General features: G+C 34.3%; 4 protein-coding genes across 5 annotated transcripts in view; all 4 read right to left on the bottom strand.

The window, feature by feature from the left end:
* Positions 1-4,660, bottom strand: part of LOC118182268 (xaa-Arg dipeptidase-like) — a 28,588-nt gene extending 23,928 nt beyond the window's left edge. Inside the window, exon 1 of the mRNA XM_035351588.2 lies at positions 4,398-4,660. Within this exon, the coding sequence (XP_035207479.1) occupies positions 4,398-4,617 (220 nt within the window). The 5' untranslated portion in view covers positions 4,618-4,660. The remainder of the gene's footprint in view (positions 1-4,397) is intronic.
* Positions 4,661-11,266: 6,606 nt separating this feature from the next.
* On the bottom strand, positions 11,267-47,869 carry LOC118182279 (xaa-Arg dipeptidase-like). The gene is made up of 6 exons (XM_035351603.2): positions 47,480-47,869; positions 28,527-28,678; positions 20,951-21,100; positions 17,302-17,443; positions 15,709-15,957; positions 11,267-11,784 (listed from the first exon to the last, which is right to left on the bottom strand). Exons 1-6 carry the CDS (start codon positions 47,697-47,699, stop codon positions 11,489-11,491), a joined length of 1,209 nt encoding a protein of 402 aa, XP_035207494.1. The 5' UTR covers positions 47,700-47,869; the 3' UTR covers positions 11,267-11,488.
* A 5,641-nt stretch (positions 47,870-53,510) lies between these two features.
* On the bottom strand, positions 53,511-87,199 carry LOC118182276 (xaa-Arg dipeptidase-like). Its single transcript, XM_085823053.1, has 5 exons — positions 86,930-87,199; positions 69,723-69,872; positions 62,497-62,638; positions 56,513-56,761; positions 53,511-53,806 (listed from the first exon to the last, which is right to left on the bottom strand). The coding sequence occupies exons 1-5, from the start codon at positions 87,197-87,199 to the stop codon at positions 53,511-53,513; spliced, it is 1,107 nt and encodes a 368-aa protein (XP_085679179.1).
* Positions 87,200-88,410: 1,211 nt separating this feature from the next.
* On the bottom strand, positions 88,411-137,041 carry LOC118182267 (peptidase M20 domain-containing protein 2-like). Of its 2 annotated transcripts, XM_035351587.2 has the most exons (6): positions 136,538-137,038; positions 125,114-125,265; positions 123,575-123,724; positions 111,726-111,867; positions 93,410-93,658; positions 88,411-88,901 (listed from the first exon to the last, which is right to left on the bottom strand). In XM_035351587.2, exons 1-6 carry the CDS (start codon positions 136,755-136,757, stop codon positions 88,612-88,614), a joined length of 1,203 nt encoding a protein of 400 aa, XP_035207478.1. In that variant the 5' UTR covers positions 136,758-137,038; the 3' UTR covers positions 88,411-88,611. The 2 variants fall into 2 exon arrangements, with proteins under 2 accessions (XP_035207478.1, XP_085678863.1); XM_085822737.1 differs by lacking the exon at positions 123,575-123,724 and having other exon boundaries at positions 136,538-137,041.
* Positions 137,042-144,179: the final 7,138 nt, after the last annotated feature.

Below are 144,179 nucleotides of genomic sequence, written 5' to 3'. Positions count from 1 at the left end.
AATTTTATTCTGTAATAAAAACATTACCATTTTCCGAAAACATTACCATTTTCTGAAAAATTTGTTATCAGATTACACTTATTTTTGTTTATTCATGGCAAATTTAAAGTCATTGTATTGGTGAGAAACAGCTGTTTTATCTGTTAATAAGTTACTGTATTTTACTCATAATTTTTCGACTAGTTCTGTACCATAATTAAAACCACATGCACTTAATGCTGCCAAGTCAAACGCCATTCCTGTAATTCATCTTCAGGAAAACTTTCTATCAAATGAGGGCAAAATTAATGTTAGCGTAGAATTGGTGCCAGTTTCAATAGTTTTTTCTCGGTTTTATAGAGAAGAATTTTCACTGCATTATTTCGAGTTACACTACTGTGGTAAATATACTGTTACCACTATGTTAGCTATAACCGTAATCCCACATTCTCACTGCTTTACAGTAATTTCGAGAAGCAGAAAGTACTAGAAATATCTCTCAGCCGGTTGAAAATTATTTAAGGCCGAAGAGAGAATATCTGCTCTCAGTTGTTTAGTTATTATTGTTGCGAGTTGTTTAGTTACGCGTGAACTGAGATATCCGAGTTAGCTTTTTGTTTAGATGAACTTTGCAGTGCGTTGTGTTTAACGTTTTTAGTAGTTTGAAATGTAACTACTGATTGCACTGTGTGATACTGTGACATTTATAGGAGTATTTCTGTGGAAAATTCCAGAATTCTGAAATATTCCTTTTGATAAAATTAATTTTATTAACCTTATCGGGCTTCTGCGTTCAGTCTATTACGAACCCGTACACACGCAACAGAATTCTTTTGGAGAAATTTCTCTGTAGTTTAATAATTTTTATAATTTGTGTTGACTATATTTGGATCCATTTCTTCATTTAAAAATATTATTTTACAGAGTTTTGAATATATTAACGGAATTGCTAATCACAATAAGAGATGCATTTTCCATGTTTTCGTATACAAACGGGTGAGACTTCAGTTGTTCAATAACAATATACGAATGACAGCCTTAAATCTAAATACTTAAAGTAGGGTTAATGTATATTAACGTAATATGATTTTCTTTGCAGAAGTCGAATATTTTATTTGCACAGACGATGAAATCGCCAAACTGAGACCGTGTCAAATGAAAATCAAATGTCCTATTAAAAATTCTTTTGATACCAAAAAGCGAGAAAAGGGCTAAAACATATAAATTGTTTTCAAAATGTCTCACACTGACTACTGATAAGCATAGTTAATTTAAAGTGAAAGATCATATGATTAAAAGCTTGATAGTAGCGTCCAATTTTGCCTTTTTTGTGTGTAAAATAAAAATATATAAGGCAAAATTCTAACTTGAATTTGCAATAATCTTTTGAATCTTTATTTTAATTCTTCCAGTATTTGCATTTTTCTGTTTCAAAAATAATAATTGCTTATAATAAACCTCTCCAAACTGCGTTATTTTAAAATTGATAGTCATCATACGGTTCTTACATAATATAAGTAAGGAGTACTCTGATTTCAGATTTGGGTGTGTGTGTGTGATAATGGCAAAGCCTCGAGGGCTATCTGCCTAAGGGAAGGGATGCCTTCGTGGAGGACTTTCTAAGAGAAACTGGCTCGTATACACGTTACACATAGGGAAAACCACGAAAACGCCCATCCAGCCAGCTCGTTCGCGGGATTCGAACCTCGGACCGAACTACTACTGTTCAGCGACTTTACCGCTCGGCCGCTGGTAGGCCTTCAGGTTTGGGAATCGATATGTTTAACAACCAATACTGAAATCTTTTTTTTTTTTTTTTTAACCACGAGCAAACTTTAAATAATAACTACTTCACTGTGAACTAAGATTTCAACTTGGATATTCTGGATTCGCTTTTCCACTTCGCTTCTCTCAACTTACTGCTGGCTGCTGTTATGTAAGATAAACAAATGCGTAAAATACGTAAATAGTAACTTCAATTTGCGTTGCGCCTTTAACCCTCTTTCGTAATTTGTATATTTTCCCTTTACATTCTAAAAATAGTAACTGCTTATAATAAACCTCTGTAAGCTACATCATTTCGAAATTAATCGCCGTCATATGATTCTTGTCAATAATGTACATGCGCAGATAGCTTACATAACGCTTTAGCCAACTGTAATTTTAAAACCTCAAAATTAACCAATACGGATTCAATCAAAACTGAAACCAGTTCATTCTGAGCAAGGAATTTCGGTTTTGAAAACGTAGCACGTGTTTTTGATGTTTCTTCGTCTGCTGCTACTTTTCTTATCGCAATATCACAAATGTACAAAGTTCTAGAGTAGAGGCGCTTACTACTCCAGTTTATTTGTGTTTACTTAATTAAATGTTTCTGAACGAGAATAGAAGACATAATTTATTTGGGCTATGACTGCAAGCTTCTTCCTTTTGTGTATACTTGACTACAAACTACTTCATCTCGCATCAATATGACGTCACCAACGTTCTGAAGTTATTACATATATGTGATGTACCAGCTTTTGTCGTAGGTTAAATTATATCAGACGATAAGTTTAAAAAAAAAAGGGATCCATTTATTATATTTCAGGCGAAAATAGCAGTTACAAAATCAGATATCCGGAGTAAATAAAAAAAGAATTACTAATAACTTTTTGTATGAAGTTTACTGCATTGTTACATTAAAGAAAAAGCCCCGATATTCCTTTTGCGAGTCTTTTTATAGCCTCTGGAAAGGCGGAGCTTCCAAAAAAATTACGTCAGCCTCGTCAGCCAATTCAGTTCGCTTTAAATACTTCCTGAACATTCTATAACTGTACGTGTAGAAAAGGCGGGAAAAACAACTTGACTACGGGGCTGTGAATTTAATTCCACGTACTTTCAAATAAGGCAACGTCGCCAATAAAAATGAAAAGAACATACAGTTAGAAATTTAAGTGTATTCTTGACTATGGAATTTTATTATTACATATATATATATAAACACATTAAAGATCATTTTGAAAATATTAATTAATAAATATTTGTGAATAAATGTTATTAAGGTCGCTCAGTGTGCTGTGAAATTAATTAAATAATCAAGAAATAGATAAATTAAATAGAACTAAAACCTCCCTCAATGGCAAATTTCCTAATACGAAAACCTCAAAAGTTGTAATTCAAAAACAATTAAATCAAAACTGAAACAAAAACAAGCTAATAAAACAAAAACAAACTATACACGATATTGAAAAATAGTTGACAGTACTTTTCAGTAATATTCAATGATTTAGTGGTTGATAATATTAAAATATAGAATTCGTTTTTTAATATTGTGTGTATTTTCTTTGTTGTAATAACTTGTTTTCGTTTCAATTTTGATTCAATTATGTTTGAATTATAATTTTGGCGATTTCCTGTTAATAAAATTGCCATTGAGGGAAGTTTTTTAAAGTAAATTAAATTTATAATTTATCATTTCTTTAGTATGTATAATGTATATGTATGAGGGTAAAAACTAAAAACAAAATTTTTATTTTATTAGTCGAAAGGGGCAGTTTGCCCAGAAGGACTATTAATTTTGCTTTGGCATTTTGCGTTGATTCACTATAAGTGTTGTTTCACTTTTCAAATTATTGCCACCAAATATTATCGTCTTCTATTATATTAAAGAAATTAAATAAATGAAGAATCTGCATAAATGTATGTATATTTCTCGTATTGTGATAAAACAACGGTACCTAGAGCCATCCAATTTTGAATAACATAATCCTCCTGCGAATATGGGCATCTGGAAGCCAAATTTGAAATTTGGAATTTGTTTTATAATCGACTTCATATTTTGTAAAACTTTAACGATTTTTTTATTAACAAACTCAAGGATTCCAAAGCGAGCAAAGGCTCAGAAAAAAACATTTTTATCTCCAGCGCGCGAGACTGTGTATCGAAAATTCTAAAGATATGCTCATTTTAAAATTATTCTGCGATATTGCTCTTAAACATAATTTTATGGTTTAAGTGCAAAGAACATGATATTTAATAAATAAAGGTAACACACAAAATGTTAAAAAAGCGCCTTTTTGCCCGTAATTTAAAATCTGAAACCTTTGAGATGTTTTTTTATTTTATTACTTTTATTATAATTATGAATTTAATTATTATTATTATATATATTATTTTAAACCATATATAATTTATTTTATTAAATTTATATATATATAATCAAAATTTCTTTTATACAGAATTAATTTTAATAATATTAAGAAGTTTAATCCAAGAGAAATACTGTAATATTATTTCACATTACAATATTCTCAATGCCTTCAGAATAATAAGCTAATATTCTAAAATGAATTTTGAATGTATGTATCTACAATCACTAAATTATAAATGTATAAATATGTATCTACAATCACTAAATTATAAAGGAATAAAATTACCTAATTTTGAAGAGAATTCAGCTCTAAAAGCAGTAGGCATGAAGTAATGCTTCTGAATTTTAAATCCTTTCTTTTCCAAAGCGCTCGTGAGAACAGCATGTGCATGAAATTCTTTAAACATAATTTCCGGCATCTTCCATATATCCTGACTCACGGAATTTAAGAATTCCTTTTCTTGATCTATTTTCGAACAAACAATGTTAAAATCCTGGTCTGTCATTTCTACTCCCTCTCAGTAACACAGGTTCTATCTCGTTACTGAACTTGTTCACTTTGAATCATAGTATAAAAAGCAAGTCAGTTTAGGCTTATCATAGCGCTATCAGATATAGGAGCAAAAAAAATCACAGCTAGCGAAATTTTTCATGAGCTGTGCGTTTGAAGAGATAAAAATCTCTAATTAAACAAAGGAAAATGTATCTTCAGGTTGTAAACGTCATCAATGGTAGCGGTATAATTTTTTTTTATTCATTTTTAACCCAAAACGGACGTTCGGAATGAGATATTAGTATCGAAACGGCATTTTGCGTCGAATCACTATAAACGGCTGTATCATTTTTCAAATTATTGTCACCAAATATTATCTTCCTATATTATATTTAATGAAATTAAATAATAAGGAATATGCATGAATCTAGGCATGTTTCTCGCATTGTGAAAAAGCAACGGGACTTAGAGCCATCAAATTCTGAATAATGTAGTCCTCCACCCGATAATGAGCACCTGAAAGCCCGAATTTAGAACTGTTGTCCTTCATCCGCACATAGACTTCTGGAATCCTAAATTTTGAATTTAGAATTTATTTTATTATCTATTTCATATTTTGTAAAAGTTTAGCGAACTTTTGATTAAAATCTCAACGGTTTTAAAGCGAGCAATGGCAACACTGTACGAAAAAATAATTATCTCCAGCGCGCGAGAGTGTTTATCCAAAATTCTAAACATAGGCTGTTTTTAAATATTTTCTGATTTTGCTGTGAATTGAATATGTGTAAGAGTAGGATATTTAACGCGAACATGATATTTAATAAAGTGAATACACAATACACACATAATAAAAAGTACACTTTAAGACAGTAGACCTGCCGACATAATAAAAAGGAGAAAAAAGTTTTGCAACCCATCTTGCTAAAAAAGGGAACATTGATATGATGAATGACAAAAGACTTGAAAAGAATAGAAAAATGTATTCCAACACTTTAATACGGCATTGGAAATTCTAAACATATGCTACTGTGCTGTTTTTAAATTTTTCTGTAATTTTGCTGTTGAATTGTGTATGGCGTAAGTGCGAAGGAAATGATGTTTAATAATAAAGCTAAAAAAGCAACAAAAATGGATTAGTAGAAGTGAGTGTAGCAGCAGACGGGTAGATTGAGAGCTCAACGAGAGCGTAAAATACCTTAATAAAACTTTTGGGCGACTATTACTATCTGAAACCTTTCAGAATTTTTTTTCCTTTTTTTAAAAAAAAATTTTCATACTTTTCCAGTGACTTGGGGATAAGCTCTCGGGAGTACCTGCTTTCGCGAAAGCCAACTGTGGGGCTTCAGTTTGCGTATAGGTACGGCTAGCCCTAACACAGGAATCTGTGTTCCCTTGTTGGGCTCCGTGGTGGGTGGGGCCGTCGGATCCGAATTTTATCTCTTTCAATCATGGCTTCTCTTTTTATTCTAAAAAAAAACCTGAGCCAAATGAAACCAACCAATATATCGAAATTATTGACAAATCCATTAGCAAGAAGATAGGTACCGATGCAGATGCCAAAGAAACTACTGATTGTCCGCTCTTTGTTGTTGTTTACAGTGGCTCTGGAGAATTGCACAGATGTCTCCTTTCCTGGTGAGCAAATATATTCATTCATGCATAGGTGAACCAAGGAACATAAAGCGTCTACCTTCTGGAGACCTGCTTATTGATACCGTTTCGGCCACCCAGTCTGCTTCACTTTTACATCAAACCAAACTTGGACGAGTATCTATAACTGTGTCAGCTCATAGAACACTTAATTCCTGTAAAGGTGTGATCTTGGAGATCGACCTTCTGTGTGTTTCAGAAGAAGAGTTCGTCTCCGAGTTAGCTGACCAAAATGTCTGTGGTGCTAGGCGGATCAAGAGGCTAAAGGAAGACCAGTTGATTGACACAAAACACGTGATCCTGACCTTCAAATCGCCTGATCTGCCGAAGAATATAAAGGCTGGATATCTTAACTGTCCCCGTAAGACCTTATATTCCCAACCCAATGCGATGCTTCCAATGCCAGCGGTTTGGTCACTCTAAGACGTCCTGTCGTAGCAACCTTACGTGAGCCAGATGCTCGTTGGTTGGCCACGATAGTGATAATTGCACCGCTGGGCCTTTGTGTATGAACTGCAAGGGTGAACACCCACATTTTCTCGCTCTTGTCCTAAATGGAAATCTGGAAAGAAAATTCAGGCGATAAAAATAACTAGAAACGTATCTTATGCTGAAGCCAGGAAAATAGTAGAAAGCTCACAAGTGTGCCCAAATTTAACTTTTGCCAATGCTGTTAAGTCCACGAGATCAGTTGCCATCCAAACATCTTTCTTTTCATCAACAAAAAGCCAAAAGCCTCCAATTAATAACAAAAACAAGAAAGACCCACTTCACACAATCCAGAAGAAGGAAATAGTAATTCAGAAAAATCCAGAAACAAGCCTACAAAAAACAGCTAACAAAAACCGAAATCTGAGCAATAGCTCAATTGACGATTCTATCTCTGACACTCCGGATTTGGATAATATGAAAGTAGTAGAGGCAATGGAAATCCTAAAACACCTCCTTCCTCGAAAGACAAAAAAGCAGCACTGGAAAAATAAACAGGAAACATAATGGCCACCCTTATGTCTTGGAATTGTCTCAGTTTCCCACCGAAATTTGCTCAACATCAAATAATATAATCAATGCTTATAATCCTGTGTGCTTAGCAACACAGGAAACAAATCTGAAACAGGAACAAGCAACACTTCGGAGGTTTTCTTTAGTCAGGAAGGATAATCTTGCAGGTAAGCGTTCCAGTGGGGGTGTAGGCCTCCTCATCTCACTGGGACTATCCATCAAATGCACTTCCCTTGACGACATCCCTCCAAGTTGTCTCTACTCAAGCAAAATTTCATATTGTTGTCTCCAGTCGTTTCTCTGTATTTGCCTCCAAATGAGCACATTGATCAGCAAGATTTAAATGGTCTCGTAGAGCAGCTGCCTCACCCCTTTATCATAATAGGAGATTTTAACGGCATAGTCCACTCTGGGATAGTAAAGATGCAAATTGCCGAGAAAGACAAATTGAGCAGATGATTGAAGATCATAGCCTTTGTCTCCTGAAAAATGGGCAGGATACTTACTTCCATGAGCCTTCAAGGATATTCCACGCTCTCGACCTTGCCATCTGTTCACCATCTCTGTTGCCATTTTGCACTTTTAGTGTCAGAACTGATCTTTACAACAGCGATCATTATCCCATTTTTGTGTCTCTTGCATGAAGAGGAGCACACACCATGTCGAGATCAGCCCGGTTTATACTTTATAGGGCAGACTAGGAACTCTTCTCTTCCACTGCAGAGCTCACAGAAAACATGGTAGAAGATGTGCATATCGATGATGCAGTTGAAGCAGTTACTAATACTATTATTAAGGCAGCTATGCTCTCCATCCCTAGAACATCAGGAAAATTCTAAAAAATTGGAAACCATGGTGGAATCGTGACTGTCATGAGGCACTGAAAAAAAAAGAAGAAAAAAAAAAAGAATAGGGAATTTTTCGTAGATACCCTACGAAACCTTATCGCATTTAAAAGAGCCAGAGCAAATGCACGAAAAGTAAGAAGGCAGAGCCAGAGGGATTCCTGGATTTCATGTGTGTCATCAATAACATCCTCTACGCCTAGTAAGCGGGTTTCGGAAAGAGTTCGAAAAGCATGCGGAATATATAAAGACTACTCACTTAAAAGATGGGAGAGTGATTAGCTCCATAGAAGAAATTGCGAATACTATCTGTGAGACATTTGCTGCCATTTCTTCCAGCAGAAACCATTCACCTGCATTTCTCTCTATCAAGCAGCACTCTGAAATAAATCCCATGAAATTTAACTCTTCCAAATCTGAGCCTTGCAATAGAGACTATGCTTGAATTAAGAAGAGCTTTTGCTTTTTTGCAGACACATAGGTCTTCTCCGGGTCTTGATGGGGGAATTAGGAAATACTAAAGCATCTGTAATGTCAGTCACTGACTTCCCTTCTCACTCTTTACAATAGAGTGTGGAAGGAGCGTACTTTTCCCAGTGCATGGAGGAGAGCTGTTGTAGTTTCTATTGCTAAGCCAGGGAAAGATCCAAGAAATCCCTCCAACTATCGGCCAATTGCCCTTACAAGCTGCGTATGCAAGCTGTTTGGAAACAAAAATGGTAAACAGCCGCCTAGTCTACTTCATGGAAAAGAATAATATTATATCGCATTAGCAAAGCGGTTTTCGAAAGGGGAGAACAACCGTAGATAACATACTCCTCTTAGAGACATCCATTCGAAAAGCTTTTGTAAGAAGAATTCACCTTGTCTCGGTATTTTTTTACATTGAGAAAGCTTATGATAAGGCATGGAGACACCGTATACTTCGGGATCTTCACAAGAGTGGCTTGCGCGGCAACCTACCAAATTTCATTCAGAATTTCTTGAACACTAGAACTTTTCAAGTAAGGATTGGTTCTGTTTTGTCGGATGTTTTTGAACAGGAAGAGGGTGTGCCTCAAGGCTGTGTGCTTAGTGTAACCCTGTTCAGTTTAAAAATAAACTCTGTATTAAAAGAACTTCCTCCTACCATCTTGGGATCTCTATATGTTGATAATTTACAGATTAGCTGTCGAGGGGCAGACATGAGATACGTAGAGAGGCAATTGCAGATGGCTCTGAATAAGACCCAATAATGGTCAGACAAACAGGGATTTACATTTTCGAAACAGAAAACTTTGTGCGTGCACTTTTGTAGGAAGCGAGGTCTCCATTCTGAGCCTGAGTTATATCTGAATGGTACAATTATTCCAGTTGCGCCTGAAGTAAAATTTTTAGGAGTGACGTTCGACCGAAAATTGACTTTCCTTTCTCATGTTTTAAACCTCAGAAAGAAATGTTTAAAAACACTAAATATTTTAAAAGTGTTGCCGAACACCTCCTGGGGTGCAGAGCGTTGCTCTATGCTTCGCATTTACAGAGCGCTTGCCCGCTCTAGACTGGACTATGGTTCAGTTGTTTACGTATCCGCTCGGTCATCAGTATTGTTAAAACTAGATCCTGTTCACCATCAAGCTCTGCGTATTTGTTCAGGAGCTTTCAGGACTTCTCCTGTCCAGAGACTGTATGTTGACTGTAACGAACCATCACTTTTTCTGAGGCGTGAGCGATTGACCTTTTTGCAATATTTTAATATTCTATAGCAACCTAAACATGTTAATAATCTGTGCTTACTTGATAATGCGTGTAACACTTTATTTGAAACACGTCCATCCTGTGTGCCTACCTTTCCTGTGTCCATCCTATGTGCCTACCTTTCCTGTGTGCCTACCTTTCCTGTGTCCATCCTGTGTGCCTACCTTTACTTTGTCCATCCTGTGTGCCTCCTTTCCCTTTTAAAAAAGAGTTCGCCCTGTCATTAAGAAACTTTCCCTCTCTGATATGTGCCCCCAAGCAGTGCAGAATTTTGAAATCCTACCTTGCGAAAATACACGGATTCAGCTTCTTGATGTTTTCAACCATCCCGTGAAAGCAAGCACTAACGACATTTACAGACAATTCTTTGCTGAGCGAAGGCATAAATATAGCAGTTATCTTCCAGTATATACAGATGGATCCAAGTCAAATGTTCATCTTGGGATGGTTGGGATGGTATTTGTAATTGAAGATCACATAGAGGGCAGATGCTTGCACCATGCTTTCTCAGTCCTAACATCTGAACTAACTGCAATATATTATGGTCTTTTCTACATCTTGGAACTCTGCCACAAAACGTTCATAGTTTATACAGACTCGTATAGTGCTCATAAATCGTTGGAAGCTTTTCCCAACACTCAGAATCCTGTGGTAGTGTATGTTCTCAAGATTCATATAAACTTAACGATTCGAGGATATGAAGTCCTGTACTGCTCTGCTCCTGGACTTGCGGGAATAAAGGGAATAAAGGGAATTTGAGCTTGTAGATATCGCAGCAAAATCTGCTGTTGAACTGTCCAGTTGCCTTATCCCTTTTAGAGACATCTGTTGTGTCATCAAATGGAAGATCCAGAAAAAATGGCAACAAATTTGGGATGTTGAGCTTCACAACAAGTTGAGAAATGTAAAGCCTAGAATCGAGGATTGGGATTTTGCTGGAAATCGTAACGAGGAAGTTCTTTTGACTCGCCTCAGAATTGATCACACTAGAGTGACACATAACTACCTTTTGAAAGCTGAGAATGAGCCTGTGTGTAAATATTGTAATGTTTGTTTATCTGTCCGTCATATTTTAATTGAGTGTCCATGTTTTAATAGTCTTCGTCAGAAATATTTTAATACCTCTCGACCGTTTAATCGGAAGAGAGGCCAATTGTAATTTATTTTATTATTTAAAAGAGACTGGCTTTTATTACGTAATGGTAATTTGTTTCGAAGATTGTATCTTGGATTTTAATGTGTGCTTTTACCTTGTTTTTATATGATTTCATCCTATGGATTTGGTACATTTGTTCACCTGTTTTTATTTATTGTATTTTAATTTCATCAATCTCGATCATCCCAAATTGTGTTTGGCGCATTATAATCATCTTTGGTTTTGCGCCAAAAACCTCACTCACTATATTAATAAAAAGTAAGACAGACAAAAAAGAGCATTCAAGGGTTTATAACTTGCTAAATTTTATAACAATAATTAATAATAAAATTATCATAAAAAATGACCCACAATGAATCTAACGTCAAAAAATTGCTCACATGAGAATATTTTTAAAATGCTATGAATGCTGAGATTTATAGCCAGTGGCAGTGTGACTTTTAAACAGTAGTCACATATTGCTACATTCAAGATTAACTAGATATTATGTTTAATAGTCACTGGTACTGCAAATTGTGTTGAATATCTGATGAAAATTCTCTCTTCACCTCATCTAGTGTCTCCTGTGACCGTAAAACTGCCAAGGCCGTCATTGCCATAGCTTTTGCTGTATTCAGAGTAGGTTCTTGGGCCTCTGGAGCTCCAGATGCCTTCGTGAATTCTTTTGTGTGGTTAGTAGCTTCAGTACAGATATTGAACATAGGATGGATGGAAGGAATGATGTGAGACACGTTGCCCATGTCTGTGGAACCAGTGCTAGGCATCTCCGATACATCTTTGATGAAATCAACTCCTAAGAAAAATTGATTCTGATTAATATAGATTAAAGATCTTTCCTTTTCTGAAAATAATACCAGATATTTAAGCATTCACAGTAAATAATACTCCAAACCAGTTAACACTACTATTTTCCTACACTCATGTGTAGTAACCCTTTTAATATACTAGTAAAGGCCTCTCAATGAAACTTTGTTAATATATAGAGGCTTTTTACACATGTTTAGCCCCCACTAGTAGAGATAGTAATTAGTCCGCTGAACACTTTGAATTGGCTTTAAATCCCTGCAAATGAGTTGCCTGCAAGACTTTAGTACTTTTCCCAAATATAAAGTGAATAAAATCAGTTCTCCTTAAAAAGCCTTCCACGAAAGCTTTCGTTCCCTTTTAAATAGATATAACTTGCATGTCTTCCCATAACGTAATACGATCTAATACATGTTTAGAACGATTTTCGCGAAAATAATTCTTTTGAATATCTGCAGTGTTTCAAAAATATTATTTTTCAGAAAATAATTATTTTAAACTTAAATTATTATTAGTTCAGAGGGACAATTTATCCAGAGGAGCTATTGATTTCGTTTTGGCATTTTGCGTCGCCCATTGCATAAAACGGCGTTTCACTTTTCAAATTGCTGTCATTTAATATTAGAGTCCTGCATTATATTTAAAGAAATTAAAGCATAAAGAATCTGCATGAATGTATGTATGTTTCTCGCATCGCGAAAAAACAATGATTTCTAGAGACATCAAATTTTGCATAACGTAGTCCTTCACTCGAATATGGGCATCTGGAAGTCCAAATTTGGAATTTGTTTTATTACCTATTTCATATTTTTTAAATCTTTAACCAATTTTTAATTAACAAACTCAACGCTTTCAAAGCCAGCAATGGCAACACCTTACGGGAAAAAAATTATCTCCAGCGCGCCAGACTGTGTAAAAGACATATTCTAAAGATATAAATTAGAAGATCTTTTTAAATATTTTGGGATATTGCTGTTGAATTCAATTTTATGGTTTAAGTGCGAAGAACATAATACTTAAATAAATAAAGGTAACACACGAAACATTCAAAGAACGCCCCATTGGACGTAATATAAAATCTGAAAGCTTTAAGGCTTCTTTAATTTTTATTTTACTAATTTTAGAATCATAATCTGGTAATCATAAAAAAAATTTATTAAATTGCAAATATTTTTCATTTTTAATTAATGCAAATAACATTACGAACTGACAACGTACCAGTACTGAAGACTACCATTTTTTTTCCAGAACACGAATTCTGTAAATAAGATTTCATTTGGGGGGGGGAATCATTTTTCATGATACTCTGCCTAGAAATACTTATCACATAATCTGTTAACATTTGAAACCTTTTTCCAAACTGATATTTTATTTTTAGCTCGGTACAAATGTATACGGCCTGTGAATATGATTCCCGATTTTAATAGCAAACATCTCGATCAGTTTCTGTTGCACAATTTAGTTCGCATCCAGAGAAGGCATGGAGGGAATGAATTCTTTTGTGTTTGATTTTTTACAAGGAACAAAATTTTCCAAAGTGTAAGTACAGGAACGGTGGAATGCATAACAAGTTAAATTTCGCATTTTTTGTAAGATTAACTTTTTTTAATTGATAAAAGCGAAATCATGAATCTTTGCGTCGTTTAAAATATTTTTGTACTTGCAAGTAATAATATGTTTACTGCCAACGGTTGCGAAAATAAAAGTCAGGTAAGGACTTTTGGGGAAGTAGTTTATACTGAATAGACACAGAAATTACTTGAAAGTTTAACGAATAATTTTTCCCTTTAATCAGCTGAAAAATGTTTATGGGGTGAGGCCTACCAGCGGCGGAGCGGGGAAATCGGTGAGTACTGGCGGTGTAACTTGCCAAATTTCCCTGAGGGAAATACAAAGACCAACTGTTTTATTTAGTACTTATTTTAAAATAAAATTGGTTAAATAAAAGGTAAATATAACAGCTCAATTACAGAAAGGGAAAGATGATGCGACTTACTGCATCGGCATTTCTCAATGCTTGTTTTACCAAAACTGATGATTGTCGCAGTAGTTCGATCCGAGATTCGAATCTCGGCGAACGGGCTGGCTGCATGGGCGGTTCCATGGTTTTTCTCATGCATAACCATGAAACCGCCCATGCAACCAGCCCCTTCGCCGAGTTCATTCTATGCCCGTTCATTCTATGCTTGCCAGCTTCCCTTAGAAAGTTCCACACAAAGGCATCCCTCCTCTTAGGCAGATAGCCTCTATTGTTTGCCACAATTAACAAACAAAAACAAATACATAAATTAGTTAGAACATAGTTAAGATGCTTCCCGTCTGGCTTATTCTTCGTATCATTAAACAAAGTTATCAGTAACTATCTTATTCCATTATTTTTAACGCATTTTTTATGTGAAAGTTCGACAGAAAAGAAAAAGAATCGAAATACAGAGGCTGTTCACACGATTTTGGTAAGCGGTAATAAAAAAAAATCGTTTGCTGCAAAAAAGGTAATTGCAATTGCACTATGTTTTTAAAAGTGAAAATTATCGTCTGTGGCTTGAAAGTTTTGTTTTTATTCAAAATGGCGAATTTAACGAAGCAGTGGTTCGAAGACTACATTTACGCTCTTTCCGAAGAGAAATATGCATACTCCGTTATCTAAAAACGATGTGAGAGTCATGGTTTTGCGATATCTAAAGCGTCGATAGGTAATATCATCAACAAGAAAGGAAAAAAACGTCGAATTGGAGCCTCAAGTGGGACAAAAATTCCAAACAAGTATCCAAGGAAAAAACGGACATCTTCGACTATTGCAAAGATACGTTGTTTAATGTTAAACGAAAATCCCCCTAGTCAAAGGACAGCTGCAAAATCATTAAAATGCTCGGTGTCCACTGTAAACAAAATGATAAACGTTGATTTAAATCTTAAGATAGCGAAAAAACGCAATGTGCATCATCTTTTTCCAAAGCATATCGTTCAACGCAGGACACGCTGCAGAATTCTATATGAGAAACACTTATCCAAAGAAAAATGGAAAACAATTGTCACAATAGATGAAGCATGGGTGTATTTAAAGAGCCATTTATTATCATAAAAAGGGAGAACAAATTTAAGTACATGGTTCAAAGAATTGAAAGAAAGATTTTCTAAGGGATTCATGATTGTTGATGGTTTTTCTTATAATGACAAGTTAAAAATAAAGAGAGTGCAAAAAAAAGTCAAGATTAACTCCAAATACTATCAGGAACACATTTTATCACCAATTTTTCTGAATGAAATACCATCGCTTTACCCACAGTGCCATCAATCTTTGAGACTCCATCAGGACAAAGCAAGCAGTCACACATCAAAATCCACTGTAAATTTCCTAAAAGAAATGGAACAAAAACTGGTATCAAGGCCATACCCTTCACTGATATCCCTACTAAATCTCCCGATGTGTCACCTATGGATTTTTGTGCTTTCGGACTTTTAAACACTGCATTATCCAAACGTTGTCCCCAAACCCTAACAGGACTCTGGAAAGCTGTTCGGGAGGAGTGGGATAGAATATCTCTTCTGCCGCTTCAAAAGGCATTATTATCCCGGAAATTGCGGTGTCGAAAGATAGTTCAGAATAAGGGATGTCAAATAGAACATTTAAAACACAAGAATTTTATGTAATTTAGTTTTGTGAATACAATATACATCGTCTAAAAAATGTGTGAACAGCCCCTGTAGGATGAAACTGTGAGAATAAAAACAAATCCTCATACATGATATGTCATTGCATTTCAAAACCAAAACGCGCCGTTTCTATAAGACATGAAGCAAGACATTAAAAGCATGGCAAAAATAATTTCTAGTTTCTATTTTCATGTGTTTTTATTATTGTTATTGAGTATTTAAAAAAAATTGAGAAAAAATATGTGAATATGTTATATACCTAGCCGTTCTGCATATGTCTGATATAAATTGCCTAGAACTTTATTCGTTATCAAGTTCTCATAACAGTCCTGTTCTGCGAAATTGTAAGTTACTTCGCATCCAGTTGCTGTCGCAGCACTTGTAATGCAAGCTTCGACTCGGGTCCGCAGTTCTCTCAATTCGACTTTGTCTGGCGCTCGCACGAACAGTTTCAAGCAGGATTCTGCTGGAATGATATTCGGGATGATGCCACCTTTCGTGATCACAGCTGTGAAAAAATACATAATTATGATAAAAAAAATTCAAATTTCTCTGTAAGAACGAGGCAATGTTGTAAAAAAATAAAAGAGATAGCAGTTACGTTTGTTCTACTGCTTAGATTCCAATCATTTAACATAATTCTTACATTAGAAATCAACGAAATGTACTTAACTGTGTGAAATGTACTTAGCGCCGCCCAACTGGGATAGTGGTTAGCAACTGCCGTACCGAAAGGCCCGAGTTTGAATCCCAGATATGGCATAGAGGTTTGTAAATGTATAGTGTCTGTGCGACATGAGGGCATTCTAACTATGCGGCCAACTGACAGTCCTCTCGAGTGGTTAGTGGTAGGGGACGAGAGGAGTGAGAGACCCTTGGACCCGTTCCCCAGGGTGCTGGAACGGAACTAAGCAAAGTCGTACTGCCATCTGTACTCTTGACAAAGACAAGAGTAGAGATGACAGTACGATTGCTCAAGACTTTTGCCAAAGACAGGTGCAATCTTGCATTCCTTACCACGGGGAATTTTGTAGGCTTGTTTTGATGCTAGTGTTGGACAAGTAGTCACAATAACAACATGTACTTAATTACTACGTTGTCACAGTATATGTTAGGGTTTTTCCTCCCTTGAAATAGCGGGCACTACCCATTTTTAGGCTTTGGCCACTACTTAGGCCAGAAGCGGTGGTCATTTTATTAGGGAGGTACCTTATGGGCGGCCACCGTCGTGACCTTCGTGAATTTCTTCCAGTTGGCCGTGCCATCGTTACCTCCTAGGAAGAAACAGAGAATTTACATCCATGCCTTCTTCAGGATTCCAACCCGTGCCCTTCGGTACGGCAGCCAGAGTCACTAACCATTTTCTCGTCGGGACGACTAACATTTATTAGTTGGATATGGAAAATAAAGAAACTATTCAGCAGAAAAGTAGCGTTTTAAATGGCCCCATATTCGTGCATATTTAAAACAATATTATAATTATTATACACAAAATGATTTCATGCACATTTCACTTTCCTCCATGACATCGCCCCGCCCACTTCACTATTGTTTTCTATTTACGAAAAATAAATTATAATCGAATCCCATTACAAGGAATAATTGTCTCGATTTAATTAACGTTTTTCGTGCTTTAAACCAGTATTCTGTAACTTGTCTATTGAATTCGCATTCTATGGTATTATCTTTCTTCGTTACGAAACTTTGAACAAATCAGTATTTTGGGGGTAGAATCCGTAGCTACTGATCAATTTTTTGTCAAGCAATATCCTTTCCTAGAAAAACTTTATGCATGAATGATATGGAAGAAAGCTAATCTGAGTTTTAAGAAATATCAAAATGGCATCCTTACCGTGCATTTTGCATCTGGGTTTGATATGCTGTCTGAGTAAAGCTATATTTTGATAGCATGCGACTGCGGCGTCCAGGGCATTCCGTCCTTTCCATGGAGAAGCAGAAGCATGGGCTTCTGTTCCTTTGTATTCCACTGTAGCCTGGAAAATATTCTATCATTCAATTAACTTCAGTAATCAAAAGAGAATTAAATCCCACTTTACTAACTTTTTGTTCTTCCGGAGAGGGTGCTAAATCATTGACAAACATGAGGTTATGTGAAGTCCTTATATAGCTTTAAATGTTAAAATAACACGATAGAAATATACTACACTGAATTAGGGATAGCTAGTCAATAACGAGTTGGGCCTCCTCTGGCTTTTATAATGGCTGTCAAACGACGAAGTATAGATTTAATAAGTTTGTGGAAGCATTCTAGGGAATGGCTTGCCAAACATCGGATAGAGCTGTCTATAATTTAGGAAGAGTCGCTAGTGTTGTGTGATGAGATTTCAAACCTTCCTCCAAAATGTCCGAAAGATGCTCAACAGAATTTAAGTCAGGGCTTTCAAGTAGCCAATTTATGACAGAAAAGTTTAAGAACGCTCATCCTCATCAATTGATGAGGTTTCAAACCTTTCTCCAAAACGTCCTAAAGATGCTCAGTAGAATTTAAGTCAGGGCGTTTAAGTATCCAATTTATGACAGAGAAGTTTAAGAACGCTCATCCTCATCGTTTGATGAGTTTTCAAACCTTTCTCCAAAACGTCCGAAAGATGCTCAGTAGAATTTAAGTCAGGGCTTTTAAGTAGCCAATTTATGACAGAAAAGGCAGAAGAACGCTCATCCCAACCAGGCAGTAGCCAGCCAGGACCAGTGACAGGTGCAGTTATCTTGCTAGGATACTCCATTTCTGTGTGAATGACAGGACAACATAAATGGATAGAGATGATGATCCAGCAACTCTACATACCGAATCATATTGAGGGAGGTTGTTACAAGTACCAAAGATCCCAAAAATTGCCAGGAAAAAAAACTTATCAGACCATGAGTAAGCCACGATGGCCTTGTACAATTCCAATCTGTCATACAGCGTTCATGGCTTCATGAGTATGACGTCATATTCTCAGTCTCTCATTGGTATTAACTAGTCGGAATCGAGAATCATCACTCCTTGCTACTCATTTCAAGTCTACTAGAGTCTATTCTTTGTATTTTCTTACCCAGGCAAGAAGCGAATCTCGATGATATGCATTCAGCAAAGATACTGTCGTGGATCTAAGGTTTCCGAAGCCCATATGGTGAAGCAAGCGTTGTACAGTCCTTTTACTAACTGTACGACTGCCGCCCTGCTTCAGCTGGGTGGTAATTTGAGCTTATTTTTGGCTTCGTTGACTATATACAATACGACTGAGCCGTCTCACACCACGCTTGTTCTAGGTTAATTGTCCTTCACAATTTGCCCGATGGCTAGTTCTTTTTCCCACCATCCGTACATTCTCAGTATACTCTTCACACTGTCGGCCTTAAAAATCCTAGTGCTCTGAGGATTTTGGAAACTGAATGGTTCATGCGTCGAGTGATTACTATCTGTCCGAAAATGAAGCTGTCTAAATCAGAAGTTTTACCCTTATTGGCAATTGAAACGACTGATTAACAACAACCATAGTACTATACTAGCTGTATGTGCATTTACCACAACTTCCTCACGTGAGCACAGATGCCGCGCAGCGCTATAAAATTTGTATAGCCATCAGGTCTATCCCTAATTCAGTGGCACTTCAGTGTATAAAACGCATGTAGTATTTGCATTTTCAAAATCTTTTAGCGATTCAGATTCCATTTCAACATTTAATAAATATTACCATCATGGTTTGTGATATACTTCGAAAAACAGGTTCTTTTATACTAAAACATCTATAATAGATTTCATAAATGATTTTGTGATTCTACAAAGAGTATATTAGATACATATTTTTGTATCGAATTTGCAAAGGTTTATATATAAGCAAACCTTAGAATTTTGTTTTAGAATATTTTCAGTCTGATAACCCTTTTGTTGAACTATCATTATTACCCCTTGATAATCAAGATAAAAGTCTTTTGTTAAAACGTCAAGGTTGATTTTATTCCACTTCTCCTTCACAATCTATCGAAGTCCATCCAATGTTTTGGGATGCCGCTTATAAAGAGCTTCTTTTAAAAGTCAAAATGGACATTAATCCATACGAGACACATCAGGGAACTTGATTGGGATGCATTTAGAGAGAATGGCTTAATTTCGATTTTATTTGTCATTTTTTCAAAAAAATAGAGCAGTAGATTTAGAGGTATGGCTTGGAGCCTTATTCTGATAGTACTTAACTCAGTGGAGATTGTTTGGATAAAGAGATAGAATTTTTTCTTTAAAAATATATATTTAAATATATTTCTGATAGCAATCCGAATTAATTTTCTAACTTTTTCTACTTTCCTTAGCTTAAGTTTTCCGTTATAAGGGAATCCAGTAATAATAACCATAAAACCTTTAGAAAAACCTTCCTTGTTTTCTCTGAACCAACATATTAAAACTTTTTTTTTTTTGGCCGTAAATGGATCTTTTCTGTTGCAAGCATAAGTATATTCATGCCTCATCAATTGTAACTATATATTTCCATTTGTCGCCTGCCAGATACTTTTCATACAGCAATCTGCGCATAGTCCTTACTCTGAGAAACATATATCGGCATTAGGTCTAAGAAACATCATGTTCTTTTGTTTTGATTAGCTTTAAATCATATTTTATAATTTTGTTTGTTCACAGTATATTTAAAGATTTTGCAGTAGCTCTTTGGGGGTGGGAAGCTTGGATTTTCTTTTAAAGCATGAGATGCGACTTAATAAGAGATCTACGTATCTTTATTGGGTATGCATTTTTTGCCCTTTTTAATTGAGAAATACTTTTGCGGTTTATTCGCTGATATCATAATTTCTATATTTGAGAGATAGAATTAATTGTCTTTGCGTGTGACCATATAGATAATTTTTATAAAATGTATTACCATTGCCAATTTTATATACATATATATTTTTTAAGACTACACATCAAGATTAGAAGCTTTTGTGATAGATTTGAGTATATTTTATGAAATAAATAATAACAAATGATATATTCATTTTACCCACTTCAAACATTTTTTTCTATTACTTTATTTCCATAATTGGGGTTAACTTGAGATAATTTTATTAAACTGGCCACAAACTTTTCCGAAAATATTTCTTAAAATATTCAGAATTCACGCCTCACAATTCATACTATAGTGCTCAAGTACCAACAACTCTATCATTGTTTAAACAAATGATAAAGAAATACTTCTGTTTTTCACTTGTTTTCGTTTCAACAGTAAACGGTTTGAAAAATTAGAAATTTCATAATTCCTATTTAATTTTCACATGTATGACATATATAAATTTTTCTTTTCGTAAAACCATTCGATTCCATTTCTTAATAGACTCGTAATTTTCAAATGCAAAGGTGCCATTTTATGACAGTATGCTAATTTGAAACCTAAAAGATCAATTAACAAATTTATTAATTTATTTAATCATATATTTCCTTCATAAACATGTCCACGGGCAAGTGTCACGAAAAATGAGGAAATAAAGATATTTTAGTCAACTCAACTTACCCTGACTATAGCTAAAAAAGGAGGAGCGGCTACGTTTAATCTAGCAGGATGGGCCATCAGAGCTATGTCTACTCCTTTAAAGGCTCCCAATTCAATTAAACGTATCTTTCCTGCCCCACCTTCCTCGGCAGGAGTGCCCAGAACAATCAACTGAAAAGACAAAAAATCAGTTTTAGTTCTAAGAAATTAACTGCACTTTTTGTATCATTTGTTATAATTTTTTCACCGACTTTATAACACATGCGCGTAATTTGCTAAATTTGTTGCATTCGACAATATTGCAATTTAATTATGTTGTTTAATATTATAACAGATTACACAGGTGTAAAGAAAAAGCTATTTTCATATTGAAAACATTTTAAAAAATCTGAAAGCTTTCAGATTTTACATTATGCCCAAAGGCCTTTTTTTTTACTTCCTTGTACGAAGTAAAAAGGAAGTATTGTAATCGCGAAAAGTTTCACGCAGCATATTTCAACGAAAATATCCCATTTTGACCTCTTTCAAATGCAATTTAACGATGTATTTCATTGATATCTGTATGTAAGGACAGAATAAAACACTCTTTTCCTCCAAAAAAAATTATAAAACTGCTTTAAAATGAATTCTGAAGAGAATTTTTCGTGGCGTCTGTACGAACGTATGTACGTACGTGCGTACGTACGTATCTCGCATAACTCAAAAACGAGTAGCCTCAGAACGTTGAAATTTGTATATAGGGCTGCTATAACATGTAGATGTGCACCCCGTATTTTGGTTACAATCGGCTGCACCAAACGTATATAAATATATTTATATATATATCCACTCTGTTACCCGGCTCAGTGATCTCAGTTTCTTTACTCTTATATGTTTCTAAATTGTACATTTTTTGCTTTAAAAATGATTGAATTATGTTGTTCTTATCTCCCGGTTAAGGTTTTTATGCCTTTAGTAAATCTGTATGCAATATTTTTAGAATTATCAACAATTTTAAAATTGTTTAAGTGCCCCTTAGCTTAATAATGTTTTTGATGGCGGCCATTGCTCTTGTTTACATTTGAAACAGCAGGATAGTGGATTTGTTGCCAATCTAGAGAAACTTAGCTTCGCAACAACAAAGATAACGCCTTCATTTATTGTTTAAATCATGCTTAATCCTTTTTGGAATTTTTTCGAGGAAATAAGCGTTTCAGATTTACTTCGTAATTTTTAATACAGATATTTTGAGTTTTTATGTATTTTTGCCTTGTCGCGAAGTGAAAACTGAATTAATTGAATGAGAAATAGTCAATCGTCTGTGAAAAACTGTTCCTTTTTTGTTTTGTTTGCTTAATTTCTTTTATACATAGTTCTAGATTTATTATAGTATTTGAAGAGAACATGTGGCAACGATTTGATATTTCTTTAAATGATGTAAATTGTTTGCATTCTGAGTTATAATATGAACGAAATATGATACTGTTAAGTAAACCTAGCGCCAGAGTGTCGCTAGGGTAAACAAAGTGAATTTTAAAATATGCATTTATTCTATTGTGGTTTATGTGCTGTCGGCGAAGTAGGTTTAATTCAATCTAATAAGTTTAAATGAAATGCAAGAAAAAATGCGTATAATTTAATTAATATTCCGTACAAGGAAGTCACGTGGTGTACACATCAGACTTTTTTCATTTGCAGACACGTGCTCGTTTCGAGAACGTTTGGCCTAACAGCACATTTTCCTAAAAATAATTAAAAAACAGCATACCTTTAAGAATTTCCAATAGACAGTCTCGCTCACGAGATTAAAAAGTTTTATTCTCTACAGTGTTGCCACTGCTCGCTTTGAAATTGTTGAGATTTTTAATTAATTAATTAAATTTAATATGGCAAGGAATAGGGGGGCTATTCTCCTAAAAAAAAAGGATAACTTGAAGATCTTATGAAGAAGATTGACTAGTATTTACGTTACACATGGGAAAACCTATGAAAATATTCATGCAGCCAAACTCACTTGGTGCGATTTCATGTTTAATTCTATGTTTATGTACAATTAAAGTTTTTGATATTATAGCTTTATTTACCTTTTTTGCGAACTGTTATATTAAATTTCACAAATAAAATTTTAAAATGAGTTGCTTAAAGAGGCTATATGCTTCAATTCATGGCAATGGTAAATATGAGGTATTTGCTCGCAGGTCCAACCCATATTCTTGTATATTTTGACTAATAGCATACCGCTATTTATTTATTTATTTTTTTTTCTGTACATTGGAATTGCCTTTCCTTAATGTTTCATGTTCCTTAATGTTCCTTAATGTTTCCTTAATGTTCCTTAATGCCTTAATGTTTCAATATATGCGGACGCGTCGGGAAATTGGAACAGAGAATTGAGACTTAAGTTTTTTAACATAGTTTATTTAATTCATTAAAAAATTTGTCGCGCAAAGTTTCATTTGTCTGTTTCGGCGAAAAGCGTAATGGAGTTAGCTTGGTTCGAAATTCATTAAAAAAAGTTCCCCTGAAAAACCAAAGTAAACTTCGTATTGGGCTAATTAAAAATTTACCGCTTCTTAATTTTAATATTTTTTATATTTTACCTTGATCAATTGATTAGTATTTTATTGTGTTTTATAATCTACTTTTTTCGTTTAGCAATAGGCTACTATATTTTACCTCGTTCAATTGATTTGTTTTTTTACTGTGCTAAAATTACCTAATTTGTTTAGCATATAGCTGTTTTATTAATTTTACTTGTAAATATTCAAATAGTTTTTCTCCTGTTTCACACATTTCATAGCAACTAAATATGCTTATGTTGGAGTTTTGACGGAGCCACAGTTTTGGTAACTTTTTGGCGAGCGTACTAAAATTTATCTTCTAATTTCCTTAATTTTGCAGCACAATGCGCAAAATTTTGACCAAAATTGGTCTTAGTTCGTTTGTTCTTACAACCTTACTTATAATTATCTATATATATAAAACAACAGTAACGAGTTGAAAATTATATAAAATACGTAATAATGATTTTACTGTCTCACATTAAATAAATCGTTAATAACTGAAATAAATTCTTGATTGGTTTTGCTAACTTATTAAGGAAAATGAAAAATACATAAATACGCCTGTGCTTAAAAAGTAGTGCCTGTTTTATTGCTCTAAATGTAATACTTTGAAAACAAATTGAAAGTTAACAACCATAATTTATTTATTTCTAAAACGCGGTAATTTTGGCGCGCATTCTAGCCATTCACCTGAAGCAAGTGACTCACTTACCTCACCAATGTCCCAGCTCTACATCTCGACCTTTATTGTCAATCAATCTTGACGACTGATTAATGTGTAACATAAATAATGACCCTTACTGATATTACTAATTGACCTTTATTGTCAAATTTTCATACCACATATTAAGAAATATTATTTTTATCTCATAAATATAGTTTTCTTTTAATTTGTGATTTGATTTTGAAACTACAGAAACAAAGTTCTCCTGTTATCATTATACAAATATTCGTGAATAACACCACAGGAGAAGGCAAAGAACACATTTGGAATGTCTGGCGTTATGGCTTTTGCCCCAAAATGAAAGTCTCGTTAAACAAACAAAATTACAGGGTTCTAAGAGTTTGCCGCCTGGTGTGAATATATTAGTTGCAATAGTTCTGGCATCCGCGTTAATATATGCAATGTAAAAGAAAACAAAACCACTTAATTTCATGTGATGTTAATTTTGAATTAATTAACTCTTTAATAGAGCTATTAATTATGAAATATATAATAATAATCAGAGCTTAAATTGCGCCGGATCCAGGCTCTTAACTCTGGCCATGAATCAAAATTCGTGCCAGAATGCACCGGAGTCCTAAATTTAGAAGACTCCACCGCTTCTTTATTGTAACTGAACAGCAAGTTCAGCGGAAATCTGATGTAGAAAATTGTATTGTTAATAATAAAATTATATTAAAAATCGATTCTAAATTCTGAATGCATGCTTCTCTTTCCCTGGGAAACAAATCCTGGATGGAGGTAGAGACTTAAATGGAAAGAAAAGCCCCCACCTGCATGTTAAAAGCTTATTCTCCAGAAAGTACAATGAATTTATGCAGCGGGTAAATTTTCGTTCCAACGCTATAGTCTTCCCGCTGAAAAAAGGCACCTGCAGAAATTTTGAAAAGATGTAACCAAAGACGGGGGGATGAAAATTGTCACTTGTTACTTTTTTTTTTTTTTTTTTCAACTAACCCTCGTATTCGGTGAAAATTTGTTCCTCTGTCATATTTTTCTTCATAGTTAGAATTATACTGAGACGATAGCGTTGTCAGAAAATGCTCGAGACTTCTCTTTCTGTTTTCATGCCTACAGGTCATCCGTTAAAATTTTCTTTATATCCCCTTCCTGCATACAGCATTTAATGTATTTTCATTAGTGACGCTTTAACCATTTTAACGTTTTTCATTCGAGTGCCGAAAAAAGAATGGTCTTTATTTCTATCATCCCTTGAAGTAGTACATTATATTCAGAGCTTAAATTAAACCGGAGGACCGGTTGAGCTATTTCTTACTTTTTGTGCGAAATTCTAGCCGAAACCTCAAAAAATCGAATTATTTTATTATTTAATTACTCATAATTAATTTAATAACTTATATGTTTATTTATATCTTTACATTTTATTAAATTTTAATATTAATTATTCTAATGATTAATCATGCAAATTTAGTAATTAATTATTTAATTGTTTAATTATTAACCATTTTACTAGTCATTTTATTTATTTATTTATTTTTGTTCTTTCCTGACAGTCTTCTATATGGCTCTCGCACTTCAAGTTTAGAAATTAAGCCCTAGAAACAGTAAAAGAAGATTTAGAATATGTATTCTTTTTCATGGCCTTTTGTCATGTTAATGGAAAGTTTGCCGTCTACTAATTATACTATTCCCCCTATACCGGCGTGACACTGGTATGCTTCTCACGACACTTAGAAACTCTTTTCTACTGTACCTTCATAAAAATGTATCTTAAATTGAGACAGCTGAGTCTTTGAAGATCCGTGATTGCTTTCTATGGGATCTATGACGAACAACGAAGATCCCAGTATTGATTTGATGAATGTTAAAAGATCACTTTCATCTTGGATCATCAGCCAAGCAACCAAAGTTTCTATCGCCATAGCCTCATTACTAGTTGGCGAAATGAATGAACAACTTTGCTTCAGTCTCACGAGCTATAATTATTTAAAATTCTCACCACCAGATGGCATCACTAGACTGTGGTACTGAAAGCTGGGTGGGTAAAATCCTAGTATACGGTGCAGCCTTAGCGCGATTTTGAAAATTATCGCCAACACCAAAAATTACCAAAGGAATGTTCTATGTATATATAGTGATAGTATACTATACACTATATACTATCACTATATACATAGTATATACTATGTATAACTATATATATTCTTTGAATACCCGTTTACTACTCATCGTATATGTCCCGTTTTTACTGCTCCTCATAAAAGTCGCCAAAAGTAGCCAAATCCCGTGTGCACCGGATACTAGGATTAAACCGCTGGGTGGATATATACAGCATGAAATATGATTCCGCCGCCTTTCAGTGTATTTAATAAAATTTGATTAATTTACAGCTCTTGATCATTTCATATACCCTGCATCTTGGTGCTATTCTAAGGTGACCAGACGTCCCACTTTTGGCGGGACAGTCCCGATTTTTAACAGTTTGTCCCGCATTCCGCGGCTTTTTATAAAAGTCCCGATTTGTAGGAAGAATAAACGACAAGCTAATTGTATTAAAACAAGAACTTAATTGGAATGTGCAAAAATCATTCGATCATATTACTCAAAATTTTCCATATAGTAATATTTCTGAAAATAATCTTTATAATTAGACATTATTATTAAAATATATATTGATAAGGAAAAGGTTAAATCTTGGACATCAGCGAAAATCACAATGGTTAGAAATATTTCATCATTTTGAAACAAACTATGTTCCGTACAATAATGCACTAAAAACTGTGGAATACCCCAGGAACTAATGCTGTGACTGAGCGCTTTTTTTTTTTTTTTTTTTTTTTTCTTTCTACGGTAAATAAAGTGCGGACCTCAGAAAAATCACAATTAAGTGTTGAGACTTTGAAAGCCATTTTATGTGTGAAATATAATTTAACAAATTCTTGTGAAAAATTTTAGGACCTTTCAAACAACGACAGCAATCTACTAAACAAAATTCACTCAAACGAGAAATACGCCAAAGAATAAAATAATACTATACGTATTTGCTTTTAATGTATTTGTAAATTGTACTTGTGTTGAAACTTTAAAAATATATTACAATACGATTTTTCGTTCTATGAAAATTTGTGTTCCTCTGTTTAATCACTTCCCCCGGTCAATTGTGTCGCGCTTTACCAATGTTAAAATCTGGTCACATTATGCTATTCACATACATAATAAATTGATATAGTCAAAAGTCGTTAATTCGGACACTCATAATCCGGAATAATCTATAATCCGGACCTCAAAGCTACAAACTTTCTTCGCATGCTTTGCGACGCGCGAAAAACTTTTACGGCTGCGAATATGCGTGTGCGCATGCGGAAACGTTTACGCATGCGCGTTTAATGTATAACGGACGGTATAAGCTAAGCTAAAATTATCTAATTCAGTTAATGTTGCAGATTGCGTTGTTCCTTAATCTTCGAATTGGATCCGGCTTATTATTTTTTGCAGACTGTTAGAGCAATTTTATATAAGTAAGCTTAAACTTTCGATTATGTCAAATAGAATTTCCGATATATATTTACTAATATCTAAAGGATCTACAAAGCGAAAGTATGTTTCGAAGTCCATTAAACAAAAAGTAGAATCGCTGCAAAAAATGGATAAAGGCATATCCTTTGTTTATCTAACCATTCCGAAATCTGTTTATCAATTTCAAGCTGCTCTGCGGCGGGAGGGGGGGGAAACGTCGCGGCGCGCAATGAATTGGAAGTTGATCTGTCAGCACTATCCTTATCTTCAGGACAGATGTTTTTATTTTATTTGGCTTATAATTCCTTACTAAATGTAGTATTTCATCTCGATGTACTCCGTCTTTGATATGATTTAAATCAAATTCCTCGTCATTATAATTCGCTTCCGATAGCGAAGAAGGTGACACAGAGGTTATTGAAAACGAAAAAATTTCGATTGACAAGTTAGTCGGTATTCTCGACTCAGCAATTATAGGACTTGGACAGCGGAACTTTGTAACTGAACAAGAAATTATGTCTGTTTATAGAATTAAAGAGAAAATATTATCACATAAAAAACGAAGCAACTTAAACAACTTGCATTGAAAGAAATGTTTAATAAAGTAAACAAATAAATATTAAGCTTTATTTTTTGTAAATTTTGATAACCTTTAGATCATAATTGTTCTTTATTTCATAAATTACGGTTTCATATTTTTAATTTTATAATTTCTGCATGCCATCTTACCAGATTTAAACTGATGATCTATAATCCGGAATCGCCGAAGTCCCGACGAGTCCGGATTAACGACTTTTGACTGTATCATTCTTAATGCACACATTATAGTCACCATAACTAGAAGAACTTTCACCTTTCCAGCTAAATGAGGATCCGCTTCCATGGCTGCTTTCACGGCAACGCTGGCAGCTAATCCAGCCTCCGCGATGAGGTTGTGGCCGCAAGCATGGCCTATTTCTGGCAGCGCATCGTATTCCAGAAGGATCGCAACAGTTGGGCCACCATCTGAAATAAATAAATAAAAATCTAGAAAATTATTAATATGTTAATTGAAAAAACACTGTTTCATATTCAGGAGAAATCACGTTCTTAACAATCAAGCTATCGTTAGCAATGAAGCTATCAAAATCATTTCCGCAGATTTGCACGAAAGAATCGAATGAATTCTATAAATAGGCAAAATAATGATTTCGGCTTTCTGTAGAAGGACGGAAAACACTGTCATAATGAACAGGAAATATACGAATCATGTTACAACAGAAAATATACAAGATATACGCACTGAAGGAGAAAGTAGATACCCTGGAAGGAAAATTAAATAAAGAGCTGACGTGCATTAAATATATTTTTATGAAATTAATTAAGAAACTTTTGCAGTTGACGAGAAGCTGTAAAAAAGAGATACAAAATTAGAAAAGAAAACTTTATAATCTGCTGTGACTAATATGAAGATTAAATGTTCCCATTCAATCTTCTCATAGCATTGTTAAATTTTTGCTACTGTATGGGAAAATCATTATACAGAGCATATAAGATATAAGCTCAGGTTGAAATGTTGTCACATCAAAGCAAATGAAAGAAACAGATGGTCAAGAAAATGTTGTTGGCTTGTTTAATAAAAAGCTTTTAAAAGTTGAACAAAATTATTGTCCACTAGAGAAAAATTGTTAACTTTGGTAAATGTGTAAGGATCTTAAGTTTTACTAACGTTTATTTTTATTTTAAATCTTTACTATCACTTCTTATTTTCAACTTCCGGCCAGAATTAAAAGCTTTAACTTATTTATGCAAATTTTACTGGCGAACGATAAGTACTTAAGTTGTGGCTTTTTGCCAAGCGAGAGAGGAAGGAGTTAGTCGAAGCAGGCCGCTTACCTTCGCAGTTTTACTCGGTTACTAGTTTTCCTTCCAGATCACTGGAAGTAACCAGATTTGAATAAAAGCTCCTGTTTAGATGCAGTACAGATGAAAAATTGGTTGTCCATGGAGCTGATATTGTAAAAACAAATTTTTTTTTTTTTAAATTTCTAGTTTCTAGTGAGAAATGTTTGTAAAAGATTGGCCTCGCGTTAGATTCTAGAGCTAAAAGTTTTCAACAAGGTCGTTTTAGATCTCAGTTTCAAACTAATTAACTCTGGCGGGAAGTATGTAAGGATCTTAAGTTTTACTAACGTTTATTTTTATTTTAAATCTTTACTATTACTTCTTATTTTCTACTTCCGGCCAGAATTAAAAGCTTTAACTTATTTATGCAAATTTGTCTGGCGAAAACGCCAAGTACTTAAGTTGTGGCTTTTTGCCAAGCGAGAGAGAAGAAGGAGTTAGTCGAAGCAGGCCGCTTACCTTAGCAGTTTTACTCGGTTGCTGGTTGCCTTCCAGGCCAGAGGTTTAATCCTCGTGATAATTTTTAAACGTATTGTAGTGTTAACAGTTCTCTGTACTACATACAGCTTCCTGTTAATATAAGGCCAATCTTCCACGTAGGCCCTTGTTTATTATTCCAAAATTAAGTTAGAGTTTAGTTAAATGTGCATCTTGTCTACTTCCCACATTTATTGAACATAGCTTTAGTAAGCTCCCTGTTCCGAGTCAGGTCTGTGCATGTTCCCAAAGAAAGTAAGGCGGAACACTGAACCTGATAAATGTAGTAGAATACTTCCGTCGCCACATCTATGACCACAGCCACATCTATGACCTTACGTACTGATCGTACTTAATTTAAAAAAAATTTTAGTATATGTAAAATAATCCAGTATTTAACGTTACATAATGATAGACATGAGTCTTCGACAGATATGACATGAGTAGTCGACTGATCGATATCGACTACTCATGTCGATGATATGACATGAGTAGTCGACATTACAAAGAATCTTGATATGGATATGCTAATGTAGTTTGAAAAAGAACAGACGCCATTCGAAAGCTGAGGAAAATAATTTAGCTATTCAATGGGACTTAAAAATCGCAAGCGAATTTTTTTTTTTAAGTCCCATTGAATAACTAAATTAACAAGAACTGAGTAAGAATACAGATACATACATGCTTAGAGTAAAAAATAACTAAAAAATAATAAAATGGAAGACTTGAAATTGATATCATCGAGGAATTTACTGGAAGTAATGCATTTCCTCGTCATATAGTTTATAATTTGGTTACTGTTTTCAAAATAAAAGTTGCCACGGGGACAAAAATGATCATGCTAAGGGTCTTTTCTTGTTACGATACATAAATATCATGAATCACATTTATTACAACTTTGGATCGTTTGTTTCATATTGCGAAGATCAAAATTTATAGTACCAGCTTTCAGGCGTGATCTGAAAATTCACATTCACCTCTTTGAGTATTTATTCATTTTAGTAATTGTTTTCAGTAACACTTCGAAAAGATTTTATTGTTTTCAGTCATCTCATCTGGCGTCCAGGCAAAATAAAAAGCCTTGCTACGTAAGGGAAATATTTGCCGTAAATTGATCGATTGAAATGCATGCACAATTACAAATACTTAAATATCGTAAATAAGTAAGTCTTTTCTTTAGTAAATTAGTGTACATGTTCCACATCCTTTAATTTAAGCTAAGGTAATATCATATAAATTTTTTTCATTTCGATTTGCCATTTTGAACAAATGATTTTAATTATCAAATTTTATATTCTGTATCTTAATATCTGGAGTACTACTCTTAAACTAATAAACGCAGTGGCGTAGCTAGGATGGGGCAAGGGGGGACATCTGTCCTGGGGCGCAGCATTCAGGAGGCGCCAAATTGATGCTACGAAATTTTAGAATGAAATGTTTTCCGTTCTTGGCGCAGAGAAAGGGGCGCAAAATCTTCAATTGTTCCCGGGCGCCAAAAATCCTAGCTACGCCTTTGAATAAGCGTATCTTAACGTTTAGTTTAAAACGGTTTTAGGTGTTGAAAAGAAATCTTCACGCCAACACGAGATTGTAGATATTTTTTAATCTTAGAAATTTTGCATCTTTAAATTTTAAAAAAATCATATTTTAACGTTAATGGTAAACATTTTGAGATATTAAACTTTAATTTGAAATTTTAGGATTAGAATATTTCTCTTCTATTTTCAGACTAGAATTTTTTAAATGATGATTCAATGAGGCATTATTCTGTCATTTCAGTTGTGAATTGTCTACAAGTGATTCATGCACAACTTTTTAAAAAATTATTAATTTCATTTGCCAAAACGATATCCCCCTTGTATCATCTTTCATAAACATTAAAAGGTCCACCACATGCCGAGCGATAAAGTCGTTGAACACTGGTAGTTCGACATGGGTTGGATTCTAAGCAAACGGGATCTCTGCATGGGGTTTTCGTGATTTTTCCCATGAGTAAAGTGTATAAGAACCAGTTTCCTTTAAAAAGTCCGCCATGAAAGTATCCCTTCCTTAGGCAGATAGCCAGCAGAATGCTTTGCCGTAATTAAATAAACCAAATCAAAACAATATAAACATTAAAAAAGGGGGGAGAGGTGAAAATATAAATGTGCTTTTTGAAGTTAGCATTTCACATTATAGTGTTCAATAATTATTCAAGTTTTTCGAGGAGATTTAATATTGCTTTTATTCTTATTTTAATTTTGTGTTAATTTTAACGTGGATCTATCTGTATTTAGTATTTCCTTAATGAATAGAGCCCCACTAGTGGGCTGCGAGTGGTTAATAACGTTGAATATTAATAGTTCGACTGGGTTCGATCCTAGGGGGGGGGAATGGGCTGGCGGCAGGGTTAGTTTTCGTAGTTGTCTTTTTTTTTTTTTTTTCATGTGTAAAGTGAGTACAACGTAGTTTCCTTTAAAAATCCTCCACGAAGAAGTCCCTTACTTTACGAAGATAGCCCTCGTATTCCTTGGCATATTTAAACAACTAAACCTAGCATCTTAACTGATAGAGAGATTATTCTCCAATTCAAGATCATTTATATTGCTACTATAATGAGGTTGAATTCGTAAAGTTATTATTTCTCGATGTAATAAACATGTGAGAATAAGCAAAAAATACATTTCCCCAATTTTTACCCAGCTGCTTCTTTTCCCCAATAAAAGGTATTCCCTGTAGTATTCGTTGTAATAACTGATCACAAAAACTCAGAATAAACTGATAATATTTCTTCAGTTTTGTACCGAATAGTTCTATTATAACATCTAAGTAATAAAAAGATTATGTCGAAGAAATAAAATCAATCTATTACTTTTACGACTGTGGAACTTAAAGTATACAAAATTTCACTATTATTTGCTGTTTTTTTTTTTTTTTTTTTTTTTAATGAGAATAAAATGTGCAGTTAATATTTAACAGAAAATTTACATCGAAATTTCGAATCACGAACGCCTCACTTTACGAACAAATTATCTGAACTTAAAACGCTTTAGAACACTCACGTGGACAACATATGAAAAAAAGGTGTTTCTTGGAAAACTCTGCCAGATAATTAATACTCAAGGACTTCTGAAAATATCATTTTGATATTTTCCACTCTCATCAGCAAAACATGGCGGCGAGTTACTTTACGAAATAGTAATATTATCTCCATCAGACGTAAGAGGAGCCATGGAGAGGTTTTAATAACCTTGTAGAGACATTAGGCATTTTTTGGTAGCAGGAGAAGTGAAAAATGAGCAACACCTTCGCCGGCAATCGAACTACGGACCTCTGGAATACGCACCCAGCGTGCTGACTAGTGCACTACGAAGGCATACTGAGAAGGCGGGAGAAATACCTTATAACCTTTTTTATTAAACAGGAACTAGAACATCAATGCGCGGCCTTGTGTTATCAATATCAACCACAGCTCGTGGTAGTGATGCAACTAAAGTAACAGTTCCATTTCAATTTAAAACGTAGAATAATAGTTAAAAGCTACACAATTTAATTTAAATTTAAGCTGGCTCAGAGCTTCTAACTGACTTATCAAATTCAAATGTATACTTCGATAACGCAAAATCGAATATCTATAGCCTTATCAGAGCTGGCAGAACTAATGTAACGTATTCACAAAATCTCAAGCAGTGTCAAGTGTCTTGTAGGAAGAAGATAAAAGAAGATGCCTTCTGGTATTACCTGACGTTTTTATGGAAGGCCACTTGCACATCTAAACATGATCATCTTCGTGATCACTTTCCACTTACCCCGATCACTGTCCTTTGCACAAAGTTTTCGTCTCTCTCTCTCTCTCTCTCTATATATATATTATATATTATATATTTCGTCTATATATATATTTATATATATTTCATCTTTTTATACGTTTAATATTGTGTTTATCTTTTTTATTTTATATTTAATAATTTCCGTTAGTTTGGATAAATACCTTGTGCACAAGGTACCGTCGTAACGTTTGAAGAAGCAATCGTCTGTGGTCCAGGGACGAATAAATCTATTTTACATTAGTTCTTATGGGAAAATTCGTTTCGGTGTGCGATTGCTTCGGTTGATGAATGGTCTTCAGAAACGATTTTAATTTTTAAACCCAGATTTCGCAGTACTTTAGTTCACAGTGATGTTCTTCTTCTTCAAGGAAAAAATAATCTTTCGTTTATTGCAGACATAGTTTAGTAAAGATGGGGGTTTAAAGAGCGATGAAATTAGTACAAACAGCTGCCTGCTTTGGCAGCTAAAACGGCCCTTACCCGGTTAGGCATGGAATCGAATTGGGCTTGGATCACAGAAACGGACAATTCATTCCATGCTGCTTCAAGTCCATGGCACACTTCATCAACCATATTAGTTGGAAATGGGTGGCGGGCCAGTCTCTCAGCAACCCATGACCATATGTTTTCATTGGTCATGGGTGGCAAATCTGAAGACCCTGCAGACCAGGGTGGCAATCGAATATCTTGTGTATCGAGGAAGGTCGTAACAAAACGTGCAACATGTAGTCTTGCATTATATTGTTGGAAGATAGCGTTTGACAGTCCTCGAAGATAGGGCACAGCCACTGGATGTAAGATTTCAGAAATATACCGATTTGCGTTCAAATTACCTTCAATCCGAACTAGAGATGTGCGTGTCGTGTACCCAGTGGCTGCCCAAACCATCGCACCAGGTGCACGGCCCCTATGCCGATATCAAATGCAAGCAAGCGACGTGTGGTCTCGGAGCCTTCAAACACGTATATGGCCATAAGAATACTACACGCAAAACCGGGACTAGTCTGACAAGACAACATTGTGCCACTCCTGTATCCAGCTTTGTCGTTCGGCACACCAGCGTCGCCATTTCTCTCTTTATGCTGCATTGTCAAGGGAAGCCGAAGTAATAGTCGCCGTGCTGATAATCCACGTTGCTGCCAATATCGACGCATTTTACGAGCGGATACTGGGCATGCTGCAAACTGCCTATTCCTTGAATAAGGATGTAGTTACACGGTTTTGCAAGGATGACCTTACAATATGTCAGTCCTCTCGGGCGTTATTCATGGGAGGGCGTTGAGATCCTGCAAGCCGTTTAGTGTGACCCTCAGCAGCTCACTGATTTCATACTCGCATGACAATGGTTGGATGTCGACCAGTGCGACGGGCGATATTATGGAACGATAATCCACACTCTCGATAGGCAACGGTCTTGCCTGTATCGTATTCCAACACTTGCTAGTAAGCATTCCTTCTTATTATTAGAGGCATAAAAAGATATTCTGCGCAAACTCCGACCTTACAAAGCGCTCCCTGAATGAGAAATCCAATACACAACTTTTCTCTTATATAGTGCTTCAGATGTCGTTTCTCCCTCTGCATAGTCTAAATGCACTGAAATGCTAATCATTTGCATATCTCAACCTCGTCTTCCTTTCATGTGATTTTGACAGTCCTCAGATTATTCCTTCCTCGTGTTGCAGTTTTAATGGCCAGCAGTGTATTTTACCCACATTTTGCTATCATGATTTGAATATTACACAGGGCCCTGATATTGAATATATTACTGCAGTCAAGATGGCAAGGACCTCATTGCACGTTAAAGCATCATTTCGCTGCCTACACTACCAAATTCGATCTTCAGACTCTATAACTGTTTACGTACCTTTGTCTTTGAGGTATCTGAAAAGAAACTAATCAGATATGGGTGAATAAAGCGAAAGAGTTAATCAACTAGTGTCTCTATAATGCAATAGCAGTAGCTCTGGGAACAAACGTTTGAAAAAGGCCATAGAGATTCTAAGTGCATGGAATATTGTTCCATCGTACTCAAACCATAACCCACTATGATGAGGAGTCCTTATCACAGTTTCTTCAGCATGCCATCCAGAAGAGCATTTTGAACAAAATCCGTACAGTTAAGGAATTGCATCGTTTGCCTCACTTTCAAAGATATATGGCAGAATGATGTCAAATTCTACATAACAGAAATTTCGGATTATATTGCAACTTTGGGACTGCGGATCCAGAGAGTAGATGTAGTTTATTAGATTTTTGGACTCTGAAATCTGTAATTTGGCTGAATTCCTTGAATGTGCGAATAGAGTAAACCATCGCTCTGTGTTTAACTCCCGACTATACAGGTATAGTCGGGAGTTAAATATGGTGATCGTCCCTATGCCAACACTATGAAACAGGCGTCATATCTATTTACGTTCTAAAACAGTTACCGTAATTTCCGGAAGAAAGGCCGCATCAGTGTAAACGCCGCAATAGATTAAATTGCGCGTGACATCGTCGTGGGCCGTATAGATGCAAAAACTCAACCTAAGTCCTGATATATGACATACCAGTTAAGAAAAATGCATGAAATGAAACCATAACTCAAAAATAAATTAAAGAAATGTATAGCTTCTGTGCCGTTTAGAGACATTTTCAAAAATTTTCCGCTCCCTAATTAAAAACTATCCATCAAGTACTTGTATCAAAACTGATGGGATCTGTATTTGGCAGAATGCCAAGAAAAATCCATTCATGCTGAAGGGAAAATACGTCAGAGTTCGTTATTGCGAGGCAGGTGGAGTCGTGTCCGCCTTTGAAAATATTGCAGAAAAAGCAGGGGATGGGTCCTGGAAGATTCATGGAATGGCAGAGGAGAGAGACTATTCAAACTGATGAGAATGTTGATTTGAAAGGGGGAAGAATGTTATTGTTCTGAGATCTCGTTTAGGGTGAATAAGGCATGTAGGTCCGTTCAAGGGAAAGAATGTAAACAAAATAACGTTCGCAAAAAGCAACTGAGTGGTCTTTTGTGTGGGAACAGCACCAGTCAATGCACAATGACAAGGCCATCCAAACAATGTACAATGACCATCATAGGAAATATTTTATTTTTAGTGCACCTAAACGCAGCATGGGTAGAAACGCCGCACCCGCTGAAAATTTAAGTTTTAAACACGTAAACGCCGCGGCGTTTCTTCCGGAAATTACGGTATTTGTATTTGACACAAACATATATCATGTATATAATACTTTAAGAGTGGTATGAAAAATGTCTCAACTTTATAGAATCTTTCTCCTCTGTTCCACATACACTAGAACTGACCCTATAATGACCTGGCAAATTCTCGCATAGGCGTGAATAAGACTATTGACTCAGACGAAGAGTAAAAATAACCCTTTATTAATTCAAAATAGTTAACAGAAAGGCAGGGTTTTCGTGCGTTACAAAAAGCACCGTCAACTTACGGTGAAAACTAAATCGTAGAATATAATTTAAGTCGACCTAAAATAAATAGTGCAAGATAGCACTTAAGTTACGCCTAATAAGAGGTGGTCTCAAAAGAACCCTATGATGCTGAATCTGATAAGGCCAAAAAGTTTACTAGCGTAACAGCGAAATAACAACCGTGCGTTTGGCTAGCGAAATACGCTCTGAATAAACTCAGAGATTCACCCGTTTAAATAAGCACTTCACTTAACTTTAAATTTGCATCCTGGAGAGAGAATGTGAGGGGAAGTTGAGAAGTCTAGTACAGGTATCAAACTTAAAATAAATTAGTTATGCAGAATAAGGAAAACCCTACAACTTCACTAACATAAAATTATAAAAGTAAATTAAAATGCAAAATATTACTGAAGAATCCATAAACAATTTTTAAAGAGCTAGGTTTATTCAACTGATAGCAGCGTCCTGTCACAATTTAGGAAACAAATAAAAGATGTTATGCCATTCTAATATATTGTTACGAATTTGGTATTTAAAAAGCTAATGTTAGTTCAATTATAAATTAAATGGTTTTATTTCTCGCGCAGTGCAGCGCGTGACGAATATTAAAAGAAAGCTAAGCCGGAAAATTGAAAATACAAGAGCGCGTGCATTAAATAAATAAATATCTCTTTTTGATTTCGAGAAAGTACTGGAAAATTCTAGCGCGTGATTTTAAAATCTTATAAAAGGAGGAAAACATCTCAGTTTGTAGTTGCTGCTTAGTTTGTTGTTGTTTAGAAAACTGCCGTTGTTGATTATAGCGAATTCGCGGATTAGCGTTCTTTAGCTGTTTTGAATTACGTTCTATTGTACATTTAAGTAGTTAAAAGATAACTACTGTGAGATATTGTGATACTGCATGATAATTTGAGAAAATTTAAGCATTTCTGTTGTGATAATAATAAATTTTTGTTCATTTTTCATCGGATTTGTGCATTCATTTCATAACGAACCCGTACGCATGCAACAATTTTTGGTGTCAGAAGTGGGATTATGGAAGGCAGAATAGACGCGGTTGAAACTAAAGTTGGACAAATAGAAGAAAGAGTTTCTTCGGTAAAAGAACAAGTAGAAGAAAGAATTTCTTCTGTAAAAGAACATATAGAAGAGAGAGTTTCTGCCGTCGAACAACAAATTGATGATAGGGTTTCTGCTGCCGTCGCCAAAGAAGTTGACAGCCTAAAGAAGTGCATAGCGACGGTAGGAAACAATTCTGAAGGTTTTAAATTTTTATCGATGCCTGCTCGTTCCGTTCTGAAACTATCTACGTATGATGGGAAGACCTCCTGGCAGGTGTATAGGACACAATTTTCTATCGTTGCGGATGCGAATGGATGGGATTCCCAAGCTAAGGCCTGTCATCTCGCCGCTTCTCTGAGAGCAGACGAAGCGGATATCCTGCAGACGCTTCCCGAAAATCAAAGGCTAGATTTCGAAGCTCTATCCGGCGCTTTGGAGCTGCGCTTCGGCGAGAAATGTTTAAAAGACTACAGCAGGCTCCAATTAAAATCTCGTCAACAGAAGCTCACCGAAACGCTTCAGGAGCTCGCCACGGATGTTGAAAGGCTGTCACATCACGCCTTTTCGGAGTGCCCGACAGAAACAAGGGAAATCCTGTCCCTGCAATATTTCATCGATGGCATCCGGGAACCTGAAATACAGAAAGCACTGCGAATGGCGGATGTTAAAGATCTGAAAAGCGCTTTAGTGTATGCCATGAAATTTGAGGCAGCCCAGCAAGCCACCCGTCGAGACCGCCATCCAGTCAGAGCTGCTCAAGTCCAGGAGCCAGGGGATCAAGTCACTGCTCGTCTAGACGATTTAACTAGACAACTGAACGCCTTGAGACAGAATATTGGTGACAAGAAACCGACCGTAAAGTGCTGGAACTGCGGTGCTGAGGGACACATCCGACGAAACTGCAGAACACCCCAGGGCACGGATGCTAAGACCGCTCCTAACAAACAGCAGGGAAACTAATTAGTGGCCATCTCGCGGGGCGGAGGTTGCCAGATCATGAAAAGCCCCAGTTTAAAGCGCTTCAGATTTCTGCAGTGAGAGGCGGCAGTAATGGACTTTTCATAATAGGACATATTAATGGAGTTCCCTGCAATATGACGATAGATACAGGAGCCAATGTTACCATCAACCGAAAAGATTTGGCTCAACAACTGGGAAGCAAACTTATCTGGACGCCGCCCTGCGTTACCCTACAGACTGTGTCCGGTGAGAAGATCAACATCGATGGAAAAGTAAATGCTAACATCACGTTTGGAAGTGCCGCTTACCATCACACGGCATATGTAGCAGAGATCACTGATTCTTGCATACTCGGATTGGACTTTCTAAGGAAATACAATTTTTCCTTGGACTTTAAAAATAACGAATTGCATTCTACATCTGAGGACATAACGTTATTTGGAGTCAATGATGAAGTTAAATCTGTCCATAAAATCATAGCACAAGACAATATCACAATACCGGCAAGAACAGAAATTTTACTTCCTGGATCCATAGCCGAAAACAGAAATTTCCGCTACGGCATCATAGAATATCCCAATAACTGTAATAGCCCAAAAGGAGTACTAGTAGCCTCAACATCGTCCACCTATCCAGAACGGTTATCCCGGTGAGAGTCGCCAATGTAACTGAGAAGGGGAGAATTATTAAGAAAGGTGAAGTGGTTGCAGCATGTACTCCAGTAACCACTGTTGAAAGAAAGAGTAACATCCAAGAATTTGTGTCCTAAGAGAGAATTACATCGGAGTTATTGCAGAATGCGCAATTAAACGATAAAGAGAGGAATGCTGCCGATCGCGTCATTAAAGATCTTCAAGTTGTTTTCTCCCGCTCGTCTTCTGACGTGGGTCGAACTAGTTTGACACAACATAGAATAGATACCGGCGATCATCCCCCGATCAAGCAACATCCAAGACGTCTACCGTTTGCTAAACAGGAAGAGGTGCGAACACTGTTAAAAGATATGGAAGAAATCGATGTCATCGAGCCTTCAGTAAGTCCATGGGCATCTCCCATCGTCCTAGTCAGAAAGAAAGACGGCTCAACAAGATTTTGCGTCGACTATCGCCGGTTGAATGAGGTTACGAAGAAAGACAGTTACCCTCTTCCTAGAATTGACGACATTCTAGACACTCTTTCTGGCAGCAAGTGGTTCTCAACACTTGATTTAAAGAGTGGGTATTGGCAGGTAGAAATACAGCCTGAAGACCGAGAAAAGACGGCATTTACTACGGGACAAGGGCTTTGGCAATTCAAGGTGATGCCGTTTGGACTGTGTAATGCGCCGGCAACATTCGAACGTCTTATGGAAACTGTTTTGAAAGGCCTTTCCTACGAAGCCTGCCTCATATACCTGGACGACATCATCATCGTCGGAAAGAGTTTTGAAGAACATTTAGAAAATCTTAGGAAGGTGCTTCAGAAACTGAAAGAAGCCAATCTGAAGCTGAGTCCCGCTAAATGCAAATTGTTCCGAAAGGAAGTGACTTACCTGGGACATGTCATCTCTGCAGAAGGTATGCGCACGGATCCTGAAAAGGTATCAGCCATTAAATCCTGGAAACGTCCCGAAAATGTCCATCAGCTGAGAAGCTTCCTAGGGTTTGCACCTACTATAGGAAATTCGTGAAGGACTTTTCTTCCATCGCAAGACCCCTACACAAGCTGACAGAGAGCAACCAAAAGTTCTTGTGGACAAAAGAATGCGAGGATGCATTTAACAACTTAAAGGAGGCTTTAACATCTGCTCCAATCCTGACGTATCCTCAGCTTGACCCACCATTTATTCTCGACACCGACGCGAGTAATGAAAGTGTTGGTGCTGTTTTGTTCCAAGAAATAGACGGCCAAGAACGTGTAGTGGCGTACTGGAGCAAGTGCCTGTCTAAACCGGAGAGGAATTATTGTGTCACCAGGAAAGAGTTGCTCGCCATAGTCAAAGCTGTAGAACAGTTCCATCACTATCTATACGGCAGAAAATTCCTGCTCCGCACCGATCATGCATCATTGACCTGGCTTTTAAATTTCAAGAATCCTGAGGGTCAAATAGCCAGGTGGATACAGAGACTCCAAGAATATGACATCACTATCCGTCATCGTAAGGGATCATCACACGGAAACGCCGACGCCCTGTCTAGAAGACCTTGCCAAGAAAACTGTCGATATTGTTCCAGGGTGGAAGCGAAATACGAGCTGCTGACTCCGGTCGCAAGACAAATTACAACATCAACATCGGCTGATCGAGAACCGTGGAGTGATGATGAAGTCAGAAAAGACCAGCTGGAAGACCGCGACATTAAACCCATAATTGATCTAATGGAGTCGTCAAACAGAAAACCTACCTGGCAGGACATTTCTATCTGTAGTCCTACAACCAAACAATATTGGGCACTCTGGGATTCACTTCACATTCGAAACGGCGTCTTATACCGGAAATTCGAATCGGATGATGGGAAGACGTTCCGATGGCAGCTGATACTTCCAAGATCCCGCATTCCTGATGTCCTTAAAGAACTACATAACAGCCCTACGGGAGGTCACTTTGGAATAATGAAGACCTTACAGAGAGTTCGTGAGCGCTTTTACTGGAATAATGCAAAGGATGACGTGGAAAAGTGGTGCCGATCTTGCGATGCCTGTGCAGGTCGGAAAGGACCTAAGAGACGCAGCCGAGGCAAGCTGCAACGTTACAACGTAGGGGCGCCTTTTGAACGAATCGCCTTTGACATCCTGGGACCTCTGCCACGAACTGCTGATGGCAACAAATACATACTCGTTGTCGTTGATTACTTCACCAAGTGGCCTGAAGCTTATCCTATTCCTGATCAAGAGGCTGTCACAGTAGCTTAGGTAATGATACAGCACTGGATTTCCAGGTTCGGAGTGCCTCTTCAGTTACATTCCGATCAGGGAAGGAATTTTACCTCGGTAGTAATCAAAGAACTATGCAAACTACTCGGCATTGACAAGACCCAAACGACGCCATTACATCCCCAGTCGGACGGCATGGTAGAGAGGTTCAATCGAACCATCCTTAATAACCTCTCATTAGTGGTTTCCAGAAACCAGCAGGACTGGGACAAGAAATTATCGCTGTTTTTACTGGCTTACCGCAGTGCTGTCCACGAGACTACTGGCTATTCTCCATCACAGATGCTCTTCGGTCGTGACCTTCGTCTGCCTTGTGATCTATTGTTTGGCCGCCCTCCAGATGCTCCTTCATCGTCTGAGGAATATATTCAAGATCTCCAGGCCCGGTTTGAAGTGATGCACAACTTTGCACGAGAGCGAGTCAACTTGGCGACGGAGAAGATGAAGACCCGCTACGACACAAGAGCTACTGAACATCAGTTCCACGAAGGAGACAAGGTGTGGTTGTGGAATCCGACTCGACGGAAAGAACTTTGTCCGAAATTACAGTCACCTTGGGATGGCCCGTATACAGTCCTAAAAAGGCTGAATGACGTCGTGGTTCGGATTCGTAAGTCTTCGAACTCTAAACCTAAAGTCGTTCATTACGACAGGTTAGCTCATTACTATGGCCATAGTACGTAATGTAAATAATTGTAAATAGTGTCAGACCATGGTCCTTTTTGTTTATAAATGTGTATTTGATTTGATTTGTATTTAGTATTTGATTTGCATTTAGTATTTGATTTGTATTTAGTATTTGATTTGTATTTAGTATTTGTTTTGTATTTAGTATTTGATAGCATTTGATTTGCTTTATGTATTGCATTTATTGTTCATGTTGTTTATTATTGTAATGTAATGCTTATTAATGCATTTATGCTACAGTTGTAAGTTTAGCTTCCTGTCCAGGGATTGTACTGCCCGGGACGTGCAGTCCTTGGGAAGGGGGCAGTGTTACGAATTTGGTATTTAAAAAGCTAATGTTAGTTCAATTATAAATTAAATGGTTTTATTTCTCGCGCAGTGCAGCGCGTGACGAATATTAAAAGAAAGCTAAGCCGGAAAATTGAAAATACAAGAGCGCGTGCATTAAATAAATAAATATCTCTTTTTGATTTCGAGAAAGTACTGGAAAATTCTAGCGCGTGATTTTAAAATCTTATAAAAGGAGGAAAACATCTCAGTTTGTAGTTGCTGCTTAGTTTGTTGTTGTTTAGAAAACTGCCGTTGTTGATTATAGCGAATTCGCGGATTAGCGTTCTTTAGCTGTTTTGAATTACGTTCTATTGTACATTTAAGTAGTTAAAAGATAACTACTGTGAGATATTGTGATACTGCATGATAACTTGAGAAAATTTAAGCATTTCTCTTGTGATAATAATAAATTTTTGTTCATTTTTCATCGGATTTGTGCATTCATTTCATAACGAACCCGTACGCACGCAACAATATTACTTGTTTCCCTAAACCAAAAATCGCCTTATGGTTCGAACTTCATCTAAGCTAAACGAAAATAATATGTGATCTGAAAGAGATTTTTAGGTATTAAACAATTCTTCACAATGGAAAATTATTCTCGTACTGTAAAGAAAAAGACATAAAATAAATACTTTTGTAGAAATCAAGGTCAATAGATAAACAAGATTAGTCTCTTCCCAACACTGATATCACTTACAGAAGTGATAGAAACGAAGACACGAAGAGATTAAGGATGGAGGCTGCTTTTGAACAGACAGGAAGTTAATGACAAAATATAAGAACAAACACTATAGTACAGTAATCTTAATAGAAATACTCTCAATTCCGTGTCATAAGATGCAAATAAAGAAATATACGAAAGCGTTCGAAAGGAAATACAAATTATTTCCTTGCAAAAGAATAATATTTCTTTGCTGTGGAAATTATCTCCATGAAAGAAAGAGGATTTCTTGCAGCCGAAATTTTTATAAGCACCGATATTCAGAAGAATGAAAGTACGAATAACAGAGAGTAAATACTACTAGCAACAACCAAAGTATTCGTTACGTGTAATTTTTCCCACATTTTGCCTAATATATATTCCTAAATCTTGCAGTACTGTAATTTAATGACATAATTAAATGTTTTACAATCTTATGTCATTTGTAAAATACTCTTTAAAATGCACTAATGCTTCTATATTTCGAAACTGGTGATTAAACTTTGATTTCATAATTTCAAACAAGTTTAAACGTATCATACACGGCTTTTAGAACTTATGTACAATTACATGAGATAAAAGCACAACGTTTGAGCTTCTATTTACAATATGAAGCGTTACCAAAATACAAAAAAAAAAAAAAAAAAAAAAAAAAAAAAAAAAAAAAAATAGCCCCCCCTCCTTAAAAAAAATCTGAAACCTTTTAGATTTTACATTACGCCCAAAGGGGCGCTTTTCTTTTCACGTTTTGTGTTGTAAGAATTATGTTAATTTTATTAACAGTTAAATTTTAAGTTAAAGTTCCTTTCCTGTCTTAACTTCAACTTACTACTTCCGGCCAGAACGTAGTTTTGGAATTTGCTGAATATTTAATGAGAAGGAGCGGTATTTAAACCACGAAGTTACTTACTGAGACAGAGAGAGAGAGACAGAGTTTCTGAACTACGCGCGTCTGCCTTTTTGGCCGCTCTCTCTCAAAGCTGTTTTACGCTCGGCCGTACTCAGGCCCTTGCTAAGCTTCGTAGTAAAATAGGTTAAGGGGCCAACTCTCATTGAACCTTGATAGCTTCGGCTATACTTAGTTAGTTAATCTTAGTTTTAGTTTAATTCTTAGTCTTTTAAGTTCAAGTCCAAAGTGCGGACTTTATTTGTTCACTCCCAGGCGGAGTTTTGCTAAATCTTATAGAAATAATAAAGGGTTATTTACCCTTCTCTCTTGTTGTTTCCTGTCTTCGAACTCTAGCGATTATTCGCTTATCAGTTCCTAGGTTCCTCACTTCCAACATTAACTTAGAATTTCAAGTGAGGGACTTTACAGTGTGTTAGCTTTATTTATTTAATATCTTGTTCATCGCAATTAAACATTAAAATTCAATTCAACAGCAATATCACAAAATAATTTAAAAAGAGAATACCTCTGATTGTGTAAATAAGGTGATGAAACTGTTTTAGTGTTATTAGTTAGAATTTCCGATACACAGTCTCGCGCGCTGGAAATAATTTTTTTTTTTTTTTTTTCCGTACAGTGCTGCCACTGCTCGGTTTGAAAGCGTTGAGTTTGTACGTTATTCAAAATTCGTTGTCTCTAGGTATAGTTATTTTTCACACAGTGCGAGAAACATAGATACATTGATGCAGGTTCTTCATTATTTAAGTTCTTTAAGGGGAGTCATCATCTTATTTACACATTCAAAAAAATCGAATTTTATTTATTTATTTAATATTATTGTTATTATTTGTATATTTAGAAACATTTCTGAGTCTGTTAAAACAAACAGCGTTACGATACTCGAATTAGAACCTTAAAAATTATGAAATAAAGCAAACGATTCTGAGGTAAATATTGCCAGATCGAGCATTTAAATTATCACCTGATGTTTGTTTAGAATTGTACGCGCAGCTGCTTACGAACGTTCATTCATAGATTGCTTTAATTTTTACTAATTCAGAAGTCAAACAACAAAAATCAGCGTTATATTTACAAAATTTTCACAGGACTAGTTTCAATGGTTTTACCGAACCACCATCTTCAGCTGCAAAACCGCAAAATGCGGTTTTGCAGCTGAAGCGTCATTTTGCGGTTTTGCAGCTGAAGATGGTGGTTCGGTAAAACCATTGAAACTAGTCCTGTGAAAATTTTGTAAATATAACGCTGATTTTTGTTGTTTGACTTCTGAATTAGTATTTATTCGGCGTGTTATTGTGTCTTAATTAATTTTTACTGTTAACGTCATGTGTTTTGGTAAAATTGAATGTATCGGACACATTCAGAAAGGAATGGCCACTAAATTACGAAAGAGAAAGTAAGAAATGAAGGGAAGGAAACTTAGTGACAGTAAAACTCTTAGTGGAAAAGGTCGCCTTACAGATGCCTTACAAATCAATTGACAATTTATTATGTAAATGCTGTTAGAAAACATTGCAGTTCCGTAAAAGACAAGCAAAAAGCAGTATGGGCAATATTTTACCACAAATGTTCAGCCGACGTGGAACCTACTCATAATTTTTGCCCCACAGGGGAGGGTTAGTAGTGTACATATCAAAGAGCGAGTCTAACAATAGATGCTCGCAAAGCAAGAAAAAAGAGCCAAACTTGTTGCAATAACAGCTATTGAAGAACAGGAGTGTATAATGTATGCAGCTGGGCAGTTTTAAACTGTTTTAGTGTTATTTGAGAGAAATACATTGAAAATTTTCAAACTTTTAACTTTTAACCATTTTTCTCAAAATGGTGATTTTCACACTTCCGCGCACTCTTTAAAAAATTTATCATAGCTATTGATTTAAAAATTTCATAGTTCGTACATGACGATATTGCTGAAAAAAATGCACCTACCTTTTTCTTCGAAAAATTATTTTTTAAGTATTTATATAACTTTACTTAAAACTTTTTTAATGCTGATCTTATTCTAATGGTGTTAATATTCTTTGACATTTTAAAATTTAAATAGGTGAAGAATCATACCTAATGATCTTACATAATAAAATTGTAAAAATTATTACTGTAACTAAATTTGTATTACTGTCAGTTTGCGCGCAGTACTTCAGTACAAATTTTAAATTTTCGAAAAGTACAGTTTGTTTTTTCTTTATAAAACAAATTCATATACACTATTAGTAGAATAAATCAAGAAATATAATCATCTGTGTATAGAGATAATACACTGAAAATTCCATATATCTATGACCATAATATTGTGACTTATTAAAACTCGAAAATTAGCCCAAATTATCACTTTTTGTGTTGCGCAAAAGTGATGACTCCCCTTAAATATATTGCAGGGCTCTGATATTTGGTTGTAACAATTTAAAAAGTGAAACGCCGCTTATAGTGAACCAACGCAAAATGCCAAAACGAAATTAATAGCCCTTTGGGGCAAATTGCCCCTTTGGACTAATAAAAAAATGAAATGTAAGCACATTTTGTTAAGAAACAGAGATGAAAGTTCTATAATTCACAAAGATTAAAGATTTTACATTCAAAACATGAATAAAAATAAACATGAATAAACTCTACCATATAAAATCACTAAAATATAAAAAACTGAATTTACCTGATGCTGAGAAATATTCAGCCCTAAAAGCTGTAGGCATGAAGTAGTGCTTGTGTACTTTAAACCCATAACCTTCCAAAGCGCTTGTGAGAATAGCGTGTGCATGAAACTCCTTAAACAGAAGTTCAGGCATCTTCCATATATCCTGACTCACCGAATTTAAGAACTGTTTTTCTTCGTCTATTTTTGAACAAACGATGGCGAAATCTTCCTCTGACATTTCTAGTCTTTTTAAATGATGGAAATTCAAATTCTTTCCTTAAGTAAGTTTAAGTTACGCTACAAAAAATAAATCGCTTTACGAGTAATACTGCTCGTTTAGATTATGTTACTGAGTAAAATGTCGACAGCTTTCAATGTTTTCTTTAGCTGAATGGGTTGTTATGAAGAGATAAATTTGTTGTAAAACAATGGGAATGATAGTTGGCAGAAATCAGGATGAAAATAATTTTTTTTTCCTTTTGTTTTTTAGTTTCTGCCGCAAGTTATCGAAGAATTTCTTCCAAGATTAATAATTATACTGTTTTCAACTTTGATATCTCGAACACACAGTAATACATTTCTTAAACGCAATGCAATCGCTTGCTCATTGAGCTTTAATTCAAAAGACAGCCTTAGCTAAACAAAAATAATCAATTACTGTAGTAAGTTACGGACTTTGATTTATTTGAGTAACTTCTTGTAGAACCTAAAAGCTTTCCACGATAACGCAGTACACAGAATGACTCATGAAAACAAACAATAAGATGAAATACGTTGAAACATTCTCAGCCTTCTGGATTTAAAATGGCTCAGCATAGAAATAATACACTTTAAGAGCTGCTTTAAGTTTTCGCAGTGAGAAATAATATGTTAAGACGACAGAATTAGCAGGATAAAATAAAAATCAAAAGTGTCTTTCTTGTAACAGAGCATACATGCTTACTTCATACAGCTATTAAGAAAATGCACTTGAAAAACCCACATCTATATTTTGATTTGCATGGACATATAGAATCGTATAATATATTTCCTTTCTGAATAGAGTTTTCAAATTTTTCTTTATTTAATGCCTTTTCACGTGAGCTATAGACACTAACTTTTACTTCTTTGTAGGAAGTAAAGGACGTATTGTAATCCCGAAAAAGTTCGGGTATCATATTTCAACGAAAATTTCCATTTTCACCGCTTTAGAAGCCATTCGAACCATGTTTTTGCGTTGACGGACAGAACAAAAGACTCCTTTTTCCAAAATGGATTTTAAAATGCATTTAAAAAAGATTTTTTCCTTGACGTCTGTACGATCGTGCTTACTTGCGTATGTATGTATGAAATGTAATTTCTCATACATTATTTGTTTGGTGCAGCCGGGGCAACAGGAATGAGACAAATTTTGGAATATAAAGTGGTAGGTTAATTTTAGCATCCATCTCACAAGCGTTCTTTTTGTACCGTGAGCAGAAGCCCTATTTATACATATGTGTGCGTCACGAGGCTCACCCAATCAGCGATATTAATTGAAATCACGAGGTGACGCTATCTTCTCATCAGGAGTGTTCTTAAGGACTTTATGTAATATGACAGATTTATGAGTTTGGCGATTTGGCGGGCGCCAACAGGTTAATATATTTTATACTAAAGAAAGGATTTCGCCAAAATTTAGGAACAGGGATGCAATTTAGGTACAGAATCGCCAACACATTATTAAGCAATATTATTAGAATTTAATTTAATCAATTGATTTAAAAATATCATTACATGTATCTTGCATAACTCAAGAACTAGCATCCGTAGAACGTTGAAATCTTTTATATGGGACTGCTATAACACGTAGTTGCGCCCACCCAATTGTGGTTGGTAATCGGTGTACATCCCATTGCGGTTGCCATTGTGATTGCAACCAAAGGTAAATACATGTAAAATATAAAAAAATACGATGGCTTTGCTCTACGCGAACACGCAACCTCCAATTAACTTTCCGCAATTTAGGATCTTCCCCCTAGACCAGTACCTTCGAGAACATTCTAGTACATGTATATGTATAAGGTATGTACATGTATAAGATATTTCTACCACCTTCTTAGCATGCCTTCATTGTGTATCTGCACTCTGAGCGCGTATTCCAGAGGTCCGTGGTTCGATTCCCGGCGAGTTGCTCATTTACCATTTCTTCTGCTTCGAAAAAATCCTAATGTCTCTACACATGTAACGTAAATAATTGGTAATTTCGCTTGAAAATTGTCCATGAGGAGAGAAATATCTGTAATTAGTGCATGGAAAAGGTAATAAAATAAAAACTTACATAGTTAAGGCATTACATAGTTAAGGCGTTCTACGGATGCTAGTTCTTGAGTTATGCAAGATACATACATAAGCACGTTCGTACAGACGTCAAGGAAAAAATCTTTTTTAAATCCATTTTAAAATCCATTTTGGAAAAAGGAGTCTTTTGTCCTGTCCGTCAATGCAAAAACATGGTTCGAATGGCTTCTAAAGCGGTGAAAATGGAAATTTTCGTTGAAATATGATACCCGAACTTTTTTGGGATTACAATACGTACAAAGAAGTAAAATTTAGTGTCTATAGCTCACGTGAAAAGGCATAAATAAAGAAAAATTTGAAAACTATATTCAGAAAGGAAATATATTATACGATTCTATATGTCCATGCAAATCAAAATATAGATGTGGGGTTTTCAAGTGTATTTTCTTAATAGCTGTATGAAATAACCATGTATGCTTTGGTACAAGAATGACACTTTTGATTTTTATTTTATCCTTCTAATTCTGTCGTCTTAACATATTATTTCTCATTGCGAAAACTTAAAGCAGCTATTAAAGTGTATTATTTCTATGCTGAGCCATTTTAAATCCAGAAGGCTGAGAATGTTTCAACGTATTTCATCTTATTCAAAGTGTTAAAATAATTATATGGATGCAAGCAATTAGCCAAATATACTGAAACTAAACGTTCAAAACACTAGAAAAGTACTAAACGTTCAAAACACAAGGAAAGATATCTGTATGAGTACATGACACAGTGAATAAGGTTCTAAAATTATGAATGAAAGTTGAGATTTTATTCTAAAAAAATTCGGAATATATCAAGATAACTTAAAGGCTCTCAGAGTTCGACACTAAACATTAGTATCACTGGAGAGCTTAAAAACATGCCTACAAATAATGAATGAAATAAAAAAATTGTAAGGAAATACCTGAATATGCAGGAAATTATAAAATTTGAAAATAAGAATATATTTAATAATGAAATAAAATAGTAAAAATCATGGTAAGATTACTACAGAATGAGAAACTGCAGAATAGGCAAATTAAATTAAAACTATAAAATATAGACTAAATAAGGAGTATTCTACGACTTACATATGAATAATAGTTAACAGCTAGAAAGTAAAATGCTTAGTTGAAAACCATCAGTATAATTAAGATAAAATAACATGCCGAACAAGTATCAATTTAGAAGTCAAACAACAAAATTCAACGTCAAACAACAAAATTTGCAAATATAACGTTGATTTTTGTTGTTTGACTTCTAAATTATCCATCAGTATGTTCAAGAGTTTTAAACATGCAAAATTAAGGGAAATAGTAAAACAAGTCAAATCAAAAGCGTTATGACTATCGAAAACTATAAGAAATGATTTAAATTTCAAAGTGCGTTGCATACTAGAAAGTAAAAAGTATAAAAAAAAAGTAAAATTTTACATCTAAAATTAATTAAAGTTCATGTGTATGGTGGGATATTGTAATAAATAATTAAATTAAAGTACTTTTGAAATTACGAAGGTTAAAATGTACGAAACAAGTTAAAAATTACATCTAAAATTAAAGTTCATGTATGTTACCAGAAAAATATAAAATATAGGAATTAAGTTAAAAGTAAGAGAAGGTTTGAAATTAGGAAGGTTAAAATGTATGAAAATAGTTAAAAATTAAATGAAAGTCATGTAGTATAAAGTGTAAAAATAGTTAAAAATTAAATGAAAGTCATGTAGTATAAAGTGGGAAAATACAACAAATTTGTTAAAATTCAGTGTATGTTGGAAACTACAAACGTTACAAAGTAGGAAGGAAGTTAATAATTACATGTAAAAAATTTTAAAAATCAGATATATGTTTAACAAATGTAGGAATTAAGTTAAAATTCAGAATATGCTGAAGATCACAAACATTGAAAAGTACGAAAAAGTTAAAAATTACCTCTAAAATTTAATAATATATTAAATAAAATCTAATATTTTAATAATAACGCTCGTAAAATACATACGTAAGTTACCATTAAGAGTATTGGTTAAAAGGCATTAAAAATCTATCTAAAAGGAAATAAACAATAAAAATTATTAATATAATTAAGATTACAGAAAGTAAATGTGGTATTAGGAACAGAAAATTCAGGCAGAAAGGTAAAAATACATCTAAAATTTAACTATAAACTTCAGAGTCAATAGAACTTCAGATAATAAAACTTCAGAGTATATAGGAAATTAATACCGTCAAAATTAAAATTTACATCTAAAATTAATTAAGCTCATGTGCATAGTAAGAAAATATAATAAACAAGTTAAATGTTAAATTATGTTAAAAATTGCGAGGGTTAAAATGTATGAAAGTAGTTAAAAATTAAACGAAAGCCATGTATATGTGAAAATATAAGAAATTAGTTAAAATTCAGAGTATGTTCGACATCATAAACTTACAAAGACTACTGAGGAAAGTTAAAAACTAAGTAAAAGTTATTTGTATGATCAGAAAATAAAAGAACTTGTTAAAATATAGAACATGTAGAAGATCACAAATTTGAAAAGTAGTATGAAAAAAGTTAAAATTTTTATCTTAAATTAAATAATATAATAAATAGAAACGCGTATCTGAATAATTACGCTCATAAAATATAACAATGTTACCATTAAAAGTATTGGTTAAAAGTTATGATAAAAGTTCTGTGTAAGATGAAATAAACAATTATAATTAGTTATGTAATTAAGATGAAGGAAAATAAAGTTAATTCATAGAGTATGAAAATATAAGAGATAAGTTAAAATTAAGCCTATTGAGTACATAGGAAATTAAAAAGCTTAAAATACATGGTAGAAATGAAATTTACTTCTAAAATTAAGGACTTCTGCATCAATTATTAAATTCGAAAATAAGCGCCGTTAAGAGTACATAGGAATTGACAATTATATATGAACTAAAATAATTGGAATACGATGAAAAATGCAAAGGCTCAAAATTGATTAACAAAGGAAATCACGGCAGAAAATCAATAAAAGATAATCTGAAGTTGTGGCGTCATCTGATCAACTAAATTAAGAATTATAAAATACTCCTCCTTAACAGTTAGCTGCACCTCCGCATGCGCGCACCGCCTGCAGGCTTGTTGCGCAGTGCGCCTCCTGCCACTGAACGCTCAGTTTCATACTACTCATATTTAATAAAACAGGATCCAACCTCAGTCTGTAAAACTTAGAGCAAGACCACTTTTACCGTATCCCAAGACTCGGCAAGGCAGTGACCAAACTCTCATACATTTATTCTTAAAATTCTCAATTTCGGAATTTATATAAATTTTCTTGCCAGTGGCAAAAAAAAAAAAAAAAAAAAAAAAAAAAAAGAGTTAAATTAAATAGCACTTCGTTAGTAAAACTTAAACATAAGTGCCACAAATTTACATCTACTAAGCCTAAATGTACTTTTGAATTCTTCCTTCAGAAAATAAGACATCGTCAATAGTTGAAAAAAATATTCCAGTTTCAACCACTTATTTACAATAATTGGTTATTTATATTAATAAAAAGTAAGACAGACAAAAAAGAGCATTCAAGGGTTTATAATTTACTAAATTTTATAACAATAATCAATAACAAAATTATCATCAAATATAATCTACAATGAATCTAACTTAAAAAATTTCTCACAAAAGAAGATTTTAAAAATGCTAAGAATTCTGAGGTTTACAGCCATTGGCAGTGTGACCTTTCAGCCTTAGTCACATATTGTTACATTCAAGATAAAATAGATGTCATGTTTAAGAGTCACTGGTATTGCAAATTGTTTTGAATATTTGATGAAAATTCTCTCTTCACCTCATCTAGTGTCTCCTGTGACCGTAAAACTGCCAAAGCCGTCATTGCCATAGCCTTTGCCGCATTCAGAGTAGGTTCTTGGGCCTCTGGAGCTCCTGATGCTTTCGTGAATGCTTTTGTGTGGTTAGCAGCTTCAGTACAAATACTGAAGAGAGGATGGATGGAAGGAATGATGTGAGACACGTTGCCCATGTCTGTGGAACCAATACTAGACATCTCCGATATGTCTTTGATGAATTTAGCTCCTAAGAAAAATTGATTCTGATTAATAGGGAATAAAGATCATTGCTTTTCTCAAAATAATACCAAAAATTTAAGCATTTACAGTAAATAATACCCCAAATTAACACTGCTATTTTCCAACACGACTGTTTAGTAGCACTTTTAAAATACTAGTAAATGCCGCTGAATGAAATTTTGTTTGTTAGTATATATAGGCTTTTTACACATGTTTAGCTGCCACTAGTAGACAAAGTATTTAGACTGTTGAACACTTTGAACTGGCTTTAAATACCTGTGAATGGGTTGCCTTCAAGACAGGTTTATTCTTTTTCCCAAATATAAAGTAAATAGAACCAGTTTCCCTTAAAAAGCCCTCCGCGAAGGCTTCCGTACCCTTTAAAACAGATATCACTTGCATGTTTTTCCATAACCTAATCCAATCTAATACATGTTTTAGAACGATTTTCTCGAAAACTATTTTTTTGAATATCTGCAATGTTTCAAAAATATTATTTTTCAGAAAATAATTATTTTAAACCTTTAATTATTATAAGTTCAAAGGGAAAATTTGTCCAGAAGGGCTATTGATTTCGTTTTGGCAGTTTGCTTCGTCTATTATATAACGGTGTTTCACTTTTCAAATTGTTGCCACTAAATAATATCGCCATGTATTATATTTAAAGAAATTGAAGAATGAAGAAACTGCATGAATGTATGTATGTTTCTCGCACTGTGAAAAAACAACGGTTCCTAGCGATATCAAATTTTGCATAACGTAGTCCTTCACTCGAATATGGGCATCTAGAAATCCAAATTTGGGAATTTGTTTTATTATCTGTTTCATATTTTGTAAAACTTTAACCAATATTTATTTGACAAACTCAACGCTTTCAAAGCCAGCAATGGCAACAACACCGTACGGGAAAAATTATCTCCAGCGCGCGAAACTGTGTAAAAGACAGCGTAAAACGAGCGTATTCTAAAGATATGCTCTTTTTAAATATTTTGGAATATTGCTGTTGAATTCAATTTTATGGTTTAAGTGCGAAGAACATAATACTTAAATAAATAAAGGTAACACCACGAAACATTAAAATAACGTCTCATTGGGCGTAATATAAAATCTGAAAGCTTTAAGACTTTTTAATTTTTATTTTACTAATTTTAGAATCATAATCTGGTAATCATAAAAAATATTAATTAAAGTACAAATATTTTTCATTTTTAATTAATGCAAATATCATTATGAACTGGCAACTGCCCGTATTTCCCAGAACACGAATTCTGTAAAATTCTGTAAATAAGACTCCATTAAAAAAAAAAAAAAAAAGTATTAATCAACATTTTTCACGATTTTCTGCCTAGAAATGCTTATGACATAACCTGTTAACATTGGAAACCTTTTTCTAAACTGATGATATGTTATTTTTAGTTAGGTACGAATGAGTACGGCCTCCGAATATAATTCCCGAATTTTAATAGTAAACATCTCGATCAGTTTCTGTTGCGCGGGAAAGAATTCTTTTATTTTTCATTTTTTACAACGAACAAAATTTTCGCAAATGGAAGTACAGGAACGGTGGAACGCATAACGAGTTAGATTTCATATTTTATATAAGATTAACTTTTTTAAATTGATAAATACGAAAACATGAATCTTTGCGTCGTTTAAAATGTTTTTGTACCTGCTAGTAATATGTTTACTACTAGCAGTTGCGAAAATGAGAGCCAGGTAAAGAAGGACTTTTGGAGACATGGTGTAATCGGCTGAAAAAATATTTTTCCTTTAAATATAGAATGGGTCTCACCAGTGGCAGAGCAGTAAACTCGGTGGACAGGGGCAGTTCAGTCCGAGGCTCGAATCTCGGCGAACGAGTTGGCTGCATGGGCGTTTTTGAGGTTGTCTCATGCGTAACGGGTTACACGTGCCAATTTTTCCTAAAATGTTCTCCACGAAGGCATCCCTTCCCTTAAACAAATAGCCCTCGGTTGTTTTTTCACAATTAAACAAACCAAACATTGTTGAGACGCTTCCAGTCAGGCTTATTCTTCGTATCATTAAACAAATCTACCAGTAACGATCTTCTGCCATTATTTTAATCGCATTCATTGTGTGAAAGTTCGAGAGAAAAGAAAAAGAATCGAAATAAAAGAGAAACTGAAGGAATAAAAACAATTCCTATACATGATATATTACATATTTTCAAAACTAGGAGTAGTCGTTTCTATAGACATGAAGCAATACAGGGTGACTGCTAATTCACGGTACAAACTTTGAAGGCTGGTACAGGACACTGTAACAATCATATTTTGTATAGAAATGTATGGTCAAACGTAAAGAGTCGAAGCACAAACACAGGAAAGAACAATCAATGATAGGGAAAGTGTTTTATTTTCATAACTTCGTTTACAAGTGGAAATTAATTTACAAAATGTGATTAATTTACAAAAATTAGTTTACAAAATTAATTTATATATAAAATTAATTTTAAATTAAAAATTATTTAAAATTAAAAATTATTTAAAATTAGATAAAAATTAATTACAATTAATTTACAAAATGTAATTGTTACAGTGTCTTGTACCAGCTATCAACGTTTGTACCATGAGTTTGCAGTCACCCCGTATATTAAAAACATGGTAAAAATAACTTCCACTTTTTATTTCCAAATCTTTTTATTATTTTCGGTGAATATTTCATAGAAAAAATATGTGAATATGTTATATACCTAGGCGTTCTGCATACGTCTGATATAAGTTGCCTAGAACTTTATTCGTTATCAAGTTCTCATAACAGTCCTGATCTGCGAAATTGTAAGTTACTTCGCATCCAGTTGCTGTCGCAGCACTTGTAATGCAGGCTTCGACTCGGGTTTCCAGCTCTCTCAGTTCAACCCTGTTTGGCGCTCGCACGAACAGTTCCAAGCAGGATTCTGCTGGAATGATATTCGGGATGATGCCACCTTTCGTGATCACAGCTGTGAAAGAAATATATAATTATGATAAAAAAATTTCAAATTTCTCTGTAAGAACGACGCAATGTTGTAAAAAAATAAAAGAGATAGCAGTTATGTTTGTTCTATTCCTTAGATTCCAATCACTTAATTCTTAAATTAGAAATGAATGAAATGTACTTAACTACTATGTGTGTAAAATGTACTTAGCCCCGCCCATCTGGGTAGTGGTTAGCAATGCTTACTGCCGTACCCAAGGGCCCGGGTTCGAATCTCGGAGAAGGCATGGAGGTTTGTAAATGCATAGTGTCTGTGCGGCATGAGAGCATTTTAAATTTGCGGAGAGGCGAAAGTCCTCTCGAGAGGTTAGTGGTAGGGGAAGAGAGGGGTGGGAGACCTTTGGACCCTTCCCCCCCCTGGAATGCTGGAACGGAAGTGAGCAAAGTCGTACTATCATCTGTATGATACTCAAGGCTCTTGCCAAAGACAGGCGCAATCTTGCATTGCTTGCCACGCGGAATTTTGTACGCTAATTCTGATGCTAGTGTCGAACAAGTAAGATTAGTCACAACAACATGTACTTAATTACTACGTACTAGATTGGTTGGTTGGTTGATAACGGAGGACGGGGACGGATGATGTCTAACAGAGGTAAACAGGCATGTGTCCCGCGCCCTCCACTAACCAGGAACAACTCCCTGAGGCCTCAAGAGGCCGCCTCAGGAGCATTTTAGGATGTTAACAAGAGCATTAACATGGCCATACAAGGGCAGATTGCATTCGTTTTACTTTTACATATTCATAATAAAATTCAAATAAAAATACAAATTAAATATACAGATACAAAATAATAGGATTAAAATACAGGCTCATAAGTAAAAAAAAAAGGAGAGAAAAATAAGTATTATGCATTATGCATATACTGTCACAGTATATGTTAGGTTTTTTTTTTTTTTTTTTAGTGGCGGGGAATAGCCATTTTTAGGCTTTGGCCACTACTTAGGCCAGAAATGGTGGTCATTTTATTATGGAGATACACTGCGTAAAAAAAAAAAAAAAAAAAAAAAAAAAAAAGAAAAGGAAAGTTCAATATCTCCCGTTCAACTGGGCCCTTTGACGAAATTCAAATTTTTTTTCTTCATGTCTCGAAAGCGCGGCCTAGGATATATATTAGATTTATATATAGCATTGTTCAAATATTGGTATTTTGACACAAAATAGGAGTTTTCCAGAAATGACAAGCCAATATTTCGATTCTGCGACTCAAATTATGCCTATTTATTAAATTTTGTAAAATTTGGAACGAAATTTACGGAGAAATTCAAAAATTTATCTTGGCTCATTTTTTTCAATTTGAATAATTCGCCTGGCGAACTTATTAATATATGGCAACCTATTTTCCTTTCCCTTTCTACATTGCGTATGAGCGGGAAAAAGTAACATCGTTCCCATTTTCAAATAATTTTAACGAAGTGCCTAAATCACATTTGACATTATTATCGCTTTCAACAAATATGTCGAACTTCAAAACCCGCCAATGTAGAAATTCACGTATATCTTCGGAAATTTCGAATAAAAACTCTAATTTTTTGCATGTATTCTTAGAAATACATCTACTTTAAGATGATGGTAAAAATTTTACAGTTTATTGTTCAAAATTCTTTTTGAAAAATTTATAAAAATCATTTAAAAATACAAATTTTAAAAATAAATCAAAAAAGACACGAATTTTATTTGGAATGAACCTAAATTTCGAAATATGAATGGAAGAATCAAATACGTTTAATGGAAAATGAGAGATTAATAAATATATACCAAATTAAATTAACACCGAGGAGGTAAAATTTTTAGAGCTAATGTTTTACAACTACTCGAGCGATTTTTAGAAAACTTGGCGGTTTGGCATAATTTCAGAATCAAAATATGGATAAAAATTGGCATGTCAATTCAGAAAAAGTGCGATTTTGTGTCAGAATACCTATATTACAACAGTGTTATATATAAATCTAATACATATCCTAAGTCACGCTTTCGAGACATGAAAAACACAAGTTGAATTTCGGCAATCGGCCCAGTAGAACGGGAGATATAGGCCTGTCACATTTTTTTTCTTCCGCAGTGTACCTTATAGTCGGCCTCCGTTACTTACTATGAAGAGACAGACAATTTACATCCACGCCTTTTTCGAGATTCCAACCCGCGCCCTTCAGTACGGCAGCCACAGTCACTAACCCACTTTCCCGTCTGGACGGCCAACCTTCATTAATTGGATATGAAAAATAAAGAAGCTATTGGGCAGGAAAGTTACACTTTAGGTGACCACATATTCGTACATATTTAAGACAATATTATACTTACTATACACAAGATGATTTCATACGCAGTTCACTTCCCTCCATGACATCGCCCCCTGACTATTGTTTTCTTTTTATAAAAATAATTGTAGTCGAATCCCATTCACTACAAGGAATAATTTTCACCGTTTAATGAACTTTTTTCATACTTTAAACCAGTGTTCTCAAAACAAAAAATAATTATAGTCGAATCCCATTACAAGGAATAATTTTCACCGTTTAATGAACGTCTTTCATACTTTAAACCAGTGTTCTTAAAACAAAAAATAATTATAGTCGAATCCCAATACAAGGAATAATTTTCTCCATTTAATGAACGTTTTTCATACTTTAAACCAGTGTTCTCAAAACAAAAAATAATTATAGTCGAATCCCATTACAAGGAATAATTTTCACCGTTTAATGAACGTCTTTCATACTTTAAACCAGTGTTCTTAAAACAAAAAATAATTATAGTCGAATCCCAATACAAGGAATAATTTTCTCCATTTAATGAACGTTTTTCATACTTTAAACCAGTGTTCTCAAAACAAAAAATAATTATAGTCGAATCCCAATAGAAAGAATAATTTTCTCCATTTAATGAACGTTTTTCATACTTTAAACCAGTGTTCTCAAAACAAAAAAAATAATTATAGTCGAATCCCAATATAAGAAATAATTTTCTCCATTTAATGAACGTTTTTCATACTTTAAACCAGTGTTCTCAAAACAAAAAATAATTATAGTCGAATCCCAATAGAAAGAATAATTTTCTCCATTTAATGAACGTTTTTCATACTTTAAACCAGTGTTCTCAAAACAAAAAAATAATTATAGTCGAATCCCAATATAAGAAATAATTTTCTTTATTTAATGAACGTTTTTCATACTTTAAACCAGTGTTCTCAAAACAAAAAATAATTATAGTCGAATCCCATTACAAGGAATAATTTTCTCCATTTAATGAACGTTTTTCATACTTTAAACCAGTGTTCTCAAAACAAAAAATAATTATAGTCGAATCCCAATACAAGGAATAATTCTCTCCATTTAATGAACGTTTTTCATACTTTAAAACAGTGTTCTCAAAACAAAAAATAATTATAGTCGAATCCCAATACAAGGAATAATTTTCTCCATTTAATGAACGTTTTTCATACCTTAAACCAGTGTTCTCAAAACAAAAAATAATTATAGTCGAATCCCATTACAAGGAATAATTTTCTCCATTTAATGAACGTTTTTCATACTTTAAACCAGTGTTCTCAAAACAAAAAATAATTATAGTCAAATCCCATTACAAGGAATAATTTTCTCCATTTAATGAACGTTTTTCATACTTTAAACCAGGGTTCACAAAACAAAAAATAATTATAGTCGAATCCCATTACAAGGAATAATTTTCTCCATTTAATGAACGTTTTTCATACTTTAAACCAGTGTTCTCAAAACAAAAAATAATTATAGTCGAATCCCAATACAAGGAATAATTTTCTCCATTTAATGAACATTTTTCATACTTTAAACCAGTGTTCTCAAACTCTCAAAGTGTTTCATACTCAGTGTTCTCAAACTTTAAACCAGTGTTCTCATACTCAAACCCGCATAAAATTACTTCGGAGACTGCATGCAGTCCTCAAAGCAATTTTGTGAGGCCTGGGAATAAACACATTTAATTGCTTATACTTTTAAAGACATAGATATGGACGGAGCTTTTGTGTGCTACTGCTATTGAACGTAAAAAAGGTAAGAGAAAAGGTTGGAGTCCAATGCGTCCCTTTCGGAGAAATCCAAGATGGCGCTGATATCGTCACTTTCGGTTGTCACGTGATCCAAGATGGCGAACACCACGCCCCTATAGCCTCGGGCGTCTCCCAGGTACCGTGGGCTACTACTTTTGTGTTTCAGTTGTTATGATTTTTGAATTCAGATAAGTAGTTTTAGTAGAATTATAATTAAAAGACTTTGTATTTTTCTGTGTAATGCAGCGCGAGACGAATTTTCAAGAGAAAGCTATGCCGGAAAAGTAAGAACACAGGAGCACGTGCATTTAACAGTGAGTAAATGGATATCTCGGTAATTTGTATTGAAACTGAATAAGTGTTAGCTGTAATCGTAATTCCATCCTCTAATTGCTTTCCATATATCTCGAGAAGCAGAAAGTACTAGAAATTTCTCGTGACTGGTTGAAAATTATAAAAGGCCAGAGAGGGAGAGTAGCTGAGGTCAGTTGCTTAGTTATTGTTCTTGCGAGTTGTTTAGTTTCGCTTGAACTGAGATACCTGAGTTAGCTTTCTCTTTAGATGCGCTTTGCATTGCGTTGTGTCTAACGTTCTTAACATTTTTAAGTGTGACCACTGATTATACTGTGCGATGCTGTGAATACCTGTACGAATATTTCTGTGGGAAATTCCAGAGATCCGAAATATTTCTTTTGATCAAAATTTTATTAACCTGTTAATCGGACTTTTGCATTCAATCTATTACGAACGCACGCCAACAGTATGTATATATGTATCAGTGTATGCTATGTTTACTACTGTTTTTTTTAACTGTATACTTGCGCATCAAGCCACGTGATAAGGGAATGTGGCAGAATTTCCCACGTTGGTAAATTCAAGTTCCCAGCTGATACCTAATGGTACTTTAGTATTCTGAAATTTTCAGTTTTCCGGTTAAGGTTAAAAGGAAGCTATTTCGTAACTATTAATTAAAGCAAGATATTAAATCAACACATTGGAATTACGTAAAATAGATATCAGTCTAAAATACAACACTTAGATGTAAACATAGTATTTGAATTACCAATTAAGTATAATCAATAGAAATGTCTTATTGGTATCAACCTTCAGGTAAAATATGAATATAAATTTGAATTTTTTTCTTTTGTGTAATTAGTATTATTGCTTTTGTATGTTTTGATAAATATTTCTTAAGGGAAATTTTAAATTTAACTATTTATTTTTTTGCTTTGTTAAAAAGGCCTTTAAATTACGCTAAAAAGCCCGCATTCAATTTGAATTCGAGTCTACGGTTTTAAACTACTATTAAATAAATTATCTGGAAATTTCAAGTGTTTTTTCAAGTGTTTTGATAAATATTCCTTAAGGGAAATTTTAAATTTAACTATTTATTTTTTTGCTTTGTTAAAAAGGCCTTTGAATTATGCTAAAAAGCCCGCATTCAATTTGAATTCGAGTCTACGGTTTTAAACTACTATTAAATAAATTATCTGCAAATTTCAAGTGTTTTTAATTTTTCATTTTTTGAAGAATTTTTTTGAACAAATCAGTATTTTTGGAGTAGAACCCGTAGCAACTGATCAATTTTCAGACAAGCAATATTCTTTTCTAAAAAAAAGTTATGCGTGAACAAAATGCAAAATAATCTGAGTTTTAAGAAATATCAAAATGGCATCTTTACCGTGAATTTTGCATCGGGGTTTAATATGCTGTCTGAGTAAAGCTATGTTTTGATAGCAGGCTACTGCGGCGTCCAGGGCATTCCGTCCCTTCCATGGAGAAGCAGAAGCATGGGCTTCTTTTCCTTTGTATTCCACTGTAGCCTGCAAAATATTCTATCATTCAATTAACTTCAGTAATAAAAAAAAACAGAATAAAATCCCACTTCATTAGCTTTGTGTTTTTTCGCAGAGGGTGCTAAATCATTGACAAACATGAGGTTCTGCAAAGTCCTTATACAGCTTTAAATGCTAAAATAACAAGATAGAAATATATTATAAATCGCATATAATATTTGCATTTTCAAAATCTTTTAGCGATTCAGATTCCATTTCAACATTTCACAAACATTATCACCTTGGTTTGTGACACACGGCGAAAATCAGTTCTTTTATACTAAAACATTTCTAATAGATTTCATAAATGATTTTGTGATTCTGTAGAGGTTATATTACATACATATTTTTATAGCGAATTTCCGGAGAGTTATATGTAAACAAACCTTGGAATTTTGTTGTATAATATGTTCAGTCTGATAGCGCTTTTATTGAACTATTATTATTACATCTTGATATCCAAGATAAAAGTCCTTTTCTTAAGACATCAAGGTTCATTTTATTCCACTTCTCCTTTACAATCTTCCAGAGTTCATCCAATGTTTTGGGATGCCGCTTTTAAAGAGCTTCTTTTAAAAGTTCAAATGCACAGTAATCCATACGAGACACATCAGGGGACTTGGGTGGGATGCATTTAAAGGGAATAGCATTTTTTGGTTTCGTTTGTCATTTTTTCAAAAAATAGAGCAGTAGATTTAGAGATATGGCTTGGAGCCTTATCCTGATGGAACTTAACACAGTGCAGATTGTTTGGATAAAAAGTTTGAATTTCTTCTTTAAAAGTAGGTGTTAAAACATATTTGTGGTAGTAATCTGAATTAACTTTGACATATTTTTTTACTTACCTTATTTTAAGTTTTCCGTTATTAGAGAATCCAGTAAAAACCATAAAACATTTAGAAAAACTTTCTTGTTTCCTCTGAACCAACATATTAAGTCTTTTTCTCTTCGTTTTCGGTAGTAAATTGATCTTTTTCTATTGCAATCAGATAAGTATCCTCATCAATTGTAACTATATGTTTCCTTTTTTCACCTGTCCTTACGCTGTGAAAATTATTGTCCTTACGCATGTCCTTACGCTGTGAAACATGTTTCGGAGTTAGGAGATGAACATCATGTTTTTTTTTTTTTTTTTTTTTTTTTGTTTGATTAGCTTTAATCAAAGTCTCTGATTTTTAGATTTTTAAAATCAGAGTTTATAATTTTGTTTACAGCTCCTACAAAGATATTTAAAGATTTTTCATGAGCTCTTTGGGGGGGGCGGCTGGATTTTCCTTTGAAACATGAGATGCCACTTTAGATTTAATAAGAGCTCTACGTACACAGTGCGGGGGAAAAAATGGACAGTTCTATAGCTCCAGTTCCACTGAGCCAACTTGCGTTATTCATGTCTCGAAAACGCGACTTAGGATGTGTATTAGATTTATATACAGCATTGTTCTAATATAGGTATTTTGATACAAAATTGCACTTTTTCTGAAATGATGACATGCCTTTTTTTTTTTTTATATTTCGATTCTATGACTCAAATTATTCCTAAATATTAAATTTTGCGAAATATGGTGCGAAATTTACAAAGAAATTCAAAAATTTATTTTGGCGCATTTTTTTCAGTTTGCGCCAAGAATAGTTGATTCACTTGGCGAGCTTCTTAATTTATACAAACCTATTTTCCTTTCGCTTTTTTTCATTGTACACGAGCGGGGAAAAGTCATCGTTCATTCTTTAAAATAATTTTAATAAAATGCGAAAACCACATTTGGCGTTATTGTCACTTATAACATATATGCCAAATTTCAAAACATGCCAATATGTAAATTCATGCATATCTTAGAAAACATTGAATAAAAAACTAATTTTTTTGCAAGCGTGCCTAGAAATACATCAATTTTAAGATGATGTTAAAAATTTTATAGGATATAACACAAAAATGTTTTCGAAAAATTTCTAAAAAATATTTAAAAATACAAATTTGAAAAATAAATCACAAAAATGTGTTAATTATATTTGGATTAAGCCTAAATTTCGAATTCTGGAAGAAGGAATCAAGTAAGTTTAATAAAAAAAGACATACTAATAAATATACATTGAATTCAATTAACATTGAGGAGCTAAAATTTTGAGAGCTAAAGTTTTCAAAACAACACTCCGGCAATTTTTACAAAACTTGGTAGTTTGGTATAATTTGAGAATCGAAATATGGAAAAAAATGGCATATCATTTCAGGGAAAGTGCCATTTTGTGTTAAAATACCTATATTAAAACAATGTTATATATAAATTTAATACATATCCGAAGTCGCGCTGTCGTGACATGAAAAGGCAAGTTGAATTTCGTCAATCGTCTCAGCAGAACGGAAGATGTAAAACTGTCCCATTATTTATTTATTTATTTATTTTTGCGCAGTGTACCTTTGTTGGATATGCATTTTTTGCCTTTTTTAACAATATTTTTATACACATTTGTTTACCAAAAATACAGCGAACTATTTCTGTGATAAAGCAGCAATCAGTATCGGGAAAAAAAAAAAAAAAAAAAGAAAAGAAAAGAAAAAAGAAAAAAAAAAAAAGAAAGAAAAGAAAAGAAAAGAAAATAATGTACTAGCAACACTTTTACGCCTTTCAAAATACAGTATTTGTTCCACAGAGTTTGTTTTTATTTTGTCTCTTGCTAGCGTTAGTTTCCTTTTTGTATTTTTAACCATTTTGTGATCACAAACTGAAGTTTTCGCTGCGTTATTCAACACCAATCTCTAAAAGGAATTCAAATTCCTCAAACTGAATACTTATGAAGCTAAATTACTCATTGTTTGTGCCATAACTATTTTTTTATATTGGATATAGTGATTTATAATGTACGTATGCTGATAGACTGATTATTTGTGAACCATTTTAGTTATGATTTGCTGGAACGAATAGAGCCATAATATAGTCTGGAAATTTCTGCTGCTTTGTATTGGGCGCAAAGGTATTCTAAAGCGTAACTCAACAGTAAAAATAAATGGGAACTCAATAAAATGTGTACCTACCCTAAAGTACTTAGGAATCATACTTAGCAACAACCTTTCTTGGATTCCTCACTTGAAAGCTATGAAACAGCGTAGTGCACATTTAACAAACACAATGTTAAGAACTACAGGACTGCACTGGAGTACCCCCCATGGATCCTAAGGACTTGACCATAACTGACCATCCAAGACCATAACCAAGATAATAACTTGACCATCCAAGACCATAACCAAGATAATAACTTGACCATCCAAGACCATAACCAAGATAATAACTTGACCATGCAAGACCATAACTGAGAGCATCATCCTTTATGATGCAGCAGTATGGGGCAAATTCATTAATTCCAGCATGAGAAAAATTTTGTTAGCAATGCAGAGGCAACAACTGCTAATAATATGGTTACAGGACCACACCGACCACCTCTTTACTGCTATGTAAAGGTTACAGGACCACACCGACCACCGCTTTACAAGTTCTGGCAGGCATTCCACCATTAGACCTTCAGGCAGAAAGGGAATCAGTTGAAGCAAGAGTGATACACCTTGGAGAAGACGGTACTCTCTTGGCAGAACCATTACTACTCCCGAGACTATGAGAATTATAGGCCAATGCAATTGGGTCATCCTGGAGAGAGACATAATGGACACCGTCAACCTATCGTATATACCCTCAAATCATGAGAAGATAAGTTCGGTTACAGATGATTCCAAGACCGAAACAGGTACGGGTAGTGGCTTCTGGGCCATTAAAGAGGGTGTCATTAAGCACGACTGGAAAAGGTGATTCAATGAGAACAACTCAGTCATCCAGGCTGAGTTGGCAGCTTTCAAAGCAGCAATGGGGTATGCAATGCATCAGATGAGTTGGAGGTAAAATAGCAATTTGTAGTGATTCTGCCTCCAGCCTGGGGGCAATAAGGGGTAGCCCATATGGGAATGATATTAGACGACTCCTGCTGCAACTACCGCAGTCAGCTCGTCCCACTTTTCACTGGGTCCCAGCTCATGTCGGGATACAAGGTAATGAAGAAGCTGACAGACTGGCAAAATCTGCGGCAAACGACGTGGCTGTAATAGAACATCCACTCAAACTCCAAGTTTCATAAAAATAGTGACATGTATTCACCTGCTGGAACAATGGCAAAGTAGATGGAGGTCGGCTCCAACTGGCAGAAGAACTTTACTTTTCTTTCCGGAAGTTGGGGAAAGACTGCTAGCAACAAATGGAGAGCTCACCCACTTCTTCACAGGACATGGCCCGTTCATGACATACGTACATACATTTGGTCTAAGCGGAATAGATAACTGTAGATGTGGAGAACAGATGGTAGGGGATCCTGAGCATTATGTTTTCAACTGCACTGATACAAGTTCTCTACATCATAGGCAGCCAAGCCCACAGTATTGGTCACAGTGGGCAGACAATATATTGAAAAATAAAATAACCAAAGCAAAGCTGAGGGAATTAGTTAAACATTGTGTAGTTGTAAACTCCGCTATCAGTAAGTAAGTATCGGAAGTGTAAGATTACAAACATCCAACAGGAATCAATAACTGAGAGTTTAATAAATGGACAACCATGGTATCTGTATACAGCCCTACTAGTAATAGCATAGTGCTTTAGAATTTAATTTCCTCACAGTACTACGCAATTGCATGTTTGCTAGGTTTTAGTAATTTTCACTTTGTTAACAAGCAAAATGTAATTAGCAGTTCAGCTGGCCTTATGCAACTTATGGTTAATTAACCGTATATGAGCTCCAGAATAGATGCAATAAGTTAGGCATGTATTAAGACGTAGTAATGACACTCTTATAGCTCACATTGCGAGATTGCAGGAATAGCATTAGAGACTTTGACATGCACTATACTTAAAGCAAAGGAACACCTGTAACAACAATTAGAGATTCTTTTTTTAGGATTTTAATTACTATTGTACTGAATTCAGTAATAGCATCACTAGGATATTGCTTAATGTGTTGTCTTGTTCTCTTCTGTCAGACTGACATTATATTCAATATTATCTTTAAGTAATCGCTTTAATTGAAGTTCTGCTTACACTGGTATTAACGAGGCACAGTATTATTATATATTTTTTTTCGTTGCGGTATGGTATGTGCTTCTGTAAAAATATTAAATGACTGTATGACAAAAGGGTGTAAGTGTCAATTTATTTATAGCTGTGTATATTTGATTGTGTTACTATGTAGTAATTAAACGTTCCGGTCGCTTATTGGAGTCTGGAATTATGTTGTCTGTATATAGTACATTTGGTATTTCGTATATTCTCAATGTGTATTCATGTACTATGTATTTATGTAGGTATTATGTATTTATGTAGGTATTTATGTGTAAATTTGTGCATGTATATTTTCATTATAATTTAGGTATCCAGAAAGCACTCGGGTGTATATATTCTTGGGTATGTGTCTTGTAAATAGCTGGTGTAACATAAATTTACTGTAATAATTATTTCTGGATTGCATCAAATTTTTCCCAGAATGCAACACCACATGTGCTACGTCTTAGGAAAATATGTAGTATTACTGTATTCTATTTAAATTCCTAGCCAGTGTTTTTTAAGTTGGCTATTGTACATTTTAAAATAAACATCGTTAGTATGTCCTTATGTAACCAAGTCTCCAAAGTAGTAGGTGCTAATTTTTTACATTGTAAGTAAGAGTATTTATTATTTTAGGTAGGATAATTATATGTAATCCTTTTTATTAATTTATATTGTTATGGTTATTAACTGTAGGTAACACAATTGTGAACTAGGGCTCACATTTTCCTTGAATAGTTTCTGCATGGCTATTTTTGGCACAGGTCTTGCGGCGCTTATTTAGGCCACAGTAAAGTGCATGTAACCGTCTCTTTACACAATCTGGAATTGTGCTTGCGAATTGTAACAAAGTTGCATAGTTAAAGTGTGGGGTGTTATTATGTATATATTGATGTAACTAAATCTGCAGACAGTGCTATCTACTAACAATGTAAGTAACAGGAGTCAGAGCTGGAACAAGGGTGAGACAAGTGAGGCACATGCTTCAGGTTAACCACTAGAAGGGGCGCCAAATTGGCTACACGAATTCGAAAATTACCTTAATTATGTTTTTAAATTTGTCAGTTATTATGTGACTGAAAACATCTGTTAAAAGTTGAATATACTAGTGAATGGAAATTAATTAATTTCTGGCTAATTATCTTGTCGGAACGCGTAAGAAAAGAAGAAAGGAAAAAAAGTAATTTTCACTGTCAACGAGCTGTTTAACAGAATAAAGTGCATTTTAGATCATTCAATATATATACTTATATATGGGCGCGCTTCAGGTGAAAAAATATCTTGGCACAGCTCTGACAGCAGTTATTTGCATGTAGGTAGGATATGTTTACGTAATAGATATGTCAATGTATTTTGATTTGTATGTATCTGTAGGTAACACCAGTGTGTACTAGGGCACTAGGTGTGTACTAGGTCTCATGGAATAATAGCTGCCATGGGTTCACTACACCATGGGGCATCTAGCTATACCCATGGTTCACTACACCATGGGGCATCTAGCTATACCCAGACCACATTGTGAAAAATTGACTTGGTTTTCAGAGACTCTCAGCAGCCCCCCCCTCTCTCTGTTTTCGTAATTTTTTAATCAATTTGTACATTCCTCTTCCCAGCAATTTTGTTTTTAATTACCTTTTTAACTTCAATTTCACATTTAGTTTCTGTAGTGTGCATAAGACGGCGATTCCTTTAGTTATGAAGTTACTTTTATGTCTTTGCTCTTTTTTATTTTCTTTTTCATAGCTTCAGTGCTGTTTGTCCTGTGGCGCAACAGTAATAGATGGCAACTGTAGAGAGGATGTTAATGCTGTAAGGCTAATTAATTATAGCTACAGGGTCAGTAGTCCTCTTTTTGAAGTGTAACTGTATGGAACAAGTCTTGTTATTTACTTCATAAACATGTCTACGGATATCTTAAAAAATGTAAAATTGCATGCCATGAAAAATAAGGAACTTCATAAAAATAAGGTAATAAGGATATTTTAATCAACACCACATACGTCGACTATAGCTAAAAAAGGAGGAGCGGCTGCATTAATTCTGGTAGGATGGGCCATCATGGCTATGTCTACTTCTTTGAAAGCTCCCAGTTCTATTAAACGTAATTTTCCTCCACCACCTTCCTCGGCAGGAGTGCCCAGAACAATCAGCTGGGGAAAAGTAAAGCAAAAACAGCTTCGAAATATAATAATAATAATAATAATTTTCAATTTTAGAGGACAGAGTCCAAAAAAATATAAAACAGAAGCAGTCCGTTCAGCATATAAAAAATAATAAAGGAAAATTTAGTTCCCAAAACATGTAAAAAAGTTCTGATAGCTTTCAGATTTTACATTACACCCAAAGGGACGTTTTTTGACATCTTTTTGACCTTACTTTATTAAATATCATGTTCCTCGCACTTAAACCATAAAATTTAATTCAAGAGCAATATTACAAACTATTTAAAAAGAACATGTCTTTAAAATTTTCGATACACAGTTTCGCACACTGGAGATAAAAATGTGTTTTTTTTCCCCCGTACAGTGCTCGCTTTGAAATCGTCGAGTTTGTTAATCAAAAAATAGCTAAAGTGTTATAAAATATGAAATAAGTAAGAAAACAAATTCAGAATTTAAAATTTGAGCTTCCGAATACCCATATTCGAGTGGAGGACAACGTTATTCAAAATTTGATGTCTATAGGTACCTTTTTTTTACAATGCGAGAAACATACATTTATGTAGATTCTTCATTATTTAATTTCTTTAAATATAATGCATGGCTCTAATATTTGGCGGCAAGAATTTAAAAAGTGAAACGCCGTTTTAAAGTGAACGACGCAAAATGCCTAAACAAAATCAGCAGCATACCTGAGCAAATTACTCCATTGAGCTGAGGGAAGTCAGTTTTGGTTCTAAGAGTTGAACCGCGCTTTTTACTCATTATATCATTTGCTGTAAGATTTTTTTTTTCAGTCTTTGTACCACATGTGCCCAAGTTACTGAATTTGTTGCATTTTATTATATTGCAATTCAATTACGAGTTTTAATATTACAACAGAATAAAGTGTTGTAAAGCTATTTCATGCTGAAAATGTTAACAAAAAATCTAAAAGCTTTCTGATTTTATATTACACCCAAACGTGCCATTTTTTAATTTACAGACACATACACGTTTCGAGAGCATTTGAGTTAACGCCACATTGTGTTAAAAATATTTAAAAACAGCATAGCTTCAGAATTTCCGAAAGACAGTCTTGTACGCTGGAGATAGAAAATTTTTTATTCCCTATAGTATTGCCATTGCTCGCTTTGAAATTGTTGAGTTTTTTAATCAAAAATTCGTTAAATTTTTATAACTTCTGAAATAGACAATAAAGCAAATTTCAAATTCCAAAATCGGGCATCCAAGTGTCTATGTTCGAGTGGCGAACTAAGTTTTTCAGAATTTGATGACTCTATGTACCGTTGTTTTTTTACAGTGCGAGAAACCTACAAACATTACATTTATGTAGATTGTTCATTATTTAGTTTCTTTAAAAATAATACAGGGCGATAATATTTGGTGGCAACAATTTGAAAAGTGATTCAGACATTTAAAGCGATTCAATACAAAATCCGTTTTGAGAGTAATAGCCCTTCTGGGATAATAAAAAATGCTTAGCTACAGAATGAATTAAGAGATGCTGCATAGTGTGTATGAAAGAGAATATTTTATTGGCCAGTAGTATAATTGGCTACTTCCTGATGTTGCCAAAAGTTCTTCATTATTTTTTTAATTAAGGTTCTTGTAAGTAGACATCAAAATTTGATCTTTTTTGGCGTTGACTTTTATGAAAAACCTCCAAGTCTTCCATGTGATAACAAGCTTTTATCTTGGATTATTATCAGCTTTTATCTGGGATTAATATTTTGCCCAGAAATGTTGGTTCTTTCACACTACATTCAACGATTAAGTAGAAACAACTATTTTTGAAAAAGGGAAGAGAAGTTGTACCTATATATTATATACATACAAATAAAGCGTAATACCTATCGCTATGACAGACAGTTACATATAAGACTGCATCGCTGAAAGTGTTTCAGAAGGAAAAGTAAGGATTGCATTTATGACATGGTAATCTATACGTAATGGAATACTGAACATATACTAAAAAATTAAATTCTCGAATATCGTCAAGTAAAACTAAGCAAATATGTTTTCTTTTAAATTAATTTAACATATTAGTAGCATCAGTGAAGTTTTCAGAAGGGTATTTTAAAGGTAAGCATACTGTCTTTTATCTTGTGATAACTATCTTACGGTCTTATGCCAAAGGTCTTATGCCGGTCTTATGGTCTTATGCCAAAGGTCTTATGCCGGTCTTACGGTCTTATGCCGCTTTTATAAGGCATCTTACATTACCTCAAAAACGTTTTATCGTAAGCTGATTAAATGGTTTACATAATCAATAACATTAATTTTTATTTAATGGCAGCTGACATTAATCATTTCGTAGCTATACGTGGATAAAGCAGATTTGTCCTTCTACTGGCATTTTTAGACAACGTAGATTACACACCCGAGCAGTTTGCTCAAGACGCCAGGAATTCCTGAAAAGCCCAGCCAAAACTAAGAAGGGAAAGAGTAAAAAGAATTCGGCAAAGACCAGGTCTGATGACGAAACGGAAAAGAACAAATCGATCACTGAAGAAGATGGCATAAATTTCTATAGACATCTTAAGAAAAGGCGGAATTAGCAAAGTCACGGACAAAGTCGCTAAATCTCTCCAAGTTAAAAACGAGCTACCCCCCAAAGTTTCTACATCTTCAAAGAAACCCAAAGTTAATGACGCAGTAAACCAACGCAGTTTTCCGGACAACGAGTGAAAATTTGCTAATAATCCAGCAAAGACACCAGAAAAAGTTGAAGCCATGAATAATCGAACCTCGAAAACAATGAGGAAGAAGGAGACATCCCAAAGGAGACGCCCCCACCCATTGTACTTCCACAGAACTCCACGGATTGGTTGAAAGTATAGGTGAACTTTTCCGACAATTCTGTTCAGAGGAATACTAAACTAATATAAAAACAAATTTTATCTACGTTTATGCCAAGAACTCAGATGACTTAAACTTCTCTGACAATAAACTCTCGCGATGAATTGCTACTCCGCGTTCAAGCAGGGTTTATATAGCTTTTGGCCTGCCTTCGAGAACATTCTGGGGAAAACCGGTTAAAATTTGTTCTAGAATGTTCTCCGTCCGTCTATGGCATATCGGCAATTTTGTCACCAAATATTGACAAATGTGTGATTTTGCGCCAAATTTGGCAACCCTGCCTCTCCTTGCCATCTTCTGGTAAAACTAAACCTGCTTTGCGGTAAAGCTATCTTACCGCATTTGGGCATTTAGAGACATTAGGATTTTTGAAAGGAAGAGAGATGAAAAATGAGCAACGCCTTCCCCGGGAATCGAAACACGGACCTCTAGAATACGCGCCTAGCTTGCAGACCACCGCACTACGAAGGCATGCTAAGAAGGCGAGAGAAATACATTATACAATAGTATAGGTGAATTGTCTTGAGCGTTGTAAGCGACTGATTAATGAAGCAAAGAGTGTACGTAAAGCTCTGTTTTAAGCTCGGAAGCATCATGACTGAACCCATAAAATTTTGACAATATTTTAGTGCTCTGTTCTCACACTTCTGAGTTGTTTCGTCAATGGTTTATCATTTGATGTCTTAAATAAATATGAGGTATTTATGTATATATATAACAACAGTAAAGAGCTGAAAATTATATAAAATATGATGACTGATCAATGTCAGTCAATATTGATGACTGATTAATGTGTAACATAAATAATAACCCTTATTGATAATTCTAATTTACCTTTATTGTCAAATTCTTGTATCCCATATTAAGAAATATTATTTATCTCATAAAATATAGTTTTCTTTTAATTTGGGTTTTGATTCTGAAACCACAGAAACAAAGCTCTCCTGTTACCGTTACAAATATTCGTGAATAACACCACAGGAGAAGGCAAAGGACACATTTGAAAGACGGAGGCTATGACTTTTGCCTCCAAATGAAAGTCTATTACTTTTCTGGAAAAAAAATTACTGGGTTCTAAAAGTTTGCCGCCTGGCGTGAATATATTAGTTGCAACAGTTCTGGCATCCGCTCTGTCACGTTAATATATATAATGGAAAAGAAAACAAAACCACGTAATTTCACGAGATGTTAATTTTAAAGTAGTTAACTCTTTAACAAAATCCTTTTCTAATAATTATGAAATATATAACAACAGTCAGAGCTTAAATTCCGCCAGAGACAGACTCCAACGCTTCTTAACTCTGGCGAGAAATCAAAATTCTATAGCCGGAATCCACCGGAACCCTAAATAAGAAGACTCCGGCGCTTCTTTAATGTAACTGAACAGCAATTTCAGCAGAAATTTGATGTTGAAAATTTTATTTTTAACAATTAAATTATATTAAAAATCGATTCTAAACTCTAAACGCATGTTTCTGTTTCCTTGGGAAACAAATCCTGGATGGAAGTAGAGACTTTAATGGAAAGAAAAGCCCCCACCTACATGTTAAAAGCTTATTCTCCAAGAAATACAATGAATTTATGCAGCGGGTAAATTTTCATTGCAACGCTAGAGTCTTCCCGCGGAAAAGAGCACCTGCAGACATTTTGGAACAATGTAACCAAAGACGGGGGGAGGAAAATTGTCACTTGTGACTTTTTTTTTTTTTTTTTCATTTAACCCTCGTATTCGGTGAAAATATGTTTCCCTATCATATTCTGCTTGATAGTTAGAATTAATTATACTGAGAGGAAGTCGTGGTCAGAAAATGTTGGACACTTTTTGTTTTCATACCTACAGGTCACCCGTTAACATTTTTCCTATATTCCCTTAGCATTTTATGTATTTTCATTAGTGACGCTTTAACCATTTTAGCGTTTTTCATTGGTGTGTGGAAAAAAGGATTGGTCTTTATTTCTATCACACCTTGAAGTAATACATTATATTCAGAACTTAAATTAAACCAGAGACGGTTGAGCTATTTCTTACTTTTTGAAATAGCGTGAAATAGTAATTCCATCCGAAAATTCAAATAACTCAAAATCGAGTAGTTTATTTCATTATATTAATTAATTATCATTAATTTAATAACTTTTTATATTTTTATTTATTTCTTTACATTTTATTAAATTTCAATAGTAATTGTTTAATTATTCTAATAATAAATCATGCAGTTTTAATAATTATTTAATTATTAATCATTTTACTAGTCTTTTTTTATTTTATTTAATTTATTTATTTATTTATTTTTTCTTCTTTCTTGACAGTCTTCTATATGACTCCGGCTCTTCTAAGCTTAGAAATTAAGCCTTGATAACAGAAAAAGAAGATTTAGAATATGCTTTCTTTTTCATGGCCTTTTGTCATGTAATAGAAAGTTTGCCTTCCACTAATTATATCAAAGAATCTCTAAGGAGAAGAATAAAAGCTTCCATAGACGCAATGTAAACCTGTTTTTCCTCTGCGCCGCTATACCAAAGAGCAGCGGCTATGCAGTGAAACAGAAGAGCAGGGTGGAATTTTAAATAGCGCAGTCCGAGGAGATAGTAAATTTGTTTACTTTTAAATAACTCAAAATGTTTTATTTTCATACATTTCCGGAGTTTTAGGAGCAAAATCATGTTAGTTGGAATTTGGGTGAATTATAGAAATCCTATCCAATTTTTACTTTCAATTTAAACAGCGAGACAAAACTTAAATGAAATAAAATTAATACTTATTAGGATTCAGAGACTTTTGTTTTAGATAAATTGTGTAGTTGATCTTTTATCTTCTTATCTTTAATTGTCTAGATGTTTCGCATGGAACATCCTAAAGTTCAATTGCAAAATAAATAAAAAAAAAGAATAAATAAATAAATTTTATTATTTTTATATTCCTTACTTTTTCCCTTAACACTTCTTTCTGTAAATCCATATAATTGCTCTTCATTTGATATAATATCCAGCATTAATTTATAACTAGCATCAGAATTAATAGAAGACAAAATTAACTACTGCTGTGATGTTAAATTTCTAACAAATCTGCAATTAATTGCATAAATAACGCTATTTTGTAATTCTTTTCATATCAAGCATATTATTAAATATTAAAATAAAAAATAACACATTTTAAGTAAAACAATGATATTTATTGACGTTTCTTAAGTTTCAGAATATAAAAAGATAATAATAATTCCAAGCATCTTCACAAATACCAGGAAATGTTTTAGACAATTATTTGGAATGACCATTATGAAAACCATAAGCAATGTTTGCAGCCAAGAGCGAAAAGTATTTCACTTAAATTAACAAATACAAAATTAGACGTAAAAGGTCTTTTAAAGAATTTCACATAAAGTATTAAAATAACTGATTTCATTCTTTTTTCGTAAAATATTCAATACTTCTTACATTTATTAATATAAGATTAAATACTTAACTTGAAAATCAAACCTATAGGTATTAATAAAACCTGGGAAGAAATTTTGTAAATAATTTACTAAATCATATAAATATTGTTGCCATTGGGAGAAAAATTATTTCGAATTTTGAAATTAGGCATTAATTTTTTTAAATAAAAATTTCTAAAAACATTTCTAGTCTTTTTTAATAATGGAAATTCAAATTCTTTAAGTAAGTGTAAATTACGGCTACAAAAAACAAATCATTTTACGAGTGATACTGATCATTTAAATACTGCTATTGAATGAAATATCCACAGCTTCAATGCTTTTTTAGCTGAATCGAGTGTTAAGAAGAGATAAACTCGTTATAAAACAATGGAAATGATATCACTAGTCGACAAAAATCAAGATGAAAAATAGTTTTTTTCTTTTTTTTTCCTTTTCTTTTTTAGTTTCTACCGCAAGTTATCGAAGAATTTTATTTCAAGTCTAGCAGCTACGCCTGCAGCTTTCGTCTGGCTTTTAAATGTACCGGAACAATGGCTAAAGGGAACACCAAACGTTAAATTTAAAAAGTACGCAGAATTTTACTCTGCAGAACAGCTTCATCCAAGCAAAAAAAAAAAAAAAGTCTTACATATAACAAAATTATAATGAAATAAGCAATAGCCCTTAATACAAATATTAATTTTCCTAACCAATAAATTAACCAACTTCCCGTTGCCTTCTTTCAACAAACGTCTAGTATCCAAGAGAAACATTAAATTTAAAAACTGCACAGAATTATTGCCCTCATTTTTCCAAGTGGCAACAGTGCTGATTTTCAACGGTCAGCAGTCTATACAATCGAATGAAAAATTGTTGCCAAAACCACATTTGTAAAAGAATTGAAACTATTCAAAATAATGCGATAAAATCAAAAAGATAAAATTAAAAAAAAAATCTGATTCGAATTTTGAAAAAAAATAGCTTTGAGGTGCACTGGATCTTGTCTAGATGAACCTATATACCAAATTTCGTAACCCTGGGTACGCGCAGCACGAGCGAAAAGACACACAGATTATTTCTTTTATTATATATAGAGATTAATAAATATACTGTTTTTCAACTTTGGTATCTCGAACACACGGTGCTTAAACCTTTCTTAAACGCGATGCAATCGCTTGCTCATTGAGCGGTAATTTGAAAGACAGACTTATGCTAAACAAAAATAATGAATTAATGTAGTAAATTACGGATTTTATTTGATGTAAGTAACTTCTTTTAGTGCCTAAAAATTTTTCTACAATGCAGTATACAGAATGACTCATGACAAACAATAAGATGAAATACGTTGAAACATTCTCAGCCTTCTGGACTTAAGTGGATCAGCATAGGAATAGTACACTTTAAAAGCTGCTTCAAGTTTTCTCAGAGATAAATAATATGTTGTAATTAAGATGACAAAATTAGCAGGATAAAATAAAAATCAAAAGTGTCATTCTTGTAACAAAGCACACACGCTTACTTCATACAGCTATTAAGAAAATGTACTTGAAAAGCCCACATCTATATTTTGATTTGCATGGACATATAGAATCGTATAGTATATTTCCTTTATGATTATAGTTTTCAAATTAGTAAAATTCCTTTCCTTATTTCAATATAATTGATATTGAAACTTGTAGGAAGAACAAAGCTAAATTTTCAGAATGAACAAAATACTTTTATTTGAATTTTAAAACAGAACCAAAAAAAAATAAATGCTGCAGCTCTTAACTATGAAAATTTTAAACTCTTAACTACTACAGTTAAAACTCTTACAACTATTAAAATATTATAATCTTAAACTCTCCAAACAAAATATATCAAAAAAATCTTCCGAATCCCTTCTTGTTGCCACACCGTAAATGCAAGTTCTTGTCCTATTATTTATATTTCACGTTCTCTTTAAGTCACGATCTTCACAAGTCATGATCTTTACAAGTCACAATCTTTACAAGTCCCCCCACAAGAAGCACATTCGTCACCGTAGAGACAATGCTGCTCAGAGTTCATTGAGAAAGAAAGAGTTAACAGCTAACCTTGACAAAGCATCAGCATTCCCATGTGAACTTCCTTTGCGATACGTCACAGTCATGTTATACCGTTGTAACGCTAAGGCCCAACGAGACAGTTTAGCACCAGGAGGGGCGCTTTGGGTCAAGTAGGTGAGGGGATTGTGATCAGACACAATTTGCACTTTGGCACCGAAAATCCATGTGTCAAATTCTTTCAAGGCTTCGATGACACAAAATGCTTCTCGTTCACACAAAATGCTCCTCAAATCTTCTCTGATGGTTGACCATCGTTGCTGACAGGGCGTTAGTTTCTTGCTGAAAATTGATATGGGCATTTCTTTTGTAAATGGCTTATCTTCATTATCATTCTCACCTATGGTAGGCAATCCTAGTAGCTGTTGTTCCTTATCATCTTTCTTCTCTTCTATCTTTCCAATGGCTTTGTCAAGTAGCTCATACCATTCATCAATTGTTTCAGCTTTATCAATTTCTTCAAATATGGGATTTCTGTGCTTGGTGAAAGTCCTATAAACTGAAAAAAAATCTCAGCAATTTTTTTCTTCTGCTTTTTCTAATAATTCTTCATCAACATGATGTAAATCGTCTACCTCGGACTCGGGCTCTTCTATTAATTCAACAATTCGTTCCGTTTCTTTCTCGTCTTCCAGTTCTTCGCTGTCATCCGAATAACTTTCTGTTCAATCTTCCATGTTCTCACCCTTGAACTTGAAAGGTTTCTGTGGGTTTTCAGTTTCATTGTGGATGACATTTTCCTTTTCAGTTTCAACTTTTGTTGTATAATCCACACTTTATTTTTCATCTCCCAGTTCAACAGTATCTATGCTGTCCTTATTGTACTTTTTGTTTCTATTATCATCCAGAATTTCTTTTTCAGTAAATTGTAATAGTTCACTGTTATCTGCAAGTTTATTTTCAGTCTCAAGATCTGCAGCTTTCGTGTGATTTACATTTTCATTTTCAGTTACTAAGTCAGCTTTCACACTTTTCTTATGGATTATTAAGTCATTCTTTTTATCATCTACTTTTTACTTCTCGTTTCCAATTTCAGCAATATATTCTTTCTCTTCTATGTTCTCATCATCAAGATTTACTTGAGTTTTATTGTCATCTGCAATTATTTCTTTTTCAGCTGCAGTTTCAGCATCATCTGTACTTCCTGTTTTGGTTACTGGCTTCACCTGAGTTTCACTTTCATTGACAATTTCTTTTTAGACTGGGATTTCAGTTTCACCCATAAATTCGTTTTTACTTTCAGGTGGAATAATTTCAACATCGGTTATTTTGCTGTCAATTAACTTTTCCTCTTTGAGTTCATCTTCTGTTTCTACCCTCTTAGTTTCTTCAGTTATAATTTCTTCCTTCTGTGCTTCCTGTTCAACAATTTTATCTTCTCTCATTTCTGTTTTCTCTATTTCTGTAAAGGGCAGTTCTTTACAACTTTCACAGAATTTTTTAACATCTTGCTTAATAGTAGGCCAAAAGAATGAGTACTTGATTCGTTGAGTTGTCTTTTTCTCACCGAGGTGGCCGGCAAGAGGGATTTCATGTGCCATTCTTAGAACTTCCCTTCTTTTTTCTAAAGGTAATACAACTTGCTTAATGTTTTCACAACAGATATATTCGGAATGAAGTAATATGCCATCATCGAAAGTATATGAATTTTGATTTTTATTTGCCCATTCAAAGCATTTTTTCAGAGTTTCGTCTTGTTCTTGATGTGTCTTGATTTCTAGTCTTATTCTGTTCGTTGTTTTCAGAGACTTTATGTTTTCTTGGGAAATCTGATTAACAACAGCCAAATTTGTAGTATTGTCTTCAACTGGTGAGGGTTTATCATCTGTCTCTTTGTACTCTAAGGGGAATGCATCCCAATGACGATCACAGTTCCACAGTTCGATATTTCCACAGAGTGTTTCATAAGCTGAAGAACTCAATAGCAAGTCGGTAACTAGCGTTTTTGAAACAGCACACGTAACGGACACTCTACCCTGAAAATCATCGTCAATTTTCATCTGGAAAATCTTTAGTGGAGTAATTTCGTTTTCACCAAAAGCAGAAGATATCTCGATTTTACTTTCTCCTTCGCAGGGTATGTTGTCAACTAATTTCTCACGGACTACTGAAATTTGTGCTCCCGTGTCTACGATTCCATTTAGAATAATATCTCCACATTTAACTTTGACAAGTTTTAATTCATCTATGTTTCTAGACACGTCCACTGATTTTGAGACAGGAATAGAGATCTTGGCAGTTAGCACTTCTGGTTTTTCTTTTTCTGCAAGGGGTACTTGTGTTTGTATTAAGTTGTTTTGTGCTGTTGCAGAAGCACTTCTTGGTATCCGATTTTTTGTACATAACTTAGATGTATGACCTTCTTTTCCACAATTATAGCAAGTTAGTTTGAAAGTAGGCTTTGGTGCTTCGTCACTCTTACGGGATGGGTACACTCTTGGCGTGTTTTCAGCGGACAGCGATTTATTTCTGAAAGCTATTTCTGGAAGTGGAGAACGAGGTTGCCATTTTTTATTAGTTCTGTCTGCTGATGGATTACCACCAGTCCGTTTTGAGATATTACGAACACTGTCATATTCGTCAAGTTTATCAGCTAATTTGGTTGGAGAAACGAACTTCGCCCAATCGTCAAGAAGATTGTCTCTTACTTCATAGGGTACTCTTTTCTTAATTTTGTCAGTAATAATTAAGTCTTTTAACGCGGCAAAATTTGTGATTTCAAGACCATTGATCCATTCTTCAAAATAACTTGTAATTTCGTAGCAAAAATCTCTCCATGATTTTTCAGCGCTCTTTTGGTGCATCACAAATTTTTTTCTAAAGCTTTCAGGATTTAATTTAAATCTCTTCAATAAAATGGCCTTAATGTACTCATAATCTTCAAAATTTTCTTCAGATTCCCTACCAATTAATTGAATGATTTCAGATGGCATTAAAGTCAATAAACATGAAACCCAATCTTTAGGATCAATCTTTGTCCTTTTGGCTTGTCTTTCAAATAAGGATAAATAAATCACAATATCATCGTGTCTTAAATTGAATTTGGGAATAAGCTTTATTAAATCAAAATTATGATGTCCATTTTCATTTGTTGGTGGAGTTTGTGTTAGTCGAACACGAGATTCAATTTCTAGTTTCCTCAATTCAAACTCCATTTGCTCTCTTTTCTGCTGTGCTTCTAATTCTTCTTTCCTTCGTTGTTCCTCAATCTCTTCTTTCCTTCGCTGTTCCTCAAGCTCTTCTTTCCTTCGTTGTCCCTCAATCTCTTCTTTCCTTCGCTGTTCCTCAATCTCTTCTTTCCTTCGCCTTTCCTCAAGCTCTTCTTTCCTTCGCTGTTCCTCAATCTCCTCTTTCCTTCGCTGTTCCTCAATCTCTTCTTTCTCCTTTCTTCGCTGTTCCTCAATCTCTTCTTTCTCCTTTCTTCGCTGTTCCTCTTCTTTTCTTTTCCTCTCTTCAATAATCGTTAAAAACACTTCTTTAGCAAATGCTTCATCATATGTATCACTTTGAATTATTTTATTTTTTATCGCCACGATTTTCATACTTGGATCTACTTGAATTTCTAATTCAGCAGCTAAAGCCAGCAAATCCTCTTTTTTCCCACGTCCCATAAAAGCCATGTCTCGATTTTATTCAGTCAATAGACTCTTAGTTTTATAAAAAGCAATATTTTTTCTCTTTTCTTTTTCTATTTAAATATAATTCACAATGAATTAAATTTTATTCGGCACGAAAATCAATCAGTGGAATCAATACTTAATGTGTTGTTCACCTACTCTGGCGAGTCAAACGAAATTACATTTGAACACTGGCGTATTCATTACTTTGACGAGTAAATAAACTAAGATTCCATGACGGAAACAATAATTAACTTTTCATAATCTTAATTAATTATTTTACGTTTACAAGGTAAATTGAGCTCTCACCTGAGTTATTTTGGTTCGTAATTATATGCGGGGAAACCCCGATCCTACCGACTACGCCAGTAAAAATCCTTTCCTTATTTCAATATAATGAATATTGAAACTTGTAGGAAGAACAAAGCTAAATTTTCAGAATGAACAAAATACTTTTATTTGAATTTTAAAACAGAACCAAAAAAAATAAATGCTGCAGCTCTTAACTATCAAAATTTTAAACTCTTAACTACTACAGTTAAAACTCTTACAACTATTAAAATATTAAAATCTTAAACTCTCCAAACAAAATATATCAAAAAAAAAAAAAATCTTCCGAATCCCTTCTTGTTGCCACACCGTAAATGCAAGTTCTTGTCCCCTTATTTATATTTCACGTTCTCTTTAAGTCATGATCTTTACAAAAATTTTCTTTATTTAATGCCTTTTCAAGTGAGCTATAGACACTAACTTTTACTTCTTTGTACTAAGTAAAGGACGAATTGTAATCGGGAAAGTTCGGGTATCATATTTTATTTCAACGAAAATATCCATTTTGGCCGCTTTCCAATCCATTCGAACCATGTCTTTGCGTTAAAAGACAGAACAAAAGACTCCTTTTTCCAAAATGGTTTTTAAAATGGATTTAAAATGGATTCAGAAGAGATTTTTTCTTGACGTCTGTACGAACGTGCGTACTTGCGTATGTATGTATCTGGCATAACTCAAGAACTATCCGTAGAACGTTGAAATCTGAAATCTTTTATATGGGACTGCTATAATACGTAGTTGCGCACATCTCATTGCGGTTGCCATTAGTTTTTATTCTTATATATTGGTAAATTGTGAATTTTTTGGTTTAAATGTCATTGAATTATGTTGTTCTTGCGTTCCAGTTAAGGTTTTTAAGCCTAATGAAGCAACCATTTGTTTACATTTGAAACTCTCAATAGAATAGTAAATTAAGTCAGTTTCTGCACTTTCGGTGTTTTTTTGCCGATTGGGACCAAAAGCAAATTTTCAGTTCTGTGGACCGCAAAAATCTGCCTTTTTACCCGCTGACCAAATTGCTTGTGTTTGCGTAAAGACTCTAATTTTTTGTAAAAATTATTTCCTTTTAACTGATTTAACTGTATTTGGCGTTTTACCGCATTTTACAAGTTTTAATGAAGATGTTTTGAGTTTTTATGTATTTTTATCTTGCCGCGAAGGGAGAACTGGGTTAACTGAATGAGAAATATATCTGTAATAAAATTCGAGGAAATAAATTTAAATGAAATGCAGGAAAAAATGCGTATAATTTAATAGGTCGTACAAGGAAGTCATTGTGTTGCCCACTTTTTTTTTGATTTTTTTTATATTGAAACCACTTAATATAACTATTCATTTAGCAAGAAACAGGAAAATAAATCGGCATTTTAAATTACCATAGTAAACTAAGTTTCTTTGAGTATTATTTAATGTAGTGAACCCGTGGGACGTAATATGTTCCAGTTCCCGAGAAATAGTGAAATCCTAGTTTCTGAGTTTTTTTTTTTTTCGGGGGGGGGCTCTTATAACCCCTTTTACATTTTTTGTTCAGCGTTCACGTACCCTTGCAACAATGAAACATTAGATGGTTTTTGAATGTGATTTGTCGCGATACTCACTAAATGCCATAAAAATATTTAGTTATTTATTCCACTTCCATTCCGTCAAATTAATACTTGAAATATACCAGGTAATAAAAAGTGGTAACGATTAAAGATTTCTCAAAACATTTATAGAAATAAACTTCACAAAAATTGACAAATTCCTCCGCCATGATGTATAATGGTACATAAGGTACTTGGGCAATTTGTATGTCACTGTAATTATGGATCTGTAACCATGACTTTAAAATTTTAGATCGATAATTTGTAACTTCCGTTCCTTGGAATGGAAAGATGTTCCGCTCCTTTGAAATGGGAAGATGAACTCGCATGCACTTTAGATCAACATATGTGAAGGGTATACTGACCTGATAAGAACGCCACTAGCATTATGTTTATTGTAACGCATAATGATTGTTGCAAAGTCAGATAGATGATTGTAACATTTGCAAAATGAAGTTCAACGGTTAAATATTTGTTTCAAAAATATTTAGGAAACCGCATTTTCCGAGCATGTTCTTACTGCCAACTCGTTTTTCAATGCCTCCTTACTGCTCTTCGGAACAATAACAGAGCCCACGTCCCCGTTGAGAAACTGTGATTTAAAAATACAAAATTATTTTTGAAATTTTCTATTAAATAGGCGTGCACGTAGTTTTGTCCTTATAATATAATTCTCTCTATTATTTTTTCAAATGGAATTTATTTCTGTAATCTGTTACTTTAGAAAAGGAGCTTTAGGATAATGCTGTGGAAAGGTATAAAATACCTTATACACTCCTCCTTGTAAAGAGCGTTTGGAAATAAGGAGACCCAATCGTCAAATCCTGGTGGTGAAGAATCATCATCCACCATCTCTTAATTCGGGCGCCACTGTGCAGACATTGGGTATTTTGAAGCAAGAGACGTGAAAAAGAGCAATGCCCTCACCGGGAATTTAACCTGCACCTCTCGAATACTCGCCGAGTGTGCTACCGTTACACTATGAAGGCATACAGAAAGGACGGAGAAAATATCTTATAAGGGAAATAAATAAAATCATTCAGCTTTCAAATGAAGCTTTTATTGCAACATTTTAAAGTGTTATTTGTTTCTTATTCTGCTAGCAAAATCGTTGATAACATTCTAAAGCTAGGCCAAGACCTTTGTAAAACCACAGGTGATTGAGATATTGCTAAATACCACTAACTATTAAGCTAATGCTCCATTTTGAGGGAGAAATCACCAGGGGTTGGTCCAAGAATCTTCCATCTCTCTTCACCTTCTCTTCCCGCAACTTTTCAAGAGGACTTTCGGCTCACCGTGGATTTTAAGTTCGCCCTTGCCGCACAGGCATTATATGCTTCTTTGGAATTCGAGCCCGGGCCATCTGTACGACAGTCAGCGCACCGCTGGGCGGTTTGAACATAGAGACATAAGTATTTTAGTAACTCAATCATTGGTTTAATAAATTCGCATCGGGATGATGAAGAAAACTGACCAAGTGTTAGAATGGGAGCACAATTAGCGCATCTTCCTTAGGAGCTCGGCCCACCAGCGGCCGGGCGGTAAGGTAGCTGAACACTGGTAGTTCGATCGAGGTTCGAATCCCGACGAACGGGAAGGCTGCAGGAGCGTTTTAGTTGTTTTTCTCCTTTGTAAGTGTATACGAGTCATTTTTCCTTAAGAAATCCTCCAAGAAGGTATCTCTTCCCTCAAGAAGATAGTCTTAGAGTGCTTTGCCATAACTAAACAAACCAAACTAAGCATTGGTACACAGCAAACTCATATAACCTTATTTGTATTAATAAAAAATGAAAAATATTTCTATTCAATGAATGCTTTTTCATGCTTATTAGTTTATGATCCTAAAATAGTAAAACTGATTGTGAATATTATTGAAATACTCATTAGAAAGCTTCTAAGTTAACTATTTGTAAATGCTTTCGGCTTATCACACGTGACAAAATCATTAATTAAAGAATATTACACGTTGATAAATTAAATCGGAAACGAATATCTTTAAACGACATTAAGTATCAAAAAAATCAATCTCTAATTATTCTAATTTATGTTTGAACCAGCCACTCAAGGAAAGTGATAAATGCAGTGTTAGAAAGTCTTCAAAAATCACAAACTTTGAAATCAAATATCACGCACGATCAATTTTTGTTGTACGGAAGTCAAATTTTTTATATTTTGTTTTTTAAAATAAGAATAAACTTTTACTAAACATAACTATAGAAACCGGAGATAGTTAGATTTCTTAATGTTTACAGAATGACATTTCTTTTTTAAATTTAAAATTGTCAAACATGATTATTTGCCGTTTATTAAAGCCTGAGTAAAAACTTTAAGGCCAGTAAAAAGTTTTGAGAAAATGGAAACATTTAAACTGAGGAATTAAAATAGCATTTGATTGATAATTCTTGAGCTTAAATAAAAGTAAAAAAAGTAGAAAAATTAATTTTCAAATATTTTATTATTAGAAAATATTACAGAACACACAGATGAATATTTGAGCCTGAGTAAAAACTTTAAGGCCAACAACCATTCATCTTCGATAGTAGATTTCAGCTCTGTTGTTGATGTAAAATGTCTCCCATTTGCATAAGCTCTTCTTGCTAAGTCACCCCAAAGGTTCTCGATTGGGTTAAGGTCAAGTGATCTAGCTTGCTATTTCACAGTTTCAACATTGTTGACTTGGAACCAATTTTTTGTGCTGTTACTCGAATGGATCGATGCAAAATTCCTTGTCTTGCTGATATTTCCAATTTTCTCCAGCAAGACATTCAGCATTTGGCAAAAGATGATTTGTTAGGACATTTTGGTATCCTTGCGAATTCATTCTACCTGAAACGAATGCAATTTAGCCCACACTATTGTAAGCAAAACAGCCCCAAGTTCTGACAGAACCTCCACCTAATTGGTGCTTGGAAAATATTTCTTTTCATTTCTTATATCATGCCAGTAGAAATTCCAGCCATCTGGTCCATCCAAATTCCATTTTTGTTCGTCAGACAAAAATAATTTCTATCCATTGGTTGTCCCAGGTCATGACTTTCTAGCCATAGTTCAAACACTTTATTTTGTGTCTCTGCAGATATGAGGCTTAGTCAATTTTGCTGTATAAGTGAACCTTCTAGACCTTCTAATTGTGTTATAAATCATTTTTTGACAAACTTTTAAACCTGTCGTCGAAATCAGTTTAATGGTTGAGTACTTTAAAGTAGATACAAGTTGGCAAACTCTTCTTTCATCACGCGAGGACAAAGCTTTAGGTCTTCCCCCAGTATTCTTTTTACCATAATTGTCTTTCAATTTAAAAAAATTCTTGACTACAGTCTTTGATTTTCCTATCTTTATCACAATAGCACGACTAGTCATTCCTGTTGAAGACAAAGCTTCGATCTCTCCTCTTCCACGATCAGTTAACTTCTTACCCTTCGCCATCTTCACAAAGATTACCCATACTTCGAAGAAACTTATGACAAATATGAAAATTGCAGCGTTGTCACAAGCTAGTAGTTGCAAAATCGAAATCGAAATCGAGTCAATGGCTAGGCGGCAATTAGTAGCCAACCGCTACTTTAACCGTCTCTGTTGGTAAATTGCCCTAAGGCGTTGGTACTTAAGTTTTTAATTAAGGCGATTTACGCCGCGCCAACTAGGCGAAACTTGTCAAATTTTGTAAAATGTAGGTGGAGTGGAGGGAGATGATTGGCAGGAGCCTGTCACGTGGGTGGTCACCCACCCAAGTTCAGACTCCGAGCAAAGCAGCTTATGCGTGCAATGAGAAATATTGGATATATTAATAATTATCAAGTTTTGAAACAGGTTATCCAGGTTGGAATAATTAAACTAATATCGCGATCTAAATGAAGACAAATGGCACAACTAAGTGCAACAGTAATTACACGATTATATTATATTTATTTTTTAAAAATGACTGGTGGCCTTAAAGTTTTTACTCAGGCAGAAATACTAACTTTGAAATAATAACATGTTTCTCATAATTATGTACTTACAAATTATGTTTATAGCATTTATTTCTTATCAATGAACTTTAATAATTAATATTATTTGAATCCCTTTTATTTCATTTTAGATTTTCTCAAAAATTTTTACTGGCCTTAAAGTTTTTACTCAGGCTGTATATGTTTATGTATGTTTATACATGTTTATGCATGATTATTATATGTTTACGCCTAACGGCTTCAAAAATGAAGGCCACACAAACTTTTTGGACGCAGTGTATAATCTTAGTAATGATATAGTAAGTATGAAATCGTTTGAAACATTGAGAGATACTATGCTTTAAAAGTATGGATTGCACTATAAATATTATATTTTCTGAGAACAATAATTCCTGGAGAGCGAAATAAAACGAGACATGCCTGTAAGCAGGGAACCACTGATGTTTCAAGTTCTTTGCAACTTTTAATTAAAACGATAATTAAAAGTTGCAAAGAATTGTAAGCTGAGATATCTAGTCGCAGTTAAATTGAACACAAATCTAATCAGTTTTAAATAATGTGTTGAAATCTACTTTTCTTGTACTGCCTAAAAACGTCTAAAAAATGTAATTTTTAAAGGTACAAAAAAATTTTTTTTCTTTCATTTGTTACAAGAATTTTGTTGCTAGGATCTAAAGAAAGGCAAAAGACTTTGTAAATTTTTTAATTATATAACCATAAAAATTTTTAAAAAATATTTCACCACTGGTCTTTTTTTGGCAATGAACACAATTAAATGCTAAATATTAAAACCAATAAAATCAAGGCAATGTACTTTCAACTCTAGTACATGCATGGCAATATAATTTCCAACTGTGATGAACAGAACATCATCTTCCGCATTCATTTCTACTGCAGACGATCCCGAACATCTGAAAAGAACTGTCTCTTAACTTCGTCGAGAGTTTCCTGGGACCGTAAAACTGCCAAAGCTGTCATGGCCATAGCCTTTGCTGCTGTCAGTGTGGGTCTTTGGGCTTCTCGAGATCCAGAAGCTTCGGTAAATTCTTTCGAATGGTTGGCAGCATGGGTGGAGATTCTGAAGAAGGGGTGGATGGAAGGAACGGCATGAGATACATCTCCCATATCTGTAGAAGCAGCGATGGGAATTTCTGAAGCATCCCTAGCGAAATCGACCCCTGCGAAAATTAATTTTGGTTAGCAAGAATTAAACATTTTTCTCTCATAGTAAGAGAAATTTAAATAGTAAGTAAGATAAAATAAATAGATAAATAAAAGTAACATAAATAAAAAGTAAGATAAAATAAATAGATAAATAAAAGTAACATAAATAAAAAGTAAGATAAAAAACAATGAACACAATTTTTTGACCATATAGATAACAACAGTCTTACGACTGCTATTAAATAGTTATACCTGAATATTTATTTCCATTAAATGGAAAACGTCATTAACATGAATTTTAAAATTATAAAAAAATTAATTGCTTAGAGTAGTATTTCCCAACTATGAGTCGAAACAAATTCCTGGAAATAAGCTCAAAGACCGGATTGAAAATTTATTGAGATTTTCATGAGAATGTTATGGTAAATCATATTTTAAGTTTTTAGTTGTTAATAAATAAATAAGAAGTATATAAAAAGAATAAAACTGTAATCCACTGCTCAATTTAATGTAGGTTTTTCTGTAATCTGTCGTGTATTTACTTTAGTTCTGGCATATTTTGAGTTTCAAACTTAAATATGTTGTACTTCTTATTTCCCTTTACATTCAACGCTTTTTATTGCATTATTATTCAATTTATTTTTATTTAAACAAATAAATTTGAATTACAGAAAATACATGAATTACACCAGTTTTGCAAATATGAAAAGTCTTGAGGAAAATTGTTACGAAACAGTACATAAACGAGACTTAATTTCTAAAATCAGAAGTTCCAGAACTCTAGGCAGGCCATCAGGCAAGTAGGGAAAAAATGAATAAATAAAATAGTTAGTAAAATTATTAATCATTTAAATAACTAAAATTAAAATTCAATAAAATGTAAAGAGATCAATAAATTATTAAATTAACGATATATAGCTAAATAATGAAATAAATACCTATTTTACATTTAAGGCTCTGGCTGGAATTACAATTTTACTCAAAAACTAAGAAACAAATTGCCCAGGCTCTGTAAATAAATCGCTCGGGTTTAAACCATGGATGTACAGTAGAATGTACCATTTAAAGGGATGATAAAAACAAATAGCATTCGTTTTCCAGCACATCAATGGAAAAAGGTAAAACGGTTAAATCAATGACTAATGAAAATCGAGAAAATGCTACAAACAGTATATTAGTAAAAAAGGAAGTTTTAACGGAGATGTGTAGGCATGAAAACAAAGACAGAAGAGACTAAAATCTTCTGATGACGATCCCTTGCCGATATAATTTAGCAGTCAAAAGAATGTGAAAGGAGGGGGAAAAATTCCCCCAAGTCAGAAAGGTAATCTGTAAGCTGAGAACAAACGTAAAGTTCTGTGCAAATAACAATTTTAGTCCCGCCAATTGGCTTACATCGTTCCAAAAAGTCTGCAAGTGCTCCTTTTTCGTGGGAAATCACTATAGTGATTTCTCAAACGACCACTTCTGTAAGTGACCAATAGTTCTAAGATTATAAATAAATATTAATATTAAGCATTATTTCTCTAAGACGACCATCTCTATATAAGACCAAAGCTTCTAGAATCTTGGATAGTCATTCAGAGAATTATTTTTACAGCGAAATTATCGCACGAATGTAATTCAATATCAATAACAGATCGCGCGATTGAAAAACATTTTCAGTCCCGTAATTAGGCGAAATTTTTTTCCCCTTATAGGGGAAATATATTATTATAAGGTTAAATACCTTATTATAACGTATTTCTCCCGCTTTCCTAGAGTGCCTTCGTGGTGTAGTGGTTCTGCCCGCTGGCCCGGTAATTCAGAGGTCCGTGGTTCGACTCCCGACGAAGGCGTTTGCTCATTTTTCATCTCTCTGGTACTCCAAAAAAATTCTAATGTCTCTACAGTGGCGCCCGAACTAAAAGGGTGTTGGAAGAGAATTTAGCGATTGGGTCCCCCTTTAAAAAAAAAGTCGCTCTTTAAAAAGGGGATTAATATAAGGTATTTCTCCCGCTTTCCTAGAGTGCCTTTGTGGTGTAGTGGTTCTGCACTCTGGGCCGGTATTCCAGAGGTCCGTGGTTCGATTCCAGGCGAAGGCAGTTGCTAATTTTTCATCTTTCCTGCTTCCAAAAAAGTACCTAATGTCTCTACACCCTAATTAAAAAAATTCGTTTCCGTAATTAAAAAAAAAGAAAATTCCAGTTTTACCTGTATTTGTAGTAGGGTTTGTAATCTGTAAGTAATTTATACATTTTTTAGTAAAAAAAATATGTTATTTGGAATTTAGCAAATATTCTAGAAAATGCTAATCCATTGGAAAAAAATCTTTTCATGACTAAATAATTTTTAAAAACGTCAGAAAAAACAGCAGTTAAAATTAATAACAAAATAACAAGAATAAATTATCAATCATATCAATATTTTTAGTGTACAGCATTTAGAAACAACTTAGTAAAATACATATGAAAATTAAATAATGTGCAAGTTTCAGATGTGCAATGTCAAAAAACTAAAACTGGTAAATTTGAGAACAAATATCCTCAGAATGTTTGACAACCGAAGTCCCCTAGACAATGCAGTATGAATGTCCTCAGGATGTGAAATTGGTGAAGTCCTCAGGACATCTGAGAATCAACAATCTGAGTCCTCAGGACATCCTCTCATATCCCGGGACATAGCGACTTAAATAAGACATCCTCAGGATGTTAAATTACGATATCCTCAGGACATCTGAAAATCAACATACTCAGGACATCCTAAGTATGTCCCGGGATATTGTGACTTAAATAGGACATCCTGAGGATGTTTTGTGCTATGGGGGGTAGTAATATTATGTATGGGCGATGAGGCTACGTTCTAGTGCTTTCCGAAACGAGAAAATTACCCACTGTCATAAATTTAATGCACTTACCGGTAAGCCAGCCTTGATACGTGAGCATGTTTCTTTCCTTAAAACTGTCAGCATCCATCAAAGGGTTTGTTTCCCAGGAAAATACAAGCATGCAGTCAAAAGTTAGATTCAATTTTTAAAACTTATTTATTATTAAAATAAAATTTTCGAGATCAAAAGAATTTTCTGCGAAAATTGTGGTTCCGTTATATAAAAGAAGTACCGAGGATTCAGTTACGTTCCTTCTAGCAGTAAGATTATCTCAAAACTTAGATGCACTGGAGCCAGGCTCAGGCGCAGTTTAAGCTCTGTGCATAATGGATAAAATAGAGGAAGTATAAAATAATAATTAATAAGGAAACCGTAGAAATGAAGTAATCTTGAGGAACAGAAATATAAAATGGATGAAAGCCTTTGTCTCAAGGCTTTCTGATCTATCCGATGACGTAAATTTACATTGTTTATTCAACTTATTTTTGTTTCAAAAATCCGATATCATCCTCGGTTAAAATGGCAAAGCTGCAAACAATGAAAAATTAAATCATCATCACTTAAAATTATAGAGCTGCTAATGATGAATATTTTGAAATTCATTCTTGTTAGCAACCGATAGCTTTTTAAGAGAGTGGGAGAAGAATGGCAAAATTCAGTAAATTAGTTTAAAAATTACTAAAGAACTTCATTTGCTTAAATTCATTTATTAAATTTTGCCACAAAGCTTACTTTTTTGATACAGTCGATGATGTAAAATCGAAATATGGCAACTATTAATTTAACCATTTAACAAAGATATGTAAGAAAATTCAACTCTACATTTAAAAAAAAGTTCTACTGAATTTTGAAAATCTTGTGGAATATTACACTGTCATTGCGAACACGAATGTATGAAACATTTTTGAGAAAAGATGGATCAATAGAAAAAGGTCAAAATTTAAGTTCAAGATCTTACCCAAATAGATAAATTGTGTTAAGCAGAACCGTATAAGAATTTCCGTAAAAGAGATAAATAACATTTCATTGCAGAAAGCAGAGAGAAACTGTGAGAATAAAGAGAAGTTTAATAAATGATATGCTTTGTTCTTTTGAAAGCAGAACAGGTCTTTAATTTTAAAAGCAGAATAATATTAATTACGAATTTTTATATTAAAAGGTCTTTCGTACTATATGTTCGAACTTCAAATGAATGTAGTTTTTATTTTATATATGCTTCAATTTAATTTTACTTGCTTTCCTTTTATTTTCTATTTATGTCGTTTGGCCACTAATAATTATTGTTAGTTTAGATTCTCCGAAGTGGCAACAAGCAATATATATATATATGTTTATGCAGTTAGTTAGGCTTACTGTTAAAGTAGCGGTTGGCTACTAATTGCCGCCTAGCCATTGACTCGATTTCGATTTCGAGTTAGGCTTATTAAAAAAGAATGTCATGTTATTTACATGAGTGATGTTTTATATTTGAGATTCAAACATTTTCCGAAAATAAATGAATACTTTAGAATAATTTTAGTAGTTTCTTAGAGTTCGTAATGCGCTGGTAGAGTAATAGTTTATTTTGACACGTAAAGCGAACATTATCAATTAAAATAAAACATTAAAAAAAAAAAAAAAAGAATAAAGAAATAACTTTAAAGAAATGTTACAGACCTAAGCGCTCTGCATATGTCTGATATAAACCGCTCAAAACTTGATTCGTCACCAAATTCTTGAAACTACCTTTTTCACATAAATTATAATTGACTTCACATCCAGTTGCAGCTGCAGCACTCGATATGCAAGCTTCAACTCGAGTTTGCAGTTCCCTTAGTTCAGCCTTAGTGGGAGCTCGCAGAAGCATTTTCAGGCACGATTCTGCTGGGATGATATTTGGAACAATGCCACCTTTTGTGATCACAACTACAGAAGAAACATGTGATTAGTATATGTATCTAAAATAAAAAATATTTAAATCAAAATTATAATTTAAATTATCAATATCCCTTTAATTCCTAATTTCATTTGAGTACTTCCCCTCTCTATTTTAAAAGTAGTAATAACTTTCCTGGACTGTGCCATATCTAGATTAATTCATATAATATGACTCTTATACAATAATGATGACGTAGTTAATTCGGAATTCAAAAAATCGAGAACCGAAATCTTTCTCTTAATTAGCAGCCATGTTAGATGATTTCTTTCCTCGTTTACGCTGCTTTCTTCCGATCGCATAAATATTATAAATATAAATGCTCTTGAAAAGGCACAATTAGTGTACCATTTGCCTATAGCCGCAAACTGTTTACTGAAATAAATGGAATATTTAATCTGCCTCGGGTGCCAAGTTCCATTATACAAGTAGATCGACACCTCAACATCTACGAAGGAAAAATTTCGATATCTGCGCAATCAGCTTTCTTACATTTCTACAACATCATCATCATTATCTATATATATATTAACTTTATGAATTAATATTCTTCCACGGAAATAAAATAAGAGCATCGAAGTCATCAACTCAATTGTACACAATATTCTCAACAGATGGCGCCACTAGGCAACATTTACTTGCAGAAACTGTGATAATCACTCCTTAAACTATAAAAAATACAAGAACCCAGAAATATTTGCCATGTTTTTAGAATAAAATATTTTTGTATATTTTTTTCATCGAAAACGATAAAAATGTACCTAATTACAAACTGTATCGTTTCAACATTTAAAAAACTTTTAATATTAGTACACATAAAGATGGCAAATCTTTGATCAGCATTATGAACAGTTTGGTAGATGACAATGTACTTAGGACATACACATACATTCCGTTTACATTTCGATAAAAAAGTTCACGCCTTATGTAGGTGTTTGGTTATCGTTACTGTTATTATATATTTTATTACTTATGGCTGTCTATTCCTTATTGTTTGTATTTTCAGTTTACTCCAGTGTGTTTTAGTTTATAGACCAGACCTTGGCAGCAATGCTCAGCGGGTCACCTAGTGACCCATTTGATAATTTAAAGTGATCCACTTGAACTCCGAAAATAAAGTATCAAATATTTAAAAAAAAAAAAAAAAAAAAAAAAAAAAATCTGAAATGTTTCAGATTTTAAATTACGTCCAAAGGGGCGTTTTTTAACATTTTGTGTGTTACCTTTCTTTATTAAATATCATGTTCCTCGCACTTAAACCATAAGATCCAGTGCAACAGCAATATCGCAAAATAGTTTTAAAACGAGCATTTCTTTAGAATTTCCGATACAGAGACTCACGCGCTGGAGATAAAAATGTTTTTTCTGCACAACGTTGCCATTGCTCGCTTTGAAATCCTTGAGTTTGTTAATCAAAAATTCGTCAAAGTTTTAAAAATTAAGAAATCGATCATAAAACAAATTTCAAATTTCAAATTTGGTCTTTCACATGCTCATATTCGTTGAAGGATTACGTTATTCAAAATTCGATGACTCTATGTACCGTTATTTTATGACAATGTGAGAAATATACATACATTTACGCAGATTTTCATTATTTAATTTCTTCAAATATAATGCAGGACTGTAACATTTTGTGGCAATATTTTGAAAAGTGAACCGACATTTATCCGTCCGACGCAAAATGCCGAAACGAAACTAATAGTCCTTCGGGATTCAAATCCCTTTGGACTAAAAAAAAAAACAAAAAAAAAAAAAAAAAAACTATTAAACATAAATACGAAAGAACACTTGAAGGACGTATAAAAAGTAAACCGAAACCAATAATAATTATAATAATAAGTAACATTCTTGTTTGATTACTAAGTTGCAATAACGAATATGCTTTTTTATTTTTTAAAAAGTAAAAAAAAAAGTAACATAATTTGAAGGAAAAATAGATAAAATTGGCAACACCGGTATTCATAATTTATAAATAACAAAAAATTGGCTTTTCTATTTTGTCTACATTCGGTTCAATTTATAAATGCGAGCAAGTATTTTCACACACGAAATTTATTTTAAGTAAGAAACAGGAGAAGCTTAACTACCGAAAACTCAGATGTTTTTATTCGTCTTAAAATGATTAACTGTAAGTAACAGTAACAAAACTTCACTAAACTGACGACACAAGTTCAACATCAGAAGACCCATTGATATCGAAGACAAAAAAAAGTTTATCAGCTATGCTTGATTATGCTTAGAGCGTATCGTGTAATTATTTTCTCAATAAAATTTATCTTAGAATTCACCTAAAAAGACTGTTTTAAAACAAAAATATGACCGACCCGAAGCATCATCCTAATACACACATTTTGGCAGGTTTTGACTCGCAACCAAAGAAATGTTGCCGACGTCTGTTCTAATCATGTCTGTTTTATGTTATTTCTGTCCGGCCATTTCTACTGCTTTCCTTCAACTCTTTCAGGATTTGCAAATTTCAGAAGTAAGGTATTTAATGTTTTATATGCGCAGTTTTATACAGCGATTTCTATATATCAAGAGCGCTGTTGCATATATTTCAAAATTAAATTGAACAGTAGATTTTATTTAAAATTGAGTAGTTCAGCTATCTATTTAAACTCCAATGAAAAATTGTAAGCTTGCTCGCATCAAAAGAAATCACAATTTCTTTGACTCGTGTTAACAACGTAGCTCCTAAACCTTAAATTGCGTCTTTCTGAGGTTTAAAATCCTTCTTCCAGGTATTTTATTAGAAGATTATTGGATTTTTATAACAATTGCACTGCATTGCGGGAATACGGAAGGGGTATTTGAAACATTGCATTAGTTCATTACTGTTCTTTAATATTATTTCTCGTAAGAGGTCTAGCGCGTATTTAGACACTGATAGCAATGAAAAACGTTTATTTTGGAATAATAGTTGTATTTTAATCTCTGCTTTTTTTGAGTCTTTTTTTTTTTTTTTTTTTTTTTTTTTTTTGAAGAATCGTGAAAAATGTGCAATACCCCTCTGCGGGACTCGAAACCTGGAACGCTCGAAAAAGAAGTTTTTTCAAACTTCCGCCAGAATGATCGGCTTAAACTTTTGGCCGATCTCTCTTTCATGGCGGCAGTAATGTAGTACATAAGCGTTGCTAAAAGAATAAAATAAAAAGTTTATTTTATTATTTACACTTTTAATAATTATTCTCAATTTTATTAACACAAAATTAGGAGAAATTGAGAATCAGCCTAGATCAATTATTGTCTAACTTTTGAACAGTTAGTGGGTTTGTTGAACGGATTCATGAAGTGACGGGGCCATCTCACTTGAACTTTTGTAACCCCCTCTTAAGATATACTATGTTTATTATTTTTTTTAAATCAGTTAATGATTTGAGGTCACAAAGAACAGCATGTAATCCCAAAAATCCGCCTGTAAATGGATTTAAGTGGTAACTAAGACACTCTACAACTGTTTTTTTTTTTTTTAATTTTTTATAATAACTTAATAACGCTGCCTACCTGGGATAGTAGTTAGTGATTCTGTCTACCGTAATGAATGACCCAAGGTCAAATTCCGAAGAAATCATTGATGGTTGTAAACGTATAGTACCTGCGCGGCATCGGGCACTCAAAATATGCGGCGAGTCGAAACCCCTCTTGAGAGGCTAATAGTAGAGGAAGAGTGATGAAAGACCCTCGGACCTCCCCCCCCCCGAGGCGGAACTGAGCAAAGCTACTATCAACTGTATGGCGCTCAAGGCTCTTGCGAACGACAGGTACAATCTTGCCTCCATACCAAGATGAATTTCGTGGGCTTGTTCTGATATCAGACGAGCGTGATTAGTCACAGCAACAACATAACTTATTTGTACATCAATTATTTATATTTATCTTTAATAATTTTTAGCCCAAAGGGCGTTGGCCCAGATGGGTTATTAATTTCGTTTTGGCATTTTGCTTCAAAAACATTTAATTTCTTTGAATATTATCGCCCTGCATTATATTAAAAGAAATTAAATGATGAGGAATCTGCATAAATGTATGTATGTTTCTGGTATTGCGATAAAACAAAGGTACCTAAAGCCATAAAATTTTGAATAACGTGGTGCTCCAAACGAACATAGACATTTGGAAGCCCGAATTTTGAATTTGTTTTATTATCTATTTAAATTCTGTAAAATTTTAACGAATTTTTTATTAACAAACTCAACCATTTCAAAGCGAGCAATAGCAACATAGTACGGGAAAAAAAAAAAAAAATTATCTCCAGCGCGCGAGACTGTGTATTGGAAATCCTAAAGGTATGCTGTTTTTAAAAATTTTGTGATATTGCTGTTGAAATGAATTTTATTTGGTGTATGTGCGAAGAACATGATATTTAATAAATGAAGGTAACACACAAAACTTTAAAAAAAAGCTCTTTTGGGCGTAATATAAAATCTGAAAACTTTCAGACATTTTTTATTATTGTTATTTTTATTTTTCATTTGGTTTTTCTTATTTTGTATTTTTCACTGCTGCTATTGTTGCGGTATTATATTTATTGTGTACATTTGTTTACTTTATTAATGTTACATTTTTGCTGCGTGTATTTAATTAACTCCTCTTTCCATAATTTTATAATATGCTTCATATTTATTTCAAAGATGAAAAGTGTTATAACTTCACAAAATTAATATAGAGTGAAAGGTTTTCCAACAACAGATTTTTGCAAATTTTGGATCGTCAATTTTCCTAAAGCCTTTCAAAAAATGAGAATAAATCGCTTTATATAATGATCTCTTCTAAAACAATCTCAAGAAATGTTTTAGATGTCTAGATAATATTTTAACATCATCTAGAAATATAAAAGCAAAATGGGGATGAAAATGAATGGTTTGATTAAAATATTTTTAAATTTTACATGAGCTTCTTCCTTTCATAATCTTATGATTCTTTTCACTCAATTTTTCTGCTGAATCAAGCTGTCTTGAATTTCCCTAACGCCCAAAAAAGCACTTATCCTTGTCCTTAGGTTAAGAAAGGAAATCAGTGCGCAAAAATTTGCTCAAATTTTATTGTTTTCGTAGAATTATTCATAATAAATTTGCTTTGAATAAACACCGAGGTTTCTACTTAACGAAGAATGGCTATACAGGCGAATGCAACTATAATGAACCGAGATTGTTATAACGAAACTCCTGATATAACGAACGAATCTTTAGGTCCTATTCAGTTTCCTATAGACTAACATTATTTTATATTTCTTATGACTAAATATTATTTTATAACTGTTTTATAACTAATCTTTAGAAGTACGAAAACCGGATGTAACGAAACTTTGTAAATATCTATCTCCCTCCGCAGTGCTTTTGTATTTTTTCCAGAATTTCCCCAAGTTTTAACGAAAACACGACTATTCGTTATTATTATCTATGTGTAGCATACACATTAGAATCCACATTATGCATTTCTTCCCTAAAAAAAACTCAATAATAAAATACAAAATCTAAAAGGTTTCAGATTTTAAATTGCATGCAAGGGGGCGTTTTTTTAACGTTCTGTGTGTTACTTTTATTTATTAAATATCACGTTCTTCGCACTTAAACCATGAAATTCAGTTCAACAGAGTTATCGCAAAGTAATTTTAAAAGGAGTTCATCTTTAGAATTTCGGATATACAGTCTCACGGCGCTGGAGATAAAAATGTTTTTTCTGTTCAATGTCAGTGCTCGCTTTGAAATCGTTGAGTTTGTTAATCAAAAATTCGTCAAAGATTTACAAAATATGAAATCGATAATAAAACAAATTCCAAAATTCAAATTTGGGCTTTCAGATGCCCATATTCTCAGTAGAATTATGTCATTCAAAATTGGATGGCTCTAGGTATTGTTTAAACCAATGGTATCTAGAGCCATCCAATTTTGCGATTGGCAAAATCAATCACAATGCGAGAAACATACATTCATTTATGCAGATTCTTTCTCATTTAATTTCTTGAAATATAATACATGGCGATAATTTTTGGTGGCAACGATTTTTCAAGTAAACAGAAACAATAATCCTTCAGGAACAAAGCTCCTTTGGACTAAAAAAAAAATCTTTTCTCATTTTTGATCCAAAAGGGCGTTAGCCCAAATATCATTGCGTCGTACACTAAAAACGGTTGAATCAAATTGTTGCCACAAACTATTATCGCCCTGTATTATATTTTAAATTAAATAATGAAGAGTCTGCAAGAACGTATATATGTTCCATGCATTATGATAAAACTACGATACCTAGGTCCATCAAATTTTGAATAACTTAGATGACCACTTGGAAGCTCGAATTTTGAATTTCAAATTTTATATTTCACATTTTGTAAAACTTTAATGAATTTTTGATTAAAAAACTCAACGGTTTGAAAGAGAGCAGCGGCAACACTATACAGAATAAAACAATTTTATCTCTAGCGCGCGAGACTGTGTATCGGAAATTCTAAAGATATGCTGTTTTTAAATATTTTGTGATTTTCCCCTTGAATTGAATGTTATGTGGCGAAAGGCGAAGAACGTGATATTTAATAAATAAAGTTAAAAAGCAAAACGTTAATAATAAAAAGACAAAAAAAAATTGCAAACTATCTTACTACAAAAACTGACCATTGATATGATGAACGGAGAAAAGATTGAAAAAAATAGAAAAAAAATGTATACCAACACTTGATACTGCATTGAAAATTCTAAACATATGCGGCTATGCTGCTTTTAAAATTTTTGCAATTTTGTTGCTGAATTGTATTTGGCGTAAATGCGAAGGAAATGATGCTTAACAATAAAGCTAAAACGACAAAAAAAATGATTCAGCAAGAGTGAATGTAACAGCAGATTAGTAAACTGCGAGCTCAGCGACAGCGTAAAAAAAACCCTTAATAAACAATTTTGGGCTACAGCTAAAATCTGAACCCTTTCAGATTTTTCATTTTTTAAAATTAATTTTTGTAAGTTTTCTTTTCTCCTTCGCTTTACTTATTTTGTGCACTATACAAAGGCTGTTTGATAGTGTGACACTCAGGTAGGAGAATGATAATTCAGGGCACCATATGGTACATATGACCACTGAACCGAAAAATGTGATTGAATTCTTCGATTACATTCAAATTCTTTGACTGAGTTGCCGGATATAACTCTATTCAAGGTTCATGCTATGATAGAAACTTTGAAATTTACGTTATTCGGGTCAAGAGGAAGTGGTGAATCTTACGGTTTCACAACTGGTTCTTCGTTTTTCCATCATTATCGGTTTGTTTTGCTTGAGTGTAAATGCTCTACAAATTCTGTCCTTTGAATCAGGGTTTTGCATTCTTCAGCTTTTTTGCAAGACATTCTTTGTAAAAAATATTGAATCTTTGTATTGCAACCACACATATCTTTTATAAAATGTTTGTGTTGTCACTGGATATTAGATGTTGTTTGTGTTATAACTGGATTGGTTAACTTTCTTTTTAATCTTTTTTGAGAATAGCCAAACTCTTAAATATTCTTTGACTAAACTCTCTGCTTCTGTGTCAAAAACTCATGCGCATAGCAAGCTTCTGCACTGAAGATGACATGAATATTATTAAAAAAACATCACAGAAAAATAGGGAGAAAAAAATAAAAATCTGAAAGGTTTCAGATTTTAAATTACGTCCAAAGGGGAGTTTTTTAACATTTTGTCTGTTACCTTTATTTATTAAATATCACGTTCTTCGCACTTAAACCATAAAACTCAGTTCAAGAGCAGTATCGCAAAATAGTTTTAAATTGAGCATATCTTTAGAATTTCCAATACAGAGTCTCGCGAGTTGGAGATAAAAATGCTTTTTCTCTACAACGTTGCCATTGCTCGCTTTAAAATCCTTGGGTTTGTTAATCAGCAATTCGTTAAAGTTTTACAAAATATGAAATCGACCATAAAATAAATTCCAAATTTCAAATTTGGGCTTCCACTTGCCCGTATTCGCAGTAGGATTACGTCATTCAAAATTCGATGGCTCTATGTGCCGTTGTTTTATCACAATGCGAGAAATATGCATACATTTATGCAGATTTTTCATCATTCAATTTCTTCAAATATAATGTAGGATTCTAACATTTGGTGGCAACAGTTTGAAAAGTGAAACGGACATTTATAGTGAACCAACTCAAAATCGCAAAACGGAAACAATGATCCTTCAGGGACAAAGCGCCTTTGGACTAATAAATACAGCCAAATCAGTATCTCTCAGAAATACATTTTATTCAAATCTGCAGTTAGTAGCATGTGAAAAAGTCAAAACTCTATAATTTCTTGTCATAGAAAAAATTGAATGAGAGAAAAACATTGAGAAAAGTACAACTCATTGATGTTGAGAATGCATTTTTTACTGGAAAAGATTTTGCATTCAAAGAAGCTGTCATTTGCCAATATCTGGACAAATGTTTCAAACAAAGGGCAATGAGTTTACCAAATACGTTGTAAAGAATAGAAAAAAAAATTGAAAGCTTACAGATTTTTATATTAAACCCAAAAGGGCTAAATATCATGTTCTTCGCACTTCAAACACATAAAATTCAATTCAACAGTAATATCACAGAATAATTTAAAAATAGCAAAACAGCATATCTTTAGAATTTTCGGTACACAGTCTCGCGCGTTGGAGATAAAAATGTTTTTTCCGCACAGTGTTGCCATTGTTCGCTTTGAAGTCCTCAAGTTTGTTAATCTAAAGTTTTACAAAATTTGAAATTGATAATAAAATCAAAATTCGGGCTGCTAAGTGCCCATGTTGGGTTGAAAGACTACGTTATTCAAAATTTGATGTCTCTAGGTACTTTTTTTTTCTTTTCCCACAATGCGAGAAACATTCATGTATTCAAACAGATTCTTCATTTTTTTGGTTTCTTTAAACATAATAAATGGCGATAATATTTGGTAGCAACAATTTGAAAAGTGAATCGACGCAAAATGCCGTTTTGAAATGAATAGTCCTTTTGGGCTTATAACGTTGCGCGCCTCCAACTTGCACGCAACCAAGAGGTGACTGTGAAAACTTGTATAAAAGATAGAGCCTTGTGAAGGGTTTAAGTCCCTTTTTATTCAACGTAATAAATTACAATTGCGTGCTCTTGACGCTCACAAACTGTGCCAACTTGGCAGTCAAATAAAAATAATAACCTGAAAAGAAAGTAAAGACAAGATTCTAACTACGAGGCTCTCTAAAATAACTAACTCACCGCGTTTTACGCTGCTAATTCAGCAGACTTGAAGCTCACTGGAACGATTACCACTACTTCCCGCCAAGCACATAGGCCGCAACGCGGGGTTCTTCAATTCTCGCTAACTACCTCCGCGCTCGTGCAGTAAGAATATCACACCGAACTCGTTTCCTTCTATTTAAATCAGAATACTTCCGCTGATAATTTGAATCCTTGCGCGTTCTACTCAAATTTACATATTCTGGCATTGGCAGTTCCAGGGGAAAGTAAGGCTTGACAGGAAAGATAGTTTAAACTTAAAATAAATGTTAGTTAAAATAAATATAAACCCTACAGGCTAACACCCTTTGGAATATACACTGACTACCAATAAGTATTTGGACACCTATGCAAATGACGATATCTGCGATCCTAAGGTACGTCACGGACTCCGCCGGTATATATCGTGTAGGAAACAGCACCGGCTTTAGTCGCATGCAAGATGCCTCGCAGTTCGGAGCTCTCTGATTTCGAGAAAGGTATAATTATCGGGTATCACAAATGTGGCCGATCCTTAAGGGACATATCTAGCGATCTGAAGTACCCAAAATCGACAGTGGCCTATGTGATTAAGAAGTGGAAGATGAGCGGTGATTGTCGGAATGTGCCCCGAGTCGGCAGACCATCGAAACTGGGAGATAGAGACCGACGAGTTCTGTCCAGAGAAATTCGGAAGAACCGCCCCCAACCGATGGCCCTCATCCGCAAGGAGTTTCAACAGGCATCCGGGAGTATTGTTTCAATGAATACCATCCATAAGGATGGTATTCATTGAAACAACAATTCATGAAACCCAGGCACATCTGCTTGGTTTTCATGGTCGTGCTGCTGCCCATAAGCCTTTGATCACAAAGTTCAACAGCGCTGCTCGGTTAATGTGGTGCAAAGCACATCGAAATTGGACCGTAGATCAGTGGAAACGGGTTCTTTGGAGTGACGAATCAAGGTTCACCCTTTACTGTTCGGATGGCAGGGTCTGGGTCTGGCGTCTACCTGGAGAACGTCTCCTGCCAGAATGCATTGTGCCAACAGTCAAGTTCGGAGGAGGTGGAATTATGGTCTGGAGGTGTTTCTCCTGGTATGGGCTGGGACCCTTGGTCCCCATTCATGGTAAGCTCAACTCCGATGCCTACTGCACTATTTTGGATGACAATGTGCTTCCTACGTTGTGGCAGTTTTACGGATGGGACCCCTGTTACTTTCAGGACGACAATGCCAGTTGTCATGTTTCGACGTTAAACAAGGCTTGGTATGGTGCCAATGGAGTTCATCGAATCCTGCCCAGAGTTCAGACCTGAACCCTATCGAGAACCTCTGGAACGAGTTGCATCGCCGAATTCAGGGGTGCACTACCCGTGCGAAATCGGTGAAGGAACTTCTATGTCTTCTCCAAGACGAGGGAAAGAAAATACGACTAGCTGTCATACAAAGACTTGTGGAAAGTATGTCCAGGAGGGTCCACACTGTAATTACCTCTCGTGGAGGGTCTACCAACTATTGATTTTGTATAAAGTTAGCTTTTCTTTTCTATCACAGGTGTCCAAATACTTATTGGTAGTCAGTGTAGAAAAAGAACAACAATTTAATAACTGCGCACAATAATAATTTCAATTAAAATCTTAATATGATTTTTTAATTAGATTTATATTTTATTTATATTTATTTATAATTTTATATTTTATTTATAATTTAATTTTTCTCCTTTATTCATAATTCAATTTTTACATGTTTCTATGTAATAATCCATGTTTGTTATCGGATCGGATATAGCGAACCACCGGATATAACGAATGAAACTTCCATTCCCTTGAAATTCGTTAAGCGAGGTTAAACTTTAACTCCATATTTAATAAATGAATCGTAGTATCCACATTTCTTATTTCACATGATGGACTCCTACCAATCAAATATATAAAATGATAAAAAAAAAAAAAAAAAAAAAAAAAAAAAAAAACATTTGTACAGTAAGAAGCTTGAGAAAGTTAGTCATTCGTAGAAAGAACTCAGGAAGTAGGCAAATATACTGAAAGTGAAAGAGGCAAAAGTCGCAAACTAAATGATGCCCAGATTAAAAAAAGAAAGAAAGAAGAAGAAGCGCAAGAATGAATCTGAGTCACGTAAAGTCATTTTGAGGAAAACGCAAACATGGATGGGGGGTTACAACAAGGGAAGAACACAAATCACGGGACAAACGAGGAATGAGGACGCTTAAGAACAGGTTTTTAGCATATTTCAGGACATTTTATAGCTTATTAGCTGAAGTACCCGACGTTGCCCAAGCTATACGCAGAGTGAAGAGGCTTCGTTTAGAGGGAAAGAAGTGTTTTTTTTTTTTTTTTTTTTTTTTTCGAAATCTGAACTAGACAATGATTTTCCTCTTATTTTGGGTTAAGGTGAATTAGGCCAAACTTTACCAAGCTCGAATAAAATTAAATCGAAAGATATAAAAAGGGGATAAGTGACAAAGGTCAAATTTTGCAGCATCATCACAAGAATGTCAAAAGTCACTAATAAAAAAATATGGGATCGATGTAACTATGTAGACATTAGGTATTTTTAGAAGCAGGCAAGATGACAAATTAGCAACGCTCTTTCCCCGGGAATAGAACCGCGGACCTCTGGATACGCGCCCAATATGCAGAACACCACACCACGAATGCACGCCATGAAGGCGGGAATACCTTATAGAAATATCTTATAGTTACAACCCATATGATTCAGTATTTTCTGAAACGTCTTCTGATATTCTTGTGAGGAATGGGATAGTTCTTTGGTTGCTACTGTGAAATTTGACTTTTATTGTCATACAATCCCTTTTTACATCTTTCGATTACATTATAGAACTAACATGATGCCATAATGCGATTTTAGGAAAAACTTGCTTTGTTACTAGTTATGTGCCCCCCCCTTTTTTTTTTTTTTTTGAAAATCACTAGCCATTTTGAGTAATTTCCTCATATTCTAAATATCAGCAAAAATACTGATAAACAACGCACTTAAATTCTGCTTTATACCCTGTTCTGGAAACACATTTACACTATTCTAAAGAGTAACAGAACACGGCGCCATCTAACGGTTTTAATAAGAGCTGACAGCGCAACAATGGCGATTAAATGTAAATGCGGGACGTAATTTCCAAACTGAAACTATGTAGAAACATTTTTTTCCTTTTTGTAAAAAAAAAAAAAAAAAGAAAAAAAAAAAAAATTACAAATTCCTTGCTTAGCATGTATGATTTTCACTGATAGTGGATTATTCGACTACGGCAAAGCACTCGAGGGCTATCTGCCTTAAGGTAGGGATGCCTTCGTGGAGGACATTTTAAGGGGAACTGGCTCGTATACACGTTACACATGGGGAAAACCACGAAGACACCCATGCAGCCAGCCCGTTCGCGGGATTCGAACCTCGGACCGAACTACCAGTGTTCAGCGACGTTACCGCTCGGCCGCTGGTGGGCGCCCACTGATAGTGGAAACGTAACAACGACGACGTGTCCAAGATGAATGAAGCGAACGCAACTTTCGAATATTAATGTTTTTAGGGTGGACCCCGTGGAGTGGTTTCCACAAACTTATGTATGTGGTAACTTTCGTCTTATTTTGTAGGTCATGCGTACAAAATTTAACCAAACTTGGAATAAAACTGTAGATTTCTATGAATTATACACATACAAACTAACAAAGGAACACTCTTCCTTAAATATATAGATCTTTTTAAAGAATCCAGCCAGTGCAATTTCCCGAGTCCAGTTAGTGATTAATAATAACTTTCTTTCTTTCCACCGACAGCGAGGCAGCCGGTCCACTGGGTAGTTAACATATCGGCCAGGTAGCCCCGCTGACGGAAATAACTTGAACAAAAGACACACTTATAAATACATATTGTGCTCAAGATGACTGCTGGGAGCAGTGCAAACAAATGCTGGACGAAGACGATAGTGTAAGATGGAAGAAGGGTGCATTGCGGGCGTGAAGAACAATTCCAGTTACATATTTACAGAATAATGGATAGATGGTTACAAATACTAAAAGTAATAAGAAGTAAAATACTAGAAAGTAAAACAATACATAAAATAAAAAAAAGGCAAAACAGTGGAAACAATACATAAAATAAGGCAAAATACATAGTTCAAGGTTCATAAATTCAAGGTTTACAGTTCAAGGAGATAAATATATACAGGGAATAAGAAAAGCCGAATAAGCTAACTTAAGATAAAATTAGTTCACTACAGGTACAGAGCATACAGGGGCTGTGCTGGTGACGAGGATGGTGGCTGAGAATTACTCCAGCCTGTCTGAGATTTTGCGTGCAATGTTTATGCAATCGCATATGCGTTTCAATGCATTGCCATTTTTTGAAGTAGCTTCGGCCCATGCATGGATGTGGTTTGCTACTGGTTGCCTAAGATGATATTTGGCGGTCTCTCTGCAAGCGAACAGATAGTGGTCCGGATCTCCTACCATCCCGCATGAGCAATGCTCGTTTTCGCGTCGTCTGAAGCGATGCAGGTAAGTCATGAAGGGACCATTTCCTGTTAGATACTGAGTGAAGTGAGATGAGCCAGATTTTAGAAGCCGGCAGACTTTTGGAAAAAATCTGTAAACTCTTCTGCCGGTGGTTTCTGTCTCCCACAGATGTTGCCAACGTTTGAGTAATTCTCTCTCGAGCTCACTTTTAAGAACGAACCCGGGAGAGGCACGTCAAGTGTGCGAACGTGGGTGTCAGTTGCTGCTCTTTTGGCTATTGCATCTGCAATTTCATTACCCAGTATTCCAGTGTGGGCAGGTACCCACTGGAGTTCAGGCCTATAGAATTTAGGTGTTCTTAGAGTTTTTGTATGGCCCTGACGAGTGGATTTTTACTACATGTGCCTTGGATTGCCTGGAGGCTAGAGGCTGAGTCTGAATATATACTGGAATAGTTATATTCCAGTGCGTAGACAAGTGCAGCTTTTAATGCAATCAGTTCAGCCTGAAAAACTGAGTTGTGGTGCTTAAGCTTTCTTTCCCAGGTCTTTAAGATCTGGTTAACTGAAATAAATCTGCTTTTATTGCTTATAAACCGCTTAGTTCGTTAATTAATGGCAGAATAATTGTTTTAAAAATTTAATATATTGCGCTTTGCTGCCACTTGGAATATAAAAATATTTTAATTCGGAAAGGGGCAATGCATTCTTTTAAATCGCTGATTTTGTTCATTAAATTCGAAAGACAAATATATTGCTAGTGGCAACACGTTTCCTTTATATCGCCAAGTTTTCTGATTAACATAAATATCTTACTCTTTGCGGAGAGAAAACACAAAGCTTTATTGATGACCAGTGACCACATGTGCACATCCTTACCGCACTATGTTATAGACAAGTCAGTCTCTGATTCTCTATGGAATATCGCATAAGCGAACGCGTGAAACTCGCTAGGATAACTGCATGAGAATGAGAATGGGAGAATTAAAAAGTAGTGAATAAATCCAACTTTAAAGTTGTATGTACATTCTGGGACTTGGCGATAAGATTAAACTAAATTAAATAATATATAAAAGATTAAACGAAGGTGGGTCAATTATTTTATTGTTTTATTTCATAACATAACTCAAACTTTGCGCAACAATATACAGTTAACAAAACAGATCACGAAATTAATAAAAAAACTTAATTGTGCGCAATAGTTCAGGCAAAAACACGGTTAAACGTTAATAAACATTGACAAGCTGAGTGAATCTAGGCCACACACATTTTTTTTTTTTTTTTCTTTTCGCTTTTTCTAATACAAGATTATCGCGTTATATTATATACTTGAATTGTGACGTTATCAAATTTATCAAGAACATTTTTTTCTATATTTTGACTTTAGCAGAGAAATCTAGTAGATCTCTGAAGTCAGGCTGAACCTAGCTGAAATCAAACATTTTATTCTGGCAAGCCTCCTATTAGAGTTATGAGTCAAGCTGAACCAAACTGAAGTCAAACATTTAGTTTTGGAAAGCCTGTTATTAGAGTTATGAGCCAAGCTGAAGCCAAGTATTTCTTTCGGGCAAGCCTGTAGTTACATTTACGAGAGTGTATCAAATCCGGTGGGGGCGTTAATCTCCCCGTGTTTGAGAAGAATTCTCCACGATTGAAAACTCCCGAGATAATTGTTTTGTTCGTGTTCTTACTCGCGGTTGAATGGTTCCTTCGTGTGTAAATCTAAAGTAAATACGGGTCAGTTTGCCTTAGAATGTTCTCCGTGAAAGCATCCTATCTCATAAGCAGTTAACCCTAGTAAAGCTTACTGCAATTAAATTTTCTAATTTCAATGCACAGAAAATACAGCAGAAAATAATTAAACGGGCTCTTTTGGCTTACCTTCCGGTAGAAGTATTTATATAAAATGAGTGGTGTTAGTGACGGTCTTAGGAAACAAAGTGTAAAAGTATTTCTTTAATAACAAGCACTATTACATTAAACAGAGTTATATGTACTGATTAACCATTAACATGCTATATTTCCTCGTGTATTTTTTGCCTTTTTACTTCCTTGTACGAAGTAAAGGAACCATTGTAATCGCGAAAAATTTCGGGTAACATGTTTCAATGGGAATACCCATTTAGGTAAGTCTCAAATCCAATTCAACGATATTTTTGCGTTACAACTAAATGTAAAGACAGAATAAATTATTCTTTTACCCAAAGCGGGTTGTAAAATGGATTTAGAATCCATTTTTCCCCTGATGTCTGTACGTACGTACATACGTATAAATGCATCTCGCATAACTCAAACACAAGCAAGCTCAGAACGTTGAAATTTTGTATACTGGATTGCTATAACATGTAGTTGTGCAGCTCGCTTTTTGGTTGCAGTTGGCCACACTATGCGTGTGTATATATATATTAAATGTAAGTTAATTAATGTAAATGTAATGTATAATTAATTAAAATGTAATAAATTATGTGTCATTAGCCTAAACCTTGCGCTGAAGGTGCATAGTTAGAAATAAATATTTATTATTAAGAAGAATTATCTTCCAGGAAGAGATAGAAAAAAAAATGTGATCATAAGTGTTAGTAAAAATATTTGGGAATTTGTTAAAATCATGAACAAAGTTAAAAGTTTTTTAAAAAAGTAAAAATCAAATAAAATTATCGAAATCCAAAAAATTTCAATTAACATCATTGAACGGAAAGTCATTGACTTTTCAAGGGGAAAAAAAACCTGTTTCCCTTCAAAAAATTGTTAATAAAAGTTATAACGTATCGTTTCCTTTATTTGCAAGAATCACAAACCAAAAAATAATAGTGTAAGTAATGGATTTCAATTATTAGGCATATAGCCAAACAGATCTATAAAACAAGCCAAAAATAAAAACAAGAAATTTCAGTTTTAGTAATTTAACTACCTCGCTCGGTGAGCTCAGTCTTTTTATCCCTTACGCTGGCAAATTGTGCACTTTTGCTTTAAAAGTGATTGTTCTATGTTGTTCTTAGGTTCTGGTTAAGGTTTTTATGCCTTTAGTTAATCTGCATGCAATAGCTGCAGAAGTACCACCAACTTAAAAGTGGAACTTACCTAACGAAGCCGCTATTTATTTACATTTCAAACTCTTAGCAGAATAGACTAGTAAGTCAATTTGTGGCCAACTTCAGCGCATTTTACAGAGTGGGACCAAAAGTAAATTTTCAGTTTTCTGAACTGAACAAATCTGTCCTGCGCACTGGCCGAATAGATTGTTTTTACGTAGAAACTAATTTTAAATGTAAATTTATTTTTATTTTATTTTTTTTTAACTTCTTTTACTGTATTTGATGTCTATTGTTTTTCTCTGTTTTACGGTTTTTAATGAAGATGTGTTGAGCTTTTATATATTTTGCCTTGCTGTGAGAACTGAATTAATTGAATGAGAAATATACTTCTAATGAGATTGGAAGAAATAAGTATAAATAAAATGTAGCAAAAATGCGTATAATTTAATAGGTTGTACATGGAAGGCATGTGGTGTCCATATCAGATTTTATTTTACTAGTTTTATCGTCCGAAAATTGGGGGGGGGGGAGGATTATAGGAATAAATTAGTTTCCGAAGGACGTGGTTACAGTAAGGACATAATGAAAAATAGTCATGAATAAACTACAAGTAATTATCAAAATATTGCATCTTTAAACGAAATCTACATTCCAATAAGAATACATAGTAATATTAGCCCTGCAATCTCTAATATGATAGTTTCATTTCTATTTTCCTTTAACTCGAATCTCGCACGTTGTTATTTTTGTCTATGCTGCCCATAGGCCATAAGCAACTGAGAAGATGAATGTGCAGCTGACTGAGCAAAATCGTACACTGAATATCAGTTCGTGTTTATTTGGCTGCTATTAGCCGGTTCTCGTATTATACTGGCCTTAATTCCCATGGTTAGAAGAAAAGGTTCGACATGACTTTCGCAGATAATTTGCGAAGGTTTGTCTATGTTAGTAAAAAGGAAAAAAAAAATACCACGTGAAGGAATCTACTATAAAACTTAGGAAAGCTCTGAACAGGTGATTTGCTCTAATCAAGCTCCAAACTTAGCTCGTTTTCTGAATGCATTGAATGCATCACGAGAGTATTTTTTAATTTTTCAAAGATTGGCGCTAAAAGGCAAGGGGGAAGGAATACGCGAGGCGATAATATGCGTGAAGAAATACGGTAATACGTTTTTCTAGGTAAAAACGACTTTTCTGGTTAAAATAAAATCAGACCTTTAAGAATGGAGCTTGAGCAAATTTACTCACATATATATACGTGTGTGAATGCATGTATATTGAATTAATCGCAAGATGCTTAAGAAATATCAAACAGCCTTATCCTTACCATTAATCTTCCATGTAGGCTTTATGTGCTGTCTAAGCAAGGCTATATTTTGATAACAGGCGACGGCGGCGTCCAGAGCATTCCGCCCTTGCCAAGGATAAGCAGAAGCATGAGCTTCTTTTCCTTTGTATTCCACTGTACCCTGTAAAGGATGTCATTGCTTAATTCACTTCAGTAACTCAAATGCAACAAAATCCCAGTGTCTTTACTACTCAATTACCACATCAAAGACAAATACGAGATGATTATAAATACCGAAACTGGTCATACACATGATTGAAACACTGTAAACTGGTCATAGCAGGAAACATAATCATAATTTTGAATTTAAATCGGCAAAAAGCATTCGCAAAGCTTCTACAGTCGGTGAAATGCATTTCATTGAAGCTTTTCACGTTCACAATAATTTATTTTCTTTAATTAATTATATTAATTCCAGTCCAGGCCTATCTAACGCTTTTAGAGTTCTAGTACCTTAGTTTTTCATGTTCAGTTACTGTTTTTCCCGACAGATGGCGTTAGGTATGGGTTAGTTTTGCTTTGTTCATTGTTTTCGATGTAAATGTGGTCTTCGCTCCTTCCATTTCGCAATTCTTTTTTTCTGTCTTGAAGAAAAGGGACCGGTGTCTAATCTTTTTCGAAATCAAAACATTTTTATACAAATGTACGCTATACCCCCCAGGGGCCGACGTAGAGGATTCTGCGAAGCTACTGACTAGGATCTGTACCTAGGTAGTCTCGGCCACGGGGCTGTAAAATTTATGAACTTGGTGGTTCTGAAGGACCCGGAAAGGTCACTCATTGGCCGGCCCACTGGTCTGGCACGTCCTAGCGCGGCGTGGTACCAGTAGCCCGAGGGGGGGAGCATCCCTGGGTAAGCTGGGTAATGTCCCGCTGCGACGGGCAGCCCGAGCGACTGGTGGGTAGCAAATTAACGACCAGTGCCATCTGGGAGACTTATCCCAATTCAACAAAATAAATTGCAATGATTATACAATTGCACACTAATTTTTTTTTTTTTTTTTTTTTTTTTTTTTTTTTTTTTTTTACAGATAACACTGCTACACAGCAAAATTAATAAATTATATTTTTATATTTGATTTAATATTAATTAATCTGGTTTTAAGGATCTCTCTCTCTATATATATATATATGGGTGTATAATAATTCTGGGAGCATAGAAGAGGAATTAGTTTGCAGTCATCGTGGCAGAGGGTGAAAGCTTACAGATGAAGATAACAAAACAGGAACTTGACGAATTTCCGCGCATATAAAATCATCTGAGTAAATACTTATCTAATCGTAATGAAATCCGAGACATTTCTATAATTTAATCATAATTAAATATGATAAATTGGCATGTACATTGATTCTTAAAATTAAGACGCAGGCATTTTAGACGGCGAGGCAAAGTAAGGAAGTATTAGCAAGGTAGAAGCTAGCAGAAGTGACGCAATTAGCTTCCAGGGGTATTTATACCAAGTTTGATGTACAAGTACAGCTAATTTATGACTGGTTAGTGAGTAGCGTTACATAACATAGAAAAATCTCGAAATTGGGAGAACAGATGAATTTAGGGGGAGAGCACCAAATTTAGTGTGTTAATTTTAATGTTGCCAATTATTTTTGAAAGCAGCTATCATATTTTTTGTTATATCTTACATATATACATATATTATCAAATTATTACCATGTAAAGAAAAATGAAAAATTTTATATAATGCGCATTATTTTTAGGAAAATTAAAATATGCTATTAATACTTAATGAAAGAATATTTTATTAAATTGTCAGAAGCCCACAGCATGATAGGAGCTGTGTCATCCTCCAGGGTGTGGTGCCTGGTATTGTTGGCTCAGTTTTGCCTATGCGTAACATGGGTACTAGTTAATTTCCTCAAATATTTCTCCACAAAAAGCTGATGTACCTCACATACCTTTACACAGTCAATTAAATAACAATTTATCTCTCGTATTTGCGTGTTGAATTTTAATATTCTGTTTAATTTCTTTAAAAATATTATAAATTATAAATAATTAAAAATGTCGTTTCCCTGCAAATGTTTAGTGCCATTAAGAGTAACAAAAGCCAACTTCCTGAGATATATAGTATATAATATTGTTACGAATTTTGTACACATATAGATGATTTTAGTGCAATTATATCGGAAATTGTTGCCCTTTTCTGTACAAATTAACCTGATAATTTAGAGATGCGATACTCTTCGGGGGAGGGAGAATACAGTGCAAGTCTATTTAGCATTGACTAGAGAACTATCTCGCTAATTTGGCGAGATATCGCTAAGCTGGCAACGATTCAAATTTGGCAAGAAATCGCCAAGTCACCAAACGTGGCGACATTTTGATCCGGTCCTTGTATCACTGTAACAGGTATTGTAATTGAATAACTGTAATTGATTTCATATATAAATGTAACTGTATTCTACTCTCATATGCCCTCCAGTAATTTTGAGAAATACTAGAAATATCTCGGTGGCTGGGTGAAAACTATATAAGACCGGAGAGAGCATCACTTTCTGTTGTTGCTTATTCAGGATGAATTCCGAGTACTGAGCTACATCCGAATTAGCTTCGTTCTTTAGATAAGCTTTGCATTACTTTGTGTTTAACGTTCTTATATTTTGAAGTTGTATTCTGTGGTATTGTCAATAGTTATATGATTGGAGAGTTCCAGAATTGTGAAGTGTTACGTTTGGGAAAATAAATTTTATCAAGCTATCGTCAATTCTGTGCGCATTCAGTCTATAACTAACCCATACGCAGCAATAATAATATGCTTTTCAATATTATTCTTCCAGGCTTACATTATTGTTCTATTTACAGTATATTTTTGCTCCGACAAAAATATTTTTAACTCTTAACAGTAAATCTTCTTTACCTTATTCCGGACCCACAGTTATATGTATGTTTCGGAGGATGGATGTAGAAAAGAATTATTTCATATGGCAATGCTGTTTAAGTTAGGAATCCAGGCTTTTACGGAACTTATCATACTCCTCCTCCCAAGCAAAAATTATATGTTTCATAGCAAAACCAGTCTCTCCTCTCCCTGGTTAATCTGAGAAAGGAGATGCCGCCAAAATATATTTTTAAACTGTTTTTGTTAAACTTGGTTTCTTTATTTATTTGAGTTAAATCTTGAAATAAATTTCTGACTCACTTCTCTCGTTCTATCGACTGTTTTTTTTTTTTTTTTTTTCCTGGAATAATTCTTCCCTCCTTTCTCTCTCTCTTCGTTGTTTAATGGTCAGCTTAAGCCAGCAGAAATTTTTATTTCTACTCTACGGTAAATCAAAATATGGTCTTCAAAATAAAAACAATTCGAATTTCTAAATAATTTATCAGATTTCGGCGGGTTTCAAAATCATTCACTTTCTTTGCCATCGTACAATTGCTAAGGACGTGCTTTTAAATCAAAAGATTTAATATTTCCTTACCAGCAGCGTATTTTAAATGATAATGAAGTCAGATTTCTAAATCAAACGGAAATTTATGAAAGTAAATTACACTAAGAAAAAAATCGGCAGACGTTACAGAGATAATGACGTCTGCTATCAGGCTAAAAGGAATGAATTTCCTGTATTCAAATGAGATGAATTTCTTAATTGCTCTTTCCTCATTCTAAAGGCTAAAAAGAATAAAATAAAATGTATCAAAAAATTCAAATTACATGGCTTTAGTTAAATAGACCTAGAAGTATAATTTTAGTTTAACTGTAAAATTTTCTTGATCACACGATAAAAAAATTATTTTAAGGTTTTTTTGTATACACACTCATGTCCATAAATTAAAAATAATGCAAAATCAGGCAAAGGAAGAGTTAGAAGCAAAACAAATTTGACTTATTTGTAAAACTTATTTATTAAACAAAAAGAAAAGTGAAAAAAAGATGCTATATGTTTGATATTATTAAAAAAATTAGCGATTTTTTCTCCCTGGAGCAAATTAAAAAAGAACCTATTTACAAAAAACCAATAATACATGATTGGTATAATTGTTAATACATTGTATATCTCCCAGACGATGCAATATTGTCCGTACAACGCCTAGGCATGCTGAGTATAAAATTATCGATCTGATCTTGGGGAATATTACACCACTCAAAAACCAATGCTCTCCGAAGTTCCGGTAGACATGTAGGAGGAGGTTGATGGGCTGCAACTCGTCGGCCAAGCATGTCCCACACGTGCTCTACTGGATTCAAGTCCGGTGAGAATGCTGCCCAGTCCATACGGGTGATATCCTCCGATTGAAGACATTCGCTTACGATGTTTGCACGGAGAGGACGGGCGTTGTCATCCATAAACACAAATTGTGCGCCCATGGCGCCCCGAAACAAACGTACCTGTTGTTCCAGAATGACGTCCCGATAGATTTGGCTTGATGCAGATCAGTTCTGGAAACCAGAATAATTCCACCCCAAACGAGCACTCCTGAATCACCGTAACGGTGTCGTTCAATGATGTTTTCTTGGTAGTAACGGGTACCTGGAGCTCTCTATATGAAAGTCCGGCGAGAATCAGACTGTAGCTAAACCTGGACTCGTCGGAAAACATCACACGAGCCCACTGTTGCGGTGTCCACAATGCATGCTCTCTACTCCAGGCTATCCGCAGGCAACAGTGAGTTGCAGTAAGTGGAACGCATCTGACAGGTCTACGAGCATATAGACCAATCAGCCCTAAGCATCTGTACACGGTCTGCCTTGAAATTGTCGTTACAGTGGCTGAAGAGAGCTGACGAGACAGGTCTGAGGCTATGCTCCGCCTGTTTCTTTTGGCTGCCAAATACCGGTCCTCATTCGGCGTTGTAACTCTGGGGCGACCTGTGCTGTAACGTCTACTCACATTACCATCATCTTGGAATCGTTGCCAAAGCCTGGAGCTGACACTCTGGGCAATTCCAAGTTGGTCTGATACTTCCAGTTGGGTACGCCCACATTCCAGACGGCCGATAATTCTACCACGTAAAAAATCATCCAAATGCGTCCTTTGTGTCACAACTATTCGGTTATTGCACTGAAATGCTTATAAAGCGCCGGCGAACAATTTTACTTCTTTGCCTGTACTCCTTATATATCACTCTCTTACACTCTCGTCATTGTGACGTACCATCGGTGTCATCTGGTTACTTCCTGAAATTTGCATATGATTCTTGAAGGTGTGTGTAGTGATTTTACAGGTGATATATTTATTTTAGAGTTCGATTTCCTCGTGACTCCAAATTATCCTTAATTTATGGACATGAGTGTATATTATTGGTTACTGATAAGAATAATAACAATGCCTTCAAGCATGTTATTGTAAAGTAGTCAGGTTTGAAAACTAAATATGGGAATAAGCATGAAACAATTAGTGTTCACGGCGGTGTAAATGTACAGCGTTCTTTAAAATCTTATTATTCCATAAACCAGGAAGTTATCTGAAAAAAAATGCGTGAAGTTATTTCATCTGAATTTATTACTGAGCGGAACAAAATCGACGAGAATACCGCAAGCAAAAGTCACTCATATTATTTAGAGCCCAAACGACATTTGCATTGTGATAAATCAAGACGACGGATTTTCCCTATGTTAGTAAAGCGATCATGAAGGTAAAAGTAAATGGATTGGCTATCATCAACCCTTGATGGGCGGAATCTGCGAAGTACGTCTCCTGGTAGTGTCACAATAGGCATGAAGGCCATTCCTCTTAGCCCAGCTAAGTGGTGCGAGTCAGCTTTCTACCTTTTAGTGCTCAAGGTCTCTGGAGGAACAGAAGCTGTACCATTCTCTTTTTTCATGAGCAGGACATTCAGATCTTCTCACCTGTTTAGGACTTGTAAAAGAAGACCTACTGAAAAGACCTACCTTTGTTTTGGATTTATTTTATTTTTGGATTAGTTTTTGTTTTGGATTCATTTATCTGGTTTAGCCTAATGGCTAACCAAGTTAGGATAAGTAACAACAACAATAATCTTCGATAATTGAAGTTTCTTCACTGATAAGCGTAGACTCAATATAGTACCGAACTATTGCTGAATGGAACGTTGCCGATTCCTGAAATAAAGCCCAAAGGCACATAACATAATGAGCACCGAACATGGAGAAAAATCTCTGAAGAGAAATCGGAGGTAAGGGAAGAAGAAAAAGGAAGGTGACCAAAAGGTCCAATAGTCAAAGAGAAAATCAGACGAGCACCTCAGAACCTGACAAGAGTCGGAAAGAATAACCGTAAAGTTATCCAAGAATCAAAATTCAGGATACAAAATATAAGATTCAGGATACAGTCAAGATACAATATGCAAAAAACAACCTACAAGAATAAATACAAATACAAGTTGCCATACAAGAAATACCATAAAAACAAACAGCAGAATTGCAAAGTGATTGGAAAACTCCTAAGAAAACACATAAGAGAAAAACCTTTCAATTCAAGTTCTGTAATTGAACAGTCAAATCAATTTGAATCTTTATCTGACGATGATCATATGGAACAGGTAATCAAGAAGAGCAAACTGATACATCAAAATTGATTCAACCAAGGAAAACTGCTTACAAAATACCTCCCATCATTATCTCTGAGGGAGAAATTAATTTGAAACAGCTTAAAAAAGAGCTTGAGCCGATCTGCGCAAACCCTATTACAAGTGATTTGAAAAGTGAGAATCTAAACATAAAAGTTCAAGAGGCTGACGATTACAGAGCTGTTACCCAGCATTTAAAGAAACTCAGAATTCCTTTCCATAAGTTTCAGCTTAAATCTTAAAAAACCAATTAAAGTAGTCAAAAAAATCTATTGACTAATACGGAAATAGCAGATATACACTAAAAAAATAGCAGATTTTAGACGAACTAAAAACATTCAATATCCCGTTCGGGAAAATAAGACAACTAACGAAGTACCAAGATGGAAATATTATTCCGCTTTCAATGTTCCTGGTTGAGGTACTACGAACATCCGAAGGAAAACTTATTTTCAAAATTGAATCCTATCAATCAAAATCCTATTCCTATCAAATCCTTACAAAATTGAATCCTATCAATCCTATCAATGCGAGTCGTAGTGGAAGGCTACAAATCTAAACAAGGACCAACGCAGTGTCATCGATGCCAGAGATACGGACCCAGCCAGTCGACATGCTATAATAAGTTCAGGTGCATGAAAATGCGCGGAATACCATAAAACATGGGAATGCACACATACTAAAGAACAGGGACCAGGCAAGTGCGATCTTTGTGGCAATAATCACATTTTGGCTTTTAAAGGTTGTCCTGAATATCATCGGAATAAGCCAAAAAGTAAAATAACATCACCAAATAAGCCCAAGCCTATACCAGATAAAAATGAAAAACGAATTTCCTGCGCTGCTAAAAGCCACAAAAGATCCAGGATAGAAGAATTTTACAGCAAGGAATAATACTGAAGCAGTTCGTGCTGAACGTACCCCAGCCAACAAAGAAACTCTTACTACAAGCTCCAAAGAAACCAATGTAGCTATGAAGGAATGACTTACGAAAGCTAAAACACTCGTGTAATCATACAAAAATTCAAAATCCTTTGTTGACAAAATTCAACTCGGAATCGAGCTAATAGAAACATTAGTTAATTTTGAAAATGGACTGTGTTTCTAATAGATCAAATATACGCAACCAAAGCACAGAAAACTGTTATACTAAAGTTACATCATTTAATGCCAACGGGATATGAAAACAAAAATCTGAAGTTATTAACTTCTTGCAAAAGCATCCTATTGATATATTAATGCTTAATGACACTCATTTAAGACCGAGCGATCGCTTTAAAATTCATGGCTACAATATTTTTAGGAATGACCGCACCCATAATAAAGGCGAGGGCACAGCAATTCTTGTAAAAAGTCACATGAAATGTGTGAAATTCAATCTACCAAGACCGCTTTCCATAGAGCATACAGCAGTCCTTATTTACCGGGAAAACCAATGAAGCATTCTTATTTATTTCAGTTTACAACCCACCGAATCATATTATGTCTAATACTGATCTAGAAAATCTCACCAGTGCTGAACTTCGCTCCATTGTAGCAGGCGATTTAAATTCAAAAAGCCTCTCCTGGAACTCAAGTACTACAAATCGGAATGGAAGAATTCTTAGAGACTTCGCTCATGAAAACGGACAAGTAAGCGGTCCAAATTCTCCTACCCAAATTAACTATAATGGTACCGGATAAGTTCCAGATATTTTGATACTAAAAGGAATTAACCATACGCCTTATCTAGAAGTGGAAGAAGAGCTCAATTCAGATCATTTTCCGACTAATTTTATTTAGTATGGTTTATATCCTCCTATCCCAACTCAAAAAAAAATTACTAACTGGTCAGAATTTAAAGGTCTTCTAGAAAATACCACATGTAACCCTCCGATACAGGATATTTCTGATATAGAAATGGCAGTTACGAGACTTAACCAAAATTTTAACAAAGCAATAGAAGATTTTTGTAAAGTCATTTCATCTCAAATCACTCTGAACTTCCGCAAAGTATACTTGATAAAATTCAACTTAAAAACAGAGTCAGGAAAACATGGAAGCTTACTAGAGATCCTCAAGTCAAAAGACAACTAAATCACCTAATTAAAGAATTTAGCGATGCAGTAGTAGAATACCAATCTGAAAAATGGGATGATCTCCTATCTCATATGGAAATTGATAGAAATTCAGTATGAAAAATTTCTCGCTCTCTTAGAATTAACGGTTACTCCGCCACTGGGCCACTTCAGCATAATAATTCTATCGCATATACCGAAAAGGATATGGCTAATGTATTTGCAGACGTTTTAGAACAAACATTTATTTCGCATATGATCGGAGACCCACAGCATGATGAAGAAATCAATTTAGAAGTCAAGCAGTACTTAGAAAATCATAACGATCAAATTATTTCTCCCACCTCACCTCAAGAAATTCAACAAATCATCAAAAATATGAATATAAAAAAAGAACGCGGCTCTGTTGGAATTTCAAATAAAGCTATCAAAGAACTTCCACTCAAATGCAAAATTCTCATTGTGAATATCATCAATGCATGTAAAAAAAAATCGTACTTTCCACAGCAATGGAAGCACGCAATTATTATCACCTTCCCCAAACCCAACAAAGATCCAAAAAATCCTACCAAGTATCGCCCAATAAGCTTAATACCATGTCTGGGCAAGATCTTTGAAAACGTTATCCAGGTACAACTCAACGATTGTATTTCAAAAAGTAATATCATCAGAAAAAAACAGTTCGGCTTCATACACGGACATTCAACTACTACGCAAATTTTAAACGTCATTGAAACAATAGGAGAAGCCTAAAAAATCATGCCTAGTACCCTGCTTTTTAGATATAGAAAAAGCTTTTGATCGGATCTGACATAGAATTTTAAGACATAGAACAATGTGAAAATTTTAAATAAGTAACAGACGAAATGACAGCGTCACGTGCAAAGCAAGTATAACGAACGTTTCTATTATAAAAAAAAAAAAAAAATGCGTTGAAACGTTTATTCTTTGTCTGTATTGTCTTATCTTTATCTATTTTCAGATACATTGTTTAAAAATATTTGGTAATTGTAAAATTATTATACTAAGAAATATCAAAACTGCTAATTTTTTTGGAGATCCCCTGCTGCAGGTGCCGCGACCTCCAATTTAAGAAACTCTGTTTTATGAGGAGTCATGGTCTATAGACATGAAACAACGATGCGACAATTAACAGTCTAAAATTCCAGTTAATGCTGCGAAAAACAGTTTTTTCTTAACTGAAACTACTTATTTGAAATTAATAAATGACGTACAAAAAGCCAAGATGACTACTAAGAAGGAGCTCAGGGATAACTAGCAACTAATTTACCTAAACTCATTTATCCTGTTAAAGAAGGCGTCAGTACTATACAGTATTAGGCCACGAACTCTGAGTTATTTCACGTACTTCATGAAGCTCATTTGGCTATTGGACGCTCAGGATGTGATAGAACTTTCAACCAAATACAAAAACGTTACACGTCATGATATTGAACTGTACATTCACCTTTGTGAACCTTGCCAGAAAAAACAGTAAGGTATAAAAACGGCATTGTTGTGAAACCTATGATTTTTACCGATCTATCTGACAATGGGATAATTCCCGTTAGCAGGTAGATCTTACTGACTTTCAGCCAGATAGAGAATATAAATATATTATGGTGTACCATGATCAGCTCACAAAATTTGTGATTCTAACGCCAAAAAGAGCTTAAAAAATAACCTGCAACCTAGTGGACATATTCTCGTTGCTTGGAGCGCCATCTATATTACACTCTGACAATGTGGTGACCAGCTTGAAGGAATTTTGGCCAGCACTGAAGTTCGTCCATGGGAAGCCTCGCCATATACAAAGCCAGAATACTGTCGAAAGAGCTAATCAAGATATCGAAAATATGCTCTGTACTTGGATGCAAGGCGACAAATCTGACCGCTGGAGTGAAGGACTGCATTTCGTTCAATTTAGGAAAAGGGAGCTTCTCATTTTAGGATAAAAAGAACACCATACGAAGCTCTTTTTTGGCTGCAAACCTAAAGTAGGGTTTACAACGACTTTTCTACCTGAAGATATTTTAAAAGACAGAAATACAGAACAGCAGAAGGAAAAAGTATTAAAAAAGAGTCCAAACAATCAGAAAAAAGTGAAACTAATCAGATTGTGCAAGAAAAAGAGCCTGTTTCAAAAAACATGGATGAGATTATAGTTGATAGTGGAGTAAACCAACATTATGAAGACATGCTTACCGAAGAGGCTTCCGTTTCTGGTAGCTGTTGTGTGTCTTTAAAAGAAACGCGTGATGCACTTGCATGCAAAATGTGTCGTATAAAAATTCATACCTTTTGAGGTCATGTTAGTGAAAATGATGAAATGGATATTTTGTGCACACTTTGTTTCAAAACTGAAACTGCTATTGAAGGTAAAATAAATTCTAAATTCAATCTGGAAATACAAGCCAAGAAAATGAATTCTGAAGGGAAAAAAATTCCCACTGCTTCTTTGGGAACTACTGTGCGAATTCCTATTACTGACGTCGACCAATGGCGAGGTGATTCGCGCAATATATTGGCGGTTGTAATAATAGTGTGACAGAGGACGGTTTCTGCAGACTTGGAACATCTGAAGGTATTTTAAAATAAGTTGTATACGAGATCACAATTCTTTTTATGCCTTGCTTAGAACTGAAGCCAGATAGAAAACACAAATTTATCATGTTGCATCAAGCTTATATGACTATTTGTTTTACATATTTTGAATAACAGTTTTTTAATGGCACGCTTTCGTTAATTTTTCAAAATAACATTTGTATTTTTGAGGAATGAACATCTTTTAAATAATAGCCTTATCATAACCTTTCTTTTTATGCTTTGCCTACATAGCATTTGTCCTTCTATAGAATGCCTAGGTATTATATACAATGCCTAGGGAAGGTGTGCAATAATTCTCATATTTCACACTTTGCCTAAAAACGTCAGGCAGTTTTTAGGTAACAGATACAATGTTTATTGAGAAATAAATTACATTTGAGTAAATCCAGTTTATTATAAAAACATCGATTTGGAATTTTTGATAGACTTAACATATTTCATTCCTCCAGGATATTATTTATCCATATAAGAATTTAAAACAGAATAGAAAGAATTAGATCGAGTATATATTTTTAATTTTATTTCGCATTTCACAGCTAGTTTACACTAGGGTAGGTTTATCCAAATAGCCATTTATTTCGCAAGCACCCTTACTGCAGGATACGAAAGAAATCAAATGATATGTGGGGAAAAATAAGGGATGTAATAAAAATATCACTTACGGAAGCTATGGCTAGAAAGGGAGGAGCAACCACATCCAGTTTGGTAGGATGGACCATCATTGCTATATCTACTACTTCAAATGCTCCAGATTTAATTAACGCTATTTTTCCTCCTTCATCTTCTTCAGCTGGGGTGCCCAGAACAATCAGCTGGAGTAGAAAATTTATATGAGTTCTCAAAAGAATATCGAATTATTCTGATCATTAACTCATTTGTTTGCGCAACCTATTCTAGCTGCTTAATTTTTTTAACCGTATGTAAAATACGTTTCTTGTGATTGAATGGTTTTTATATGATGACCATAAAAGCGCTGAGCGAAGTTAAAGATGGTTTCATACTAAAAGTACAGAACTAAACGGCATGGCTGTAAAATGCATAATAAAGTCTTAAATGTTTAGTGTGAAATGAAGCTGTGACAGATCAAAGTGACAAAGTGAGAGATCAGTGGCATTGTTTACTTAGTCATGCTGCCTAATATAAGATCGTTGATTTTTTTTCAATCATGAATAATTGGGGTGCTGCTAAACAGCAAAACTTAATCTTCTCTTCTCTTCTCAGTTGCTGAGAGACAATGATTTTCATTCATGAATATTCCTGGTTCTGTGGGTTCCTTGGTAACTACATCAGACGAACTGCAAGACATTAAAATTTCATGAAATTAATAACAGCCCATGTAGAAAGATAAACAGGTATAATTAGCCCCAGGAGAAAAATAAGGTAAAACAGATTCTCCTTGGCTCGCAATGAATTTAACAGATCACCAAAATCACTCATAGAGTAAAGTCAAAAGCAGTAATCACCAAATAGAAACCTAAACTGAATAACTGATCTAATTCTCAATTGGCCAGAACATCATATTTACATGCTACATGTTTGCTCAAAATGGGAGGTAGAATAACTGAACTAATTCTCAGTCATTTAGAGCATATTATTTACAGGTTTGCTCAAAGTGGTGGGTAAGCATTTCTGAAAGCTTCGAGAAATATTTCTCCTAAGGCTTCAAAAAAATATGTTTTCTAGAAACTTCGAAAATATCATCAAATTGGCTGCCAAAATCTTCGTCAAACCCAGTAGGAGAGTTTTGCTTACATTAAGTTTAGACTGAGCTATCCTTACATTTCAGACGTCAATTGATTCAAAATTAAAAAATCGACAATAGAGAACATGGTATAAATATTTACAGACACAATAAATAGCTAAAATTTGATTTAAAAGCATATTAATAAATTATTATGTAACATGCACTAGATGAATAAATCAAATTATATATTGCAAAATGCGTAAAATCTAAATAACAAACAAATAAACTTTCAATAATATATTTCTGAGAAAAACGAACATATTATTCAAAATATTTTTGCTCATTTTGTGCAAATATTTTGGTTCTTTTTAAACTTAAATGCAACAGTAATGAAGCGTATATCACAGACCGGTCACTTGTAAAATATAGTTTTGCAAAGATTTGGAAGAATTAGCGGATTATGTTTATTAATCGGCAAAGTATATCAATGACTTCTGGAAGTGAGAATGGCTCTCACCTTCCCAGCTAGTTGGGGATCCGCTTCCATAGCTGCTTTTACTGCTATACTGGCAGCCAGACCCGCTTCCGCAATCAGGTTGTGGCCGCAAGCATGGCCTATTTCTGGTAGAGCATCATATTCAAGCAGAATGGCAACAGTAGGACCATCGTCTGGAAACAGATAAAAACATCTGAAAACAGGTAAAAAAATCATAATTTCTGAAAATAAGATGAATGACTGCATAACCGTAAATCGAATTGGATGTTACTTTGATGAAAATCCAAATTTCTATCACATATATACTCTCATTAGCAATTAAGCCTTTTTTTTTTTTTTTTTTTTTTTTTTTTCCCACTGTACTGACCAAATGGAATTCCATGAAATCTTATAATTTTCCCAGAGATACCGCGTGTCAAGAATATTAATTACACCAAGTCCAGGAAATTGATTATTGTGATAAATTTATTTTCCTACACCAAAACACAGCAAGTAATGCAGAGAAATTAATTTATCACAAATGCTTTTCCAGTTTTCAAAATTAATCATAAAGTTAAAAATTTTGAAAAATTTCAAGAAAGGTCTACTATTTGTATAAGCTGTTAGTATCGTTTCGGTTTTGAATAAGAAAACCTACTTTTCCACTTTTTTTTTTTTTTTTTAAAGTCCATGAGCTAATCAAGCTCAACAGAAAGTCGCTATATTTTGAAAATTCTTATATTGAGCGAAGTTAAAATATTGATTCATTCTATAATAGGCTATAATAACTTTAGAAAAATTACCTGTTTCATCGACATTCCTGCCGTAAGGTGGTGCTACTAGTATTACATTCAACAATAACCGGAAAGGCTCGAAGCCATTACCTGCCATCTATCTTTCAGATAGTTTTTTGTTCAAAAATTCGCGATTATAAATCGTTTGCTCTTTCTATTTTTATTTATTCTAACAAGGATTCGATAAAAATTTTAATAAGAGAATAAAACGAAAGCCAGTGAATATTTCAGCAGTATGTGGATAATACACTGACTACCAATAAGTATTTGGACACCTATGCAAATGACGATATCTGTGGTCCTAAGGTACGTCACGGACTCCGCCGGTATATATCGTGTAGGAAATAGCATCGGCTTTAGTCGCATGCAAGATGCCTCGCAGTTCGGAGCTCTCTGATTTCGAGAAAGGTATAATTATCGGGTATCACAAATGTGGCCGATCCTTAAGGGACATATCTAGCGATCTGAAGTACCCAAAATCGACAGTGGCCTATGTGATTAAGAAGTGGAAGGTGAGCGGTGATTGTCGGAATGTGCCCCGAGTCGGCAGACCAACGAAACTGGGAGATAGAGACCGACGAGTGCTGTCCAGAGAAATTCGGAAGAACCGCACCCAATCGATGGCCCTCATCCGCGAGGAGCTTCAACAGGCATCCGGGAGTATTGCTTCAATGAATACCATCCGTAAGGAAGCACATCTGCTTGGTTTTCATGGTCGTGCTGCTGCCCATAAGCCTTTGATCACAAAGTCCAACCGCGCTGCTCGGTTAATGTGGTGCAAAGCACATCGAAATTGGCCCGTAGAGATCAGTGAAAACGGGTTCTTTGGAGTGACGAATCAAGGTTCACCCTTTACCGTTCGGATGGCAGCATGGAGGTAGGAAAGGGAGGAGGGGCCAACCCGCGCTAAAAGTGAAGCACTGCTTTGAAGCTTGGGTCACCAGATGAGGTGTTCTTTGTTTACATTCAGAAGCTCGCTTGACAAGATTCTGATAGTATTTCGACACACGACAGTTCCATAGAAATCGATTTCGCATGAAAGAAACATTCATAGTGTGATGGATAATAGCAATTTGTATAGTTTAGTGACATTTACGCAAAAATCACATCTTGGTTATTTTTCGATAACTAACAACAGCGATTTTGATTATGAATTTGTTTTATAAAATTCTAAGCTGTTGCACTACAAAAATATAGATTTCAAGAAAAATGTTATGCTTAAAGAATGAAAAATACTTTACGGTACATTTAAAATTGTATATGTCTTTCGATACCCTTGATAGAGTATTCGCTACTTTTATTTTATTTTCCAAACGTCAAAATGCTTTAAATAAAACAAATTTTTTTCACATCCATATATTATTGTAACATGTACCTTTTAAAATTTTTTAGAGGAGAGGCTTACTGCTGCTCATTTTAAACCCATCGTTTTAATTTTATATATCTGAAAAATAATCACTTTGAGCTTACACGTTTTATAAATATAAAATTATGTATGTTAAAATATTTGTAATTAGGCACATAGGTCAGATTAAGTTTTTATTAAATAGAGTAACGCATGCAAGGGCTATCTGCCTAAAGAGAGAGATGCCATCGTGGAGGAATTTTGAAGAAAAACTGACCTTTGAGTGGGTATTAAAAATAATACTTATAATTTTCATTCAAATTATATTCATATATATTTTTTATGTAAAACTTTCGGGTGTATGCTAAATTAGAGTAAATTACTTTACGCGAAAAATATAATGAATGCACAGAAATTAAAGATTTGCACATGCCGGAAATGAAAAATAGGAAATATGTATGGATATTTATGCATCTGCTTGCAAAAAGCATGTATCTGCCTTTGACAAAATACTTAAATATTCATTAAATTATTTATAAATGTATTTGAAATGAAGAATTTATTCATTTATAAACAACTGTGAAAGTACTGTGAAGAAATCTAATTATTAAATGTATCTAATTTATAATGATTATAAATGTTATCTAAATATATAATAACCTTAATATTGAATTGTAAACATAAATTGAAATCCTGTTGACAAATACGTTATAAAACTATTTAAGCAAGAATTGTTCGTATTGGAAAGCAATCTGTTGAAAAGTATTGTAAAGCAAATACTATGAGATGCGCACTTAAAGAACGTAATAAAGAGTTTTGGAATATGTATTGTTGAAATGAAGGGTAAAAAAAAATCTGATAAGTATAATTAAAAGAATTATTCCCCTTACATTTTATAATAACTCAGTTACAAGTTTTAAATAATACTTAAAAAAAAAAACTTATTTTATTCCCGTTCAGAAATGTTCAGAGAAAGTCAAGTACTATTTAATACCTATTTAATTGTTAGGAATTAGCGAAATACTTATTTAAAGTATTTCGCTAATTCCTAATAATTCTCTAATTTAAAATGAACCGAATAGAGCATTAATTATAAATTGACTTACATTTTTCGATTTAAAAGAAGCCAAAAAATCATGTCATATTTAAGAAAGTATTTTAGGAAGAAGCTCTATAAATAGAAAAGAAATAATGCATAATTTTAATATTAATAATACAATAAACTTTGATCTTAATTTTTGTACCTTAACCGAATAAAATCGAATTACCTTAATTTTTTTTTTCTAATGTAATTAACGAAAACTTGTGAAAATATTTCATTCAAATTAAACCATTCTGAGAAAACTGTCCTGTGAAAAGTATAGCATTTAATTCCGTTCAGAATGAAATGTTGTTTAAAAATATGTTGTTTTCACATACTTAGGACTCTGAAGTGTTGTAGAAAAAGAAAATATATACATTTATGTGTATATTTGCGACGTATTTGCGACGAGAAACTTGTTAGGGCGACTCCATCTTACTTCCTACCTCCATGGATGGCAGGGTCTGGGTCTGGCGTCTACCTGGAGAACGTCTCCTGCCAGAATGCATTGTGCAACAGTCAAGTTCGGCGGAGGTGGAATTATGGTCTGGGGGTGTTTCTCCTGGTATGGGCTGGGACCCTTGGTCCCCATTCATGGTAAGCTCAACTCCGATGCCTACTGCACTATTCTGGATGACAATGTGCTTCCTACGTTGTGGCAGTTTTACGGGTTGGACCCCTGTTACTTTCAGGACGACAATGCCAGTTGTCATGTTTCGACGTTAACCAAGGCTTGGTATGGTGCCAATGGAGTTCATCGAAAGGACTGGCCTGCCCAGAGTCCAGACCTGAACCCTATCGAGAACCTCTGGGATGAGTTGCATCGCCGAATTCAGGGGTGCACTACCCGTGCAAAATCGGTGAATGAACTTCTATGTCTTCTCCAAGCCGAGTGGAAGAAAATACCACTAGCTGTCATACAAAGACTTGTGGAAAGTATGCCCCGGAGGGTCCACGCTGTAGTTACCTCTCGTGGAGGCTCTACCAACTGTTGATTTTGAATAAAATTAGTTTTTCTTTCTACCACAGGTGTCCAAATACTTATTGGTAGTCAGTATAGTAATCAAACATGTAGATCAAGGAGTTATTTAAAAAATATAAATGTAAATAAATATATAGAAATTCGTTTCTGTAGAATTTTTAAATTCTGATTGCAGCATCAAGAACTTCCTAGTTGAATTCAACACAAAAGATGCAATTTCACGGTTTGTATTACTTGAAAACGTGTAAATAATACACCTTTATAAAAGGTTTGGCGCAAACTGAAGAAAAATTCTTAAAAAAAAAAAAAAAAAAAAAAAAAAAAAAATTGAAATTTTTCCAGATTTTAAATTACGTCCAAAGGGGCGTTTGTTTAACGTTTTGAGTGTTACCTTTATTTATTAAATATCATGTTCTTTGCACTTAAACCATAAAATTCAGTTCAAGAGCAATATCGCAAAATAATGTTAAATTAAGCATATCTTTAGAATTTCCGATATACACAGTCTCGCGAGCTGGAGATAAAAGTATTTTTTTTCTATATAACGTTGCCATTTCTCGCTTTTAAAGCATTGAGTTTGTAAATCAAAAATTCGTTAAAGTTTTACAAAATATAAAATCTATAATAAAACAAATTCCAAATTTGGGATTTCAGATGCCCATATTCGCAGTAGGATTTCGTCATTCAAAATTCGATGGCTCTATGTACCATTGTTTTATCACAATGCGAGAAATAGACAATCATTTATGCAGATTTTTCATTATTTAATTTCTTCAAATATAATGCAGGACTCTAACATTTTGTGGCAACAGTTTGAAAAGTGAACCGACGTTTATGAGTCCGACGCAAAATGCCAAAAGGAAAGCAATAGTGCTTCGGGACTGAAATCCCTTTGGACTAAAAAAAAAAAAAAAAAAAAAAAAAAAAAAAACGAAAATATTGATGATCCAATGGCTAACAGAGTTACTGAAAATAGATGAAGATCATCCTTCGAATAATCACATTTTCAGAAAATGGCGTCATACAATTTTAGTTCCAAATCCTTCTAAAACTATGGCAGGAATATTTTTGTCTGCTGCCCCGAATAATATAGTAATTGACAAACATTGGCCTGATATAGAGAATGCGATCTTTTACCTCTTCCCTTTTGAATGCACTGCGTATATTCTGAGCCATATCTCGATATAATAGAGCAATAAAACGAGTATCTTCCTTAGCGAAAATGTCCAACTAGCTGGAGGAAAAAAATTTTTGTTCTTTTCATTTTTCTCTTTTTTGCAATAAATGACTTGAATTAAATGAAAGGTTCGTAAAATATATGCCACGAATATAAATCTGAGAAATTCCGAAAGGTTATTTTCGTGAAGATTTCCATTTTTTTAATTAATATAAAGGAAGTTGAAAATTACATTAGTAAATCAAAAATTTCTAATCCCTATGCTAAAAATATTAAAAGGAAAATTTTGTTACGGTAAGAAATATTCCAATTAATACGGTATAAATACATTTGTAGACCTTAAGTTTTATTGCTTTCCTGTAAAGAATGTATCTTGTCCAAAGTTGAACGTGCAAGGGAATGTAACAAAACATACCGAAGAAGAATAAGATACTAATAATTAGCAACAAGAATCGACGTAACGTGTATAAATTTGCAGATTATAGTTTCGATGATTAATTAGAATTTTCAGCTTCCGTTGTAGAAGTGAAACGACGGCAGAGAAATTTGTGGTCACAGAATAACAAAGGACAAAAATTCAAGAAGGTTCCACTTAAAGTATAAAACAGAAAGCGTCTGGCTGGCCTTTTTCGCCAAAGAAGCGTTCAGTGCCTTTGTTTTCTATCCTTTAGTTGAAATCTTTTTGAAATTTTTGTTCTTTGTTATCGCTTATAAGCACATGTTTCTTTGCAATGGCCGGGCGCTTTATTGAACAGTCATTAGCTTTGTGCCACTACAAGGGCTGAAAGTGGTGGCCGTTTTGTTACGGAAGCACCTAACAGGCGGCCACCGTTGCCTTCTATGAAGGAACGGACATGCCTTTTCCGGAATTCGAACCCGAGTGCATCGCTACGGCAGTCAATGTCAATTTGGTTTCGTTTATGTGATTACGCCAAAGCCTCGAGGCTATCTGCCTAAGGAAGAGGGATGCTTCCGTGGAGGACTTTCTAAGGGAAACTGGCTCGTATACACGTTACGCATGGGGAAAACCACGAAAATGCCCATGCAACCAGCCCGTTTGCGGGGTTCGGACCTCGGACTGACTACCAGTGTTCAGTGACTTCACCGCTCGGCCTCTGGTGGGCCTGCAGTCAAGGTCACTAATCATTATATTTGCTGGGCGGCCCTGCAGTTGTTCAAGATCAAAGTTCCTCTTTAGGCTGCGACTAGCAAGTAAAATTACGTGCTGTGTTCCGGCAGTCATAACATATGTGCTACTAAGAGTGCTGAAGGTAAAGAAGTGCATGAGCTGAGCGGTGCAGGATAGCTAAAGTGGTGAAGGGGGGTGACCAAAGTCACGTGAGCAACCCTGCAGTTGAAGTTCGAGGTTCCTATTTAAACATCAAAAATTAATCCCGGTAACTTTAAGCCCATTATGCAACTTCTGATTACTAATACATATAGGATACTTTTTATGGCATAAGAAAAATAAGAAGAAGCTTTAAAATATAATTGTAACGTTTACGTTAATTAACCCATTATCTTATTATTTGAATTATATTACTACTTGTACTTTTCATCAGTCCTTAGCAGGATATTCTTGAGATATGTGCATATAAAAACTAAGGGTACTATTCGGTTTCGAGGGCCGTAAAAATTCGCCAGACTATTGCTGATGCCAATGCTGCTAAATATAATTGCGGCAACCCTAATAACTGCGGCAAGAAAGGAGGTATAATAGTAAATAACTATCTAAGATTGATGTTTTAATTTAGATGAAAGGTTAATTTCATATAATACTTTTTTATTATTATAATTTATATGAAAAAGGCTAAACATGACTGAATGGGAGCATAAGAGTAAATAACTATTTCAGATTATTATTATTATAATTTATATAAAAATTGCTAAACATAACTGAAAGGATGCCCGCATCGCTATTTCGCCACCGACTTATCGCTAAAGCATAATTTCATCCCGTTGGTTGTTCAAACGTAATTATCTATAATGAATGATGCCTTTTCTTTGAAAATATTCTCGGTAAAATGCAGAATCGCTCACTTATTTGTTTGCCGCTTTTTACGAGGGTAAAAACAATTGAATTTTTGTCAATTTTCTTTTACTTTTTAAGTGAAAATAGGTCGATGTGTACATAGATAAAGTCAAGGGTGTGCGCAGTGCCATTTTGTGCAATTCTAGGATTTTTTTTAAGTGAAAATAGATCGATGTGCACATAGATACCGAGTATGCGCAATTCTTAAAAACGCGTCAAGCAGTGGGTGATTCTGCACTTTACCCAAAATTCTATTGCCGACTTTTTGTCATGGGCAATTCCCAAATTGCTAAATCCATAGGATATCAGAAAAAGTATTTAAAATCAAATAAGGATTTAAAAATTAAACTAGTATGTCAATGGCGTCTTAAGAAATATAGAACTATATAAACTTATATCTGAAATCAACGCGTACGCTAGATTTGGCGCGCTGTTAAATGTGCGCGTTTGCTAGATTTGGCGCTTTTGTGCATACATTTTCGCCGCAATTTTTTTACGGCCCTGAAAACCGAATAGTACCAAACTAAGTTCTTGAAAGTTAGGGAGACAGCTTTGGCAACGATGCTGATCGGTGTGCTATTCCTTCGCCCAACTCTGAGAACTGCATTATTCGTCATTAGCCTTTGAGTCGGAAGGTTACTCGCGCAGTTAGTTTAGAATTGAGCCAACGCTTGCTAGGCTGTCCATTTGTAAATAAATCTCCAGAATGAAATTACTGTAATCCTTTTTCTCAATTCATCAACCTTGATCAAATACTCGGTTGAATGGCTCGACATTCAGCAGATATGTCATCTTTCTATTGTTGTTAAAACAGACCCAGGGAATAAATCATGCAGCTAATATTTATAAATAATTCTAATAGTAGAGTTTAATGGCCGAGGTGCTAATTAAGCCTAGAGGATGGCTGCTCCGATATTAGTGCAAAAGTGTTACAAGAAATGTTTAAACTACTTTCATTTTAATTCATATTTTATGTTACCTGAGTCCCGCTAGCTGGGAAGACGACTTCTTTAAACAAAAGTTGCGCATATAATTAGCTCAAAATTTCAAATTGAACGGTTTGTTTAAACTTTCTTCTGTGTCTAGACGTGATTATAAATCGCCTGACAGCCTGACGCGGTAGGGTCAAAGCAAAACTAATTAAGGAGTGGAACACTACAACACTGGCTCAACTTAAAAGGAAAAGATGTAATGATATTTGACATTTTCCTTGAGTTTGATAACAGCGATGTTAAAAACTGAAGGAACATTTACAAGCCATATGGAAGATTTTGAAAATGTACTTCATATAATGCGAAGCGTCAGTGAAGCCAGCCATAAGCTTTGATGGAAGAAATTCTGTTTTGATTTTCACAGAAGGCCTTGAGAGTCATACCTATAGTATTTATTGGGAGGGCAATGGATGGAGCAGTCATACCTATTTTATTTTATGGGAAAGCAGCTGCCATGGCAAAGTCCGTTCAGATATGTCAAGAGCTGAATTGTTCAAAAATACAGGGAAGAATTTATTAGGCGAACGGGGTAATGATAATTAGAAAATCTGACCGTTGAAGGCCGTATTTGTGAAAACATTCCTCGCATTCAGAGAGAGAGAGTCGAAATTGAATCAGAATTATTTGCAAAGTATCAAATATGATCAAATATGAAAGGTAAAAACTATTTTTATGCAATAATATAACAGCTGTTATCATGTGGACAATAGAAAACTGCTGTATGGAAGTAATCCTGACTTCGAGGTTATATAACTAACTAGCTGTGAAATTTGAAAATCGGCTATTGACAGAAAGTAAGCGTGTATAGAAAGTCGGTGATAGCGGTGGTATTTATGGAAACAGAGTTGCAGAAAAGGTGATGGTGAGAAACAATGCTTTGGATACCAGCAAAGTTTTTTGTGAAGTAGACAAAGTTTTGTGAAAATTAACTTTAGTCAACATTAAATGAAAGCTTTTACAGGCAAATAGCTAGGCAGCAATTTTTCTGCGCCTTATTTTAAACCGAAATTATAGTCCACAAAGTACAAATTAAAATACAAATTGTTTCGCCAACCTGTTTGGCACAGTCGCAAGGAAACCGGCTGCAATTGTCTCGGCAAGTGTTCGAATCCTGGAAACAGCATGCATATTTATAATTGTTTTGGGGGCACGATGCACTTAAAATAATATCAAGTCGAAAGTTCTTTCTAGATGGTGATGGAAAAGGGGTGGAAAACACTATGTTTCCCAAGGGATTTTCAGCAGATTCGTACCATATTAATTGATAAGATGCTCGAGGCCTATACTAACGATAGGCGTAAGCCTTGCTTCTTGGCACAGTAAGACGTAGACTTGATCTGATGTTACTCTCTGTTAGGCAAGTGAGATAAGCCATAAAAACAAACTATTTTCAAAGAAAGTAAAAGAAAAATATTTAACTTTACAAGAATATTAAGAAACAAAATTTCAGTTGATTCAAGCTTACAGCTTAAAAATTTCAAATCAGAACTTACTATTATAAACTTAAAAAATGTAATGATATTGATTATTACATTTTTAGGCAAAATTACACTAATTAAATATATGTATCTACTATATTAAAAAAATGAAACATAACGTAAAACATCATAAAAAATTGAAAAACAGTGACTAAACTTAACGTAAAACGTCATAAAAAATTGAAAAACAGTGACTCTCTATGAGTTGTATATAATATCTTACGTTGTATATGATATTAGAAACGTCTTATATTTACTACAACAAGGCTATAATACTCACTAGAAATTATCAGTTAAATACATTTCAATTAAATGCAATTTTTAAATTTATATCAATTAATATAATAAAAATTTAAAATATTAAGAATTACGTTTATAGCTTAAAAATCGCTCAGTTTGTTAATCAGTAACAGACTGATTGCTGATTGAGATTGAAAGAAAAATTAAAGATCTTACCCTTTACCAAATGGCAGCATACTGAGACCCGGTTATATATGACGACGCGTAGATGATTTTTAATATCTCTTGTTTCTTGTAATGACTACACATTCCTTTTAAATCGCTCAGTTTGTTAATCGAAAACATACTGATTAAATATGGAAACTAAATTATGTCTTTATCCTGTACCAAATGATAACACTTTATGAGGCTTTGCGCTTAGAAAATGAATTAAAGGTCATTAAGATAAATTAAGGGTCATTTGCCAAAGGCTGCTTCCATATTCTTTCCGTTATTCTCATCCGTCCGTTTTGTTCGGTGTTGGTGTATTTAATTATAAGGGAAAGATGCTTTGTGGAGGACTTTCTAAGGGAAACTGGCTCGTATACACGTTGCACATGGGGAAAACCACAAAAACGCCCATGCAGCCAGCCCGTTCGCGGGATTCGAACCTCGGACCGAACTACCAGTGTTCAGCAACTTTACGATTTTGTTCGGACACTATATTGTAGTGAAAAGTTTACAGTTCCTTCAGCAATATAAATAACAATCGAAAATAAATAAATAATAACAAAATGTTAATAAACAAAATAATCAAAACTTTAAAAGCAGAGATATTTAAAGCATTCAAACAAAATGAAAGGAAGAATATTATTTTTAATAATAATCATTCATGAATATATTTTTAAATAAATAGCTTACCTCTCACTAAGTATCTCTGTATCTAATAAGAACACAACGTACAATTAAATTAAATCTTTCTAAAACTGTAAAAACTGCACTTATTCTTTAATATTTTGAAACTGTGTATTTAAAATTTAATTGCAGTATCTTAAAGCAGTTTACAAATTCCAGACTTAATTCGTAAACTTGGTTTGAAATTACGGAACATAAAATCAAAAAATTCTGAACATCTATTCAACGAAATACAGACATTATCTAATTCAGAAGAATATTTAAAAAATAAAATTTAATAATTTTTAAAGAACTAGAAAATTTCAATTTTCTAACTGATAAGGAAAATTATACAAACTTAAAATTATACAAAATTTCAACTTCTAATTCACAAACATTTAACTTTTCATATTACTTATAAATTTAATTTAAAATTTATGTCATATGAGATAAAATAAAAGATTCAAATTACCTAATGGTGAAATATATTCGGCCTTGAAGGCTGTAGGAATGATGTAGTGCTTCTGAATTTTAAATCCTTTCTTTTCCAAAGCGCTCGTGAGAACATCGTGCGCGTGAAATTCCTCAAACGCAAGTTCTGGAGTCTTCCATATATCCCGACTCACGAAATTTAAGAACTCCTGCTCTTTGTCTATTTTTGAGCAAACGATGGCAAAATCTTCATCAGACATGTCTGTTTTTTAGCAGTAATATAGATTTGAATTTTTTTACGAAGCTTTGTTCGACTTAAATTGTGCAATTAAAGCTGAGTCATTTTGCAACTAAAAACTTTATACCTGCCGCTGATTCGAAACCAAATTGTGCTGACCTGGAATTTTTAATGAAATGTACGGGGTGAAAAAAACAATGGAAGTAATATAATCAGCTGGAGAAAACTCAGCAACTGTGTACGAGGAAAGACCTAAAGCACAGAATAACATTCACATCTTCCGCGTTCTGCGAATTGACGCGCCTTCGAGCACGTGACACACAAAGAAGTCAGACGTCTTATTCCACACATGCTAAGTCTTTCTGCCCGTAGTGCCAAAAAAAAATTACACGCGTAAGAAAAGTAAACACTTTTATTAGGAATACAACAAAATTTCGCAATGCTTGATAGGAAACTGAAAAGCCAGAAACAAGTGGGCCATTAAAAAAAATAAATATTTAAAAAAAAAAAAAAAAAAAAAAAAAAAAAAAAGAATCCAGGTTATTAGGTCATGGCTTTTGATCAAAGTGGTTTGCGGTATTATTTGATTTGATTTTATGACCAAGGTTTAAAATATTTTAAAACTCATTTTAATGCATTTATATAATAATTTTTGGAGGTGGGTTACAGCATTTTTAACAAAATTTAAATGTCTAATGTTTTTGGTGCCAACGATTAACAATGTGTGAAGGAAAGAAACTTTGCAGTGACGGCGCCGTCTATCGAGGGGGGGGGGACATCATCCGCCTTTCAAGACTCGTTTCATCGGCTGGAGTTAAACCTGGGAACTGTTGCTTATCAATAAATATGGTGTTTAAATATTAAAATAAGTAAATAAACTTGTTATCAAAGATCAATTCAGAGATTTGCTTTTTAGCTCGTCACTCACTACACTTCCCCCTACCATTGATTTTAGCACGATATAGGATTTATTGTAACGATAAGAGAGGACGGAATATAAGTAAGATAATAAGTTTCGGTTGAGGGAAGCAAGTAATATCCACAATACTTGTCATCACCAAGTCGTTTACAATTGATTGGCCATACGTGAATGGCAGGAATTAATGGTAGTGGCGACATCTATCGACGTGAATATCAGGTACTCTCCAAACGCTGACTTCATGTACTAGATTTTGATTTGGAAATTTACTGCATTGTTTTAAAATGAAAAAACGTGTTTTAGAAAACCTTTTCAAACAGATATCTCTTGTAACACACAGGAATAATTTTAACACATATTTCAGAAGCCCATTCACCTACTTTTTGACAATCAGTTTTTATTATTTATATTACTAATACTAAACTGTTTACATCAAGTTAATATTAAATGTTTATTATTAATTTAATAATAATAAACTTTTTTAATATTAAGGTATTTTTAAGTATTATTCGAGTGACTTCTGTTAATACTTTCATAACAGATCTAGTAGTTTTATAATGTTTTGTATTCTAGTCCGTTTTCAGAGCTAGTATATTTTTGATTTTCCGAGTAACGATAATAAAAGTAACATTCTAGTGTTATACGTAAGAATTTCTATTTCAGCTTGAAGTACAAGATGATATTTAACAAACTAAATCACTTAAAACAACGCTACAAATTCTTTTAGGCACGTATTTTACGAAGGATTAAATCCAAATTTAGATTATTTTGGATTGAATATCGGTTAAAAACGAAGAAACAGGGGTAAGAATAAAAGCTGTTCTGCAATAAGTTTAGATGAGAGTAGGTTAAAAAAGTATAAATAAGATGTTTTAAGGTGAAATATTTTTTAATCTTTAAGCTCTTAACCAGATTTACGAACAAATAAATTTCGAAGATGGTGTGTTAAAAAAGTTAGTGATGATGAAGTCTGAAATGTGCAAATCAGACAACTTATATTACAGTGCCTGACATTTGCTTCCGGATACTTGTATTTTTCAGTTTTATTTGCAAATATCATTTACTAAAAACTAATTAGCAAAAGAACTTTGTTTTTCTAGCACATATACATCGTCCTCTTTTTTAAAGATTTTTTAATTTACTTATTTTGAAAAAAGTTATTCAAAATGGTTTCAGTTGAAAAAAATATTTATTCAATACGTTCTAAAAATTAACTCACATAAGTTTTCGGACACTTTGAACAACAGTTTATATTTAATAAAAACATAAAAACGAAGGGACATTAAAAATTTTGTTTGGTATCCTTTAGTTAATACTACACATTTCATGCGCTTTGGCACGGTTTTAATTAAATTTTCCATGTAAAAATATTCCATATTTTCCTATTCCTTTATAAAAATTATTATTTTTAGTACAGTGTTCCAAGAAACACAATTTTCTCCCCCCCCCCCAATTATTTCCATACACGTTCGATAGGGATTAAGTCGGGGAAAATGGCGGAGTTTTGAAGCGGCTGGGAGCTAGACTTTTTGCCCAATTCTGCCGCCCAGTTCATTCCTATTTTGAAAATTTTGCTACTCTTAAATTCTGCCGCCAGGTGCGGACGCATCCGGCCCGACCCTTTGTTTTGATGGCCTCAGGACAGTTGTAAAATAACCAAAAACGAAGATTTAAGATTGTATGCTTAGGATCATCATCCTGATAGAACTTGAATGTATTTTGCATTCCAAGTTTTCTTGCAGTTTCTTTCTTTTAAATTTCATTAAGAATATTTCTTCTCCCGTGCTTAGCAGTTGGCAATAGGATTCCCGGATTCAATTCTTCATTCAACTTTAGCCGCATAAAAATCCATCCATCTGGCCACCCAAACATACGTACGTACGTACTGACGCCAAGAAAAAAAAAAAAAAAATCTCTTCTGAATCCATTTTAAATCAGTTTTATAATTCGTTTGGGGGTAAAGAGTTCTTTATTCTGTCCTTACGTACAGATGTCACGCAAAAACATTGTTAAATTGCATTCGATAGTGCTCAAAATGGGCATTTTCATTGAAATATGATACTCGGAATTTTTTGTGATTGCAATACTTCCTTTACTTCGTACAAGGGAAGCAAAAAAGGCTAAACGTAACTGAATGGAAGCATAATAGTAAATAACTATCTCAGATTATTTTTATTTAGATGAAAGGTTAATTTCACATAACATATTTTTAATATAATTTATAAACCAAGTGCTGAACATAACTGAAAACGTATTCATATAATACATTTTTATTATTTTAATTTATACAAAAAAAAAAAAAAAAAAAAAAAAAAAAAGGCTAAACGTAACTGAAATTAAATAAATCAATAAATTTTTTTTGTCGTCTTCCAACACAGCAGAAAAAATTTAACTTTTTTTAGCAAACGTCTGTACATAAACTCGGACAAATAAGAATGTAAATGCTGTCAAGCAGTGCCCCGATGGCGTTTATTACGCCATTTAGCTCTGCCCCACAACCGCCCTATTGTTTGTGTATGATACTCACTTTCAGGGTCCACAACATTATAGTTGTGGTTGACAGTAGAATGTTTAAAGCCAGCATTTTGCAGTTCATTTGGCTTGTATGATTTCTAGCAGTCAGAATAATTCCGTTAAAAACTGTGGTGGAAGAACACATCCAACGTTATTCTTTCTTCTAATGAAAAGGCTTCTCTTTCAATAATTTTGCCAAATCCGCCGATTTTCAACTTACGCCGAGCAATTCAAACTGCGGCACACACCTCACGCATGTAACTGTTCCAGTCGACAATTGTATTGTGGTTCATCTTCAGCTGGAGTTCATAAAATTCAATAGCTGTCATCTCCTGACACCAAAAATTACATGAGCCTAAACGCTGTAAGGAAGGGAATTTTCGATCCTTCAAACCAATTTTGATTTCCTAATCTTTTCTTCTCATTACAGGTTTCTTTACTGCACCGCCATTTCGCTTCTGAGTTACCGTTAAAGCATAATTTCATCTCTTGGCGGTTCGAAAATAATTTTCTATCAGGAATGATGCCTTTTCTTTGAAAAAAATTCTATTGCAGACTTTTCGTAATTGGACAATTCCCAAATTGTTGGATCCATAGCGTTATCAGAAAAAAAAAAAAAAAAAATTAAAAAATAGCATTTCAATAGTGACTTACAAATGCAGAATTATCTAAATTTACTCACTCTGAAATCGGCGCATTCACTAGATTTGGCGCTTTAGCCCATATCTAACAAAAGCGAGCTGCATTTTTATGGTCCCTAAAACGGGAATTGCACCGATTTTTTTTCCTTTCTTTGCTAACCTACCATTTTATCCTTGTACCCTAATTAGGATCGGCGCTAGGCATTTTTGCCACCAGGTGCAATCTATGGGGCTCTTGAATTCTGCTGCTCTGCAGTTCTCTAAATTCTAAACATTATGCCACCCTTAAATTCTGTTGCATAGTGCTTCCCCTAAATTATAAAAATTTTGCAATCTCTAAAATTTTCTGCTGGTGGCTTGTCTTAATTGTAAAAGCTTTGCCGCCCCTAAATTCTAGCTCCCAGTGCGAATGCACAAGTCCTAAGCCTAAACCCGAATGAGACTTCTAAAAGTTTCAGGATTAGATTTTATTGCCAAAACATTCTTCAAATCCGCTTACGTTTCACAGCATTTTTTTTTTTTTTTTTATCTTCTTCGATTTTTTGTAGGAAAAATCTCCGATTTCTTGCTGTTAGCTATGAATATGGCCCAGACTTCAGTGCAATTTCAATGGTTCCAACCAATATCCATTGCTTTAACATCAAAGACACCACAATGCCTGACATCAAGAAACATTATGGATATTTTGAATCCTTCACCCCCTTTAAAATGATGAAAAATTAAATTTTGAACAGATCTTGTCGTTAACATGCAGTGTTTTGCTATATTCGTTTCAGATACGGAACTGTTGATAGATTTTGCTAAACAAGTAATCATTTGTAAATGTAAATTGTAAGGCATTTTATGTTCATTAACTAATTGTTATGATTTTAGCTTTTACTATAACTTCTTTTTGTTTTCCTTAATAGAATGCAAATTAGTTGTGTTTATTTAAGATCAGGGTTCTGAATGTTTAGATTAGAGCTTCTGTCAGCCTTGTCTTGCTGTTACTTACTCTCGCCTTCCAGCCGGGATAGTGGTTGCCTGCCGTACACAAGGGTTTGGGTTCAAATCCCGGAGAAGGCATGGTTGTTTGTAAGCGTATAGTGTCTATACGTCATTCTAAATATTTGGTGAGCCAAAAGTCCTCTCGAGAAGCTGGTATAATGTAAGAGAGATGGGAGACCCTTGGACCGCACCCAGGTCTCTAAAATTAGGCCAAGACTATTACTGCTCAACCAATGGTAAACCTCTGATGTCCCGCACACTTCCGCCTATACCTATTACTGTCGTCAGCTCTGCTTTAGCGACTTGCTAGCTGATGTTTTAAAATACGGGCCGTTAAATAATTGAGTCAGCCTAAATAGGTTTCTTATCTGTAATCTCAAACTACACTACCTGCATTTAAATTTAACTTTCTGTTATATTTATTTAAATACTCGCAAAGTAGTAGAAGTTCCTTGCACAAGCTGAGCCTATTCTGTCCAGTTTAAACTTAAATAAAAAGGTTATTTAACCTACCTTCTTCTGACTTGTGTTTGTATGACTCCGCAAAAACTTGCTATCTTTCTAATAGAGTTTGCAGGACTTTATAAATCAAACTTTCAAATACAGCATAATCCTACAATTGGCATCCAACGATATTGCGAACTATGTGACATGAAAACACAAGATTTAGCTTACCCTCCTCCAAGACTCCAACAAATCTGATGGAAAGCCTAGTTTTCATTATGGAGGCATCAATGAAACCATCGAGTAGCTTCGACGGTAGAAGTTCGATGTTGATCGTTCGGAAGACGGCAGAAAGCTTGAAGACGCATTTTTTATTATACCTAATAGCAGAGTTGCAAAAGATGGCTATAGTAACCGCAACACTGCGAGGACAAATCCTAAACTGTTTAAAGTGATTAGAAAATATTTACTAGATGAACTATGGAATGAGAACCATGTGTTAGAACTGCTTAAAACTGTCCTTTTGAAACTTTTTCTCACCAGACTAAGGCACAGATGTTAATAGACTTTATTTTAAGATAAATACAAGTGATGAATTTGCTATATGGAAAAAACCTGATATAGAAGTTATTGCCCGGGTTGCTTCCACAAATGCAAGATTTTTTTAGCTAAGAAACCGTGGTACGCTAGAATAACTTTTTAATTAGCAGTTAAATTTAAAAAAGTGACGCGTGTCACTACATACGCATAGGTGGTTATCCATGAAAAGTGTTAAGAAATTTTCAGAAGGCTGCAGAGGAAGGAGATGTTAAATTTGACGGCAGAAGACAATTTGGTAATCAGCAATGCTTTTTCGTCCACTAATTTCCATATCCAAGATAGATCTCAAAAAAGGGAAAAGGGGATGATAAGCACAAACTTTTACACTAGACAGGGGTGCTGTGGGTTAAAGAGGTCAGTCACCCCAGATGGAAAAAAAAAAGGCCTCTGACATCCAATTAAATGCTGTGCTAATTAAATATCTTCTATTGCTCTTCGTTTTTCAAATTGTTTTAAATGTCATACCCTCAGACACATTACAGGGCATATGGGCGCAAAGTAGTTTTTTGGCAGATAAAGTTTCAGAAAACATTTTAGGAGATATAGTCAAAAGTCGTTAATTCGGACACCCATAATCCGGAATGATCTCTAATCCGGACCTCAAAGCTACAAACTTTCTGCGCATGCGTTACGTTCACGCATGCGCACAGGCGTATACCAGAGCGCGTAAGACCTTTACGGCTGCGAATATGTTTGTGCGCATGCGCGTTTAATGTGTAACGGAGTTATACGCTAAGCTAAAATTATCTAATTCAGTTAATGTTGCAGATTGCGTTGTTCCTTAATCTTCAAATTGGATCCGGCTTATTATTTTTTGCAGACTGTTAGAGCAATTTCATAAAAGTAAGCTTGAACTTTCGATTATGTCAAATAGAATTTCCGATATATATTTACTAATATGTAATTTGTATCTACAAAGCGAAAGTATGTTTTGAAATCCGAAATCTGTTTATCAATTTCACGCCGCGGATTGGAAGTTGATCTGTCAGCACTATCCTTATCTTCAGGGCAGATGTTTTTATTTTATTTGGCTTATAATTCCTTACTAAGTGTAGTATTTCATCTCGATGTACTCCGTCTTTGATATGATTTAAATCAAGTTCCTCGTCATTATAATTCGCTTCCGATAGTGAAGAAAGGGACCCAGAGGTTATTGAAAACGAAAACATTTCGATTGACAAATTAGTCGGTATTCTCAACACAGCAATTATAGGACTTGAACAGCGGAACTTTGTAACTAACAAGAAATTATGTCTGTTTAACAGAATTAAAGAGAAAGTATTATCACATGAAACGAACCAACTTACATTGAAGGAAATGTTTAATAAAGTAAACAAAT

Source organism: Stegodyphus dumicola, chromosome 8 (genome assembly GCF_044657685.1).
Source record: "Stegodyphus dumicola isolate Sdum_Otavi_A_Nest chromosome 8, ASM4465768v1".
Taxonomy (NCBI): Eukaryota; Metazoa; Arthropoda; class Arachnida; order Araneae; family Eresidae; genus Stegodyphus; species Stegodyphus dumicola.
Note: the sequence above shows the minus strand (reverse complement) of the source record. Positions and strands in the feature narration are given on the sequence as shown.

Coding starts and splice junctions, on each gene's coding strand:
- LOC118182279 (XM_035351603.2), bottom strand. CDS start 47,699: ATGTCAGAGGAAGATTTCGCCATCGTTTGTTCAAAAATAGACGAAGAA. Junction 28,679..47,479: donor TGAATATTTCTCAGCATCAG/GTAAATTCAGTT, acceptor TATTTATTTCAG/ATGGTGGCCCAACTGTTGCG. Junction 15,958..17,301: donor ACCCAGATGCAAAATGCACG/GTAAGGATGCCA, acceptor ATTTTTTCACAG/CTGTGATCACGAAAGGTGGC.
- LOC118182276 (XM_085823053.1), bottom strand. CDS start 87,199: ATGGCGAAGGGTAAGAAGTTAACTGATCGTGGAAGAGGAGAGATCGAA. Junction 69,873..86,929: donor TTTCGACGACAGGTTTAAAA/GTTTGTCAAAAA, acceptor ACTTTTCCCCAG/CTGATTGTTCTGGGCACTCC. Junction 56,762..62,496: donor ACCCCGATGCAAAATTCACG/GTAAAGATGCCA, acceptor TTTCTTTCACAG/CTGTGATCACGAAAGGTGGC.
- LOC118182267 (XM_035351587.2), bottom strand. CDS start 136,757: ATGTCTGATGAAGATTTTGCCATCGTTTGCTCAAAAATAGACAAAGAG. Junction 93,659..111,725: donor GCCTACATGGAAGATTAATG/GTAAGGATAAGG, acceptor TTTCTTCTGTAG/TTGTGATCACAAAAGGTGGC. Junction 88,902..93,409: donor GACATATGCAGAGCGCTTAG/GTCTGTAACATT, acceptor TAATTTTCGCAG/GGGTCGATTTCGCTAGGGAT.